This window comes from Quercus lobata, chromosome 5, assembly GCF_001633185.2.
Source record: "Quercus lobata isolate SW786 chromosome 5, ValleyOak3.0 Primary Assembly, whole genome shotgun sequence".
NCBI classification, from domain to species: domain Eukaryota; kingdom Viridiplantae; phylum Streptophyta; class Magnoliopsida; order Fagales; family Fagaceae; genus Quercus; species Quercus lobata.
In genome coordinates this window covers 9738017-9882195 of record NC_044908.1, presented here as the reverse complement: position 1 = coordinate 9882195, position 144179 = coordinate 9738017, and the positions used below count along the sequence as shown (strand labels likewise).

Below are 144179 nucleotides of genomic sequence, written 5' to 3'. Positions count from 1 at the left end.
GTACAATCATTTAGGTAATTTTTTAGGTTCTAAGGGTATTTTGGTCATTTTAAGGTTTAGAGAGTATTTCGGTCATTTTTTTGGTTTTAGGGTCATTTTGATCATTGTTTAGGTTCTAAGTGTATTTCAGTCATTTTTAGGTTTTAAGGGTATCCCAGTATTTTTTGAGAGTTTTAGGGATATTTTGGTCACATGTGATGTTGGTGTTGTCCAATGTGACAATAGAGCCGTCAAATGTGAGGAAAAAAAAAATAAGGGAACCATTGAATGTGATAAAAGTACGGTCACTTGTGATGTTGGTACTATCTAGTGTAACAATGTAACTGTCAAACATAAGAAAAAAAGAAAAGGGAACCATCAAATGTGATAAAAGTACAGTCATGTAAGGACATATGTGATTCACTTGTTAAGAACATATGTCACTACTTTATGTAATTAGCTAATCCTTTGACAAAACGCACTTTACTTGTATTTGGGTAGATCTAGGATGTGTTTAATACTTTAAGAAACTTTGTTTCAAGATCAAGTGTTGAAGCCATGCAAGTCTGTCCAAGATTCAAGCTGAAAAGTGTCTGTCATTAAAACTCGACAATTAGCCATCTATTGAGCTTAAAGAGCTGTTCAACCCCGTGGCTCAACAGCAGCTCGACAAATAGGGTATCTGTTGAGGTTTATGAAAAACAGATTTTCAGTTCTGTTTTGACTCCAATCCGTATTTATGTGTTTGGGCCTTCTTTTCTCACAACTTTAGACATATAAAATGATTATTTTAAAGGCCGTCAAAGAGGACACAAGTTGCACAAGTGTTGAGTAAAGTTTGTTTAAGCAAATTGTGATTAGAGACAGAATTTGCCCTAGTTCATCTTTCTTGTGAAAAAGTTGCTGTGTTTGTGCACCTTAGGGTTTTGTGACCAAGCATCTTCTTGATCTTCATCGTTAGGATGAACTGAAAAACTTTGCAGCTAACAACCTTCTCTAGTTGGTGATTGAAGTCGCGTACTGAGATCCACGCAATTGGTTAGTCACGTATTGGGAGCCGTGTATCAAAAGTAGAAATTGTCACTACAGAACAAGTCCAATTGGGTATTGCAGTAAGGGTTCAACTGTAGGTTGATATAAGGTACTGGGATTCCTTTACTTGTAACCGCTTGTTGTGATAATAGTCGAATTTCGAGAGCAGTGACCTTAAAATCACCAGTGGGATTTTTGCCGTGTTGATTTTCCCCATTCGTAAACAAATCACCATGTCAATTTATTTTCCATTACATTTAGTTTAATTAGTGATTTGTTTGTGCTACCACACGTTTGCATGTTAATTTGACTAATTAATAAACTTGGCTAATTAATCTATCACAAGGAGTCCATTTGTTTTTTGGCCTATCAAGTGGTATCAGAGCAGGCACACTCTGATTAGGATTAATCTATGTTGTGTTAATCCATTGACCCCTGTTTGTCATGGATAAAGGACAGTCATTAATTATACCTCCTTTATTTGATGGCAATAACTATGTATACTGGAAAGTACGCATGAGAGTTTCCTTGCAGTCTCTAGATGAGAAGGTGTGGCAAGCCATAGAGATTAGCTGAACCAAGCCAAAGGAAGCGCCAGCTGATTAGGATGATGCCAAGATCAAGGCGGCAAACTTCAATAGCAGGGCATTGAATGCTTTATTCAGTGCAGTCACTAATAAGGAGTTCAAGAAGATATCCTCTACTAAAACTGCTAAGGAGGCATGGACCATCCTCCAGACAACCTATGAAGGAACTAAGGCTGTTAAGGATTCGAAATTTCAAAGGCTCACTACAAGCTTCGAAGAGATTAAGATGGAGGAGGATGAGTCGTTTGATGAGTTCTATGCCAAGCTCATAGTGAACTCAGCCTTCAATCTTAGGGAAACCATTCCTGAACCCAAGATTGTGAGGAAAGTGCTCAGATCTCTACTCGAGAGATTCCATGCAAGATCACGGCGATTGAGGAATCAAAGGATATTGACAAGATTCCTTTGACAAAGCTGGTTGGCAATCTGTACCTACGAGCTAGGGTTAACTAGAATTGGCAAATCGGGTAAAGGTAAGAGCATGGCACTGAAGGCCAAGAGCAGTGACACGGATGAGTCTTCAGATGATGAAGATTCTAAGATGAAGTCCTACATCACCAGGCAATTCAAGAAGTTCATAAAGAATGCCAATGGGAAGGGCTTCGAGAAAGACCGTAGGCAATCCAGTTTTTCTCAGATCAAGAGCCAGGACAAAAGGAAGAAGGATGCTAGGGATGGCGGTCAGTACATTGTTCCCGCAGGATCTAAGTGCTTTGGGTGTCAAGGCTTCAGTCACATGAAACAGGAGTGTCCTACATATCTCAAGAGTATTGGAAAGAGTAAGGCACTTGCTGCTACTTTGAGTGACACCGAGCCTGAGGATGATTCCGACAATGAGGATGACGGAATCCTAAATGCCTTCACTACCATTATCAATCCAACTGAAGTTGATGTGGATGAAGAAGAGGAATTGGTGGAGTCTAAGTTTGAGAAGATGGATGATCAAGATGGTATCCATACAGCCTATGAGAAATTATACAAGCTTTCTAAGAAACATGAGAAACTTTATAGGCTGACCACCAAGAAGCTCAGTGACGTGGAACTTGATCATGAAGAGCTTTCCACAAAATTTGATGCAGCTAATCAGACTATTGGAGCACTGAGGTTTGAGAACAATTTCTTGGTTGAAAAGATCAAGAAGCTTGAAACGGAGCTATTTCAAGTCAGAGCTCAAATGGAGAGGCTTCAAGTGCAAAGCTTGATGAGATGCTCAGTCTTTAGAAATCTGCTTCTGATCGAACAAGCTTAAGGTATGGTTTCTCTTTTTCTAATACTGATTCTACTAGTACAACTGTTTTTGTTCCTCCTAGTAATAATGTTGAAATTGAGAACAATGATGTTAAAACTGATTTAGTTAGTGAGAACATAGACAAAGGTAAATCTATCTTAGGAGCACCTCCTGAGCAAAATAAGAAGGAAGCTAAAAACCCTAAGGTTAAGAAGGCTAACTCTCAAAAGCCTAAACAAAAGAAGCAACATCTCTGTCATCATTGTGGAGTTGCCAGTCATACTTGACCAAATTACTATAAGTGGCTAGTCACTCAACAGAGCAACGGCATGATCACATCTAGAAGCCAGAATCAGCTTCAATCCTCTCTTGCTCCCCTTGGAGATCTTCTCAAAGCCTTCATGTTCCTTTCGAACTTGAACGGTTTCAATTCTTCCCTCTCACCGCCGGTTCAAGGGTACACTCAAAGGAAAGGTTCTTCCAAGGCATGGAAGGAAAAGGGCTCCAAGTGATTCTATCACTTTTTCCCTCTCTCCCTTCTTGTTTTTATTGTGCATTACTTGTGTGTTCTGCTTTCAAGTTTTGAGTCATCTAGTTTTATGCTTTGCTTTGTTTAACATATTTTTAGTTGTTTTCAGTTTTGTTTATTTTTTTTTCATATAAAAAAAATTGAAAAATAAAAAAATACAAAAACAATGTGTATTTTGTGTACATTGGTACTTGTGTACCTTGGATGGCCATTGAAACAAAATTTTTTAAACTTTGTATCTCTCATAGCTTAGATGAGTATCTCTATGCACAACTAAGCAAGTGAGTTTTGTGACTCTTGTTTGTGATGAGTAAGGTTAAGTGATTTCTTGTATTTAACACTCATATCACTCTTTTTGATGGGAATATCTAGAAAATCCTAAGAGAAATGCATAAATAACCATCTCACCACTGTTGCTCGCCAATCATGAAATGACATTTGTGTGTTTCAGCATAGCAAAATTGGAATGTCAAATGCTTAACATAATTGGGTATTTCTTTTCTCTCTCATATATGCCCATGCATGATTTGTTTAAAAAGAAAAATATGCAAAGAAAAATAAAAAGCAAAAAGATCAAAATGTTTTAAATATGATTGCAAGCATGTATTCTAGGAGATGTGGGAGTTATAGGATGTACCTCAAAGGTGATAGTCTCCATCAAACAGTTATGATTGTATGTGAGTTAAAGTGATTTTCTCATATCTCAAATCGTCATAACATGTATACACTTATGCAATCTTGCGATGTTTTTCACACACAATATGCAATATTCTTTGCTACTCTTGATACATGTGCAGGTACAATGTGATTTGGCCATCACAAGGTTTACATGTGTTAATGTATGCTTACTAAACTGTCGTAACTTGTTTTTGAAATATAAAATTGGTTAGACTTGTTGTGTGTGTGTGTGTGTTTTGGGATCTTTATGCTTAAAATTATTTTCATGCTGCAGTTAAATACATGAAAATAATTATCTTACTAATGTTTGTGTCCTGTGTTGTTCTTAAGAACAATAGTTGATAAATAAATAATATTCAAATTATCATTTAAATAATCACATATCACATAAATTAGAATTTACCAAGAAATTAGAGAATAGTGGAGAGATGTTACCTTGATAATACTTTAAAGTGATCTCATAACAAGAAGTAATTTTCCGTCAATTCATATACATTTTTAGATGGCGAGGTTGAGGTGTAGACTATGTCACTGTCTTGAGGTGATACATGCATCTACTGGGTATCCGGTGTATTAGACTAAATATTGTGCATGCCACCCCTAGGATACAATAACCTAGCCACTTTTACTGATTATCCTTCAAGCCTACACCGCTTGTAGGATAGAAAGCTCTTAATGGTACTTTTCTTTTACCCAAAAGTATATAGTATATACAATGATATATTATTTTCATAAAGGATGAGAAAATGAACAAAGTAAATATATAGATAGTTTTCTATTACATGAAAATATAAATGGATAAAAGTTTCTCGTCTCACTTCCTTCTATAGCTCCATCTATATAGCCGGCGTGGGTTCCGGTTAGCTCAACTAGTAAAATCTCTACTGATTGAATAAGAAATCTGGGGTTTAATCTTCACCTACACCAAGAACCGATTGGTGTCTTGGTCTGATGATAAAGAACTATTATTAAGAGCGGACACTATAGGTTAAAGTTATCTAAAAAAAAAAATCTATATAGCAGGCCATATAAGGCTGAATATATATATATATATATATATAGGCTTAATAATTCATGCCAAATGAAATTGTCTTTAATGAAATTTGTACGGTGGTTTTACTTCCTCATAAAAATCAAATAGTAAATAATTATTTAAATCAATAACCAAATAACTTCCCATAATAAAACGTCAGAGCATTTGAGGAGAAAACGTTTTGTAAGGGAAGATATAGTGGATATAGTTGGCAAGGGAATATAGCTAAAAGCATTTAAACGACTAACGTTCATATAATCAATACTATTTATTTCGGTCAACTCGTAGAATAAGATAAAATTTTTCATTATCAATTAAAACTGAAACGTATTTCAACTTTATTAGCATTAGATTTGAATTCAATTGTATAACAAAGAAACTGATATAGCCCATCAATGGATAGAAATTTATTTTTATCAATTCTCTTAAAAGTGCATTTAAAACTTTTAATATTTTTATCAAAATAATCCAACAATCCCCCCACTTATATATATATATATATATATATATATATATTTTGGGGCCCGAAATCTGAGGTCCCAGCCCACTTTGTATTAGAAGCCCAAGCCCAGGTCGAGGAGCCTTACTGCTAAGGACGCGCAATGAAAGCTCCTCGAAGGTCCAAGGATGTGGCCGAGGACGACTTTACGCCCAACATCTTACAGAAAGGCCTGAAGAAAAGGACAAATTCAGTACAAGATAAGCACAAGGGAGAAAGCTGCCAACGCCTTAATGTGGAGCCCATCGCCTGACAAACTCATACTGATATTGTGCTGTCCAGCTTTTCCCAACCACTCTGAAGTGAGGGTTGACAAGACGAGTAACCACCCCAAACAAGGAGAAACGGACACGTAGGTGAAGAATGGGAAGGAAATACTAGTATAAAAGGGAAGCTCGTTGCATTAACAAAGGGGGGGGGGGGGGCTTCCTAGGAACCAGAGAGAAGGGAGAGAACGAACTCATAAAAAGGAGGATGGTGAGGACGAGACGCTCCTCGGACCAATTCCGAGGAGATAGATCTTCACACCCCATCCGTGTAAGGCTTAGCCACACAGGTCAAACCCATCTTCGGATGGGCTTCCATGAAAATCCCGACAAAACCGTTGCCCAACAACCAAGGTCTAGCCTTTCCAAGCCCACTCTCTACAAATCGTATTGTTCGGGCCCCTTTGCATACGAGCCCATCCACGGGTCGTTAAAAAATTGTGTCCCTACATATAAATATATATATATATATATATTTATATTTATATTTATATAATAAAAGTTGGGTTTAGACGTCGTGATTGCGTCACGTGACTTCACGAGATTGCAGAAATTTTAATAAATTTTTAGATTTTAATAATAGATTTATACATATTTTTTGGATAAATATGACAAATCAAGTAATGAAAGAAAGTAGTATTTTATTTACAACTATAACAGTTGTGTCTATCTAAAATGTTATCAACAAAGTCTAAAATCAATAAAATAGAATTACCTAAGGATAGAATTTAAATAAAAAAGAGAGATAAAAAAACGTAAAAGAAAAAAAAGATCGAATTTGCATTTTTTTTTCCCACGTTTCTTTAAAAAACGTAAAAGGAAAAAAAAAAGATAGAACTTGCATTATTTTTCCTACGTTTTTTCTTCTTCTTTTTTTCTTTTTCTTTTTCTTTTTTTTTTTTTGCTGGATAAATTTGCATCTTATGTCATCTTTTTCCTAATAATAAAGTTTAAAAAAAAAAAATTTGAGTTTCACCTAAACTACTTTTTATTTGTTCATATCATCTTCTTCACAACCTAGGTTAAAATTCTCACTCTATATACACACAGTTTTTTTGTGTTTCATTATTTCTACTACATACTTTACAATTATTTGCTATATTCTTCCTCTCTTCTCTCTGCCATACCTACAACCTTGCAGGTAATTTTTTTTCTTTCATCAAATTGAATAGATTTTGTGTATTTGTTGCCTTTTTATTATATATAATATGATTTTAGTGTTTTTAGTGTTTTTATTATATATATTCTTCACAACTTTTAGTGTTTTTTTTAGAAGTCAATATAGCAAGCAATATATTTGTATTTTTTAATTTCTTATTACATGATTTAAATATCAAAATAAGAAATAAAAATTAAATTTCTTTAAGTGTACAAGTACAATTTATTTTTTAATCTTAAATTTTGAATTAATTCTTTTTTCATTTTATTTGTTATTAAATTTAATTATATTATCAAAATATTTTTTATTAAGCCGTGCATCGCACGGACATAATACTAGTCTATATATATATATATATATATATATATATATAACCGAAACATTTGAAGCTCCCACAATTTTCCACATCAGCACAATATTAAAATAATAATAATAATAATAATAATAATAATAATAATAATAATAATAATAATAATAATAATAATAAAACCTTTTTAAAACCGGAACCCAATTCTACCACTATTTTCTTTTCCTTTTTCATTTTAGTTTTTATACCCTTTCTCTCTTTTGCCGTTCTCTCTAGCCTCTGCCTTTCTCAATTCTCAAAACCCCTAAACCATATCCCATGGGCATTCTCTCACTCCTTCAGTGGCCAAAAGTGCTAGCCTCCTACCACCGTCATATACCACCAAAGCCGCTATCAGTGCAGGTATTTTAATTTTTGTTATCTTAGATTTAGGTATTTGGATTTGGTTTGATTTTCTTTAATTTAGGTATTTGGATAATTGGTTTTGATTAATGTTGAACCCGTGCAAAATCGAAGATATCTACTTCTTCAACTCTCTCTCAACCTCTCCATCTTTTCCCTAAAAAACACAACACAAACTGACCTCTAACCTCTGGCCTCCAAGTTATTGGTGTTATATACCATAATTTTATTGGTCTTTATTTGTTTAGGTTGATTGAAATAAATAAAAGTTACTGGTAATATGTTATTATGCTATAAATTGTTGTTAATTTTAGTAAATTTTAGTTTTTGCAGTAGGGTTAAAGGTATGGTATTTGTGGGGCCCAATAATTTATGGGCCAGGCCCATTCGCCCTTAGAGAGTCCGAAGGCCCGAGCCGAGGCAAACTACGGCCCAAGCTCTACAGTACAGAGCACCTAACGGTTTTGTGATGTAGCCGAGGACAACTCAGTCCTCGGCAGATCCAAAACCCCACCAGAAGAAGAAGGGTAAAACTGGTATAGGGCCAGACTTAAAAGAGAATCTAAGAATATCTGGGACAGCTGCTCTCATTGCCATTCAATGCGCTGCCCCTGACAGAGCCGTACTCTCCAGCTTTATCAACCATCCCCAACAATTCCGGGATTGGACTGATGGGACAAATGTCAGTTTTGTAAAGATTGAACCTACACGTGGACGAAGGACAGCGAATGCAGGCTAGTATAAAAGAAGAAGCAAGTGAATCTGGGAGGAGGAGGATCTCCAAAAAGAAAGACTCCCTAAGGGGAAACACCCTAATAACATGTGTAGACCATAAAAGGACCCGCCGTTAGGTAATCGGGGAAGACCTTAATGCTCCTCGAACCAAGTCCGAGGAGCCCAATCACAGTGGACGCCACGCTTCACGGCTTAAATGGCCAAACCCAACCCTTTTCTTTTACTGGAATCCCTCTAAAATCGAGCCCGGAGCATCGCCCCGCGACCAACGGCTAGCTTTTCAAGCCCACTCTCTACAAATCATATTGTGAGGGATCTTTCATGCGCGAGCCCAACATCCTTATTGGGCCGCCAGAGAATTGTGTCCTTACAATTGGCGCCGCCTGTGGGAAAGCTTGCGCGCTGGCGCAGGTGGCGGTGGAATCAACTCATTGGCAAGCAGAAATTTCTGGGATCTCCTCCGTCTCCGGCGACATATAGTTGTTGCTCCGACGTAAACTTCTGCTAGGGGCTACGCCTCGCAGTGTTAAGGGCGCGGGCGTCTCTAGGGGCTTCCAGCCTCAGGCCAACTTTCCCCGCCCAGGTGTAGGGGCTTGTGGTCGAAAAATAAAACAAGTAAAAAAAAAAAAAAAAAAAAATCTTATAAGTTTTGGACAGAACCAAGGCCTTGTATGGTCCTCGGACTCAAGCCTATGGGGAAACCAAGTACATAAAAAATCTTACAAGTTTTGGACAGAACCAAGGCCTTGCATGGTCCTCGGACTCAAGCCTATGGGGAAACCAAGTACATAAAAAAATCATAAGTTTTGGACAGAACCAAGGCCTTGCATGGTCCTCGGACTCAAGCCTATGGGGAAACCAAGTACATAAAAAGATCATAAGTTTTGGACAGAACCAAGGCCTTGCATGGTCCTCGGACTCAAGCCTATGGGGAAACCAAGTACATAAAAAGATCATAAGTTTTGGACAGAACCAAGGCCTTGCATGGTCCTCGGACTCAAGCCTATGGGGAAACCAAGTACATAAAAGATCATAAGTTTTGGACAGAACCAAGGCCTTGCATGGTCCTCGGACTCAAGCCTATGGGGAAACCAAGTACATAAAAAGATCATAAGTTTTGGACAGAACCAAGGCCTTGCATGGTCCTCGGACTCAAGCCTATGGGGAAACCAAGTACATAAAAAGATCATAAGTTTTGGACAGAACCAAGGCCTTGCATGGTCCTCGGACTCAAGCCTATGGGGAAACCAAGTACATAAAAGATCATAAGTTTTGGACAGAACCAAGGCCTTGCATGGTCCTCGGACTCAAGCCTATGGGGAAACCAAGTACATAAAAAATCATAAGTTTTGGACAGAACCAAGGCTTGCATGGTCCTCGGACTCAAGCCTATGGGGAAACCAAGTACATAAAAACATCTTACAAGTTTGGACAGAACAAGGCCTTGCATGGTCCTCGGACTCAAGCCTATGGGGAAACAAGTACATAAAAAGATCATAGTTTGGACAGAACCAAGGCCTTGCATGGTCCCGGACTCAAGCCTATGGGGAAACAAGTACATAAATCTTACAAGTTGGACAGAACCAAGGCCTTGCATGGTCCTCGGACTCAAGCCTATGGGGAAACCAAGTACATAAACATCAGAACCAAAAGTTTTGGACAGAACCACTCAGGGGAAACCAAGTACATCATAAGCAGATTGCATGGTCCTCGGACTCAAGCCTATGGGGAAACCAAGTAAAAATTTACAAGTTTTGGACAGAACCAAGGCCTTGCATGGTCCTCGGACTCAAGCCTATGGGGAAACCAAGTACATAAAAAGATCATAAGTTTTGGACAGAACCAAGGCCTTGCATGGTCCTCGGACTCAAGCCTATGGGGAAACCAAGTACATAAAAACATCTTACAAGTTTTGGATAGAACCAAGGCCTTGCATGGTCCTCGGACTCAAGCCTATGGGGAAACCAAGTACATAAAAAGATCATAAGTTTTGGACAGAAACAAGGCCTTGCATGGTCCACGTACTCAAGCCTATGGGGAAACCAAGTACATAAAAAGATCATAAGTTTTGGACAGAACCAAGGCCTTGCATGGTCCTTAGACTCAAGCCTATGGGGAAACCAAGTACTATGGCACATAAACCTCAAGATTCATCCGAAGAGAACTCCTCGTTAACAGTTGGGTCAATCCCTTAATTGCATGGGTTCCCCGGTCTACCCTCGGATCCCCCGTGCCAAAGGGAATGATGCGCTACGGTACAACATATTACCCGAAAGCACAAAGTCCTTCGCTACTCGACTATCATCTCGGACGAATTGTTTAGAGTTTATCGTTCTCGGGAATTGGTCTAGCATGCATCGCGCAGTACTCAACAGCTATCTCGGTTAGTTCCATGAATTTAATCTATTGAGGATTACCATTGTTATACTTGATAATATTTGCGAGTTTAAACTAATAAGGATTTGTGTTAAAGTATTCTTCTGCCCAGAATATTGTTAAAGGCAGGCTTAGACTTAATATTCAGGCCCAAAGTGGTTGTTGCAAAAAAAAAAAGTATGTATAAAGAAATAAACATATCTTTTATTAAGACAAAAGAACAGTACAGTGTACAATAAAAGCTGAAACAAGCTTACATTAGAGTTAACTGCGTAAGCAAAAGAAAAGTACAAAAGAGTGAAGATGATGCCGAGGAGATAGCTCAGAGGAGAGATTGGCTACTGTTCCAAGATGTCGTCTAAGGAAACTATTCCTCGACGCTTCTACATGCCCATAACTCAGGCAGCCAAAGAACCTGACCTCAGGCTAACACCATCTACAGAAAAGGTGCAGGGAGCCGGAAGTTGGGAAGCCCCCGCAAAAATTTTCTTGCTATAAGGCAGACGGCGCTGATGGCGGAAATTCCTTCTTCGGACATACCAAAAATCTGGCATGAAATCTGGCATGACCAGAACCTGCTTCGGATTTTGACTAAAAGAGGGAGAAACATCCTTTCCCCTCTCTCGAACTGGAATATTCTCTTGAGTCTATGCCTCCTTTGCCCGTACCTCACTATCTGGAGTCTCAGGAAGACACGGCGCCTTTGTGGCGGAGAGAGCTCCTTTGCCCCAACCCTCGCCTCAAACATGATGTACTAGGAGAGGAGACTGAAGGATTTATGCGAAGGTAAAGCAACTTTCTCTCCTATTTATTTAAAAGATGAGGTGATGGCATTTAATTCACGCAGCGTCCCAAGGAACGCTACAGACAAAATGTCTCCAACTCGATTTTCAATGCCGTCTGCAACCCTGAGATTAAAGGAGCCTCGTGAAGGCACACCTCGAACACTGGGATGCCCAAAAAGTACCGCGTGACCTAAGACTACGGAAATACCCCCCAATTTATGGGCCCAGTAAATTCGCGGCCCAGGCCCGTTCAGCGCAGGGGCCCATGGACAGAACCAAGGCCTTGCATGGTCCTCGGACTCAAGCCTATGGGGAAACCAAGTACAAAAGAGAAATATTACAAGTTTTGGACAGAACCAAGGCCTTGCATGGTCCTCGGACTCAAGCCTATGGGGAAACCAAGTACAAAAGAGAAATATTACAAGTTTTGGACAGAACCAAGGCCTTGCATGGTCCTCGGACTCAAGCCTATGGGGAAACCAAGTACAAAAGAGAAATATTACAAGTTTTGGACAGAGAAATATTACAAGTTTTGGACAGAACCAAGGCCTTGCATGGTCCTCGGACTCAAGCCTATGGGGAAACCAAGTACAAAAAAGAAAGCTTACAAGTTTTGGACAGAACCAAGGCCTTGCATAGTCCTCGGACTCAAGCCTATGGGGAAACCAAGTACAAAAAAGAAAGCTCACAAGTTTTGGACAGAGCCAAGGCCTTGCATGGTCCTCGGACTCAAGTCTATGGGTAAACCAAGTAAAAAAAAAAAAAAAGGGAGAAAAATTACAAGTGTTGGACAGTACCAAGGCCTTGCGTGGTCCTCGGACTCAAGCCTATGGGGAAACCAACTGCTCGGATAGGGAAAGTCCTCGGCTCAACTACTGTAAAGTGTTAAGGCCAATAAGAGTGTTCGGATGATGGCGAGACGCTCCGCTATTTCGGCAGCCTAAGGGGGCTGTTCACTTTTACGGGTGATATGCCTTCAAATAATTACTTCCTACACCACATAGAACATCCAGTTCTAATCTCAGTTTTGTTTCGAGCAAGTATCGCTATTTACAGGTACGAATTGCTATGTCAAACAATTCTATTAAAGTTATGGCGACATCTTTTTATTATCAAGTATTTCGGTCTTAGTCATCATTGATTTAGATGCAATATTATTGAGCCGAGCAGCACTTGCAAATTTATAAAAACAAAGAGACAGAATATGTGAAATGAAATAACAACAAATTTTTATTAATACGAAAAATTATTACAACGTACAAAGAGGGGCTCAAACAAGCCTATACAAAATGTGAACTGCCTAAGCAACAATAACATCCGTAGTACAGATATGTAAACAGTCAGGTGTCTTTTAAACTCGTCTTCAGAGTCTCTCCAATCTCTGTCTCAATACTGCTCATATTACGATAAGAACCTTCTTTGGGAAAAAATGAAGAAGGAAATAGTAAGGAAGAAATCAATGAAGAAGACGGAGGAGATGAATGAAGAAGATGGAGGACATGAGTAAGGAAGGAGGAGAAGAAGAGAGAAGAGATGAAAAGAAAGAAAAGGAGCAAAAGAGGGAGAAGAGAAAGCACCAGAATGGATCTGGTGCTGGGAAGACTAGGAAAGGAAGGCGGAGAGGGCCACCAGTGAACGAAGAAAGGAAGAAGCAGAGACACTTAATCCCTGCCTCGGTCCTGACTCCTGACATGCTGGGGCCATATTAGGTGAGCTCATAAGAGAGCGGTTGGTTATGATGATGGGAGTTCTCGACTCAATCACGCCGAAAGTTGGACGTGATGAGTCCCTACTTCGGATTTTGGCTGAAGGGAAGGTGAGACGAATCTTAAGTCTCCGCCACCCTTGTCCTGACCGAGCCATTTCAAGCTTTATAGGAACACGGTGCTTCGAGGAGGGGTATGGTTCCTTCATCACTCGTTCTGGTAAACGTATTCTGATTGGGTGTATAACAATGGGGTTAAGTGAACGCTAAGGGAGGCTAGGGGTTTCAGATCTCAGAAGGATGGAAGGGAGTCTGCACTAAAGTGATGGTCTCCTGCTTGCCTTCTTATAGGAAGAGCAAAATGAAGGGAATTAAATTCATTCAGGTTTCCAAAAAGAATCTGAAGAATAAAGGTATGTCCGTTCCACTTCCCCACCCCATCAGATGAGCCGCCGAACGTGAATTAACCTCGTAAAGGGAAGCCATTAAAGGCGCACCTTGGATAGCCAAACGGCAGGAGTAGGTTACGAGCGAATTAAAAGGAGTACCTGGTAAACCGGCGAATTTCCTGGACAGATGAAAACCGCCCACATTAATGCGGGGCTGAACTAAATAAGCCCTACTAAAGGCCCGGGTTTACCAAAACCCTCCTTTCCAACCCAGAAGTCGGATAGCAGGGTTTTGAGGGGCTATTGTGGGGCCCAATAATTTATGGGCCAGGCCCATTCGCCCTTAAAGAGTCCGAAGGCCCAAGCCGAGGCAAACTACGGCCCAAACTTTACAGTATAGAGCACCTAACGGTTTTGTGATGTAGCCGAGGACAACTCAGTCCTCGGCAGATCCAAAACCCCACCAGAAGAAGAAGGGTAAAACTGGTATAGGGCCAGACTTAAAAGAGAATCTAAGAATATCCGGGACAGCTGCTCTCATTGCCATTCAATGCGCTGCCCCTGACAGAGCCGTACTCTCCAGCTTTATCAACCATCCCCAACAATTCCGGGATTGGACTGATGGGACAAATGTCAGTTTTGTAAAGATTGACCCTACACGTGGACGAAGGACAGCGAATGCAGGCTAGTATAAAAGAAGAAGCAAGTGAATCTGGGAGGAGGAGGATCTCCAAAAAGAAAGACTCCCTAAGGGGAAACACCCTAATAACATGTGTAGACCATAAAAGGACCCGCCGTTAGGTAATCGGGGAAGACCTTAATGCTCCTCGGATCAAGTCCGAGGAGCCCAATCACAGTGGACGCCACGCTTCACGGCTTAAATGGTCAAACCCAACCCTTTTCTTTTACTGGAATCCCTCTAAAATCGAGCCCGGAGCATCGCCCCGCGACCAACGGCTAGCTTTTCAAGCCCACTCTCTACAAATCATATTGTGAGGGATCTTTCATGCGCGAGCCCAACATCCTTGTTGGGCCTCCAGAGAATTGTGTCCTTACAGTATTCGTTTAGTTTGGATTTCTTAGCTTTTAGTTTAGCTTTTTTTCTTAGCCTTTCTGAGATTTTTTACCCCAGCTTCATTGATTTCTGATTTGTATTCTAAAGTTGATTAAATTGTAGTTTTAGCTGCGTTTCTCTTTGTATCTGTAATTGATTGAGTTTGGGTTTGGAACTCTATAACTGAGTTTAGTACTGTGTTTTGATGATAATCAATTTTTTTTTTTTTTTTTTTTTTGTGTGGAAACTGAGCTATGGGTTTGAATTTGTTTAGTGGTAGTCTATGGTTGGTCTGCATTTATGCTTGCTTTCAATCAATTTGATGTCAGAATTATGACTTAGGATTTGATCTGCTACTGTTTACTTAAATTAATTTTTTGAGAACGTTGATTAATTTGTAGTTTTGAATTGTCTCACCCCTTATGCAGTCTCTTTTTTTTTTTTTTTTTTTTTTTTTTTTTTTTTTTTTTTTGCCATTGATTTCAGGATCAGGTACTAAGTTTTTGCCCTTCTGATTGATTTTTCATAGTTCCAGAAATCCCCCTACAAAATTCTCTAACCAGAAACCAATGGGTATGTATTTCTTATTTGAATTGTGATTGTGGGAATTATTGTTGATTGAAGAGATTGGCAGTAAAGATTGGGTTTCTAGGGTCGTTTTTGAGAAAATTCAAATAAATTTTTTGTTGTGTTTTGTTTGATTTGTTTCATGTGTTTTGACGATAATCAATTTGAATTTTTTTTTTTTTTTATATGCTTGAAATAGTTGGTCTTCTTTCACTCTCAATAGAATATATATATATTTATTTATTTATAGATGACCCCAACAATCCAGCTTTATGGATTTCCCTTTACTTCTTCTGATGTTTCCAATTCAAGTCTAAAATTCATTGTTCCATGGGTGGTTTGAAGGGCCATGAGAATTAGTAATTGGAGAATATCCTATTCCATGAAGCAGAGTGCTTCTAAGTGGACTCACTTTCTTAGCCATCTATGTGTCAATACTTGGTATTTTCTAAAGCACTTTGTGTTTTGCCACTTTCATTATAAATATGATTACGCTAATGGAATTCTTTGTCATAATAGTTGCTCCACTTCTTTTCAATCCTTAAAAAAAACACCATTATACATATACTTGGGAATTTTCTTTTGTGAATGCATTATTGATTTGAGTAGGTGGTTTTGGGTCAATTTACTATTTTTTGCAAAATGTTTTTGAGTATATGTTGATAAAATTTTCTGTATTGAGCTTTGTTTTCTTTTCTGTATCATAAATTGAAAGATGTATCTTGGAATTAAGTGGTGTGATACGTTATAACCAGTAGTAGAATGTGGGGCTTCATTTTCTTGGGCTACCCCAAAGATGGAACTCTGTGAATTGTATTTGCAACAGATGGTGAAGTCAGTTGTTTTGTAATTCTAGAGGGATTTATTCAGTTTTTTATGTGACAGTTGTTGGTTTCTGTAACTTCAACAGTTTACTGTTGGCTTATTATTTTAATATGTGTTGTTTTAGCTGTGTTTCTTATGTCTTAGGTTTGGAACTTTGTAATTGAGTTTAGTAGTGTGTTTTGACGATAATATTTTTTGAAGTGAGTTACATCTTCAATATTTTAAATAGATATTAAAATGGTGATAATCAATTTGAATTTTTTTGTGTGGAAACTGAGCTATGGGTTTGAATTTGTTTAGTGGAAACTGAGAGAGATGGAGTTATCAACTTGCTTTCATTACACAACATTCCTGATAATCTTAGCGATATTGGTGTGGAGTACGTTGAGTTTAGTTTTTCAGTTTTGTTTAGTTTTTCATAATTGAATATTATATTGCTTAACAACATTATTTTTGTCTTCAAACACATGAACATATGGACATGCAAGGTATGATGCAGCTGACACATTGATTAGATAAGATACATTATTAGATAAGATACATTCAAATACTTGCAAGGCTACGTGACTATAACTGAAAGTAACTGCATAAAACAAAATGGAATTCTTAAATCAATTAGAGGATTTAGTTTAGGCTTTTGCTTTTAATATCTGGGTTCCTTTGCCCCTATAAATTACTGGTCACTATGGAAAAAATGAGTTAAATTTAGCTAACAGCAGCAACTATGGTGATGCAGGTGATTGTTTTTTCATTGGATAGAATCATAAAATAATTTATGCTAATCTATTTAATTCTTGAAGAAAATAACATATATAGGAAGAGTTCTCATTTTTTTTTTTTTTTTTATGAGGGTAAACTGCCTGCTCTCACAATCAAATTGTTTGATGATATGAAGGACATTAAAAAAGAAAAATTTGCACTATACTGCACTGTTTCATTAAAATCTGCACTACACTACACTGTTTCAAACTTTCTGTACTGCACTATTTCTCTTCTATTAATGTTTCTTGGCTGAAAATTGGATTCTTACTGTTTTGCAGGTAGGGATTTAGCATTTTGATATCTGGCTTATTTGGTAATACAACTACAAGACGAGGAAAGTCAGATATTTACCAGTCTTTCCTTTATTCTGTACTATTTATTGCATATTTATTGGTAATATGTTTGTAGAAAGAATTTGAAATTGGAATATGATTGCATACTTAAGTTTCTTGGTTATCTCAAACTTGGTTTTATGTTTGGGTTAATTGTTTCATCTCAAGATTTCCATTGTTTTAATTACTTCTATGTACAATTTGTATTTTATCAAATAATCATGTTTTTATTTTTATCTTATTTTTTTTTAATTCTGAAGTTAGTATGTGAATGCTATATTTTTCTTCAATTAAGAAGAAAAATACAACTAAATGACTATAATCTCAAGTAAGGATGGGAATTCTACTCCATCAAGAAACTTTTTGACTCTTTTGAAGAAATTGACAAAGCAATTTAGCTTGATAAAATGACAGAAGTAGTATTCTTTAATTTAGCAAAATTACAAATATGATATTTAATATGTATATGTTGTAATACATTCCTCAACCTGTTCTATTGCTAGGCTTACATCAGTGAAACTTGATGTTCAAAGCAATATGCAACTCACACCAACATCTGTACCCAAGGAAAATAAAAGGGCATATTCAGGGACTTCTACAAAGCAACAAAGGAAGAAGATGCAAAAAACACTTTAAAGTTGTCTTTCAATCTCTAAGATTTTCTATGCACAATTTGGTTTTAATGGATTTGTGATTTTGGTACTAAAGACATAGTGGAACAAAGGAAATTTTTTTGCTTTTATGCACAATTTGGTTTTAAATTGAAACAGAGAGTAATTAAACTCCTTTATTTAGTTATTTGAGGATACAACTCTACTTCAATGTTTTTTAAATATTATGAATACAATGAATATTTAGTGGAAGTCATGAAATAAATGAAATTGAAAAAAAAAAAAAAGCCATAGTAAAAATACATGGTATTGGGATTTATGTGCAAATTAAAAACTGTTGGGAGGAGCTTCAACTTAAAACTGTGATCTATGTGTCATCTTTTGGGACAGTAATGATATTTTATGTCCTTCTATTATGGATATAATTTTTATTTATTTTTAATTAAAAAAATTAGTAGCATTCCCGTGCGATGTTCTTTTGTAATACTTATTAAACCAAATGTAAAAGCATATTATGATTATTGTAATATATTACTTCATAATATCTGTATTTATCTCATTTTTATTATTACTTCATAATATTACATGTTTCATCTTATATCAGAGTCAATTTAGCTTTCAATAATTGAAATTAGAGAGATGTTTAAATTTGAATGTGTTAACATTTGATTTAAAACTATCCCGTGCATCGCACGGGTTTGCGACTAGTATATATATAAAACAGAAGCCTCCGAAACTCTCATAATTTTCCATATCAGCACAATATTTAAATACAATTATCATTTTATTTAAATAAAATTATTTTTTTTAGTTCAAACTTAACCAAGAGTGAAATTTTATTTCTCTAACAAGTCCGACTTAAACTCAAACTCATCATTATCATTTTTTTTATATAAAATTATTTTTGTTTAATCAAAACTTAGCAAAGAGTGAAACTCTATCTTTCTAACAAGTCCAACTTAAACTCAAACTCAAAAGTTGATAATCTATATAAAAAAAAAAATTATGATAGGACTCAAAAAAAAAAAAAAATAACATTGAAAAAAAAGAGACTTACGTTGATAATCGTGAGTTTGGTTTTTGGGTCTATTTTTTTGGAAAAAAATTAAAGATGCAACCTATGTCTTATAAGGAACAATAAATTTTTATTTGGTATGTTATATATAAATTTGTTGAATTTAGTTTGGTTCCAAAGGATTCTACTTCAACTCTCACAATTTTTCACATCAGCATAATATTTAAATAAAATTGTCATTTTATTTAAATAAAATTATTATTTTTTAGTTCAAACTTAACCAAGAGTGAAACTCTATCTCCCTAACAAGTCCAACTTAAATTCAAACTCATCATTATCATTTTTTTTAAATAAAATTATTTTTGTTTAATAAAAACTTAACAAGGAGTGAAATTCTATCTCTCTAACAAGTCCAACCTAAACTCAAACTCAAACGTTGTTAATCTATATAAAAACAAAAATTATGATAGGACTTAAAAAAAGAGACTCACGTTGATAATCATGGGTTTGGTTTTTGGGTTGAAATTTCTACTAATTTTTTTTTTTTTTTTATTGTACATGGTAGATAAAGCATCTCTATTTTTTTGGAAAAAAAATCAAAGATGCAACCTATGTCTTCCAACCTAGAGAATGGTAAATTTTTATTTTGTATGTTATTATAAATTTGTTGAATTTGGGTTGGTTCTGAAGTAGAATTTGGGGTTTTTATAAATTTTGAAGTTTTAAGTCTTGGAGTTTTTGGTATTTGCGTTTCAGTAGGTTGATCTTAATTCTTCACCTTAAATGCTTTTTATTTAGGTTTATGTGATTTTTCGTATTCCTATTAAAAGCTATATTTTTGGTTGATTAATTATTTGTTTGGATTAATTTCAATTAATTATTTGTTTGGATTCAACATAAAAGATAATGGAACTAGGTATTATAATTTTGATATTGTTCCATGTTTTGAATTGTCTATATTGTTATTACTACGAGAAAGTCATATTACTATTCAAATTTGAAACTTGGTGTCTTCCTCATATCATGGTCTTTGTTTATATATTTGCAATTTATATTAGTTTTGAGTGTGTGTGTGTATATAACTATTGGGAGTTTTACTCTATTAATTTAAGAACTGTAAATTATTTTGTAGGTTTCGGTAACTATACACTTGCAACTCAATAACGTTCAATGTTAGACAACACTTCTAAACTATGGAAAAGTATAGAAGTTAAATATTTCTTCATTTTTAAAAAAAAAAAAATACTATCTAGCAAAATGTCTATTTACTCATTGTTGTATTTTTTTTTTTTTTCAGAGTCAATAACTTTTCCATGTATCGCATGGGTTAGCGACTAGTTTTTATAAAAATCATAGATATAATACATGTAAATACTTTTTGTAGACCAATTATGTTTTTAGAGAAATTTTAAAAGTTAAGCAATTTTTACTTAATAAGTGATGATGTGATGTTCTATGTATTGTGTGTTGCTTTTGGGATAAGGATAACGCATGTGGATGGATCAGGACTATTTGTAATAAGCATATTACGCATTTGTTGTGTCATTTGTGGTGGTTTTGGTTAAGGTTGTCTATCACTTTTGGGGCTGAATTGTTATGATATGAAATGTGAATATGGTGATCTATAGCCTTCCTTGACTCCAAAATTTCTGCAATTCTATTCAATGAAGATTGAACATATATATATATATATATATATATAGTCTTGTATCGCACAAGTTTGTCTCCATTGAACACTATGGCTCGGGTTCTTGATTTTGAGGTATGGAACACCTAAAGCATTCAAGATGAATGAAAAATTTGAAGAAGCGTGGAAGAAATTCACATTAACAACAGAGGAGATTGAAGCAATTGAGACAACTTGTGTACCAATCTTTGCACGGACTCTCGGAATCTAGGATTCATATAATGCTAGAGGGGCTTAGCAGGGATAGAGAAAACTCCAAATGCAAATAAACTGAATTTGTTAAGTGTGAGCCACACTATTGATATTTATAAAAATTAAAATAAAATAAAAGATGATTTGAGGAAGTTTAGAAAATTAATGGAGTATAAACGATGTAATTCACCTCCAATAAAAATATATCAAGTAAGGTTGTAGCTTAAGGTTATAATCAATTTTGTAATTAAACTTTCTCTTAATAAAAATAAATAAATAATATTTTAATAAAATGTAGTTTAAAAAAATTATTTAAAAAAATTTTGTTCAAAATAAAATAGTTAAAAAATTTGCACAATGGTTAGACTTGTTAATTTTTTTGCATAGTGCTTAGAGTTTCTAGTTTAACCAAAACAAAAAACCAGCATAGCCATATTCACCACTGTTGGGGGGACCACAATTTGACTCCCTACAACCACTCTAAAAATAGGGCCACGTGGTGTGATGTCGAAAGTCATAAAAGATTTGAGTGTGTCTTCCTTATTATCAATTAATTTTGAGGTGGAATGGCATAGCTCACGGTCCGACAAATGGTATCAGAGCCAAGGTCATGGATTCGAGTCATGGTAGTGTTATTGTGAGGGAGGGATTGTTGGGGGGACCACAATTTGACTCCCTACAACCACTCTAAAAATAGGCCCGTGAGGTGTGATGTTGAAAGTTATAAAAGATTTGAGTGTTTTTCTCATCACCAATTGGTTTTGAGGTGGAATGACACAGCTCACGGTTCGACAATCTCTAGCAAAACACACTCTTGCACGTAGCTTCTCTCGTTTTACCAAAAAAGAATACACTTTCTATAAGCTACAACACCTCTCTCTCTCTCTCTCTCTCTCTCTCTCTCTCTCTCTCTCTCTCTCTCTCTCTCTCTCTCTCTCTCTCTCTCTCTCTCGTTATTACGAATCAAACACAATTGCACTCCACAAAATGCTTATTCAAGTTTCAGATTCTAAATCACACAGTAATACAACTAGGACTATTGTTAAATCTCTGTTTGGTTGTTGAGAAAATTTATGAATTTTGATTTCTTTGGTTGTTCAATACTATAGATCCGTTGCAATGAAGTAAATTTTGAAATTCCTATTACTCTATTTTAATAAATGCCTCTTATTTTTGTGTTATTAGGTTTGGATCTAATGTTTCTTACAGTTTTTTTATTTTTTTATTTTATTTTTGGTTCAGATCTATTCAAATTATAGGAAAAGATAGTGTATTTGATCTTATCGAGAATAAGGTGTTTGTTGTTTAAACTCAACCAAGAGTTCACTTTGGAGAGCAATGTGATGTTAGCCATTTTAGGGGATTTGGTAAATGTAGGATCTTGTGGTGGTTGTTTGGAGAGCTTAGATTGGTTTTGGAATTGGTGGGTGGTTTGATTTGGGTTCAAATTTTGTGTCTATGTGTCACATTGGCTGTGTTAGGCTTATTTGACTATGAAACCTTATTCAGTTTAAGGTTTTGATCAATGTAGGATCAAAACCTTGGCTGTAATAAATGATGAGAATCAAATTGGCTGTGTTAGCCAATATATAAATATATAAATATATATATATATATATATATATTTACTTGTGTTAGTCAATATTCAAGACAAGGTTTCTCAAAAAAAAAAGAAAAAGAAAAAAAAAGACAATGTTTGTGACGTAAACTTAACCAAGAGTCAAGTTTGTGGGCCTATAAAATGTTAGCCATTTTGCAGGGCTTTGATTAATGTAGGATTTTCAGGAACTTTCTAGATTTTAGGTTTGATTTGCAAATGATGGGCTGTAGATTTAAGACCCAATGTGTGATCTATGTTCCTTAGTAGTAGTTATTAAATGGTGGGGATCATGTTGGCCGTGTTAGGGTTTTTTTTAATGAAAATTGATAGGGTTGGAATCTAAGCATCTACTCCTTTTTATTGACATCTTTTGTTTTTTTGTTGCGTGACTTGCTGACCATTAATTCATTTATGCAATATTTTCCACTGTACAGCATAATTTTCATGTAATTAAGGCCAGAGGTTCATGTTGAGGACATTTGTCAAGAACTTAAGGCTCATGATTGAGTAGAATATCATGTGAATGTTCTCTTAATGACATGATCAAATTAGTGATAATATTGGCTTTAAACCAAACCCCTAGAGATCAATGCTCACTACACACTAGTGATGAGATGTAGTGTTAGGCTCATTTGACGACCGTCTCTCATGTAATTGCGTAGAGAATTTTAATTAATATCAAAATCATCAAGAATTTGACTTATTGACATCTTTTGTTTTTAAAATGGGTGACTTGTTGATCATTAGTCCATTATGCAATATTTTCCACCATGTGACATAATTTTCATGTAAAGGCTAGAAATTCATGAAATTCATCAACTTAAGGCTCATGATTAAGTACAATATCATGTGAATGTGCTCTTAATTACATGATTAAATTAGTTATAGTATTGGCTTTAAGCCAAACCCCCAAAGATCAATGCTCACCACATACTAGTGATGAGAAGTAGTGTTAGGTTCATTTGACGACCATCTCTCACATAACTACATAGAGATTTTTCATCAATATCAAAATCTTCAAGAATTTGACTTACTGACATCTTTTGTTTTTTGGTTAGGTGACTTGTTAAACATTAATTTTTATCTAAGACCACAAATTCATGTTGAGTACATTTGTTTGGAACCTAAGGCTCATGATGGAGTAAAATATCATGTGTATGTACTCTAAATGACATGATTAAATTTGTGATAATATAGGCTTTAAGCAAAACCCCCAGTAATCAATACTCACCTCACACAAGTGATGAGATGTAGCGTTAGGTTCATTTGACAACCATCTTTTAGGTAACTGTGTAGAGATTATTCAAGAATGTCAGAATCATCTAGAATTTCACTGTTTTTTTTTTTTTTTTTTTTTTTTTTTTTTTTTTTTTTGGGGTGACTTGTTTCTTTTTTTTATTGCCAGAGACGAGTTTGACTCTGCTTTGAAAAAGAAGCTTAAACTAAAGGTAGCGGCAAAGAACCATATTAAGAAAAGCACATGAGTTGCAAAAGAGGCACCCATTACAAAGCCAGAAAGAGAAGCTGAGTGTGAGTTGGGGGTGATGCAATTGGAGACTACTATCTCGTGATGATACATAGGTAATTTGTGGTTCCTTGAGTTTTGTATATAGTGATTCTTCAATCACTTTCTCACTATTATTATACTATTTTAATGAAGAATTTGCCAAAGACCAATACTCGTGTTTCTCGAAACGGCGTAGTGATTGCTCTTCAAGACTTTGAGTTGATTTGTTCACTACCTTTTTTTTTTTCTTGTAACCAGCCAATTACTGCTATTGTTGCCACACCTGTATCAATATTTCAACGACACTAATCTATCACCTACAAGTTAACAGAATTGATAATGCTACTGATTTGATTTTGAATGTGCTTGTTGCAGGCAACGTGCTCCTTCTTAAGGCAGCCTGCAAATATTTGGTTCAAACTTTCCATGCTAAAGGATGGTTTTTTTGGGGAACTATTTTCCATTACAATGCTGTTGATACTTGATACAATATTTAAGCAATGTGCTTGTTAGGAGGTAAGGAAATGAGGGTATACAAGAAATACAAATCCAGAAATTCATTTGTCCGGAGCACAAGTTTCATGATGGTGTAAAATCTCATGTGTATGTGTGCTATTAATGGCATAATTCCCTTAGTGATAGTATAGGCTTTAAGCCAAACCCCCCCTATATCAATACTTGCCACAGATAAGTGATGAGATATGCTAGGTTCATTGGATGAAATAAAAATTTCATGTTCCACTTTGTTCTTCACTAATTACAATTTGCTACACATCATTTTTTCCTAATAAAGTAATCAAAGTGGAAAGACATAAGACGCATAGTATATTACAATTGGTGGAGCAAAAAATTGAATATTCATAGTGGAACAAAGGACTATTATTCCACTTGATGATCATTTTTCACTTAACAGCATAGATATTCTTCATAAGTACCAATGCTATCCACTTTGATTAATTTTTTCCTAATAAAGTAATCAAAGTGGAAAGAAATAAGAAGTATAGTATATCACAATTAGTGGATTATAAAATTAAATATTCATAGTGGAAAAAATGAATATTATTCCACTTGATGATCATTTTTCACCTAATGAGAACATTATGAAAGCTATTACTTTTTCATACTGAGAGGGTATTTCAAGAAGTTGTGCCTATTAGACATTTAGACCTTACGGTTAAGAACGAGTCACTACTAAAAAACTTTGCGGACTAAGATTCTTTAGAGTTTTTAGGGTACTCTATTAAATAAAGTTCTCTTAATCTTGACGTTTGATTACATTATAAATTGTTGAAATTATGCCATGTCATTAATTTACTGATAAAATTCTTAAAATAATGGTGCCACAGTTATTAAGAAAAAAAAATCATATTTTGTGTTTATTAATTCATTTTATTTCTTTTCCTTTTTAAAAAAATAAAAGAAAACTCAAATTAATCTAAAACGTAGAAAAGATTGCAAACTGCCCATACCTCCTCTATTCTATCACAGCCGGCAGAAAGCTCTAGACAATTTCAAAATTGGCTTGAATGAGTAAAGTCCTAAAGAAAACTAATATTTGTAATTTTGCTTAGACAAAATGTTGCACGTATGAGAAGAAAATAGATTATTAAGGTTTATGATCGAATTTATAAGTTGCTACTGAGTTTTGTTGGGTATAACAGATGGTTAGGCAGTCCATGTAAGGCTTGCGATGGGCTGGATTTTTAGGGGTAACCTTTGATCTTGTGTCGGCACAGCTGTGAGAACAAAGGAGGAGGGTGGAATTTGCAGAATCTGGCCTTCCTTTGTTTTAGATCTGAGTTTTATTTTCTATTAATAAAAATTCAAAATATGATTTTTTTTTTTTTTTTTTTGATAATTGACATGCATGGCACCATTATTTTAATAATTTTGTTAGTAAATGAATGACATGTCATAATCTCAACCATTTATTATTATATAATGAAAGGTCAAGATTAAGAAAACTCTATGTGGTAGAATACCTGGGAACTCTAGAGGATCTTGATCCAGACTTTTGCTTAGTGTACTCTTGAAAACTAACTTTACTTGTTCTTCCTCATGCTGCAGTTAAATACATGAAAATGATTGTGACACTAATGTTTGTGTCCTGCAGTTAAGACCGTGAAAAGATTTGGAACTTTTTGTAGACCAATTACGTTCAAAGAAAAATTTTGGAAGTTATGCAATTTTTACTCAGTGATGATGTGATCTCCTATGTATTGTGTGTGGATGGACTAGGACCATTTGCAATAAGCATATTACGCATATGTTGTGTCATATGTGGCGATTTTGGTTAAGGTTCCCTTCTCTGCCACTTTTTGGGATGAACTGTTATGATTCTTAAGAAATGTGAATATGGTATCTATAGCCTTCCTTGACTCCAAAAGGTATGACATTTTATGGTCTAATATATTAATTACTTTGGTTCTCAGCGAAAAAAGAAAAGAAAAAAGGTTTTCTGGGTATTTTGGTAGTTTTCAAGGTCTTAAGGGGGTATTTTGAACATTCTAAATGTTTTGTGGACATTTTGGGTCATTTTCAATATTTGGTAGTATTTTGATCATTTTTGGAGATCTAGAGAATATTTTGGTCATTTCAAAGATTTTAGAGGTTTAATGTTATTTCGGCCATTTTAGAGGTTTTATGGACATTTTGATCATTCTTGAGATTTTAAAAGTATTCTTATTATTCTAGAGATTATTTTAGGTTGTTTGGATAATTATTTCAGCCAATGTATATAGTTCTACCTCTAAGTTTCTAAATTAAAAAAAAAAAAAAAAAAAGTGTTCTACCTCCAAGGAATTTGGCCTTATTTATTGATACTTGCTTTTGAAAACTTGTGAATTTCATGCGGTTTTAGGTTTTTCTTTGTCTTCCTATAATTTGGTTTCTAATGTTCTACCACTGTTAAATGGCATCCTTCACCTCAATGGTGGATTAAGCTAAACAAAAATTGGCCCTCACTCAGTTTTCTAGAGTTAGTTAGGGGTGAGGGGTTACTTAGGGTTTCAAATGGTACCCGGATTAGTCTTGAAACAAACAAGAGTGCTGATAACTTGGCCAGTCTTGAACTATCTCAATTGTGGGATCTTATTTTATTTTCATCTCCTCTTGTATCTTGTTCGGAGGTTTGTTGTATTGGATAATTTGGAGGAGTCTTGTTTCAAACTTTTCTTAATATTATGCATCCTTATTTACTAAAAATAGAACTTTATTTTGAAACCTAGCTGCCTTCTTTGCCCTAGAGTTAAGTAGGGGTACTAGTCTTGTATCGCACAAGTTTGTCTCCACTATGGCTCGAGTTGTAGATTTTGAGGTATGGAACACCTAAAGCATGCAAGATGAATGAAAAATTTCAAGAGGCGTGGAAGAAATTCACATTAACATTAGAGGAGATTGAAGCAATTGAGACAACTTGTATATCAGTCTTTGCACGGACTCTTGGACTCGAGGATTCATATAATGCTAGAAGGGGCTCCGCTGGTATAGAGAAAGCTCTAACTGCAAATAACTGAATTTGTTAAGTATGAGCCACATTATCGATATTTTAAAAATTAAAAATAAAATGAAATAAAAAGATGATTTCAAGAAGTTTAGAAAATAAGGAGTGTAAACCACGTAGGGAAGAAAGGGATAAGGCAACAAATTGTGTTTGGTAATTAGAAGATGAGCTAGATTTTTAATTAAACCAACTTATTTCAAATGTATTAGTTTTAGCATTAACCGCGTTGAAAACTTGAAAATAGTAGTGAAAGAAGAATATGAAAGATTTGGTTGAAATTGTTGATTCGTTTAGAAAAATAAAAAAACTAAATTACAAATTACACCCTCTTAATTTTTTTTATTTTTTTTGGTTGAAATTCAATTCAATCTTGTAACTTTTGATTTATTCATTCAATTCAACCTATATTTCTATATTTCTATAGGGGTGCCTACTTGGCCAGTTGTGCATAGCCTTACAAGAAATTGACATAAATCAATAGAAGGATGGCATTGGAAAAAGAGCCTGTGATACGGTGGCCTTAGCACACATTCATTCATAAAAGTGAACTACTAATGAGTTCTAGCTCAAAGAGAACTCCCTCCTCCCACAAGAATGGGTGGAGGGTGAGGCTGTGAGTTCAAAAGGCATTGGGTGTGTAACTTATCAATGGAAAAAAAGTTAAAAGGTTCATGAGAGTGATCTTAAAGTATTGTGCCACAGATTTCTAATTTACTCGAAACAAAAACCAGCATCGCCAAATTCACCACCACCAATACACACTCTCGCACATAGCTTTGCTCATTTTATCAAAAAAGAATACGCTTCCATAAGCTGCAACACCTCTCTCTCTCTCTCTCTCAACATTTCATCAATGGCTTGTGTAAGTCCCTGTCTCTCTCGAATGTTATTACAAATCAAACACAATTGCACTCCACAAAATGCTTATTCTTTCAAATTCTGAATCACAGAGTAATACAGCCAGGACTATTGTTAATCTTTGTTTGGTTGCTGAGAAATATTTATGAAATTTGATTTCTTTGGTTGTTCAGTATGGTAGATCCGTTGAAATGAAGCGAATTCTAAATTTTCTACTACTCTATTTTAATAAATGCGTCCCCTTTTTTTGTTATTAGGTTTGAATTTAATGTTTCTTACAGTTTTTTAATTTTGAATTTTATTTTTGGTTTAGATCTATTCAAATTATAGGAAAAGTGAGTGTATTTGATGTTATTGAATATAAGGTGTTTGTTGTTAAAGCTCAACCAAGAGTTCACTTTGGAGGGCAATGCAATGATAAGCCATTTTAGGAGATCTGGTAAATGTAGGATCTCATGGTGGTTGTTTGGAAAGCTTGGGATTGGTTTGGAATTGATGGTTGGTTTAATTTGGGTTCAAATTTTGCGATCTATGTGTCACATTGGCTATGCTAGGCTTATTTGACTGTGAAATGTTATCCATTTTGGGGTTTTGATTAGTGTTGGATCTTGTGGCAGTTGTTGGGAGACTCTAGGATTGGTTTTGGGAATGATTGGGGGGTTGATTTGTCTCCAAATTCTGTGATTTAGGTGTATTAGTAGTAGTGATTAGATGGTGGGGATCACATTTCTGGGTTAGGATTATTCGACTATGAAATTTTAGCCATTTTGGGGTTTTGATCAATTTAAGATGTCGTGGCAACTATTAGAAGAGTTTGGGATTGGTTTTGGAAATGGTGGGTGGTTGATTTGGGTTCAAAATGTGTGATCTGTATGGATTAGTGGTAGTAATAAATTGGTGGGGATCAGATTGGCTGTGTTAGGCTTATTTGACAATGAAACGTTATCCAGTTTAAGGTTTTGATCAATTTAGGATCTTCGGGCAATTGGTAGGAGACTTTGGAAGGACATGATGGGGATTGTCTTAGCACCAAATTGTGTGATTTATGTTGAATAGTAGTAGTATGTAAATGATGGGAATCACATTTGCTATGTTAGTCTTTGTGACTTAACCAAGAGTTAAGTTTATGGGCCTATGAAATGTTAGCCATTTTGGGCTTTGATTAACGTAAGATTTTCTGGGACTTATTAGATTTTAGGTTTGGTTTTGCAAATGATGGGCTGTTGATTTAAGTCCCAATGTGTGATCTTTATTCATTAGTATAGTAGTAATTAAATGGTGGTCCCAATGTGTGATCTATGTTTAGTAGTAGTAGTTATTAAATGGTGGGGATCATGTTGGCTGTGTTAGGGTTTTTGTTATTTATTTATATTTATATTTATACTATATTATATTATATATATATATATATTATATTTGAGTCCCAAGGTTTTTGTTTTTTTATGAAAATTGATAGGGTTGGAAAGTAGGCATCGGCTCCTTTTTATTAATATTGGTAAGTTACACAGCCAGCAAATTTTGAATTCAAGACCTTACTCTTGATTCCATTATGGAGGAGGAAGTGTAATTTGAGCTAGAACTCATTGTTATGGTAAAATTGCTCTGATTAATTTGTCCATAGCATCTACTTCATAATAGTTACAACTTTGAACATAATCGTGTATATCAACAAAATTGGTGAAAAGAATTCATCCAAGAAGATTATCAAAATCAATAAAATGTTCTATGCTACTAATATGGTACCTATCTTTGCACATTAATACAAACAACAGCATTACTGAGACTACCTGATAGACACATATAGCTCATGTTTAGTGGTAAAAAATGGTAGATAATTCAGATAACAAAGTCACAATCACAACTGACTTGGTATATAAACCATTTACAAAATGGGACTTTTTGAAAGAGTTTTCACAGCCTAAGAATACCCATTTACAAAAGAGCAAACAAGTCATACAAAAACACTAGGTGTGCGTTTGGCATTGGCTTAAAAAGTCAGATTTTTTTACTATTTAGCTTATTTTTGTTACTATTTATAGGCCCTATTGCACTTTTTGGTATTATTCATAGGTTTCACTGTACTATTTCAGTTACTTTTTAGCTTTATCTACTATACTTTCAAAAAAAAAATTTCAATTTCAGCTAAATAAACTGTTACTAAACAGACACTAGAAAAGAAGAAAACAAAGGAAATTTGAAAGAAAGTATTGATCTTTATGACTAATATTGATCTAGGTTTGCAAAGAAAACAAAAATTGAACTCAGATTAGATCAATAATATTGTGTTCCACATTTTCAATAAAAAAATGTAAAACTAAAACCAAAGAGAGAGAGAGAGTGAGAGAATGTGCATGAAATGCTTACTTATTGGGTTTTAATTGGAACAAAGCTAAGCTTGAAATTGATCCAACCAAACTTATCCAACATAATCCAACATAGGCATTTTTGCAGTGGATGCAATTGCTAGGTCCTAAGAATGGCCTTAAGTTCAAGTTTTGTACAAGTTGCCTCGAGGTCCACTTAAGTTTGTGGACTAAGATATATGGTTATTTATATTTGTATAATTGTGGCATGTGAGGATTGACCTGAAAGTATGTACGTAATCAGCTATATGTGCTGATTCAATAATTACAGAGTTTGGCCTGCATGATTGAATTTATGGCCTATGGGACCAGGGTTAGTGTTAGATTTGGGCCTTATTCCCAATGCTAACCATGCAATTCATTTTGTTATGAGTTTTCCTTGATAAGTTGTTGATAGCATGGTCCTTAGAAATCAACTATTTTTAAATTTGTGATTGCCCCTTCCTACTGCTTGCAGTTCAGTTGTACGGTCATGTTGTAGTTTTTGAAAGTTTTTGAGCACCATGCTTAGTAGCCAAAAAAAATCAATGTTATGCAGAAGGTAGAAGTGTTTAAGGGTATGAAACTGCCTTGAGTACTGTTTCTTTTTTGGGAATTTTGGTTGAGAAGGCCAATGATGGGAGGGTTTAAACCTTGGTTTTCCTCCTTATGTGTTTATTTTCTTGCTCAAACAAGTATTAGAAGTCTAAAGAAATTTGTAATTGGTTAGTATGGATTTTTACACCAGTTTTGTAATCATGTTGACTCGCCCAATATTTTGTTGGTAATGGCTTATGAAAGTGATCTAGTCTGCTAATCATAGCACTATCTAGCTCAGTTTTTTTGAACTGGTGCGTCCATGTCTTCTTAGGTCCCTAAAATGAGGTCGACTTCTCACAAAAAACTTTCCTCTTTGCTTATCAGACTGTAGTTCACCATTAGGCCTGCTTCCTCTCATTGTATAGCGTCCTGCTACCATCTTTTCGAAGTCGCTGCCTTACAATTCAACGTCAAGAACATGTTTACCGTGATCAGACCGGTCTTTCTCCAAAAGCTTTACCAGTAATGTTTCCAATTTTTTTTTTTTAATTACTTGCCAATTAAATATGATTTAGGCTTTTGGCATTTCAATTGGCTTGATTTTGATTTAGGGTCACGTTTGGGGGTGCTTTTATTTTGAATAATTAGCAGAGATTAATGAGGTAGAGTGGTTTTTGATAATTCAATTATTCGGTGCATTGCCTTCTGTTTGGAAAAAAATTGATGGCAATTGCAAGGCCAAAACAACACGACAGGTTCAACACATTAGATATTTCTAAATCATTTTAACTTTTATTCAGTTTAGTTTTAGTTTCAATTTTAATTTGCTAACTGTTGTCAATTGACTTTTAGTTTGGGTATTATTGATTTCTAAAGTCAATTTGGATTTAAAGAATGTAATATGCACCCAAAAAATTTGTAAATTAGATTGCATTTGTTTGTTAATATAATTCATAGTCGATAAAACACTTCCTCCCCGCTCTTTCTTTTGTCTAATTTAGATTTGTCTCTCTTCACTGCTAAAGCAATTCTCACGGTCCCTAAAAGTCAAACTTTTGGGTATTGGATTTGGGTTGTGAGTTTTGTATTATAGTTTTTTTTACAGGTTGGTTGAATTGTGGGTTAGTTTGCAAAGCCAGAATTTGATCCATTACAATTTACAAAGTGGGCAATTTGCCATTCAAGAAGCTTTGCTACTGGAGCCTATATTGGCATGCTAGAGATCGGTATGTGACATGTGATTTCCTTTATCTACTTTTTTATTGTTAGCCCACCAAAAATGTAAATATACTTTCAAACCATTAATATTGAACCATCACTTGCTTTTATATTTTGTTGAGAAAGATTAAATGCAGAATAGTTATAAATATACTACAAGTTGAACATTTATATGTCTGCAAATCACATTTACAAATATGCAGAGATGGTAGTGTGTGTGGATGTGTACAATTGAACCGTCTATCTTAATCGATTCCCTTGCTTCTGCAGAAATATCTTCTGAGGGTGGGCAACATTTTTACTTGCAATGTTGAAGTTGAATTGCATGAAATAGAGATTGAGTCTATTGATGTAACTAGAAAAGCAGAAGGATGCAGAAGAATGCACTATTATAATGGTAAGTTTTTTCTAATGGTCAGATTTGCATAAATTGCATGAAATAGCGATCTTCCTATGCCTTAAATATACCTTGCAACCATAGTCAAATATGTTCAAACCTGAATCTTCACTGCTTCTCCCTTTTTAAGTTTTTATTGTTTCTGAATATGCCGTAGTAAAAGGAAAACATCACAAAATACGATGAGATTATGGTTTTTGTAAGAAGAAACAATAGTCATATGGATTTTGTTAGGTTTTACGAACTACATACATTATAGTAATAGTCATAAAAAAAATAAAAATAAAAAAAGAGTTCTACTAATAGTTAGAGTTAACATTATGAGACAATGGTTTATGTTTTTAGGTTTTTTCTTATTTTTTGTTCTAAATTTTGGGATTTTTTTTTTTTGGCTTCTAGTGCCTTTTTTGTTTTGTTAATTAAAGCTATGATTTTTCGTTGATTAAAATTGTTATTATTTGGGCTAATTCTTAAAATCTTGATTTTTTTACACTATTACAAATCAACCATTTAGTAGGTTTGCTTTGTCATTCTTATTTCTAAAGTCTACCCAATATATTCTAATCAATACCTACAAAAAAAATTAATTAAGAATGCACTGGATGCTATGAAAGCAAACTTAATTGTTGATATGACTCTTAGTTGAGAAAGAAAAGAAAAATTATGATGGGTTGATTAAAATTTGGTGTGTTTGATGCTCTCTAATTGTTTAGTATGTTTAAGATAATTCTTCAGTTAACTCTTACCCAAACAACAACTCATATTGAGGGAACAATTTTGCTAGTAGTCTGCAGAATTTTCAGGGAATCAATTAAGAAAAATATAGTGGAAAAGAGACAAACATGATTGCCATTGTTCTCGATCGCTGACTTGGCCTCGACATCTCTCTAGGTTATTCTCAATTAATTTGGGTCACTACATTAATAATGTAATTAATTTTAGGTTTAGGTTTTGTAATTTTCTTCCTCCCGATAAACCCTTCTTCTTTACCTCTCGCAAGTCTGTTCTCTTTCTTCTTTTCCTCAAACCTATTGTAGTCTGCCTCCTCTGTAACTTCTCTTCCTGCAAACAAAATCCCAACAAAATTAGCGGTATTTTGCACCTAAGTTGTCCGCCTAATTTACACCTATGCACCACTCCTTTCAGTTCTGACTACAAAGTCTCTCTCCTTCTCTATGTATATGTGTATGTATGTGCGAAGTTTGTCTTTTACAAGTTTTCAATTGGTAATATTTTCGTTTTGATTGGGATTGCTTAGGTGTTCTAAGTTAGAGTGCATTTTGAGAAGGATGTGCAAAGCAAGAGGCAGCCAAGAAGATATATGCTAGGTACATGAAACTTTCCCTTCTAATTTTAATTGAGTCTTTGTTTTTGTGAATTATGGTGGGGTAATGGTTTAGTTAAAATTTTACCTAATTTTCCTTGGAAGCGGGAATTTGGAGGAATATTTTAGGGTGATTCAAGTGTGGTTATTAATCTGCAGATTGGTTCAGAAAGTTCATCAACAACAACACCAGTTGTTGAAGAAGCTAAGGCCATATTTGCCCACTTGTGAGAATGGGAATTTCTGCATACCAGGAAGGATGCAAATGAAGCTGACTATCTTGAATGCCTAATGTATTAAGCAAGCAATACAAAATGTTTTAATGCTTTTGTGGTTTTGCTCTGTTAGTATTCTGTTTCATCATTGATAGCTATAAAGATTCTTCTTTTTCTTTTTTCTTTTTTCTTTTTTCTTTTTTGTGTGTGTGTGTGTGTGTGTGTGTGTGTGTGTCATATTGAGTTCCTGTTGGGTTTTCATTGTTGGTGGGAAAGTAACCTTTTCCTCTTTATTTTGTGAAAAGAGTTTTTGAGAAATTCACAGTTTATTGATCATTGAGTTTTTGATATCTATGTCTCTCATTGTTCCCATTTATTTGATATTTGTGGCTTAGTTGATCCTTTTTAATGTTTGGCTTATAAAAAACTTCTTTAAAGATAACGTTCTTAATCTCTCTCAAAGATTCAAAAAAATATGTAGCCAAATATTTTCAAAACTCCAATGTGAATGTTCAGTTATTTAATTGTAGTTTTGGTTGTATTTTGATTAGAGCAATGGTTATTAGTTCATCTCACACGCACAATCGTGCATAAGTATTTTCCATTTTTATTATATAGTGTTTTTTTTACATTTTAATTTTAAAACCAACCTTTCACGATTTGCATTTATTCATATGCTGCGCATAGCCTGTCCCCTCTCTCATCCATCGTTCTTTCCATTGTCAATCTCTCATATGTAGACCCAACGCAGTAATAACCTGCAAGGGCATGACCATGTCTGCCATCTCCAACCCGACCTTAGTATCATACCATTCTCTATTGGTAATTTTTAATTAATCTATGACTTCTTTTCCTATTGTCCATAATTAGGTTTGCTGTCAATTTTGGGATTTTGATTCCTAACCCTTTTTCCTCTCTATTCTTTTTTTGGTTGAAGTCAAGGAAGCACCCTAGAAGTTCAAATACTACCACCTGAGTTGTTATTAGGGTATGGGTTTTGCAAAGCGTGGAGAGATAGAACAGAGGGCTGTATCCACCAGCCTATAGCCAACATTAGACAGTGGAATTCAATCAAACCCATATATATCTCCTTACTATATTCTTCTATATTGTAAAATTGACTTTTTTTTGTTTGTTCTTTTGGTTTTACTGATTCTTTTCTGCGATAAGAGTTCATAACCAAGTAAGTATGCTATTCATAAATTACCATTGTTTCTTTCCTTTCCTTTAAATATATATAAATATATATATATATATATATATATATATTTATTAAAGTTTAGGCAATTTCTCTTTACCTATGTGTTTGAGATTTTCTTTCTTAATCTTCTTCTTCTATTCTGTCTAGAATTGGTTTTTGTGGAATTTCATAATTTGGTGTATTCAATATTCTTTTCCATTGCCAACATTAATGTTGAAGCAATTTAAGAAACCAAAAGGCAAGAAAAATCTATGGAGGTATTCCCTAGAATTTATTTTTCTTCTGGGTTTTAATTTTGTATTCTTTGAGGATTTTCAGTTTAGTTGGATATAAAGTTTTGTATTTTTATATTTTTCTTATGGGTTTTAATTTTGTGTATTCTTTGAGAGATGAATGTCCCTTGTCGTAAATTATACTAAATTTGCTTAAAGTAGAATTATAAGTTCAATTGTTTGATGCATGCAAGGTGTTTTACTTTTTCATCTGTCATCTATTGCTGTGTGAAATTATTATAGTGAGCAAAAGATAATCTCTCATCCTAGATTTTCCTACACACATACCTCATTTTAAATGAATTAGAAGAAAAAAAAAAACTTTTTTTGCCCCCTTCTCAATACTTTTTCCCTTAGAACTTGGTTGACAATGATAAACCATGCCTTTTATCCTTTATATTTATGCAAGTTCATTCATTGTTTTTTATGTTTGCAGCATTAGGTGAAGCATATCAAGTTTTAAATGATCCGCTGCATCTTCTCAAAAAAAAAAAAAAAATGATCAATTGATCAAGATGGAAAAATTTTGCATATCTAGGTATGATTTTATGCTTGCACTTAGGGAAAAATTTGTGAGTTTCATATTACTATTAAAGTAGAGTGAGGATTCTACAAGTAGAACAATATTTGAATTTCAAATCCATTTCCTCTACTTTAGGACTTTAGGTTTATGGGAAATTGGGATGACTTTTTTACGCAAATTATGGCTCCAGTTCTACGAAGTTTGTTTCATTATGAATTGTTAGACCAAAAAATCCCACTCATCTTGCTAGACCTAATAGTTAAACACAACATGGAATTGTCATAAACTTAATTATGATTGCATATTATTAAAGAAATGTGAACTGGAAACACTTTTTCTTTTATAAGACGACTGGAAACACTTGTAATATAACAAGATGTTAGTTTTATGAATGTCTTTAGCTACTTGAATTCTGTCAAATGCAAACTTACATTTAATACATACTTGGTATGCTATTGAAATAATTAAGGTTGAAGTTTGATTTTGGGTTTGAGACACAGTCCTATCTATGCAGATAATCTTTGACTCTAATTTTCCCCCCTAATAACAAAGTAACATTTTTGCTTGTGTAAATTTTAGGTTATTTATAATGGGTAAGATTCAACACTGTAGTGGTCATTGATCTGAGCATCCGTTTGATATGAGTGGGAGGTTTAAAATTTTAGAACTTTTACCTTGGTCATTTCATAATTTTTCCTAGAGTCAAAGTGGTATGTGGTTACTTTTGAGGATAAATTATGATGGATAAGGATTTAGATTAGTGTTTGTAGCTACTACTTCTGTTGCATATCACAATGAATTTTAGTTACATAAATGTATTGATTGACCTGTGAAAGCTGCTTTTCCCAAGTTCCTCAATTGGTTGGGTTATGACAATTATGATTTGAAGACAAACAATAATAAAAACATCCCCGTTTTAGGAACCATCGTTTTGGATGGGTGGTAAAGGGAGGGAAGTGGATGGTGCATACGAATTGCAAGTCTCCATTAACAGGAGAAAATAGATATTGATTCCTTTTATTTCCTTCTAAATGAATTATTTTTTAGTTATGAATTCTCTTATTTTGCAGATAATATTTTCAAGTGGAGATTAGTAGTTGTGCACAAAAGATTCCGTTTTGCCATTGTGTATAAATACAAACCACACCATTGTTTATGACAACTGTTAAGTGAAATAGCACAATATCTTTTCAAAGGGTCAACAAAGAATGCAATGGCATTATCATGAGTATTGTTTTCTTAGGAATTTTTAGATATTGATGTGAAAACCATTTTAGTAGTTGTCTCTATTTAATGCTACTTTTGAATAGCAATTTTTTTAAGTTTGCGAGAGAAAGGGTATTTATAACTTATTTGGATGAATTCAGTAATAAAATTATCTCTAAAAATAGTTAATCATTAAATTCTTATCCCTAATGTTTGTTATGAGTTTTTTCCTTTATATTTTTTAGAAAAATTGTATTCTCTAGATATTTTTCCTCCTTTAACTCCTATATTTTAACTACTTTGTGCTCATGTAGATTCTGAGTGTCATCTAACATTCTAGATTATAGAGTATAAGGAATATACTTATTAAATAATAAAAAATGATATATTTGCCTATCAGGATTTGTACAGAGGAAGCATTCATTTATTATATATTTTTTGTTCATCTACATATTTTGCAATAATTGTATACAATTGTTTAATTTTCCTTTAATGTTGGATAATTATACTTTGTAGCATGCTTAAAGTAAATATATATAATTTGTTGGGACCTATCTTGTAGGAGATCATGGAAACGTATTCAAGTTGAAAAGGAGGAACCCAATTGGTTTCACGTTAAAGAACAAAGGTGTATAAGTGATTTCCAGTTCTTTTAATTTCCCTAATTTGTAGAAATGTGCTTCATCTAGATTGCCTCTGAAGAAATTATGTGAAATAGATACCGCAAATAGATTTAAGAGAAGTACAAGACTCTTGGGAACGGTGCCATTTAATTTATTTACACCAAGGAGTAATGCTTGCATTTGAGATAAATTCCCAAGGGATGAAGGAATAGGACCACTTAAAGAATTATCGCTAAGATCAAGATCCGTTAGATGCTTAAGCTGCCCTAGTGAATCTGGAATTTTTCCACTCAGAATTATCCCTAAGATTGAGATATTCTAAGAGACTTGTACTAAGATTAGAGAACCAATTAGGTATATATCTCTTGATTGAAAATATTTTAAGAAAGATTAAGGGCCCGAAGAGACATGGAATTGACAAATCCAACCGATGGAGTCAAACTATCAAGTTGACAATTGTTTAAGATTAGCTCCGAAAGAGATGAGAGTGAACTTAGATCAAGGTGTTGCATGGAAGAGAGATGAAACATCCAATGAAGGTTATCAACATAAAGGCCATTATTGTCTTTAAGATTTTGATAGAGAACGCTTGAAAGGTTCCCAAGCTGATGAGGAATGTGTCCACAAAATTGGGCATGATGGAGGTCAAGATGTGTCAAATTGACCTGATCCAAGGAAACTTGGAATAGAAGTACAATTAAAGAAATTATCGCTCAAGTCCATGTAATTCAACCAATGAAGGACTAATCTTACCGCCTACATGTTTTACTGATAGTTCTGTAACTTGAGCAGTTTTGTTGTCACAGTGAACTCTGTCCCACCTGCAGCAATCTTCTTGGTCAGACCAGGAGAGTGAGCTCCAGTTGTAAGGATCAGTTAAACCTCGTTTGAGGCTAAGAAGTGCGTTTTCTCTTTTTCACAAGAAGAAACATTTGACTTTGCTTTGAAGAAACATAAACTGAAGGTTATGACAAAGAACCATGGTAAGAAAAGCACATGAATTGCAAAAGAGGCACCCATGATAGAGCAAGAACAGAGGAAGAGAAGAGAATGGTTTTATTTTTTTGGCTGAATGAAGATAAGAGAAGATAAGGGTTGAAAGGAAGTTTCAAGGAAAAGAAGCTGACTGTGAGTAGTGGTGGTGATGCAATTGGAGATTAGTAGAGCTTGTGACAAGTGATTCTTAAAAAGTCACTTTTTTATTTTTATGAAGACTTTGACTTGTTGAGTTAAAGCCAAACGCCAAAGGCCAATGCCTGTCTCTCACGTAACCACGGAGTGATAGTTGTATCCAAACTTCGAATTGTTGAATACTTTTGTTCGTTCGGAGACTCGTTTGCCAATTATACCTATGTTTGCCTGTAAATTGTTTGATAATTGTACCAAGAGAGGCTTTTTTTCCTTGATCTGATATGGCTTTGTTCTAACTTCTAACCATCCGCACTTTGGTCTCTTCTTTCGTTTTCACATACTAATTTGCACAAAAGTAATGCCCATGATCAAGTTAAATCTCGTGCATGTGTTCGTATATTCCTCTGTTATGCAAATGCATATATGTTTAGGGGCGTTAATGACATGATTGCAGGCTGATTATTGTTTCAAGATAGATACCTCTCCTCAGTTTACTACTAGTAAATATAAATAATAAGATGTATTTAAATTTAGCCATTGGATATTCATTGGAGAGAGTACTGATCATCAACCAAATTTGGGCACTTCAAACTGCGGCAGTGCCTATGGGTGCTATAACGAGTGAAACCCCAACTATTCAATAAAACATTCCTGACCAGCCAAATACTACTATTGTTGCCACACCTGTATCAGCATTTCAAGTTTCAATGACACCAACACCATTTCTTAGGGGAGTCCATTCCCCCCTGGAGAATCCCCCTTTGTCTTCCAATGCCTCCATTGTTCTTCATGTCCTTACAGTTGTGTAATATGGATCCTCAAGATCTTGCAAACTAGAGGCAAGTAGAGATTGTGTGCATTTTGAGAATGGTGTTCCTTAATTTTAAACACTATACATTTGGCTCCAACAGCTCCGGACAGCTTGGACAAGGGACCACAGAAGAGAAATGGCTACCTCGGTTAGGTTGTGAACATTTTAACATTCTTTCCTGATAGGATGAATGCAAGAGAAAATGCTAGGACCACAACTATTTACACAACTTTTACCACAACTTGTCTATATCTACCTAAAGTAGATATACCCAAAAAAAAATACAAAAATACAAAAATTCATCAATCTAAAGTAAAGTTGCAAGAAATAACAAGAGAGAGATAGAATAATCACCTTTTTTTGAAAAGAATGTGATAGAAATAGTGCATGTGTGTGTATAAATACAAAATTATCCAAGTCATGTTACATTTGCAAAGTACACTCTTGAAGTTTGGGATTGCTTAGATTTTATATATTGAAGTTTGAGAATTTTGATTTTACACATTGAAGTTTGGTTCCATTAGCAAAAACACATCATCTATTATTTTTGGTTGTAAAGTGAAATATTGGCACACTGACAAATCAACCATACCAAAATGGCACCGTTTTGCCCAAAAAGAAACAAAAAACACAATCAAACTTAGACACCGTTTCACATCACAATTCTCGAACTCCACAGCAAACAAACCAATGTTTTAAATTTCATTATGTTCTAGTGTTTAATCTGGTGCATTTACCCCATTGTTCCATTTTAGTCTAAATTCCGGTTTGTTCCGGAATATAATGGTGTTCCAGAAGAATTTTGGTAGTTCCGGTCTCTAAATTCCGGCCTATTCCAAGATATTACGAATTATGTTGGATTTTTTTAAACATTGAAGCCCAAATTCATCATTGGACTCATTTTATTCCCATATCATATTTTAAACTTTATGTTGGTTAATTGGATAAAATGAAATATAAAATTATAAATTATATATGTGTATATATATCCGATGCACTACAAGATGCAGAAGGCAATACATGATGATGATGATGTATATCAAACTATTCCAGAACCTTTTTGTTTTATATACTAAGTGTGGCATACTAGACACAGAAATGTTGCCACCAAGGAAACCCATGCTATTTCACAATAGTAGGACAAGCAATCAGCAGACAAGATTATCAACAAAAACAAAAATCAGCAAACAACAACATCATAGATATGAAGAGAATATACACGAAATTCATTGTTCCCTGATATGTGAGATGTAAAAGATAGAAAGAAAATACAAGCTAGAGAATTATAAGAATTCATGTCAAGCCCACCTCTTTGATATTCTATGGAATTAAAGCTTATAACATGAGGTGAGAAATCATGCTACGCATTGTATTTGAAAAAATATATAAAAATGCACTCTAAACCACCTATTTGATGCATTATGTATATGAGAAACAATTTCTACTATCATAGTACAACTTTGGTTCTACTGAGGGTATTCCCATGAGTTTCCTCTGTTGTCCACTTCAAATATCTCTAAACAAAGTCCAATAGTAGTATAGTGGTAATGGTATCCTTTATGGTGATCCATCTGTGGTTGAAACCCATCTTCCCCTCCTCCACTATCTACCTATCAAAAAAGGTCTCAAAACATTAAAACAAAGTCTGAATTTACAAATGAACTTTATTTCAAACACAATGGGCTAACTACAAATATAGACTAAAGTTAAAGACAATCTATATTTGTGAAATAAAATCCAAATGACTATCACATTAGCTACAAATTAAATCATATATTCAAAGTAACTAACTGCTACTTTAACATGAACCAACCAATATTTAAGTACATCATACTCAAAAGTAATACCTTTTAGGTAGATAATGATGCCTTTCACTTGCAAAAGCAAACTCTTGCCTATTTAGATAATCAATTCATCTTTATCACTGTAGTGACATACATCCAATCTTTAATGTCATCAGCAAATCTGAAAAAAGCATGCCTGCTCCACAAATTGCCCAAAAGCCAGTTGTGAGTCCAACTCCCATACCTATATAGAAGCTGGAATTTTTAGAGTCATCTTCAGCACTGCCTAGCATAAAATTAATTTAAGTATTCCCAAGAAATAGTTTTCCTTGAATATGCCTTCCATAAAATCAATTTAACTATCCCCAAGAAATCTTCCCCTCCCTTCCCCCACCTCCGAAGGCCACCATCCCATTTCCCACACTTTGCTACCCAATTGTAGATTTTCTTTTGCCAATAATTCAGTTCAAAAGTGATTGGATGTTAACATTAACTCTACTTGAGTAACTTTAAACTTTTTAAATAACTAAATTTGTTCAAGGAAACTAGTAAAGAAGTTAAGGTAATCAGTAGAACAAATCAAAAGATCTTCCCCTAGAATCAATGTAAGGTTGAATTTATTCAACTATCTAATTGGCTTTATTCCGTGCCAAATTTGCTTGTAATTCAGCATTTAGTAACCCTGTATTTAGGTGGGTTTGATGTAAAGGTAGTGAGTAAGATAGAGTGAAGATTGCTCAAGAGTGTGCAAGAAAACAGAGACTCGCGGCTGGGACTCGCGGGTGACTCGCGGCTGCAAGTCGCCAGAAGCAGCACACGTGCCAAGCATGCTGGAAGGTGAACAGTCATGCTAGCTGGAGCACTACAGGACAAAACAGGACAACTGGCCATACGGTTATCTCGGGACTGGATCTCGCGACTTGGTCAAGCCGTGAGGTCAAGCCGCGAGCCACCCCTGTTTTGTAAAAACCTGACGTTTCACATTCCTCTCCACTCCAGTATAAATACCCTTTTTACCCACGATTGAAAGAGAGCTTCCAGAGAGAATTTTGAGAGAGAAACCCTAAAGAAAAACCAGATTGTTTCACCCACAATCTCTACCTTAGAATCTCTTCAAATTCCTCAACTCTCTTCCTCTCCATTGTTAAATCCTTGAGAGGCATTATACCAAACCTGGTTCTCACCATTATCATCACTGTGAGACAGTCATTTGGATTTCTGGGAAGCAGTTAGGAAGGAACCAATCTTCATTGGTTGATGCTATGGTCTAGTAGCGGAATTCGGGAAGCTAGAAAAGAAAAAGGTTCGGCGCAACCTCATTGGAGCAAGAAGCTTGGAGGGCTTAGGTGCACTGGGTAGATTAGGCTTGGAGGGTCTATTGCTGTCCTTGTATCCCAACTGTATTTTCTAGTGGATTGCTTACCGCTTGGAGGGCGGCGGAGAGGTTTTACGCCGAGGGCTTCGGTTTCCTCTTCGATAACACATCGCGTGTTGTCTTTGTGTTTGCATCTTCCTTCCTCTCTATCTTTGCCTTTTCATTTATCTGCTGTGGATTTTAATCTGTTATGGCTTAGATAGTATTTAATCAATTTCATATTATAACATATGTTAAGTTTCCGCACACTAGTTGTTTGACATATTACTTGAATTGATTAAGTTGTAATTTAGGGGTCTAAACGTTCAAAGGTGTTTTTACACGTTTTTGAACTTTCAATCAAGATAATCCCACTACTTCAAACATATAAAGGATGGGTCATAAGAAAATTCTAAAATCCTGAACATCTCATTCCTCACTTACACAACTTCAAGCTCAAAATGCAACATTGGATAAAGTTTCCGGATTGCAAATAGAACCATACCAGGATGGTCAGTAGGTTGGCCATTCCTATCAATAGCAAAACCAAGGCCACTTCAAGGAGGAGCAGCTGTTGGTTGTGGAGGCAATTCATGTGCATCAACTATCCTTTTAGTATCAGGAATAAGAATTTCATCCATGGACATGCAGAAAATTTTAATCTGAGCATGGACATTTTCTTGGACTTGTTGATCAGCAAGAGAGGCTTTACTGGCCATTCTATGATCTCCTCTGCGTCTGCCTCATCAGCATTCCTTCCCAAACGGTTGTAGCTGGAGTTCAGCACAATGCAATGATGTACAGAAAAATCATTAGTAATTGGTACTTTAATGGGAAAAGTAGAACACACATGACACACCCACAAGCTCATAAGTAATCAGAACCAAATGTGGAAATTTTGTAATAATTAATTGAAACTTCTTTTGTACCTAAACAGAAGATAGGTACTAAACCCAAATAATGAAGTTATGGTCAATAAAAAATGTGTTGTACATATAAACCTAATAATGCAATTATGGTCAATAAAAATGTGTTGTACAAATAAACCTTTCTCTTTTATTCTCTTCACAAATTCATAAGTTTTATTATAAAAATTAAAATGCCATAAATTGCATTCTAACTTCATGTGTTTTCTACATGTAGGCCAAAAAGGGCATTGCTTAGCTATGTTAATAGTGGCATAAGTAAAAACAGTTCATTGTTGACAATTTGATAAAAAAATAAAAATAAAATAAAATAAAAAACTAACCATGAAAAAAAAAAAAAAAAAACTTATTAAATACAAGGAGGAGCAGTACAATAATTATTGAAGACAGCAAGGTCAACAAGAAAAATCAAATGAAAGTGTCAGATGATAGAATTGTTGAGAGCCTTTGCACCACAAGATGCAGAAGAGAGCAGCAATACATGATCATGTATATCAAACTAAGTGCGGCAGACAATGCAAAGCAATGTTGCCACCAAAGGAAACCTAAGGAATTTCACAATTGTTGGACAATCAACTCAACAAAAGACAACAATATTGATTTCTGGATTTTGATGTTTTCCTGTAATACAAAATTTATCCAAGCTCAACAAGTACATATACTCCAATACATTAAGCAAAAACTGATAATGTTGCAATCAAATCTAGGTGAAGAAACATTCAAATTTGATTCCAGTACAGAGATTATTATATGGGGTACTTCTTATATGCACAATTGTAATGAATTTTGTAACAATCAAACATATTTGACAGCTATGTATTACGGAACAGGCACTCAGTTGAAGCCCTCTCATCCAACCTCTGATGCGGCAAGTGTTGATTTGATGTTATTGGGAAATATATTCAGGAAGAAGTTTGAAACATTAACCATATAATTAAAAGAACACCAATTAGTTCTTACCACATAAGGAGATTAAACTAGAGGGCGTAAGTCCAGCTTGGAGGACATCCTTGTACTTCTAGAGACGTTGATCCCCTTTTTTTTCCCCACATATCCATCAAGCCATGTATTTTTTTAGTCAGCAACATGCCATCCAAATACTAAAATGAGAATTGATCATAATCAGCACTTTCTTGCAGTAAAATAATCTGGACCTCTATACGTGTTACCTCCAATAAAACAACTTCCAATCAAGGCCCTGTTGAATATCAATCAAAACTGAGAACTTCACGTAACCTTTATAATCAATTTGGTTTCCAAGGTTTCAACCCAAATAATGTCATGTTTTAGGTTACATACTGGTTGAATTCCTTGTTTAGCTGCAATAATGGCATTCAAAAAAGGACAAATACTATTTTAGAGCTTTAACTTTAATGAAAAGAAGCCAAGAGATATTCTAGAGCATCAAAGCTTGCAAGTATTTTTTTTTTTTTTTTGTTGGTAAGTTACACATATGGGTGGGCCATGAACACTTAATGTCACCTGCCACCTTGTTCTTAAAGGAGGGGGAAATGCTTATTCACAACATTGAAGTTTGCAAGAGATCTATCAACTAGAGCATATTATCATTCCAAAAAAAATATATAAAATCAACAGTTCATGTAAGAATATTAATTTAGAAGTAAAAAGTTAAAAATTATAGAACAAATCACATCACAAACACAAAAACACGATTTCAAGAAAGACCTTATAGAAGCTAGAGATAACAAACTCCTAATAGGTATTCTGGAAACAGTAATTAAATTCTCATTGAAGATGCCTTTCCATAAAATCAATGTAAGTATCCCCAAGACATCTTCCCCTCTACCTTGCTGCCCAAATGTAGATTTATTTTGTTTACACTTCAGTTCAAAAGTGACTAGATGTTGACTTCAACTCCACTTAAATAACTTAAAATATTTTAAATAACTAAATTTGTTTTAAGGAAACAATTAAAGAAGTTATGGTAATCAATGGACAAATTAAAAGATCATTCCTTAGAATCAAGATAATCCCCCTACTTCAAGGGTGAGTCACAAGAAAATTCAAAGATCCTGAACATCTCAAGCTGCACTCTTCAAGCTCATAATGCAACATTGGAAAAAGGTTTTATATTACAAACAGAATCTTACCAGAACGGTCAGTAGGTTGGCCATTCCTGCTAACAACAAAGTCCAAGCCACTTTGACAAGAAGCAGCTATTGGTTGCGGAGGCAGTTCTTGTGCCTCACCTATCCTTTTATTATAAGGCAGAAGAATTTCATCTATACACATGGAGAAACTTTTAATTTGTGCATGAATGTTTTCTCAGACCTGCTTTTGTTGATCAGCAAGAGAGGCTTTACAATCATTGAACTCCTCTGCTTTTGCCTAATCAGCATCCCTTCCCAAACGGTTAATGAGAAAAAAAAATTTAGATTAAAGGACACTGAATGACAAAGGTAGCATAAATTCACATGAAGCCAAGTGGTAGAGAGAACAAACAAAATAATATCTACTCAAAATGCAATTCCATGATTTAAAAGTTCAATTTTGGCTTAATCAACAAGTTAAAAGAAATTTCACTTTGTTACAGTACTTTAAATAGATGCGCAACATCAAACAAGCTGAAACTTGGATAGAAGTAAGGCAAACATTAAGATCAAGTTATGTCACATCTACTATTATTTGACTTTTATCACCATGCAAGTAATACAACTTTTTCAATAACTAAGACTTAAGGAGTTTTTTGATAGTGGTGATTCAACATAAAATTCTTAATTATTATAATACTACATTCACTTCTATCTTTAGATACCACAAAGACAGAAACTAGAAAATAGTAGATGCCTAACCATAAACTTTATATGTTAAGGTTCTTTTACTTTTAGATTACAATGTCAATTTAATTTCACCAACAACTTATGTAAATCTTTTGAAAGCCTCACTTTTTTTTTTTATAACTATAGTCATATTTTTAAACAAAGTAACACAGTCAAAACAAGGTCATCCAAACACCTTCCACAAAGAAAAAAGGTCATCCAAACACAATCTCAATGATAAATTACCACTTCTTTTAAAGTAAATTTAAAATAAAAATAAAAATCCTTAACTAATGCATTCACTTATTACAAATTGATCTAACACAATATATGGAAATTGATAGGGTTGAACCTCAACATCTAGTCTTTTTTTATCATTATTATTATTGTTGGAATATTATGCATTCAGTAAGTTCTGAATCAAAACCTTACCCTCTATCTCATTATTATGGACGAGGAAGTCATTTAAGGTAGATCTCATTGTTATGGTAAATTTGCTTTAATTAATATGACCATAACATCAAACTCCATACAGTTACTACTTCAAACATAAGCATGTATATCAACATGATTGGGTAAAAAATTCATTAAAGAGGTTAATAAAAACCAATCAAATGGTCTACACTACTGATTTGGTCCCTATCTTTGCACATTAATACAAACAATTTATTTATGTCTGCTTCAAATTGTAATTGTCTTGGATTGTAGGAGTTTTCATAGCCTGTGAATATCATTTGCAAAAGAGCAAAAGGGTCATACAAAAGCACGAGGAAAAAAAAAAAAAAAGAAGAAGAAGAAGAAGAAGAAGATAAGAAAACATAGCATAAATGAAAGAAAGTATTAATCTTTATGACTAATATTTTTATCAAAAACCCAACTCAATTCAATAACAGCCATAGATTTGGCTCAATTGAGTAGAGTTTGTTGGTTCCAAAATGGGAAACCCATTTTTTAAAAAGGGAACAGTATTTTCAGTAAAACTGTAAAACAAAAATGAGAGAGAGAGAGAGGGGGCCTCTTGGAATTTGTGGAATAGAAAAGTCATTGTGAAATAAATCAATGTGTCCAAGAAGCACTATTTTTTGGAGAAATAATTCTTCTTTAAATGACTAGCATTATATAGATAAATAGTTCTCACACACAAATCCAAGAATCATAATCCATAGCACGTTTTATGATAAAACCAGGATGAAATAATATCAAAAAAAAAAAGATTTCTTTCATTAATGACTTTTTGGCCTTTAGAAGAGCATGAACCAATGCCACCTCCTAAAGTATAAACAATGAATTGCAATTTTCAATAATAGTGATGTGAGTATGAGAAGTATGACTACCTAGGCATCAAGCTTAACCTCAATTCAAAATACACCATGTTGAAATTCTAAGAATTCATGGTAAGCCCTCTTTGATATTCTACTTGTAAATCCTCCAATGGAATTGAAGTTTACAGCATATGAGGTGATAAATCATGCTATGCATCTTATTTATAGTAATCATTATAAATATATAATTAAAATTCTACATTACAACTTTGATGTATTACGTATATGAGAAACAATTTCTTCTATCATAATTGAGTACAACAGTAACATGAAAGAAACAATATTAAGGACATATAACATGAAACAATACCTTTTGTCTAGATAACGATGCCTCACTTATTAAGGCAGACTTTTAGCTTTTCCAGTAAATTCATCTTTATCATTGTAGTCACATAAATCCAATCTTTTATTTCATCAGCAAATCTAAAATAAGCGTTCCTCCAAGTCCTATTAAAGAAGAGAGCTCCACAAATTGCCCAAAAGCCAATTGTGAATCCAACTCCCATACCAATGTAGAAGCTAGTGTTTTTAGAATCATCTTCAACATTACCAATTGGTGATCTATTCAAAGATTGTTCCTCAATTGTGCAGCTTTTTGGAAGAGGATCACCACATAACTGAGGATTTCCAATGTACCTAAGGGCATCAAATGATTGAAGCTGGGTGCTTGAAGGAATTCTACCTGAGAGGTTGTTGTATGACAAGTCCAAGAGACTAAGAAATGTCAAATTAGACATGCTTGGAGGAATTTCACCCGATAAATGGTTTCGTGAGAGATCAACTGACTCTAACTCTTTCATACTCCCAATTTTTTCTGGTATCTTTCCCATCAAATGATTTCAAGACAAATTCAAAAAACACAATTCGGAAAGATCTGAAATTTCAATAGGGATTGATCCGGACAAGTTGTTACTTGAAAGGTCTATGAGCCTAACTAATTTAAGGTTCTCTTTGTATTCCATTTCTTTCCCTTTGGGAACCAGTTGAACATTCTCAACATAGTATTCATATATGTTCGAATACAGAAAAGACATAGAAAAAAATGAAATATCATAGGAATTTGGTAATGCCATGGCGCTAATATTTTTCAAGCAGTTTGGTATGGATCCTGATAGGCTATTATTGGCAAGATCCACTACTCTAAGAGAAGAAAGTTTGCATATTTGTTGAGGTATATAACCCTTGAATTCACTTGATCTTAGACGGAGAACTAAAAGATTTGTCATTTCTCCAATCCATTGTGGTACGATGGACAAATGATTATCACCCATATCAATAAGCCTCAAATTTGAACACATTTTCAACGATGAAGGAATATCTCCATAGATGCTATTGTTTTGTAAACGCAATGATTGGAGGTTAACTAAAGCCCCCATGGAGTAGGGAATTCTACCTACTAGATTGTTGCTCCCTAAGTTTAAATGGATCAAAGACTGCCAATACTTCCAGCAGTGAGAAAGTTCTCCTGATAAGATATTGTTTGATGCATCTAAAACCTCTAATTTATTCTTTCTAATTTTCTTTTGGCATAAGAAAGTAGAAATGGGTCCATAAAATGAGTTGTTAGCTATATTGAGCAATTTGACAGGAGAACTCAAAAAAATGTCTGATACATCACATTCTATGCGGTTGTTAGAGAGATGGATAAATGTCATGTTTGAAGTCCAATTCCAGAACCAACCCGGAGCTTTGCCTGAAATTCCTGACATGGACATATCTAAAAAACTGAGGGATTTTTGTGATTGTAGCCATAAAGGAAAATTAGGACCTATCTTGATTGAGCTCATGGAGGCATAGTCAAGTTGGAAGGGGGGAACCCAATTGGAATTGACATTAAAGAGCAAACCCGCTTCAGACATAAAGAGATTCTTTAATTTTGAGAGTTTTTTGAAATGTCTTTCATCTACGGTACCCGTTAAAGAATTTTTTCCGACATACAACGTCTCTAACTTAGAGAGAAGCCAAAGACCCTTTGGAATGGTGCCATTCAACTGATTTTGGTTAAGGTATAATGATCTCATACGAGATAAGTTCCCAATGGACAAAGGTATAGGACCATTTAAATAATTAAGTGCGAGATCAAGAAATTCTAATTTCTCTAAATTGAAAATGCTAGGCGGTATATTGCCTTTCAAAGAACTGTTGTACAGGCAAAGCCGTAAGAGGCTTGTACTGAGATTAGAGAACCAATTAGGTATCTCATGATTGAAATGATTATCAGAAAGAAAAAGGACTCGAAGAGACGTGAAATTGACCAATCCAAGAGATGGATTCAGGCTATCAAGATGACAATTGTGCAAGTATAGCTCCGAAAGAGATAGGAACTTACTCATTATTTGAAGCCAATCAACTTCTCTGCGAAGGTCAGCTGAGCTCAGGTCAAGGTATTGAATGGCAGAGAGACCAGACATCCAACGAAGGTTATCTACATAGAGGTCAGAATTAGATCCAAGAGACAGATAGCGAAGGCTTGAAAGGTTCCCAAGCTGATGAGGAATGAGTCCACTGAAGTTAGCGCCTGAGAGGTTAAGATGTGTGAGACTGAACATTGAACCCAGGAAAGTTGGGATGGGAGTACAATTAAAGTCATTGTTACTCAAATCCAAGTAATTCAAATGTTCTAATTGGAGCAACGAACCACTAATCTCACCGCCTAACCTCGAATAACTGAGGTTGAGCTCAGAGACTCGGACAATTTTCTTATCGCAGAAAACTCTGTCCCAAATACAGCAATCTTTATGGTCAGACCAGGATGAGAGGACGTGTCCATGATCAGTGAGACCACGTTTGAGGGTTAGAAGGGCTTGCTTGTCTTTTTCATTGCAAGAGACATTAGAGATTGACTCTGCTTTGAAGAAGAAGAAGAAGCTTAAACTGAAGGTAGCGGGAAGGAACCATACTAAGAAAAGCACATGAAGGCTTTGTTTGGTTGGAGGAGTGGAAAAATGGGAAGATGGAAAATTGTGGGAGGATGGAAAAGTGGGAGGATGGAAAATATTTAGTTTTCCCTCTTGTGTGTTTGGTTGGAGGAGTGGAAATTGAGAGGATGAAAAACTTTTTTGTTTGGTTGGAGAGAAAAAGAGGAGGATGGAAAATATAATTTATATAAATTGACTATTATGCCCTTGTTACATAATATATAAGAAATAGATTTATTTATACTTATTAAATAATATAAAATTTATCACATCATATATATAAATTTATATTATTATTTTTATTGTTATAATGTAAAAATTACAATAGTGTACATATAAATTTAATTTGGGTAAAAAATTTTGTAACCAGCAAAAAGATGGTTAGCAAATTTACACTACATTCAACCCACAAAAACATGGTCAGCAAAGATGAAGGCTAGCAAACTTTAATAAAGTCAATACAAAATCCAAAAATGAAAACAAAATAGAGAATGAAAATCAGGTGGGTAGGTGCGAATGTAATGAGGGTAGGTAGGGAGGCTAATATGGTAAAAATTTTGGGAGAGAACTTTTCTCTCCCAACTTTTCCTCCCGAATTGGGGAGACACAAATTTGTGGGCCCGGAGAGAAAGTTTTCTCCTGGTTTTCCACTCCCTCTCATTTTCCTCCCTTCCCAAACAGCAAAAAATCCACATTTTCTCTCCTATATTTTCCATCCCTCCTAAATTCCATCCAACCAAACACAGTGGAAGAGTTGCCAAAGAGGTGGCCATAGTAACGAAGGAAGAGAAGTTTGAAGGAAGAAAAGCTCAGGTGTGAGTATATAGTTATCAGCTCATCGTAATATATATTTTTATATATATATATATATATATTGACTCTTCAAACCCTTTAACCTTTTCCTTATTATTATATTATTTTAATCAAGACCTTGACTTTTTTTTTTTTTTTTTTTAATGAAGACCTTGACTTGTGCTTTAAAATTCTTCTGATGTGCCTGTGAATTACTATTTAGTGGCCAATGATATGATGGTGGAATTAACATTTGATTCAAAAATTTTACGCTAAAGGTTGGTATTTGGTGAAGAATTTTCCATTACAGTGTAGTTGATATAATAATTAAACAATGTTAAATTATTAATTGTCCTAAAAATTTAATTTATTGAAATATGAAAATTTTAATTATTTAACAACTCAATTCTAACAAACAATGAACCTTGTCAGAATGTTAGAAAATGAGAGTATATCAAAAATGCATATTCAAAATTTTGAAAATAAGATAATCTTAAAAACCTCTCCTAAATTAAATAGCATGGTAGTACACAATATTTTTAATATTAATTTAATAAAATTCAGTCAATTGATTATCAATAAAGAAAAATATATTTTTCCTTCAAATTTAAAGTGGAGTGTTATTTCTCTCTAATGTGCAGTTACCCTTTTAATTTTAATGAAGACTTTTGACTGGATGACTTAAACCAAATGCCAATGACCAATACTTGTGTTTCACGTGACACCGCGTAGGTATTGCAGTTCAAGACTTTGATTTGTTGACTACTTTTTGTTTTTTTTTATTTGTTCAGTGACTCATTTGCCAATGGATTAATTTTAATGAAGACTTTTGACTGGATGACTTAAACCAAATGCCCAAGACCAATACTCGTGTTTCATGAAACTACGTAGGAATGACTTTTTTTTTTTCTTTTGTTTGTTCAGTGACTTATTTGCCAATGGACATCTCACAGTTTGCCTGTAAGGTGTTTTTTTAAATAAAAAAAATACTCCAATAATGATTAAGCCTGTAATGATTATTTGTCAATGTACATCTCACAGTTCAACACTTTTTGTTTGAAGAAAGGCTTTTTTCCATGAGCATAGTGTATATGGCTTTGTTCTAACCTTCCGCACGTTTAGCAAAAAAGTAATGCCCAAGGTTGATTAAAATTTCATGTATGTGCTGTTCAATTCTTCTTTTATGAACACTACTAGTACTTTGGGCTCGATTTCCATGAACAAAAACCGAGTCCATTAGACTCGATTTCCATGTACAGAAAACCAAGTCCAATGAACTCGATTTCCAAGCCTACGTGGACATCTCAACTCCCAAAATCGAGTCCTCTAGACTCGAATTGTTAGAAACCAAATTAGTTTTAAACGTTACCTAACTAATAATATAGTTTGGGTTTTAAAGTTATTTTTAAAAAAACCCCTTACTAAAATGATTGCACCCTTCAAAAAAAAAAAAAAACACAATTGCAATATAATTACCATTTCAGGGTAGATAGAGCAGAACCCCATATGTTCAATAACCAACCATAACATTCCAGGAATCTAGCATTTTACGCAAATGAAACGCCACCTATTTGGTAAGTGGTGATGGGTTGAGCATAACCAAGTCACCCAAAGAACAAATGGTTTCAAACGATCTATTGTAGGTGGCTTTTTTTCTATATAACTTTTTATGACGTGTAAGACGTATACAAAGACTTACTATTTAATGGAATCTACACTTTATAAATGTAATTTATATATATATATATATATATATATAACCAAAACTTTTGAAACTCCCACAATTTTCCACGTCAGCATTACTTAAAAAAAAAAATTCTGATTTTTTTTTCTTCTAAAACCCAATAATACAAAAAACTATACTCTGATTTTCTATTTCTCCCGTTCCCCTAATCCTTCCCGTTCCACTTCTCTATCGTCCAAAACACACACCATGGTCAAACCTTCTCCTTCGTGCAAAATACCCCCCATGGCCAAACCACTTCTCCATCATCCAAAACCCAGACCCATATTAGCTCCAACAAAACCTGATCCCGCTCCCCTTCACTGTCGTCCAAAACGCCTCTAAAGTGATTCACTCCAATCGCAGATACAGGTCGGCCAAACACCTTCTTCGTATCAAACCATTCTCTCTCGGTATTTCTCAATTAATCTATGAATAATATCTTTTCCTATTGTCTTTAATTAGATTTTTCTGTCAATTTAGGGATTTTGTCTTTAATTAGGTTTTTCTATCATTTTAGGGATTTCACTTCCTAACCCTCAGGTGTGCTGGGTTTTGGCCGTCAATTGCAACTGAAGCTAGCCTCCTCTGTAGAGGAAGTCCAAACCCAAAGTAAGAATTCTGATTTGCTCTTCAATTGAAAACCTACCCGCCCAGTTATTACTTCCAATATACTGTTCTTTGGCTGAATGGTTGGCCTTTGGTTTGCTAGCATTAAAAAAGGGGTTTTTTTTTTTTTTTTGTGCTTTAGGTTCTAGAGATTTAAGGTGGAAATTTGTGTTATTTATTTTTCCATCTCGGTTTTGAAGCAAAATTGGGTTTTTTTTTTGGCTTTAGGTTTTGGCGATTTAAGGTGGAAATTTGTGTTGAAGAAGATTGTGATGACCGTCAAGGAGGACGGATTTGCTGGGCAGGGTAACAGACTAACAATGGTGTTCATGGGTTGCAATAAGGTTATCCTCATGCCCAATTCTTTTGTTGTATATATTAAATATAAATTGGATTTTCTGGTTGAAGCCTGAAATTGGTGGTATATCAATTTTCTGTCAATAAGTTTTTAATTTCTAGATTACATTATTCTAATTTTTTTTTTTTTTTAAATTCCTCTGTTTCAGCACCTATACATCAACTAAGTTCTATTTCTTGGCCATATCTGTTAGGTGTTCAACAAAAGGCCTACGAGTAACTATGTACACGGGTTGTCAATTGAAATAAGAAAATAGTTGAGCGTATTTATGTGTGTTGTTATCTTTATTTGTTAGTGGAAGTGAAACCGTGGAGCACTTTGGTTTACTAATCTCTTCAAATTGTGTTATTTTAATTCAAAACTTTTGAATAAGGTTTTAAATGTATTGTAAATTTTTGGGTGTCAATGTTAGTTAGTTACTATTTTGTTATATTAGATGTTACCCATAAGACAATTTTAGACAAGCTATGGGTTTTCCATGTTTGAAAAACTAAATCTTTATCCAAATATACAGAGGCTTAAAAAGTAAAATTTCATTTTAAATTTGGAGGTTTAATAGGATTTAGTTTTTTTGGTATTCTGATCAGTTGGTTTTGAATTAGGTGATTGAGTTAGATTTTGTTTTAATTAAGGTTTTGATTTAGACTTATTCTTCTTCATCTACTGTAATTTCAAAGGTTGTTTATTCATTTAAATGAAATTGATACCTCTTTTTGGTTGTTTAATTGTTCTAATAATGATTGATTTTGTTTATTTGTTTGGTGTTCTCAGATTCCCAAAGCGGTTTATTTAGACTATTATTAGATTGGCCTCAACCTCAAACTCATGGTTTGAGTTTTTCACAAAGATAGTGCTCGGTAAAGGTGTTACATGCTGAGCCAAAACGTAATGATTTGATGGCCATTGGTGAGTGCAAAAGTTTGAGTTTGAATTTGTTTTTACAAAGTTGTTATCTTTTTCAATCATTTGTTATTATTTTACTTTCTCAAAAAAAAAAAATTATTATTTTAATTATTTAATTCAAAATAGATTTCATTAAACAACTTCATTTTAAGAAGTACCATCCTTATTAGTTTATGTAATTTGATGACATGGTTACTTATACTCTTCATACTCTGAAGAGTGAAGGAGGCTGTGTATGGGCTTGCAAAAGAAATGATGGGGATGTGCAGAGTGATGTGTTAGAGTAAGATTTGTGTCTATATGAGAATAATTTGTGCTTGACATATTGTTCATTGTAACTTTTGCTACTTTTGTTGTAAATGCATGGACCTAGGGTTGTATTTTAAAATTTTGTTATTTAAGATCCAAAAAAGGTCTCCATATGTTTCTTTTTTTAAGGTTTTGATATCTTGGATTTATATAAAAAAAATTTCCATCTCTGTAGGGTTTGGTGTTGTTGGCACACAAAAAGCTCATTAGGGAGAAGCTTGCAGAAGAGGCTAAACAAAACGTCAAGTAGGGGAGGCCAAGAGGGAATATTACTTGGTAACAAGTATGTCATACTAGACTGCATTGTTCAAGAGCTACTGCTACATTAAGGTTGTATCAATTAAGTGCTACTGCATATTGAGACAAACAAATTTAATTATATGCAACACTCTATCAAATTAAATCATTTTGAGTTCAAGCCTAAGGTAGACTTGGCAATGTATGAAAGTTGAGGAATAGATGTCTTGATTTGGTGGGATGAAAGTTTTTGAATTAGCAGTGTGAGTGTATTTTTGTGTTGCTGATTGGTAATTTGGTAGATTGGAGTCTCATGCATTCCATTTTTTTTTATCAAAAAAAAAAAAGTGAGATCTCAAATTTCACATGCCTTTCTTTCAACTCTTTTAGATAATAATATTATTACTCTACTCTTTTTTCTTTGTTTGGTTGATGGGATGTTATTCAAAATTGAAGTCAATTATTTTTTAAAACTGCACCAAAGTTGAAGTCAATTCTTTTTTTTCCTCTTTGCTTGGTTAGTGTGGAAGTTCAAGAAGGTTAAGGAATTAAGAAATGAGATCTTGCCAATTTTCTTTTGCTCAGCTATTGGGATTTGCCAAATAGAAGCTTATGTTGAATTTGGCAAAATTAATTTTATTTTGGATTAGCACAAGACACCATTATTTGATTGGAATATATTTAGACTTAAAGTAACATCTTAATCTACAAATGAAAAATGCATTCAATAGAAGAAGAAAAATAAATCAAGATGATTTTGCATATGTTATATATGTTTCATATTTATGTAAAAACTTTCCGCGCATAGCGTGGGTTAGCGACTAGTAATATATAAAACACATTAAATTAATACAATGCAATAATATCCTCTCAAATCTATATTTATATATCTTAAGTTAAAACATGACATTTATTATTGTTATACTCTTATTGCAATTTGCCACATGCCACTTTTCCTAATAAATTAAACAAAGTGGAAAGAAATAAGATCCATACTATTACAATTAGTGGAACATAAAATTGAATATTCATAGTGGAACAAAGGACTATCAATTTTCATATAAACCACAAATTTTCTTCATCAGTATCAATGTTATCAACTTTTTGACTTGTTTCAACAAAAAAAAAAAAAAAATTGACTTCTTTTGCCTTAACCCCCACTCCAATCCTGGGGTGGGAGGTGAGTTGTTAACCACTACACATTTTCTACCATGTGGCATAATTTCCATGTAAAACCATATGTCAAATGTCCAACTTCTAGATGCTGTGTTCTTTTTATTATATTTTTTCAAAAACAATCATTGATGAGCCAAATAAAGTTGAATCCCAATAGTAATATTGAAAACTTTGTCTGCCTAATAGTTGATTCTTTTTTTCACCTTCTTTTGCCTTGAACTTTTATATATTTTTACACTAATTTGAACTAAAGGAAGTGGAGGAAGATTTAAAGAAAAATTATTATTGTTATATAATGATAATTTTTCTAATGGTGATATCATTGCAACGAAGGAATGATGACTCCACACAAACTGGCAAACGGAATAATAATTAAATGGGAACCATTTTAAAAGATAGTCACCACCACACACCTTTAGCGTGAAGGTTTTGTACTCGAAATTTCCACCCCAAAAGAGTTTTTATGCTCTAGATATTTGTAACCCAAAGTTTCTGCCCTAAACCATTTTTTCTTTAAAATATAGTTGACTCTTATTGGCCAAATCCAGCTGCTAGCCCTCACTTAGGTGAGTATTCCAATAATCTGAAATGGCTGACAAAAGGCAGCCAATTAGAGCAAACCCCCTTTATTTCCCAAATCATGTTAAATGCATGCCAAACTCTTCCCTAAACAAAAGCAACCCAAGCCAAGACATCTGTGATGCCCCAATTTGATTGATTGTGTGATGTGTGTGGGTGTGTGATGAGTCCCACATTGGGTATTTACTGGGTTGAACTGGACTTTATTAACAACTGCAAGGAGCCTCAATTGTGACTAGTCCTTTTGAGGTATAGCGCAGATGTGGCTAACGCTTTTCCTTGGGTCGTTATTTATGGTATCAAAGCTCTAGGTTGGATCCTTAGGCATTGATTTATGAAACTAAATGGTGAGAAGGGTAGAAATTAGATATTTGGGGATACGTTGTATGATATATATATATATATATATATATACTAGATGAGTTTTTGATCTTTTTTTTTTAAATTAAATTAGAAGTTTGATAACATGTTAGTTTGTTATGTGCTTAATGAACAGAGGTTAGGATGCCACCTCGCAATAAAAACACTGGGACCATTCCCAAAAACTCTGGCAATGGTAGGAATCAGCAAGATGGGAACCGAGAAATTAGGCACGACCAAGGCCAACCACCAAAGATGATCCAGATGATGCAAACCTTGGTTGGAGTGGTCCAACAATAGGTCACTACTGGAGATAACTTGGCTAGGATGATTGAATTTAAGAGGTTGTCTCCTTCAATTTTTGAGGGGACTACTGAGCCTATGGAAGCAGAAAAATGGATCATTGAGATGGAGAAAGTATTCAGAGTTCTTGAATGCTTTGAGAGTGAGAAAGTGGCTTATGCAGTTTATATGTTGCGTGGAGATGCTTATGACTGGTGGCGGCTAGAAGAAGAAAAACATGGCCAAGAAACTGAGCCTTGGACTTGGGAGCTATTTAAGTCTGTATTCTATGAGAAATATTTTCCTAAGAGCATCCGTTTTCAGAAGGAAAAAGAGTTTATCAAGTTGACACAAGGTAACATGACAGTTGCTCAGTATGAAGCAGAATTTTCTAGGTTAGCTAAATTTTCTCCGACAATGGTGGGGGATGAAGAAACTAAGGCTCGAAGGTTTGAAGATGGATTAAGGTTCCGAATTAAGCAAGGAGTTATGCCCTTTGAGTTAACTACCTTTAGGGCGGTGGTGAGTAAGGCTTTACTAGTGGAGATGGGGCTTAATGAGGCTCAAGCAGATAGAGATAATAACCAGAAGAAGAGGCCTAGGCAAGGAGAGCAAAGCTCTAGCTTTCAAGCCAAGAAACAAGGAACACAACATGCTGATACCAAGGCATTGCCAAAGTGCTCTCGATGTGGCAGGCCTCATGCAGATAAGGATTGTCGTTGGAATACTGGAGCATGTTTCTCATATGGACAAAGGGGTCATAGGATTGCTGAGTGTCCCCAACGAAAGGAGGTTCAGACCACCCCAAGACCAACAACAGGACAGAATCAGGGAGCAAGCCAAAGGCCCAAGATCCAAGGAAGGGTCTATGCACTCACTCAACAGGATGCTAATACTTCTAATGCTGTGGTAACAAGTATTATCCCAGTTTCCACAACTAATGCTTATGCATTGTTTGATCCTGGTGCCACTCACTCCTTCAGGCAAAAATGGCCCATTACCATCAATTTTGGAAATAATTTGCTCAGAAACACTGTTTCCGAACTATATAGCAATCTACCACTTTTTCGGGCCTATAGCGGCGTTTTCCTGAAAAAAAAATTTTATAAGTCCCATAACAGGTTCAAGGGGCTCTATAGTGGCGTTTTTAAGCCCTATAGTGACATTTTTGGGCCCTATAGCGGCGTTTTCCTGCAAAATTTTTTTGTAAGTCCCATAACAGTTTCAAGGGGCCCTATAGTGGCGTTTTTAAGCCCTATAGTGACGTTTTTGGGCCCTATAGCGGCGTTTTCCTGCAAAATTTTTTTTATAAGTCCCCATAACAGGTTCAAGGGCCCTATAGTGGCGTTTTTTAAGCCCTATAGTGACGTTTTCGGGCCCTATAGCGCCGTTTTCGGAAAAAGTGGTATTTCCCTAATTATTTCCGAAACAGTGCTCTGTTACTAAATATTTCAAAAATTAATGCTAATGGGCCATTTTTGCCCACTCCTTCATATCTTCTAATTTTGCAAAGAAACATAATTTTAAATTTGAGCCTTTGGAGTCTGAATTATGTGTGGATACCCCAATTGGGGGTGTAGTAGTTATTGATAGTGTTCGCAAGTCTTGTGTTGTCAAAATAGCAGATAGAGAATTACTAGCAGATCTAACATTGTTGGAGATGCGGGATTTTGACATAATCTTTGGGATGGATTGGTTGGCTGCACATTATGCCATGGTTGATTGTCATAGGAAGAATGTAATTTTCCAAGTACCTGGCGAGATTGAGTTCTGTTTTGTGGGAAGTGGGGCATATACTTCTCCACGGGTGATTTCAGCTTTACAAGCTAGACGTACGATGAAGAAAGGGTGTAAAGGATATCTGGCCATTGTGAGAGACACACAACAAGGTGAATTGAAGCTGGAGGACATTCCTATAGTGAGAGAGTTTCCAGATGTGTTTCCAGAAGACTTGTCAGGGTTAATACCAGATAGGGAGATAGAGTTTTCTATTGACCTATTACCAGGTTCTAGCCCAATTTCTAAAGCCCCATACCGTATGGCACCTGCTGAGTTAAGGGAATTAAAAGCATAGTTGCAAGAGTTGCTTGACAAAGGCTTCATCAGGCCTAGTGTTTCCCCTTGGGGTGCACCTGTGTTGTTTGTAAAGAAAAAGGATGGGAGCATGCGACTTTGCATTGATTATAGGGAGTTGAATAGGGTGACAGTGCGAAATAAATACCCTCTACCGAGGATAGAGGATTTATTTGATCAACTCCAAGGAGCACAGGTTTTCTCTAAGATTGATCTTCGTTCCGGCTACCATCAATTGAAGATTAAGACTGCTGATGTGCCCAAGACAGCCTTTCGTACAAGATATGGTCATTATGAATTTTTGGTGATGCCTTTTGGCTTAACCAATGCACCGGCAGCCTTTATGGACTTGATGAATAGGGTGTTTAAACCCTTCTTAGATAAATTTGTTGTGGTTTTTATTGATGATATCTTGATATATTCCAAGAGTGTGGAGGAGCATGAGAATCACTTGAGGCTTGTACTACAACTATTGCAGGAGAAGTTGTATGCAAAGCTTAAAAAATGTGAATTTTGGCTAGATAGTGTTGCATTCCTTGGGCATGTTGTATCTAAAGATGGGATTGCTGTTGACCCTAAGAAAGTGGAAGCAGTAGTAGAATGGAATAGACCGAACAGTGTGACAGAGGTTCGTAGCTTTTTGGGACTGGCTGGTTATTACAGGAGGTTTGTTGAGGGATTTTCTCACTTAGCCATGCCCTTGACTCGTTTGACCCAAAAGGGAGCTAAGTTTGAGTGGACTAGAAAGTGTGAAGAAAGCTTCCAGGAATTGAAGAGAAGGTTGGTGTCAGCACCTATTCTCACCATACCTTCAGGTAGTGGAGGTTTCACCATTTATAGTGATGCCTCTAGGAAAGGCTTAGGGTGTGTTCTTATGCAGCATGGGAAGGTAGTGGCTTATGCCTCTAGACAGTTGAAGCCTTATGAGCAAAATTATCCCACACATGACTTGGAGTTAGCTGCGGTGGTTTTTGCTCTAAAATTTTGGAGGCACTATTTGTATGGAGAACAATGTGAGATATTCACTGACCATAAGAGCCTCAAGTACCTTTTTACCCAAAGGGAGTTGAATATGAGACAAAGAAGATGGTTGGAGCTACTAAAGGACTATGACCTAACTATTAGTTACCATCCTGGAAAAGCCAATGTGGTAGCTGATGCCTTAAGCAGGAAGTCTGCAGGAAATTTGGCAGCATTGTTGACTACACAAAAACACATCCTGGAAGATTTGAGAAAGATGAGGATAGAAGTACGGTTTCATGAAGTAGAGGCACATTTGGCAAACCTTAGAGTTTTAGCCTACCTTGATTGAAAGGATAAAGATTGCACAAAGTAGTGATCCACAGTTGCAGAAGATAAGAGATTTAATAAATTTAGGCTCTCAATCTAAGTTTTGCATTCATGAGGATGGATCCTTGAGGTTTGGTAATTGGCTTTGTGTACCAAATGATCCAGACCTTAAGGCAGTAATTCTAAAGGAGGCTCATAACACGAGTTACACGATACACCCAGGAGGCACTAAGATGTATCGGGATTTAAGGGAGACTTTTTGGTGGAACAACATGAAGAGGGAGATTGCTTAATATGTTGCTCAATGCCTAGTGTGTCAACAAGTCAAGATGGAGCATCAAAGACCAGCTGGATTTTTGCAACCTCTTCCCATTCCAGAACGAAAGTGGGAGGACATTACTATGGACTTTGTGTCGGGGTTGCCTAGAACCCCTACTGCTAAAGATGCAATTTGGGTGATTGTGGATCGGTTGACAAGATCTGCACACTTTTTGGCCATTAGGGTGGATTTCTCACTCGAAAGGTTAGCTAGATTGTATATCATTGAAATAGTGAGATTGCATGGTGCACCTATATCCATTGTATCTAATAGAGACCGAAGATTTGTGTCTTAATTTTGGGAGAGCGTGCATAAGGCAATGGGTACTAACTTGAAGTTTAGCACAGCCTTTCACCCACAAACAGATGGACTTTCAGAAAGAACTATACAAACATTGGAAGATATGCTGAGAGCTTGTGTAATTGATTTCAAAGGTTCATGGGATGAACATTTACCTTTGGTGGAGTTTGCATATAATAATAGCTACCAAGCAAGTATTAAAGCAGCACCATATGAGGCTTTGTATGACAGGAAGTGTAGGTCTCCTATATGTTGGGATGATGTTGGAGAAAGAAGATTGTTGGGTCCTGAGATCGTACAGCAAACAGTAGATAAAATTCAAGTGATTAAAGAGCGGCTCCAAACAGCTCAAAGTTGGCAGAAGAGTTATGCAGACATTAGAAGAAGGAAATTAGAGTTCCAAGTGGGTGATCATGTGTTCTTGAAGATTTCACCTACTAAAGGAGTTATGAGATTTGGTTTTCGAGGTAAGTTGAGCCCTCGTTTTGTAGGACCTTTCGAAGTCTTGGAGAGGATGGGTAAAGTTGCTTATAGGCTCACCTTACCACCTTCTTTATCAGGGGTACATAATGTTTTCCATGTCTCAAAGTTGAGGAAATATGTTCCAGACCCTAATCATGTAGTGGATTACGAGCCTCTAAAATTAAGAGATGATTTATCTTATGAAGAGCAACCAATTAAAATTGTGGACAAGAAGGAGCAAGAGTTGAAGCGTCGTACCATACATTATGTCAAGGTTCAATGGAGGAACCAGTCTGTGAGAGAGGCTACATGGGAGTTAGAAGATGAAATGAAGGAGAAGTACCCATATCTTTTTGAGGATTCAAGTATGTCAAGTTTAGAGGACTAAACTTCTTTTAAGGGGGGGAGAATGTAATACCCTGAAAAAAAAAAAAAATATATATATATATAAATAAATAAAAGGAGGGGTATTTAAGTAAATTTCGTTTACGGGGTCAACTTTTATAACTAATATTATTAAGGGGTTTTTAGAAAATAAGGTTGAAACCCTAGTTTATATAGTCTAAATTTTTATGTCAGCTTATATTGGCAGAGATATTTGAGAGAGGAGACTACTCAAAGGACTGAAATAGAGAAGGATTTACTACACAATTGAGGTAAGAGCCTGTAAATCTCTTTATTGTCAAATCTAAGCTTTGCTAGGATTTAGAGTATATTTTATGTTGGTAGTTCTGGCCAGTAGCAGAATTATCTAAAATTTCTATGAGTTTTACGACGTAAGTGTAAACAGGGAAGGATTGGATTTGGGCGATAAAATCCTTTTTTTTTTGTAGCACGGCTTTCTCTATAACATTGTTATTTCTGGTGTTTTGTTGGGCATGAAGTTGCTTTGGGTGTATAATACTCTTTTGTGAATATTTAATTATAAGAAACAGTGGACTATTGGTTTGACCACCATTAGTCCAATAGCCTTAGACTATAGAGTCTATGGAGATAAGAGACAAAGGCCATTTTGTTAGAGATTGTACTCAGCTTTACTGAGTATTCAATGCATGCTTTTAACTTTTTAGCCTAAATACCAACGGTGTCTTGGTCTAGTGGTGCCAGGGGCTAGACTTGGTAGGGCGAACTAAGGTTCGATCCCCCGCAAGCCCGTTGGGAGGAGTTTAAAACCTTAACCCTGGGACCCGCTCCGAAACCGGATTAGTCGGCCCAGTGGGTTCGGATACCGGTTGGGAAACCAAAAAAAAAAAAAAAAAACTTTTTAGCCTAAATAATCGTGTGAGGTGAGTCTCATATTATACAGTGCTTGGGATTTGGCATGAAACAAATTTTAATTGGAGTTAATACAAATGATAGAATATGGAATATAGCCATAGAGAAACTGTAGGAGAATTTATAATAAGAAATTAGTGGGTACTTTAGAAGTTTCTCATTTGGTCAAGTAACTTGAGGTTATTCTTATTATTTGATTTTTGGGTAAATGGTGCTTTAAATTGTTAGGTAATATCTAAGGATTTTAGAGACAGTGTTAGGGAGAAGTTCTTTGCGTTGAGCTAGCTAAGGTAAGTAACCTTATCCTAATTGGTTATATTTTACGTATTTTAACTCCTGAAATTTGTTTATAATTATTACAATTTTATTTCTATTGTATTACTGATTTCAAGTAAAGAATTATCACAAATTTATCTGATTACTGAATATATGATGTATTTTATTTAATTGATATTTGTTAGCTATATTGATTTAAAATAAGAATATAGAAATATCACAAATATATTTGATTATTGAATATATGATTATATATACGTATTTGAATAAGATATATTTTGTTAGAAACTATGATTTTATACATATGATTATGGAAAATTTGACTATGAATTGATTTTGATACCCAAACCAATGGAGGTTATTCATTGGTACTCTGATACCCAGACAATGGGTGTTATTCATTGGTACTCTGATACCCAAATCAATGGGGGTTATTCATTGGTATTCTGATACCCAACCAATGGGGGTTATTCATTAGTATTCTGATACCCAAACCAATGGGGGTTATTCATTGGTACTCCGATACCCAAACCAATGGGGATTATTCATTAGTACTCTGATACCCAGCCAGTGGGGGTTATTCATTGGTACTCTGATGCCCACTCACGGGGATATAGCGTGACCATAGTCATAAGATTTCTAAGAATATAAATTGCGTTTGAGTATTTGAACCACTTGATTACTTAAAACTACATATGTGATTTTGGTTACTTATTGAGTTGTCAACTCACCTCCTCCTCTTTCTCCTTTCAGATTTTGATCAAGAAGAGTAGCATATGTTTGGGCTTCCGCTGGGATGTGCGCATGAGTGAAGTTTAAGAAATTAATGGAATAAGATTTGAACTTCTATGTTTAAGATTACTATTTGTGTAGTCCTTTTGATTTAAGGGATTTAGTTTATTTTTAATAGATGTTGAAAGATTATTATTTTGAGATCTTTTGAGAATTTCTTAATTGAGGATATTTTTAATTTATTGATGAAATTTTCTTGAAGATAATTCTTTAATTGTTAAGGGGGCCTTACACACTTATAGGGTGTAAACTTAATAAGTGTGTGGCTATTGTCACATGCCAAGCTCTACTTGGGTTCGGGGCGTGACAATATTTATGGTATCAAAGCCGGCCCAGTAATCCCGTATGGGCTCAGAGACACTACCCCACAAAGTGAGACCCTAACGAGGACGTTAGGGATTTAAGTGGAGGAGATTGTGATGCCCCAATTTGATTGATTGTGTGATGTGTGTGGGTGTGTGATGAGTCCCACATTGGGTATTTACTGGGTTGAACTAGGCTTTATTAATAACTATAAGGAGCCTCAATTGTGACTAGTTCTTTTGAGGTATAGCGCAGATGTGGCTAGCGCTTTTCCTTGGGTCGTTACAACATCAAATTAGTATCATGTTGGATAAAAGCCTCTGCCACTACCAAAAAACTAGTCATTAGCAACACCCCAAACTCAATACAAAACTCCCTCTTCTGCTCAAATGAACGAGCCACGTTTTACCCAAATTCTAAGCTCTGAAGTTGAGAATCTGATGTTTACTACTGTATAAAGCAGCTTTTGCAAGCAGCCTGGATAAGGTAGACCTTCATTTCAAGAAGGTAAGCTTATATGCTTTTTTTTAGTTCTTTTACATGGACTACTTTCTAATGTGTTTTAACTATTAGAGTGGGCAGGATATTGGCATGCGAAAGGTATTTGGACAAGCGGTTCAGTTTCAGTTGACTTTCATAAAATCCAGGTCTATAAATATTTGCCTTGGAAGCTCCATCAGAGAACTTTTCTTGTACTACACCTACTTGAATATATGCAGTTTAAGCAAACTGTTACAATTGATGACTCTTGCGCATGGAAGTCACAACCTTTGTGATCTAGCTAATGTAAATGTGAAATTTCGTAGCTAAATGGTGCAGACTTATATAATTAATTTGATGCTCTGCGAAAAAAAAAAAAAAAAGGGAAACGAAGAACAATAAGAGGGAGAGACATTCGTTGGTTGACTGTTAGACATATGGAAGAAATATCTGATCAGGCAATCAGCACATGGTTGATAACATTATGTGATTATTTGGTTTTCATTTTCTTGAACCTCCGGATTAAGTTTCCAGCTTATGGTTTAAAAGCAAATGTCATTCGTGATCTAGTTTCCGGATTAAGTTTCTCGGGCTTATATGCCATGCAAATAAACTTTATCCGGTGTCCTTAGTTATGTCATATCTTGTATTCTTAATGTTATAGAGCATCTTCTTCATCCTTGAGTGTTCACTTGGTAATTAGATAAATTAGCCATCATATCTATCAGTCTGTTTCTCTATACAAAATAATTCACAATTTCCACTGCCATCTGAAACAAAAGCTGCAAACTAGGGAATAAAGTCATTTTTAATTTGGAAATCCACATCATTCTGACTTCACTGAAGATAATCATCAAGTAAGATGCCACAAAATGAGGAAAAAAGGCAGGTGCACACATTGATAATCCTTTGTCCCCATAACCTTCTTAATCCTTTATAGGTAAATCTAGTTATAAAAGTTTATGAAGACTTTGCAAAGCAACTAAAAACAAAGCTATCAGTAGAAATAGAAAGCAAACATAAGCAACAGGCTTGATCAGTACATATCTAGGGCAAATGCGACACAAGTCGTCGAGGATAATTCTTTTTGTTCTCGTAAAATATATGTCAACAGCACAGCAGTACCACCACCAAGTGAATGCCCAACAATCTGAAAATGACAAAATGAAAAACTAAGGCAAAATAAAATTATATATATGAAAACATATATTGCATGAACTAATTCAGTACAGTAATTTAAATTTCAAAATTGATTGGATGATGACATAGCATGGTAGAGAGTAACAAAGAATTAGAGGTTTATATCTGAATGCTCGAAAATGTGTTAAAACACAAGAGCTGTTTAGACCCCAAATTAAAAATTACGGCTCAATAGATTTTACTATAACTTATACTAAGTGTGTAATAGAGTAAATGCGAGCGTAATAAACAGATAAAACTATTTTAGTGCATAAGCATCAACAACAAGCATTAAAAGTAAAGCACAGGAGTAAGGGAAGAGAGAATGCAAACACAAGATAACACATCGATGTGTTATTGAAGAGGAAACCGAAGAACTCGACGAAAAACCTCTCCACCGCCCTCCAAGCGGTAATCGATCCACTAGATAATCAGTTAGGATACATGGGTTAGCAAGAAACCCTCCAAGCCTAATCTACCTGCTGTACCTAAGCCCTCCAAGCTTCTACTCTAACAAGACTTCCCGGAACCGTGTTTTGTCTAGTTCTCCGGATCCCACAATACACCCAATTGCATCCGCCAAGCCTCACCGACTTTTTTTGGCAATTCCCCTAAACTTCCCAAACTTCAAAACACTCCCTACACTCTAAATAGGTGTGGACTGTGTTTGGATACAAATCTCCTCTTAAAGCATGACAATGGGAGAGGGAAGGAGAAGAGACTACAATGATTTCTCACTAATGATAAGTAGCTCTCTCTCTACAAGATGGGTGTGTATGTGTTGTAGAAAACCTATCTAGGGTTTTTCTCTTTAGATGACCTCTTTTACATTTGTGAGTAATGATGGTATATATAGTATGGGTGAAGGGTAAGAAAGTCACTCTTAAAAATCCTCCAGGCAGAATGTTTCACGACTGCCTCACGGGAAGGCCTTACTCGCGAGACACTCGTGAAAACAACAACTTGGCATGACTCTTCAACTTCCAGTCATATGCTCCTCACGTGACTCTTTCGCGGGTTAGCTTCTCGCGAACTTCTCACGAAATCCACTGATTCTTCATTAATTTAATACTAAACCCAATACAATAAAATCCCACAAAATACAAAGAACAAATTAAAAAAATTATAACACTTTTTGTCATGGAATAAAGCCAATATAAAATAGTTGTAAATCACAACTTTACAATATCTTAGGGAAAGGATCCTCTCCAATCTAGCTAAAAATTGGAAGGAATTGGAGGATATAAATGGAGTGGATCTTATCCCTATAGTTACAGAGAAAATCCTAGCAAAGCAAAGTACCTGCAAATATCATATCCTAGCAATGCAATGAAGTTTGTATCAGAGTGTTAATTTATCTCATGAATTGAAACTCAATGCCCCTGTTCGTAATTTGTAATTATGGTCCTACTGTTGATTACGATTAATTGTTGTTACTTGTTCCAATTGTTAAACTCCATATCCCCCATTTGCTATCAACTTGAACAAGAGCATTTCTATCAACTTGAACAAGAGCATTTCTAGTTGAATCTGTAGCTTACGAACTAAACTTGAGCCTTTTCTTGAGATTTCCATGTGACTTGAGATTTGCAATTCTACAGTCTATCATCTCATATTAAGGAGATTAATTTTATATAAAAAACAGAATTTCTGAGGATCTAGTCTTTTGCCTCAGGCTCAAGGTGAAGTTGTCACTGGCACCAATGTCTAGTAGTACTAGTTCTTGAATCAGCACCTGAAGTTGTTGATTTTAATTTCAATTTATCCAGCTTATTAAGATATAAAATTTACATCTAATCAATAATTTCTTATGTATTTGGTTTGGGAGATGAGTGTGGTTATCATACCTTCCTTTGATTGAGCTCATTATATTGATGCATTTGGATGGATTGCTTTTGTGCGACTTCTATGAGTTCACTATTGTTGTGACATTATTTAAAGCATACTAGCCGCGAACCCGCGCGTTGCGCATGATAATTATTTTTATGGTGGTTTTATTAAAAAAAAATTTACAATTTAAACTAATCTAATAATAAGTAATGAATTTCATAATTATATTTTTATTTATCATAGGAACAATCATAAATGTAATATAGGAAAAATCTAAAACACCAAAAAAACATAAACTAAAAAAATTAATAAAACTTAACAATGATTAATTGAACCAATATTAGGATAAAACTTTGTTTTTAATAATCTATTAAGGATATTTTCTTTGTAGAAATTATAATTTTGGCCGCCCAAAACATATTATCAAATAAACAATTATTAGCAAAATCTAAGAATTAAATTTCTATACATGCATTGTTATAAAATAATAATAATAAAAATAAAATTGCAAAAGTTAAAATTTGTCACCTATCCGATTATTTTCGTTTGGCTAACCTTTGCTTTTTTTAAAATAAATGGCATTATAGAGTACTTCTAATGCAACTATTAAGAGTATTTTGTCCACCACAAAGGATTAGAAAATAAACAAAAATTAGTAAAGTCTCATAGTTTAACATCTAAATTGAACACTATAAAAAATCATGCTATGTAACAGAACAAATACCAAATTATCCAAATCATGCTATGTAATAGAATAATATTATTGTAAGGACACGATTTTTACGACCCAAGGGTAGCGTTGGGCTCGTGTGTAAATGGCCCAAACAATATGATTTGTAGAGAGTGGGATTGGAAAGGCATGACATTGGACGCTGGGTGGTGGTTTGATCCGGATTTTTATGGAGACCCATACGTAGGTGAATTTGGCCTGAAGGATCCTATCTTACATGGATGGAGTTTGAAAGGTTCGTCTCCTCGGACTTAGTCCGAGTAGCTTCTCATCCTTCCCCGTGGATAGCAGTGTCTGCCAGCCCCCCTACTTTTGGGCATCCCCCTCCTTTTATATTGGTATTTTCTCTCGTTCCTCAGATACGTGTCAGTTTCTCCTTACTTGGGGTAGTTACTCGTTTTATCAACCCTCACGTCGGAGTGGTTGGGAAAGAGCTGGATAGCAGGGTGTGAGTATGGGTTTGTCAGGCGATGGGCTCCACATTAAGGTGTTGGCAGCCTTTTCCCCTGTGCTGCTCCTATGCTGAATCTGTCCTTTCCTTCGGGCGCTTTGCGAGATGTCAGGCATAGAGTCGTCCTCGGCCACATCCTTGGGCCTTTCAAAGAGCTTTTATTGTGTGTCCCTGAGGATAGGGCTCCTCAGCCTGGGCTTTGGACCCTTAATGTGAAGTGGGCCGGGATTCCAATTTTCAGGCCCCACAATTATATTTTTAGATGTTATATTTAATTTTTTGGAACGCAATAGGATAACATTTAACAATCAAAGAGAATAATAAAATAAATAAATAAATAAACAACAACAACAATTTAAAAAACAAAACTAAATCACAATTTAAAAAACAAAACTAAATCGCATTAATACAAAATAGAGTTTTAAAGAATATAAAAAATTATCAACCTAAAGTAGAGATGCAAGAAGAATAAAAAAATCCACCAAAAAATTTAGAGAGAGAGAGAGAGAGAGAGAACCTTCTTTTTGCGAGAGAAAACTATGCATAGAATAGAAAAAACAGTGACAAATTTATAGTAAGAGGGTGTGAATAAGAAGAGACAAAAATAAAGGAAGATGAAGAAAAAGTGGAAGAATGATATTAATGTAGAGGGTAGTGGAGAAATGAAAAGGTAAGGGAGGGAGAAAGATTGAAGAAGTAGTAGGGAGATGAAATGGTAAGGGAGAGAGAAAGGTTGGAAAAGTGTAAATATTAAAAAAGTAAATGTTAAAAACAATTATAAGAAAATTGGAAAGAATTTTTTTTTTTTTTTTTTCCCTTTAAGGTGAAAAGGCTCACACAAAATCTTAAAACTGAACTAAAAAAGTTTTGAGTTGGGCTTGATAGTGGAACTAAATAAATAAGAGGTGGGCTGGATTAATTATATAGATTTATTATAAGGTGATAATGGAAGTAAATAAATAAGTAATAGGCTGGATTTATTATAAGGTGATAGTGGAAGTAAATACATAAGTAGTGGGCTGTATTTATAAGGCTGAAAATTGTAAAAATCATTTTAAAATTGTAGGACAAATTATATTTAAAAAAAAAAAAAAAAAAAATGATGTGGCAGCTGATGTGGCGTAACGTGAGAGCAACAGCATTAAACGCTATGCTTCAGCTTTTAGTAATATATAGATTGGGAAACATGTCTTCTATACTAGACTGTTCTTTTCTCCCCCCACCCCCCTCCCAATCCTCCTTTCTTAATCTTTGGATCTTCTCTAATTTCTGCTATTGTCCCCTTAGAAATATTTCTTTAACTAAGTCAGATCACTTACCTTGTGTTTGGATGAAGTAATTGATATTTACAAGGAAAATCTAAAATGAATGGATTTATAATCTCATCATTTAAAATCCCATCAATTATTAATTCCACTGTTTTGTCTTATTAAAAAACATAATAATTTCCATTGTTTGGATTTAAGTTGGAAATTCCATTTATCTAAATCCGCACAAAAATTGAGAAACAACATCCATAGTTGATTAGAAACTCATCCCATCTACCATCAAGCTAATTAGACTTTAAAAATCATTATTAAAATTTTCAAATCAAGCTTAATCTTTTGAATGATTAAATCTTAAAGCATTCCACATAAATATATACTAAAGCAGTATATTCACACTGATAAGACCATTGTCTATAAATGGAGGATACAGTACCATTAAGTATATAAAAGAAGTAATGTGACAATACAATTCAAGGTCTCCAAATTGCCTGGTTAAACTTGACGGAGTAGGAGCTATGGTGGGTTTGTCCTGCCTTAAGTTCTTGAATCTAGAAACTACTTTGCTGGTGGGGTATTAAAAGTCTTATTTAGAATGACTCCCTCTCTCCAGAACTCTTATCTTTCAATCGCCTTTTCACCCATGTAATCAATTTCTAAATTGAAGAGATGGGTCAACAAGCTCACTGCATTTCTTCTATCTGTGGTGGAAATAGATGCAATTGGACAAACGAGTGAACAACAACTTGAGAAAGAACTAGAGATGTACTCAAGCTGACCCATGATAGGGTCAAAGTTGATCTTGTTGTTTAGATGTATTGGGGTGAAATCTGATCTATGAGGAATTTTTTGCTGATGCGTTGGACATTTTAGCAATATTGGTAGAGAGGGGAGAGGTTAGGGGGATAGGGCCAGAGACTATTGGTGGTAACAGAGATTGTAGAGGAGGTGAATGTGGGCAAGGGCAGATGAGAACATGCAGATAGGTTGAGGTCATATTTTTCAACGGTAGTCTTCTTTGATATTTGATAAGCCTTATTTACAGAACTTTGTAAATAATAGTGATATTTTGAACCTCATGGTAGGTGCTTTAAATAATAGTGAAGAATGATTTTATTCGTCATTCTAACTATGTTGTGGCAGGCTATTAGAGAGGGATTAACTGCACAAGATAAGCTTCAGGGAAGAGGTAGTGGGGTACTGTCAATAACATAAGATGCTTGGTAACACGAGATTCCTGGATAGGTTGAACTAGAAAAGATAATATTGAATGTAGTATTCACGGAAATACAAGCAGAAACATAAATAATAATAAATAAATAAATGAAATTTTTAATAGGAAAACATCAAGAAATTAATTTATGCTTTTTATCCTTTTATTATCCATCCAAAAAGAAAAGATTAAGATCTACCACAAGATGCCATTTTATTTTATTTTATTTTTTGATAAGTAAGAAAAAACAGTATAAATAAAGCTTCTTTATGCAAAGGAGCACAAAGAAGTCAAAAAGTATGCCATTTTAATTTGTTTGACAGAAAGAAAAGTTAACAGCAGAATTAGCACAATTAAATAGTGATTTATAATATCAAATTATAACTAACAGCCCGTACCTTAACTTTGTAGTCAGGATATTTATCAAGAGCTTTGAGCAGAAAAGGAATGCTAAGCTTTGCAATCCAACGAGCAGCAGCAACCATTCCACAATGAGCATATCCTAAAACTAAATTGCTTATTCCACCATCATGTAAAACTGAGTGGTGAAAAGGGACCACCGCTCCAGTTGCTGCTGTTAGTGTATCTTTAATGCTATGAGTACCACGAATCAATGGAAGGAAACATTTTGAGTCTTTATCTCGTATAATTGTGAAAGCAGGCTTCAAAAGCTGCAATCATTGTTCTGGTAATTAAAACAATACTCAATTATGATTTTAATTTAAATACGAAACACATAAGCAAACTAGCAATACATGCTTCATCGCATATATCATGATTAGTATGAAGACAAAAGGTTCAACAACCACCGTAGGAGAAAGGCAAAAACCTAAAAGTTGAAATTTGTCAAGTTTAGCCCACATCAGAAGTCTCATAAGTTTACAGGAAAAATATGCAAAAATTTGAAAGGCTATTTTTCTCAAGTTTTAAACTCCTTTCTGTTATTTAGCTCAAGGGTTTCTTATTATAGTCTACTATTTTTTTATCTCCACAGATACGCCTCATAAATTGTGGAGCCTGGCATCAACTTATGGCATCCACTCAGTCCTGTGGGTAATTGTTTCCCATGTGAAGAGCCCTCTGACACAGTAGCATTCATATAGGAAATAAATAGTATCAGATGCACTTATAATGTTTAAGGTCCACTTCCAGACAACCTCTTGTAGGGAATTTAACCAAAAAATTCCCAACCTGTGAGAAACAAAACAAATAGAGAAAACACACGTCAAAGAAAATAATCACACGCACAAGACAATATTTACGTGGTTCGGCAATTTGCCTACATCCACGGAGTTGCAAGGATTTCACTATTATCAGGGAAAATACAATAGTGCACAAGAACACTCTCAAGAAACCCAAATCCCAATTACACCCTAGCACTCTCTCACAGAAAAAATAAAAATAGAAACTGACTGCCTCTCTTTTCTCTATTTTCTCTCATGTGGCTGCTAACTAGGTTAATTGGAATTACTCCTATTTCTTTTCTCTGCCATGTAGCCGCATATATAATAAAGCAATATATATATGTTACTTTATAAAAGTCGGTCAAGTGGGATTCCTTTTTCAACTTGTATTAGGTCACTTTTATGGCCGGATTGGGCTTGGTTGGGCCTTATGGGCTTGTGGCAAAATTCAAGCCACACTAACAAATCTCCACCTTGGCTTGAATTGATCAAGCTTCATGAGCAAACTCCTCCATTAGCTTCACCTTAGCCCTTAAGGGCTCACAAGCTGCAAACATCAGCCACAATCCTCCATAACACAATCCCTCATCCCTGCAACTCATCCTCCTGTCCTCAAGCTAGAAGACCAATTGAAGCTGCGCACAGCTTCAACTTCTCAATAGTGACACCCTTAGTCAACATGTCTGCCGGGTTCTTAGATCCACAAATCTTCTCAAGCATTACCAGCTTATCTTCAACAAGATAACGGATAAAGTGGTATTTTGTCTGTATGTGCTTCGACTTTGAATGAAAAGCCGAATTCTTGGCAAGAAAGATTGCACTCTGACTGTCACTGTGTAGAATACCCATCTCCTGCTTCTTACCCAATTCATCTAAGAAACTATGTAGCCAAATCATCTCCTTTCCAGCTTCAGTTGCTGCAACATACTCAGCTTCTCTAGTAGACAAAGTAATAATCTTCTGTAAATTTGAAGCTCATGATATAGCTGTACCGCCCAGAGTGAAAACAAACCCAGTAGTACTCTTTCTACTATCAATATCACCAGCAAAATCAGCATCTACATAACCCTGCAGTTTCAAACTTGCACCTGTGAAGCAAAGACATGTATCTGATGAACCCTTCAGATATCTCAGAATCCACTTGACTGCCTCCCAATGCTGCTTTCCAGGCCTACTCATGAATCTACTCACAACTCCCACTGTATGTGCAATGTCTGGCCTTGTACACACCATAGCATACATCAAGCTACCAATAGCTGAGGCATAGGGCACCTTACTCATGTGGTCCCTTTCTTCTTCTGTCTTCGGTGATTGTTCTTTGCTTAGTTTGAAATGACTACCCAATGGTGTGCTCACTGGTTTAGCTTCATTCATATTGAACCTACTAAGAACTTTCTTCACATACTCTGACTGTGAAAGTTTCAATGTACCATTAGCCTTGTCTCTAATGATTCTCATACCAAGGATTTGTTTTGCAGCTCCCAAATCCTTCATTGCAAACTGTTTGGATAATTGCTTCTTCAGATTATTAATCTCCTCAATGCTAGACCCTGCAATAAGCATATCATCCACATACAACAGTAACATGATGTAAGAATTGTCAAAAAACTTAACATAGCAACAGTGATCAGCTTCACATCTCTTGAAACCAATTCTGTGCATAAAACTGTCAAATTTCTTGTACCACTGTCTAGGAGCTTGTTTTAGGCCATACAAGCTCTTTCTCAGTTTGCAGACTAAATTCTCTTGTCCTTGAGCAATGAACCCTTCTGGCTGAATCATGTAAAGGTTTTCCTCCAAGTCACCATGAAGGAATGCTGTCTTCACATCTAACTGCTCAAGATGTAAGTTTTCTGCAGCCACCATTCCCAGTACTAGTCTGATTGTTGACATCTTCACAACTGGAGAAAATATCTCTGTGTAGTCAATGCCTTCCTTCTGCTGGAACCCTTTAACAACTAATCTGGCCTTGTAACGTTTGCTACCATCATGCTCATTCTTTATTCTGTATACCCATTTGTTGTGCAAAGCCTTCTTTCCTACTGGCAATTCAGTCAGTTCCCATGTCTGATTCCCCAACAAAGAATCCATCTCATCCTTCATGGCTAACTCCCACTTGCTTGAATTCTGATCTTGCAAGGCTTCTTCATAACACTCTGGCTCACCACCATCAGTCAACAGGAGATAATTTAAAGTGGGTGAATAACGCTGTGGAGGTCTAATGTTCCTGGAAGATCTGCGAACTTCAGCTACAGGTGTACTCAGATCTACCTGTGAATTTACATTCTCCTTATCTTCTTCACCCCTTTTCTGGACAGTACCTTCAGTCAATTCATCTAAGTTGACAAACTCAGATTTCTTTTGATCTATCCCTGTAACATCTGGCACTACAGTTGACCTGTCCTTGTACATAACCTGTTCATTAAATATCACATTTCTACTTCTGATGATTTTCCTGTTTTGTTCATCCCAAAACCTATAGCCAAATTTCTCATCACCATAGCCAATGAAAAAACATATTTTAGACTTTGCATCAAGTTTACTACGAGCATCAGAATCAATATGAACATAGGAAACACAACCAAAAACTTTTAAGTGTGAAAACTTTACCTCTTTACCACTCCAAACCTCCTCAAGAAGTCTGAACTCCATGGGAACTGAAGGTCCTCGGTTTATCAGGTAAGCTGCAGTGCTAATAGAATCAGCTCAAAAAGTTTTTGGTAGTCCAGCATGCAACCTCATACTCCTAGCACGCTCATTGAGAGTTCTGTTCATGCGCTCAGCCACACCATTCTGTTGTGGTGTCTCAGGAATGGTCTTCTCCATCCTAATTCCCTGTGCAGCACAATACTCACTGAACCCTCCATCTATGTACTCTCCTCCATTATCTGACCTCAAACATTTTACTTTCAAACCTGTTTCTGTCTCAACCATGGCCTTCCACTTCTTAAAGGTTTCAAATACATCTGATTTATTTTTTAGAAAATAAACTCATACCTTTCTACTTGAGTCATCAATGAAAGTGATGTAGTACCTTGAACCTCCAAGGGATGCAACCGGAGAAGGCCCCCACAAATCAGTGTGTACTAACTCCAATTTTTCAGCCTTCGGTGTCCTGCCAGTTTTCAAGAAGCTCACCTTTTTCTGCTTTCCTAAGATGCAACTTTCACACATGTCAAAATCAATGGACTTCAATTCTGGTAGTTTTCCTTTTGACAGCAGCATCTTCATCCCTTTCTCACTCATATGACCAAGTCTGCGGTGCCATAGGCTTGTATCAATACTTGCATCAGCAACTGCAATTGTGTCTCTTGGACTTGAGGTCATGTACAGAGTACTAGTCTTCTTTCCACGAGCCAATACCCTAGCTCCCTTTGTAACCTTCCAAGTACCACCAATAAATAGTATTGCATGTCCTTCATCATCAAGTTGTCCAACAGAAATCAGATTCCTCCTCAGGTCAGGAATATGTCGAATCTTCTCTAGTAACCAAACAGACCCATTGGGCAACAATATTCGAACATCTCCCATACCCACAACATCCAAGGCTGAACCATCAGCCAAATACACCTTACCAAAATCACCTGCAACATAATTCTGTATGATTTCTCGGTGTGGAGTGGTATGAAACGAAGCTCCTGAATCCAAGACCCAATCATCAAGTGGACTGTCTACTGCAAGAAGTAATGCATCATGTACCTCTTCTGTTACAGCATTAGCAGAATCATCTTCATTCTTCTTCTTAGGACTTTTGCATTGATTCCTAAAGTGACCTGTTTTCCCACAATTCCAGCATTGTACTTGTTGGCCTGATCTAGATTTACTTTTGTTCCGATTAGAATTTCTGGATTTTGATCTGCCCCGATTTGAATTTCTGTTATTACCTCTGCCTCTTGTCTCAAGGTTTAGGGCAGAACCAGATCCTGAGGATTCACCTGCATCTCTTCTGCGAATCTCCTCAGCCAGAACTAAATCTCGTATATCATTGTACTTGAGTTTTTCTTTTCCTGTAGAATTGCTTACTGCCATCCTCATTGCCTCCCAACTGTTTGGCAAAGAAGCCAAGACGATCAGAGCACGAATCTCATCATCAAAATCAATTTCTACAGACGACAATTGATTTGTGATAGTATTAAATTCATTCAGATGTTGTGCTACTGATGCATTCTCTGCCATCTTCAGATTGAACAGTTTCTTCATCAAGTGCACCTTATTGTTTGCTGACGGCTTTTCATACATACCAGACAAAGCCTTCATCAGATCTGCTGTGGTCTTCTCTTTTACAACATTGTGTGCAACAGACCTAGACAGAGTTAACCTGATAACTCCTAGTACCTGTCTGTCAAGAAGAGCCCATTCCTCAGCCTTCATAGCCTCAGGTTTTGTCCCTAAAAGAGGCAGATGCAATTTCCTTCCATAGAGATAATCTTCAATCTGCATCCTCCAATATGTGAAGTCTGTGCCATCAAACTTTTCTATTCCAGACGCCTTTCCTGCTTCCTCTACCATTGCTCCCACTCAAACCTAACCCTAGGCTCTGATACCAGTTGTAGGGAATTTAACCAAAAAATTCCCAACCTGTGAGAAACAAAACAAATAGAGAAAACACACGTCAAAGAAAATAATCACACGCACAAGACAATATTTACGTGGTTCGGCAATTTGCCTACGTCCACGGAGTTGCAAGGATTTCACTATTATCAGGAAAAATACAATAGTGCACAAGAACACTCTCAAGAAACCCAAATCCCAATTACACCCTAGCACTCTCTCACAAAAAAAATAAAAATAGAAACTGACTGCCTCTCTTTTCTCTATTTTCTCTCATGTGACTAACTAAGTTAATTGGAATTACTCCTATTTCTTTTCTCTGCCATGTAGCCGCATATATAATAAAGCAATATATATATGTTACTTTATAAAAGTCGGTCAAGTGGGATTCCTTTTTCAACTTGTATTAGGTCACTTTTATGGCCGGATTGGGCTTGGTTGGGCCTTATGGGCTTGTGGCAAAATTCAAGCCACACTAACACCTCTCACTGCATCATAGCTGGAATTTTCTATCATCACCAACAGAATCATGCAGTTTACCTCGTTTTATCTCCTATTACACATTTCTTCATCCAAGCAGAATTAAAATATTTGTATCATCTCTTTTTTTTTTTTTTTTTGGGATAAGTAAATAAATTCATTAAAAATCAAAAAGGAAAAAGCACTGCCCAAGTACACAGGCTGTATACAATAGGGAACCAAAAAAAAAAAAAAACCCATTTTCATTTTCTATCAAATTTTTTCTAAGAAACAACAGCAACTCAAGAACAAACCCAACAAAAACTCTAAAACCCATTTTCATTTTCGATCAAATTTTCTCAAAAACCGCAGCTAAGCATGAACTAACAAGAAAACGAGGAAAACATTCATGGATTGACACTGCTGTCTTCCTTACTCGGCGTCGCACTACAAGACACGACACGGCGAGTCTCTCTGTTTCTGTATCGAGAAAATATCAGACTATTGTATCAGAGCTCGACGTGCTTTGATTTTAAATGACATTTTCTTACACAGGCTGTATACAATAGGTCGGCGGCCTCGACGTGCTTCTTGCAGTACTCGACGGCATGGATCAGAGATCGGAGATGGTCGAAGCGTGAAGAGGAGGAAGTGTAATTTGATATAGAAATCATTATTAGTGTAAAATTGCTCTAATTAATTTGTCCATAGCATCTACTCCATAACGGTTACTATTTCAAACATAATCGTGTATATCAACAAAATTAAAACATATAACAAAAGTGTTTCAAACGTAGCATTTCAATCACAAAACAAGAAACAATTGAGTTGTTGGAAAATAAGAGAGTGAGAGACTGAGTGAGACACTTATTGGAAATATCGCGCGAAGGAGAGAGAAGAGTGCGTGTGTAAAAGTAAAACGGTAAATTGTAATTGGAAATATTGTGCTTATGTAAAAGTGAAGTTCCATGTATCTTATTTTATTTGTAAAGTTGAATTTAATTTGGAAAATAATTTCATTTCTATTATTATGTGTACTGAAGCTTTTTTTTTTTTTTTTTAATTTTATAGAATTTCAGTCTATTGTGTTTGCTTATGTGATTTTTGCACTTTATCATTTTAAGAATAACTTGTATTGATTAAAAAATCTTCTGAAGTTGTATTGAAATGAAAATGTGTGCATTTATGTTAACGATGTTTCATGAAGATCCTCAATTCCTTTTGTTATATTTTCAAGTTGTTAGTCGTGCGTTTACATATCTGCTTGAGTAGGATGTTTGAAAAAGTGCATTTGTTTAGAAAATAGCGGTTTTAAAAAAGTGTGCTTTTAAAAACTAAAGGACTATTTGGTAAAAGACTTCTATAAATGTTGTTTAAGTTTTGTGGAAATATGTGTGGATGAAAAAATATTATGAAAATATGTGTTGTAGTGTTTAAACAACGAAAATTATTATTTAAACATTAGTACCAAACGAGGCCTCAATTTTTAAAATCATGGTCAAATATATTAAAAAGTGATTCTATTAATTAAACATTTAGATAATGAGAAATATTATGTCCATAATACTTTTACAATACTTTCACAATAAATTCTAAATGACAAGTTGTTATTTGCTATTACTAGTAGGCAAAAACGTAATTTAAATAGTGAATTCAAATTAAAAAGTTAAAAACTCATAACAACCTACCACTTTGGAATTATTGTGAAAATGTTGTGAAAATATTATGAATGTAAAACTTCTCTTTAGATAATAGGTGCAGTATAATATAATAAACTTAGAGAAATGCTATATCTACAATATTCTCACAACAAATTTTAAGTGGTAGTTTGTTATTGGCTATTACAGTGAACAAAAATGGTAATTTAAGTTATGGATTCAAATTAAAACTAATAACAACTTACCATTTATAATTTGTTATGAAAATATTGTTGACATAAATTGCAACCTATTAACCTATATATATATATATATATATATATATATTCAAGATGACTTTGGTTATCAAACTATTACTAGCGCTTTCATTATATATATATATATATATATATATATATATTTATACATGTTTGTCCTGCAAAACCACTCAACCAAATAGACCCTTACAAATTATTATTATTATTATTATTATTAAAAAACGTGTTTGTCCTATAAAACCACCCCACCAAACATACCTTTACAAATAAACTAAGACTCTATATTTAAGCAAGTCTTGTGTCAATTTTTAGAATTAAAAGTAATGAAAGCAAATATTTAAGTCATACTAGATGTTACTATTATTTTATGTATTTCTAGTTATTTCCATTTTTTTTTTAGATAAGCAACTGGCTAATATATATATAGAGAGAGAGAGAGAGAGAGAGAGCAATTGAAGATGGCAAGGTCAAAAAGAAAAAAAAAATCAAATAAAAGTGTTAGATGAGACTAGACATAGAAATGTTGCCACCAAGGAAACCTATGGCATTTCACAATTGTAGAGCAAGCAATTAGTAGACATCAACATTATAGATATGAAGGGAATATACACAAAATTTTCAGATTTGTAAGATGCAAAAAATAGAAAGAAAATATATGTTAGTCACCAAAAAAAAAAAAAAACAATTACACAAAATAATATTTACGTGGTTTGAAAATTTAATGGCAAGGTCAAAAAGAAAAAAAAAATCAAATAAAAGTGTTAGATGAGACTAGACATAGAAATGTTGCCACCAAGGAAACCTATGGCATTTCACAATTGTAGAGCAAGCAATTAGTAGACATCAACATTATAGATATGAAGGGAATATACACGAAATTTTCAGATTTGTAAGATGCAAAAAATAGAAAGAAAATATATGTTAGTCACCAAAAAAAAAAAAAAACAATTACACAAGATAATATTTACGTGGTTTGAAAATTTATCTACGTCCACAAAGTTGCAGTGATTTTACTATTTTCAAGAAAAAATACAAAATGTGACATTACAAATTTTTTTTTTTTCTCTCAAATCAACAAACCAAACTTTAATCTAAAAAACAATAGTACTTTCATCCTACATAGTGGATTCACAATGGGCTAAAAATGGGCCAAAAATTTTTCATCAACTAAGTCTCAAAAAATCCCTTATTAAAATCGTAGCACTATTATGTCAAGTAGGATCATAATCCGAATCAAATACAACTAGACTTCACATAACACAACAAGATATTCTAGATGATTTTAAAAAAATCAAATCTTGCAAGAATTTTTTTTTTTTATTCTTAAGTTACAAATGTGGGTGGGTCACCATGTTCTTAAAAGAGGGAGGAAATGCTCCTTTGCAACATTGAACTTTTCAAGAAATCTAACAACCAGTATAGAACTACCTGTGAACAAACACAAAAAATGCCCAATTGTAGATTTCTTTTGCTGACACTTCAGTTCAAAAGTGAATGGATGTTGACTTGAACTCTACTTGAATAACTTGAAACTTTTCAAATAACTAAATTTGTTTTGAGGAAACTAGTAAAAAATATCAGGTAATCAACGGAACAAATCAAAAGATCATTCCTTCATTGCAAGATAATCCCACTACTTCAAACATAGAAAGGATAAGTCACAAGAATATTCAAAGATACTGAACATCTCAAGCCACACTTATGCAACTTCAAGTTCATAATGCAACATGGAAAAGGTTTCTAGATGGCCAAACATAATCTTACTAGGACGGTCAGTAGATTAGTTATTCCTGCCAACAAACCTATGCCACTACAATAAGGAGCAGCTATTTGGTGTGGTGGCATTCCATGTTCCTCACCTATCCTTTCAGTATCAGGAAGAAAAATCACATCCATGGACACAAATTTTCTTGGACTTGCTTCTGTTGATCAACAAGAAAGCCTTTACTAGCCATATCAATGATCTCCTCTATATCTGCCTCATGAGCATTCCTTTCCAAATGTTGGTAGTTGGATGTTTAAATCTTTCGTGAGAAGAATTTTGAGATTAAAGGACAATCGATGAAATTGTACACCGATTGACAAAGGTAGCATGCATTCATATGAAGCCAAGTGGTAAAGTAGCGAACAAACAAAATAATATCTACACAAATTGTTGTTGAAATAGCACCCCAAGATTCAAATTAATAACAATAAATAATAGGCATATACACACACAAAGAACCCCAGCAGTTATGTAGTTCAACAAACTGCCTACATCCACAGGCAATGATAGAGAAAGTTTCACTATAAAAGTAAGGAGATACAAATGTTTGTGGTTTGCAAAACTAGTTCCTTTGTTGCCTTTGTTACTGCCATATATTCTGCCTTTGCAGTGGATAGAGCAATTGTATCATGTAGAGTAGATTTCCAGCTGATTGGGCCACCAATAAACATAAACACATAGCCTATCATGAACCTTCTACAATCAAGATCCCCTATATAATCGGAATCTACATAACATCTTCACAAATATCCATAAAACATCCCAATAGGTGATGTTTGCACCTTCCAAATCCTAAAATTTCATTAGAGTTAGTGGAAACACATAGAGCGATTGTGAAAGGTAAATTCCCAAATAAAGCACAAGAGAGCTCCATGTTTTACGAATATACCACAAGATGAACAAAAAAAAAAAAAAAAGTTGTTTCTTTGGATAGTAAATGAATGACCATTTAAATTTTAAGAGATTGGCAAATAAAAAGGTGTAGTTAGTATATATTTTTGGCCTAATAGGTTATTTGAACTCAAATATGCAAAACTACCCATGTCACAATTTGAATGATCAATTGACCAGATTATTTTGACTTTTAAGGGATTGGAAAATAAAAAGGTGGAGTAATTTAACATTCTTATGTTTGCGATTATAGTGTATTGTTTTATTTATTGTTTTTATTTCAAATACCAAAACAAGCCTTTTTATATATATATATATATAAGAAAATACCAAAACAATCTTACATTACAAGCAAAACAATTATGATCAACAAGAACATAAGAAACACTTGTTTTGAAACTTAGTTAAATAAGGAAAAAGGTAAAATATTAAGCCAATATTTTCTTCTTTCAATGACTGTCACTATATAGATAAACAGTTTTTACGCATCATACACATGAATCGTAATTCATTTCATTTTTTATATGTTTAATTTATGACAAAACAATAATGAAATAAGATCAAGATGATTTCTTTTGCAAATGATTCTTTTTGGCCTCTTGAAGAGGATGAACCACTGCCACCTCCCAAAGTATAAACAATAAATTGCAATATTCAATAATAGTAATGCAGGTATGTGGAGCATGACTACCTAGGGATCAAGATTAACTGCAATTCAAATTATACCATGTTGAAATTCTAAGAATTCATGTTAAGCCCATCTCTTTAATATTTTATTAGTAAATCTTCCTATGGAATTGAAGCTTATAGCATATGAGGTGAGAAAATATGCTATGCATTGTATTAAAATATAATTATAATAAAATTAACATTTTTAATTTTAATTTTTTTTTTTTATAAAACAAAACAAAAACTCCACCACATATTTGATGTATTTTAATATGAGAAACAATTCCTCCTCCATAGTAGCCCTTTGTTTCTATTGAGAATTTCACATGATCTCTCTCTTTGTCCTTTCAAATATCTCTAAACGAAGTTCAGTGGTGGTTCAAAGGTAATGATATCCTCTAAGATATTAACATGAACTATATTTCTAACAATATGGACTAGTTGCAAATAAAGAATTTCTAACAATATGGACTAGTTGCAAATAAAGACTAAGGCTAAAGGTATGCAAGGAAGGACTGGCTATCTGCAGCTTCTTCAAAATTAGCCTCCTTTTTACTTGATAAGCTAAAGCTCAATGAAAGGATCTTTGCGTCATGATCACCCTGCAAAAATTTCCAAAATTTTAATATTCTAAGATGCATAGGACCTAAACGCTTGTCAAAAAGCATAACCTGAAAGGAATATTTCAAAACTGCATGTAGGTGAATAAATTACCTGAAAGCATGAATAATCAAAAGTTTGTAGGTAATAGATATGAATTTTTCCCTTACAATCACCAGCACTGAGGTACTTGCAAAGATTGAGAAAATTTAAAAGCATTCTTATTAGTTATGTTGTCACGAAACATTCTTTGATTAGCTAAAATCAAGAAATTCAAAAACCTAAAATCAAAATTCTAAGTAGGAGTGGAAAAATTAAGAACCAATTGGAATCTAAATATCTACGAAAACATTCAAAAACCTAAAAAATCAAAATTCTAAGTAGGAGTGAAAAAATTAAGAACCAATTGGAATCCAAATATCTACCAAAACTAAAAACCCAAAGAGTGAGAGAGAAAAACCTGAATGCCCAGTGCTCCAAAGAGAGAAAAAAGAGAAAAGAAGTTACCTATCAAAGAGGAGATTGGTGGTGAATCAACAGCAAAACTGGTTTTCCAAATCAAAACCCCAGGAAAAAAAAAAAAAAAAAACACTATGAACGCAGATATTAGAAAACAAACGATGGAGATGTAGAGAGAAATCGATGCGGTGGCGGTGACCCGTGGTGGCGGCGGCAACGGCGGTGGGAGGAACTGAGTTTTGGGTTTTGATTTTGGCAGAAGGAAAGGGTGACTTTTAAGTTTAGGGGAATGAGACTTTAGCGTGACAAATGAGAGAGAGATTTTTTTTTTTTTTTTAAGAAGTATCTGGTGTATTTGGTGGGGGAAGAAAGATATTTAAATAATGCTGAATGATTACTATATTTTGTAATTATAATATTAATTTATTATAATATTTAATTAATTAATGCTGACGTGGAAAATTTTAGGAGATTCAGAGGCTTCGGTTTTATATATATAGATGATATAGGGTACTACTTATATGCGCAATTGTAATGAGTTTTGTAACAATCAAACATATTTGACAGCTATGTATTGTGGAACAGGCACCCAGTTGAAGCCCTCTCATCCAACTTATTTGACAGCTATGTATTGGTAAACATATTCAAAAAAAAGTTGGAAACATTAACCATATAATTGAAAGAAAACCAATTAGTTCTTACCACGTAAGGAGATTAAACTGGAGGACATAAGTCTAGTTTTGTGGACATCCTTGTACTTCTAGAGATAGTGATCCCCTTCTTTATTCAACATATCCATCTATTTGATAGCCAGCAACATGCCATCCAAATACTAAAATGAGAATTGATCAAAATCTAGCACTTTCTTGTGGTAAAATAATCTGGACCTCTATTTGTGTTACCTCCAATACAAAAATTCCAATCAAGGCCCTGTCAAATATCAATCAAAACTGAGAACTTCACATAACCTTAAAAATCAATTTGGTTTCCAAGGCTTCAACCAAAATAATGTCATGTTTTAGGTTACAAACTAGTTGAATTCCTTATTTAGTTGTAATAAGAATGGCATTCAAAAAAGAACAAATACTATTTTAGAGCTTTAACTTCAATGAAAAGAAGCCAAGAGATACTCTAGAAGGTATTAACCACATCAAAGCTTGCAAGTAATCTTTTTGTTTTTATTGGTAAGTTACACATATGGGTGGGTCATGAACTCTCAATCTCACTTGCCACCTTGTTTTTAAAAGAGGGGGAAATGCTCATTCGCAACATTGAAGTTTGCAAGAAATCTAACACCTAGAGCATATTGTCATTCCAAAAAAAAAAAATATATATATATATATATATATATAAAATCAACAGTTCATCTAAGAATATTAATTTAGAAGTAAAAAGGTTAAAAATTATAGAACAAATCGCATCACAAACACAAAAACATGATTTCAAGAAAGACCTTGTAGAAGCTAGAGATAACAAACTCCCAATAGGTATCCAGGAAACAGTAATTAAATACTCTTTGAAGATGCCTTTCCATCAAATCAATTTAAGTATCCCCAAGGCATCTTTCCCTCCACTTTGCTGCCCAAATGTAGATTTATTTTGTTGACACTTCAGTTCAAAAGTGATTGGATGTTGACTTCAACTTTACTTGAATAACTTTAAATAACTAAATTTGCTTAAGGAAATAATTAAAGAAGTTAGGGTAATCAATGACAAATCAAAAGATCATTCCTTTGAATCAAGATAATCCCCCCACTTCAAGTGTGAGTAAATAATAGAATCAATACAAGCAGATCTTATTCCTTTGAATCAAAGAAAATTCAAAGATCCTGAACATCTCAAGCTGCACTCACACAACTTCAAGCTCAATAATGCAACATTGGAAAAGGGTTTTTTATTACAAAAAGAATCTTACCAGGACGGTTAGTAGGTTGGCCATCCATGCCAACAGCAAAATCAAGGCCACACTGACAAGGAGTAGCTCTTGGTTGTGGAGGCAGTTCTTGTGCCTCACGTATCCTTTTAGTATAAGGCAAAAGAATTTCATCTATACACGTGGAGAAACTTTTAATCTAAGCATGAATGTTTTCTCAGACTTACTTCTATTGATCAGCAAGAGAGGCTTTACAACCCATTTCATTGAACTCCTCTGATTTTGCCACATCAACATCCCTTCCCAAACGGTAAAAGAGAAAAAAAAAATTGAGATTAAAGGACAACCAATGAAGTAGTACATTGAATGACAAAGGTAGCATAAATTCACATAAAGCCAAGTGGTAAGGTAGAAAGAGAGAGAACAAACAAAATAACGTCTACAAAAAATGCAATACCATGATTAAAAGTTCAATTTTGGCTTAATCAACAAGTTAAAAGAAATTTTACTTTGTTACAGTACTTTAAATAGATGCGCAAAATCAAACAAGCCGAAACTTGGATAGAAGTGAGACAAGCATTAAGATCAAGTTGTGTCACATCTGCTATTATTTGGCTTTGAACACCTTGCAAGTAATACAACTTTTTCAGTAATTAAGATTTAAGAAGTTTTGAAACCAAAATAGGCACAAAATATATATTTAATAGTGGTGAATCAACCTAAAATTCTTAATTATTATAATACTACATTCACTTCTATCTTTAAATACCATAGAGATAGGAACTAGAAAATAGTAAATGCCTAACCATGAATTTTATATGCTAAGGTTCTATTTGTTTTAGATTAAAATGTAAATTTAATTTCACCAACAACTTATGTAAAGTTTTTTAAAGCCTCACTTTTTTTTAACTATAGTTGTATTTTTAAACAAAGTAAGACAGTCAAAATAAGGTCATCCAAACACAATCTCAATGATAATTTACCACTTCTTTTAAGTAAATTTAAAATAAAAATAAAAATAAAAAAAATCCTTAACTAATGCATTCACTTATAACAAATAGATCTGACACAATATATGACAATTGATAGGGTTGAACCTTAGGGAATAGTCTTTATTTATCATTATTATTAATATTGGTATATATGCATTCATAAAGTTTTGAATCAAAACCTTACCCTCTATCTCATTATTATGGAAGAGGAAGTCATTAGAGGTACATTGTTATGGTAAATTTGCTTTAATTAATTTGACCATAACATCAAAATCCATACAGTTACTACATCAAAGATAAGCATGTATGTCAACATAATTCAGTAAAACATTCATTCAAGAGGTTAACAAAAACCAATCAAATGGTCTACACTACTGATATGGTCACTTTCTTTTCACATTACAAACATCCTTAATGAAACTAGCCAGTACCAATAGCTGCATATAGTTCATATGCAGAGCAAACAAACAATATAATTCAAACAACAAAGTCATAGTTACACTGACCTAGTATATAGAAACAATTTATTTATGTCTACTTCTAATTGTAATTGCCATGGATTGCAAGAGTTTTCACAACCTATGAATATTTTTTTGCAAAAGAGCAAAAGGGTCATACAAAAGCACAAAAAAAAAAAAAAAAAAAGAGAGAGAGAGAGAGAGAGAGAAGAAGAAGAAGAAGAAGAAGAAGAAGAAGGAGAAGAAGATAAGAAAGCATAGCATAAATGAAACAAAGTTTTCATCTTTATGACTAATATTGTTGTCAAAAACCCAACTCAATTCAATAACAGTCATAGATTTGGCTCAATTGAGTAGAGTTTGTTGGTTCCGAAATGAGAAACCCGTTTTTTGAAATAGGGAACAGTATTTTCAGTAAAACTATTGTCACAAACCAAGGCTAAAGTTATGTCATATTTGTGAAATAAAATCCAAATGACTATCACCTTTAGCTATGAATTAAATTGTATATTCAAAGTAGTTGACTACAACATTAACATGAAAGAAACAATATTAAGGACATATAACTTGAAGCAATACCTTTTGGCTAGATAACGATGCTTCACTTACTAAGGCAGACTCTTAGCTTTTCCAATAAATTCATCTTTATCATTGTAGTCTCATAAATCCAATCTTTTACTTCATCGGCAAATCTAAAATAAGCACGCCTCCAAGTCCTATTAAAGAAGAGAGCTCCACAAATTGCCCAAAAGCTAGTTGTGAATCCAACTCCCATACCAATGTAGAAGGTGGAGTTTTTAGAATCATCTTCAACACTACCAACTGGTGATCTATTCAAAGATAGTTCCTCAATTGTGCAGCTTTTTGGAAGAGGATCACCACATAACTGAGGATTTCCAATATACCTAAGGGCATCAAATGATTGAAGCTGGGTGCTTGAAGGAATTCTACCTGAGAAGTTATTGTATGACAAGTCCAAGAAACTAAGAAATGTCAAATTAGACATGCTTGGAGGAATTTCACCCGATAAATGATTTCGTGAGAGATCAACTGACTCTAACTCTTTCATACTCCCAATTCTTTCTGGTATCTTTCCCATCAAATGATTTCGAGACAAATTCAAAAAACGTAATTCGGAAAGATCTGAAATTTCAGAAGGGATTGATCCGGACAAGTTGTTACTTGAAAGGTCTATGAGCTTAACTAATATAAGGTTCTCTTTGTATTCCATTTCGTTCCCTTTAGGAACCAACTGAACATTCTCAACATAGGATGTAAATGGATATATAAAATCCATAAAATAAGATAATGAAATATCATAGGAATCTGGTAATGCCATGGCGCTGATATTTTTCAAGCAGTTTGGTATGGATCCTGATAAATTATTATTGGCAAGATCCAATACTCTAAGAGAAGAAAGTTGGCATATTTGTTGAGGTATATAACCCTTGAATTCACTTGATCTTAGACGAAGAACTATAATATTTGTCATTTCTCCAATCCATAGTGGTATGATGGACAAATGATTATCACCCATATCAATAAGCTTTAGATTTGAGCACTTTTTCAATGAGGAAGGAATATCTCCATAGATGCTATTGTTTTGTAAACGCAATGAATGGAGGTTAACTAAAGCCCCCATGGAGTTGGGAATTCTACCTACTAGATTATTGCTCCCTAAGTTTAAATGGATCAAAGACTGCCAATACTTCCAGCAGTGAGAAAGTTCTCCAGATAAGAGATTGTTTGATGCATCTAAAACCACTAATTTATTCTTTCTAATTTTCTTTTGGCATAAGAAAGTAGAAATGGATCCATAAAATGAGTTGTTTGCTATATTGAGCAATTTGACAGTAGAACTCAAAAAAATGTCTGATACATCACATTCTAAGTGGTTGTTAGAAAGATTGATATATGTAATGTTTGAAGCCCAATTCCAGAACCAACCTGGAGCTTTGCCCGAAATTCCTGACATGGACATATCTAAAATACTGAGGGATTTTTGTGATTGTAGCCATGAAGGAAAATTAGGACCTATATTGATTGAGCTCATGGAGGCATAGTAAAGTTGGAAGGGGGGGACCCAATTGGAATTGACATTAAAGAACAAATGTGTTTCAGACATATAGAGATTCTTTAATTTTGAGAGTTTTTGGAAATTCCTTTCATCTACGGTACCTGTCAAAGAATTTGTTCCGACATACAACGACTCTAACTTAGAGAGAAGCCAAAGACTCTTTGGAATGGTGCCATTCAACTGATTTTGGTCGAGGTATAATGCTCTTATATGAGATAAATTCCCAACGCAAGAAGGTATAGGACCATTTAAAGAATTAAGTCCGAGATCAAGATATTCTAATTTCTCTAAATTGAAAATGCTAGGCGGTATATTGCCTTTCAAAGAATTGTTGTAAAGGTCAAGCCTTAAGAAGCTTGTACTGAGATTAGAGAACCAATTAGGTATCTCATGATTGAAATGATTTCCAGAAAGATCAAGGGATCGAAGAGATGTGAAATTGACAAATCCAAGAGATGGATTCAGGCTATCAAGTTGACAATTTTGCAAGTATAGCTTTGAAAGTGATGGGAACTTACTCATTATTTGAAGCCAATCAACTTCTTTGTGAAGGTCAGCTGAGCTCAGGTCAAGGTATTGAATGGCAAAGAGACCAGACATCCAACGAAGGTTATCTACATAGAGGTCAGAATTAGATCCAAGAGACAGATAGCGAAGGCTTGAAAGGTTCCCAAGCTGATGAGGAATGAGTCCACTGAAGTTCGCGCCTGAGAGGTTAAGATGTGTGAGACTGAACATTGAACCAAGGAAAGTTGGGATCGGAGTACAATTAAAATCATTGTTACTCAAATCCAAGTAATTCAAATGTTCTAATTGGAGCAACGAACCACTAATCTCACCGCCTAGCCTCGAATAATTGAGGTGGAGCTCAGAGACTCGGCCAATTTTATTGTTGCAGAAAACTCCGTCCCATATACAACAATCTTTATGGTCAGACCAGGATGAGAGGATGTGCCCATGATCAGTGAGACCACGTTTGAGAGCTAGAAGGGCTTGCTTGTCTTTTTCATTGCAAGAGACATTAGAGATTGACTCTGCTTTGAAGAAGAAGAAGAAGCCTAAACTGAAGGTAGCGGGAAGGAACCATACTAAGAAAAGCACATGAAGAGTTGCAAAAGAGGTGGCCATAGTAACGAAGGAAGAGAAGTTTGAAGGAAGAAAAGCTCAAGTGTCAGTATATTGTAATTATAACTCGTCATAATATATATAATATATATAGTGATTCTATAAACCCTTTCTCATTTTTTTTGACTAATCTATTTTTTTTTTCTCACTGGCTTTCAGTTTTGCATATGGAGATAGTCTTCCTATTATTCTTGTTGTTATGATCATCTATATTAAAATCATAGTTGAAATTTCCTGTACAGATTGTTATGAAAACCAAAAAACTGTAATGTTCTGATAATAAGCTTTGCCCCATTTCAACTCTTTCATAGCTTCCTCTGTTCCTCTAAAACTAAATGGTCCTCACCAATTAAATCTAAATCTAATGTTCTGATAGTTTTCTCATTGACTTTCAGTTTTGTTTCTTTTTCTTCCAGGTGTGGGTTTCTCTTTTTTCTTTCTTTTGTCAGGGTAACGTGAGATGGAAGGTCACAATTGTTGACTTATCTAATTTTTTTTTTCTCATTGTTTAAACACAGGTAGATAGTTTTCTCATTGACTTTTAGTTTTGTTTCTTATTCTTCCAGGTGTGGGTTTCTCTTTTTTCTTTCTTTTGTCAGGGTAACGTGGGATGGAAGGTCACAATTGTTGACTTATCTAATTTTTTTTTTTTCTCATTGTTAAAACATAGGCAAATAGTTTTCTCATTGACTTTTAGTTTTGTTTCTTATTCTTCCAGGTGTGGGTTTCTCTTTTTTCTTTCTTTTGTTAGGGTCACGTGGAATGGGAGGCCACAATTGTTGACTTATCGAATATCTTTTTTCTCATTGTTTGAACACAGGCAAATAGTTTTCTCATTGGCTTTCAGTTTTGTTTCTTATTCTTCTAGGTGTGGGTTTCTCTTTTTTCTTTCTTTTGTCAGGGTAACGTGGGATGGAAGGTCACAATTGTTGACTTATCTGATTTTTTTTTTCTCATTGTTTAAACATAGGCAAATAGTTTTCTCATTGACTTTTAGTTTTTTTTTCTTATTCTTCTAGGTGTGGGTTTCTCTTTTTTCTTTCTTTTGTCAAGGTCACGTGGGATGGAAGGCCACAATTGTTGACTTATCTAATTTTTTTTTTCTCATTGTTTAAACACAAGTAGATAGTTTTCTCATTGACTTTTAGTTTTGTTTCTTATTCTTCGAGGTGTGGGTTTCTCTTTTTCTTTCTTTTGTCAGGGTAACGTGGGATGGAAGGTCACAATTGTTGACTTATCTAATTTTTTTTTCTCATTGTTTAAACACAGGCAAATAGTTTTCTCATTGACTTTTAGTTTTGTTTCTTATTCTTCCAGGTGTGGATTTCTCTTTTTTCTTTCTTTTGTCAAGGTCACGTGGAATGGGAGTCCACAATTGTTGACTTATCTAATTTCTTTTTTCTCATTGTTTAAACATAGGCAAATAGTTTTCTCATTGACTTTCAGTTTTGTTTCTTATTCTTCTAGGTGTAGGTTTCTCTTTTTTCTTTCTTTTGTCAGGGAAACATGAGATGAAAGGCCACAATTGTTGACTTATCTAATTTTTTTTCTCATTTTTTAAACATAGGCAAATAGTTTTCTCATTGACTTCTAGTTTTGTTTCTTATTCTTCCAGGTGTGGGTTTCTCTTTTTTCTTTCTTTTGTCAGGGTAACGTGGAATGAGAGGCCACAATTGTTGACTTATCTAATTTTTTTTCCTCATTGTTTAAACACAAGATAATAGTTTTCTCATTGACTTTTAGTTTTGTTTCTTATTCTTCCAAGTGTGGGTTTCTCTTTTTTCTTTCTTTTGTCAGGGTAATGTGGAATGAGAGGCCACAATTGTTGACTTATCTAATTTTTTTTTCTCATTGTTTAAACACAGGCAAATAGTTTTCTCATTGACTTTTAGTTTTGTTTCTTATTCTTCCAGGTGTGGGTTTCTCTTTTTTCTTTCTTTTGTCAAGGTAACTTGGAATGAGAGGCCACAATTGTTGACTTATCTAATTTTTTTTTTTTTTTTCTCATTGTTTAAACACAGGCAAATAGTTTTCTCAATGACTTTTAGTTTTGTTTCTTATTCTTCCAGGTCTGGGTTTCTCTTTTTTCTTTCTTTTGTCAGGGTAACGTGGAATGAGAGGCCACAATTGTTGACTTATCTAATTTTTTTTTTCTCATTGTTTAAACATAGGCAAATAGTTTTCTCATTGGCTTTTAGTTTTGTTTCTTATTCTTCCAGGTGTGGGTTTCTCTTTTTTCTTTCTTTTGTCAGGGTCACGTGGGATGGGAGGCCATAACTATTGACTTATCTAACTTTTTTTTTTCTCATTGTTTAAACATAGGCAAATAGTTTTATCACAAGGAACTCAAGTTTCATAAACTCAAGTTCTAGGTGAACTTTTTAGCCAACTCGATTTTCGTAAACTCGAGTTCTATGTCAAACTCGAGTTTCAAAAAAATGGTACATTGTAAGATATTTCTCAAACAGTGGTAAAACACTAATAATTTCAAAATATAGTGGTATTTGGCTATTTTTTGTCGTGCTTTTATATTATTTTAAGCCAAACCCACAAGGATCAACGCTAACCACTCAGGTGAGAAAAAAATAAGTACGGTCACATGTGATGTTAGTGCTACCCAATGTGACAATGAAATCGTCAAATATGAGAAAAAAATAAGGAAACCATCAAATGTTTCAAAAGTAAGGTCACATGTGATGTTGGTCTTGCCTAATGTAAAAATGGAATTATCAAATGTGAGAAAAAAAATAAGGAAACCATAAAATGTGATAAAAGTACGGTCACATGTGATGTTGGTGCTACCCAATGTGACAATGAAACCGTCAAATGTGAGAAAAAAAATAAGGGAACCATCGAATGTGTCAAAAGTAAGGTCACATGTGATGTTGGTACTGCCCAATATGACAATGGAACTATCAAATGTAAAAAAAAATAAAATAAAATAGCGGTGCCACAGATTGTGACAAAAGAACAATCAAATATCATGTTAGTACTGCCCAATGTGACGATGAAACTTTCAAATGTGAGAAAAAAAAATGAAAGTACCACCGAATATGACAAAAGTATGGTCAGATGTGGTATTGATACAATCCAATGTGACGATGGAACTATCAAATGTGAGATAAAAATAATGGTACCACCAAATGTGACAAAAGTACGGTCATAAGTGATGGTAGTACTACCAAATGTGATAATAAAACTGTCAAATGTGAAAAAAAAAAAAAAATAGAGTACTACCAAATATGACAAAAGTACAGTCAGATATGATGTTAGTAATACCTAATGCGACAATGGAACTATCTAATGTGAAAAAAAGAAAAAAAAAGAAAAGAAATCACCAAATGTGACAAAACAGCAGTCACATGTGATGTTAGAACTGCACAATATGAGAATAAAACCAAAAAATGTGAGAAAAAAATAAGGTACAACCAAATGTGACAAAAGTCCAGTCAGATGTGATGTTGATACTGCCTAATGTGACAATGGAACCATCAAATGTGAGGAAAAAAAATAAGAGAACCACTAAATGTGATAAAAGAACAGTTATATGTGAAGTTAGAACTGTACAATATGGGGATGAAACTGTCAAATGTGAGAAAAAATATAAAGAAACCACCGAATGTGACAAAAGTACAATCACTTGTGATGTTGGTAGTGTACAATATGAGGATGGAACCGTCAAATGTGAGAAAAAAAAATGAACCACCAAATGTGACAAGAGTACTGTCACATGTGATGTCGAAACTGCACAATATTAGAATGGAATCGTCAAATGTGAGAAAAAAATAAGGGAACCATTGAATGTGACAAAAGAATTATCACATGTGATATTGGAATTAATTGCACAATGTGAGGATGGAACTATCAAATGTGATGTTTTGGTAACCTGGTATAACAGGTTGCCAACTATTGAGTACCATACCCAAAAAAAAAGGGTACCCATAAAATTACTCAAACCGCATAGGGAAGAAAGGAAATAAAGGAAACAATCAAGGTAGTGACTAGTGAGACATACATAAATGTAATTAGAAGATGAGCTAGATTTGTAATTAAACCAACTTATTTCAAATGTGACACAAAGTTATTCATATATCCATAGAATTGGAACTTATGGCATCCTTTCTATAAGAGTACTATTCTCTAGCAATTATTCAAGACATCAATAACTTTCTTTTATCCTTTTTTATACAAGAGAAATTCTTTACAATTATTATTCTTTAGCAACTAACCTTTTTTTTTTTTTTTAAATCATTGAGATTTGATATTAAAAGAAATTTACATTCAAGAAAATGAGTTTTTTGAAAAGTTGAAAAAGTAACATTAAAGATACTACAAATTTTACTATATAATTTTTACAAACTAATGTATCACTAATTATAAAAAATAAATCAATCATTTATTAATTATGTTTTTTAAATCCACCAATCATATGGATTTTTTTTTATCAATTTGTAAATATTTTATAATACAATTTATATTAGTTTTAGTATTTTTTAAGTTGAAAACTTGAAGATCTAAAACAGGAATATGAAAGATTATGTTGAAATTATTGATTTTTTTTTTATTGAAAAAAAAAACTAAATTATAAATTTCACCATTTAAATTTATTCATAGTTCAATTCAATCTTGTGACTTTTGATTTATTTATTTCAAATTTATAACTTTCCTTCCATCAAATTCCATGGCATTGTGCCATTAAGTATTCTAAAATGGTTGTTTTAGAAATTCAAAATACCAAAATCACATTATTTTGGAATACTTAATGACAACCTCTTTAACAGAGTTTTTTTTTTTTTTTTTTTGAGAAATAATTACAATATGCTGCTAACCCCGCAGTTTGAACCTTTTTCCCCTAGACCTCCAAGCACTTTGTGCATAGGCCAATTCAGCTACAATATTTACAATATTTTCATAATAATTTCACCACAAATCATAGATGGTATGTTGTTATTTGTTCTAATTTGAATTTAAAACTGAAATTACTTTTTTGTCCACCCATAACAACTAATAACAACCTACCATTTAAGATTTTTGTTGTGAAAATGTTATGAACATACCATTTCTCTAAACGAAATGGCTACATAAAAAAATAAAACTAAAGGTATAGGACTTAATTAATCTAAGGCTATAAAACAGAATTAATTTTTGGGTAAAATATAGAAAGTCCAGTTTATAATTTAGCCTTAAAATTGAAGAAAAAAAATTTAAAAAAAAAATCAGAACACATTGTCTAAGACTTGTGTGCGGTTATATATATATATATATATATATATAGAAGACTTGTGTGTGTTTAGGAATTGTTAAAAAAAAAATTTAAATATAACCACCCCATAATTTTTCTTAGTATAACCACCCCAGTTTAATTTTTAGCTTATTTTGCAATATATTTAACATAAAAGTTTTTATGAAAAAAAAAAAAAAAAACTATGGGGTAGTTATACTCCCCTTCCTTGAGACTTGAGGAAATGACACTCAACTCCAAACCTGAATGGAAAAAACACCCCCCTCCCTTAAAATTTGAAAAAAATTAACAACTCCCCCCTTTTACTAAAGTTTAACTATGGTTAATAAAAAAATTGATAAATTTAGAATAAAAAAAAAATTATCAAGTACCAAAATAATTACAATAGCAAATATCTCCATAAGCCGTTGAAAAAAGAAAAATATAATAAACAAAATTCTTTTAGACATTCTCCCTTCTCTCCATGTATATGTTAAAATACTTTGTATTCTAAAAAAAAATTAAAAAAAAAAACAGTGAGTTAATCCCACATTGGAAAATAAATGTGAGTTAAAGAGGTTTAAGGACTGTTCAGTAGTATATTTTGAACAACAATTTTCTGCGTTTAAACAACATTACATGTATTTTCACACACTTTTTCCAAGAGTCAATAAACGTCACTATCACTTTCTTTAATACATTATCTTCTCTCACACTGTGTGTTTTAAAATACATTTCAATTAAAAATTTAATAGAATTACATCTTTTTGATAAACTTCAAATATTTTAATACAATTCAGCAAAAAAAAAAATAATAATAATAATAATAATAGAAAATTAATACACTTCAAAATTCATATTTAAAAATTTAATACAGATGAATTACTTTACCCCCAAAAAAATAACAAAATAAAAACACCATCACCACCGCGAAAAAAATAAAATAAAATAAAATAAAACACTCTCATATAGCTCGTTACCAAAAACTACTCAAAAAGCTTACGCTTCTGTAATCTGCAACATATATCTCTCTCTCTGTTCTGAATATTTCATCAATGGCTCGCGTAAGTCTCTCTCTCTATTTCTCTTACAATTGCACACAACGAAATGTTTATTCAACTTTCAAATTCCGAATCCACAAAGTAATACAACTAGGACTATTGTTAATCTCTGTTTGTCTGGTCGCTGAGAAAATTTTATGATTTCTATGGTTGTTCAGTATGATAGATCCGAAGAAATTAAGTAAATTCTAAATGCCCCTTTTTTGTGTTATTAGTTTTGGATCTAAAGTTTCGTACAATTTGAAGTTTTTGGTTTAGATCTGTGCAATGTGTGAATTTATTTACATTTTAGTGATCATAATGGAAAAAGAGTGTGTATTTGATGTTGCTGTTGAATGTTTGTTTATAAGGTGTTTGTTGTTAATACTGAACCAAGACTTCACTTTGGAGCTCAATGTAATGTCAGTGTAGGATCTAGTGGTGGTGGTCTAGAGAGCTTGGGATTGGTTTTGGGATTGATGGGTGCTTTATATGGATGCAAAAGGGTGTGATCTGTGCAGCTTAGTGGTAGTAATTAGTTAATTACATGGTGATGGTGGGGGGTGGGGGATCAGAATCAGATTGGCTGTGTTATGCTTATTTGACTATGAAATTTTAGCCAGTTTTGGGGTTTTGCTCAATGTAGAATGTTGTGGCAACTATTAGGAGAGTTTAGGATTGGTTTTGGAAATGCCGGGCGGTTGGTTGAGCTCTAAAATCTGTGGTCTGTGTGATTAGTGGTAGTAATTACATGGGGGGGATCAGATTGGTTGTGTTAGGCTTATTTAACTATGAAACATTATCCAGTTTGGGTTTTTGAACTTTTGATCAATGTAGGACTTTGTGGCAGTTGGTAGGAGACTTTGGAATTGGTTTTGGACATGATGGGGGGTTTTTAACTCCAAATTGTGTGATCTATGTTGAATAGTTGTAGTATTTAAATGATGGTAATCACATTGGCTGTGTTAAGCATATTTGACAATGTTTGTGACGTAAACTCAACTAAAGAGTTAAGCTTACGGGGCTATGAAATGTTAGCCATTTTGGGCTTTGATTAATGTAGGATTTTCTGGACTTCTTATTAGATTTTAGGTTTGGTTTTGCAAATGATGGGCTGTAGATTTAATGCCCAATGTGTGATCTATGTTCATTAGTAGTACTAATTAAATGGTGGTCCCAATGTGTGATCTATGTTCAATAGCAGTAGTTACTAAATGGAGGAGGATCACATTGGCCATGTTACGTGTATTTGACTGTGTTACCTAAAACTCAACCAAAAGAACAATTTATGTGGCCGTGAAATGCTAACCATTTTAGGATTTGATTAATGTAGGATCTTGTGAGACTTGTTAGGAGGATTTGGGATTGGTTTTGGAAATGATGGGTGGTTGATTTAGGTCCAAACTGTGCGATCTATGCTGATTAGTAGTGGAGTATTGGAATGGCTAGAATCACATTGGCTGCCTTAGGTGCAGTAACGCACAAAGAATTGCATGCAGCAATATGCGAATCCCCAGCTTGGTACAGTTATAGAACCTCTAGAATTTGAGGAAATTATGGAGGGTGACTTGGTTGTGTGAGATTATATGGCATAAGCAATAGCATTGGGGTGCCTACATGGCCAGTTGTGCGTAGCCTTACAAGAAATTGACATAAATCAATAGAATGATAATGTTGGAAACAGAGCCAATGGTATAGTAGTCTTAGTCACGTATTTGTTCATGAAAGTGAACTGCTAATGAGTTCTAGCTCAAAGAGAGCTCCCTCCTCCCACAAGAATGGATGGAGGGTGAGGCTGTGGGTTCAAAAGCCATTAGATGTGTAACTTATCAATGGAAAAAAGTTGTAAAGGTTCATCAGAGTGATCTTAAAGTATTGGTCATGCAGACTTGAGTCTTGGTCATGCTAGTAACATGCAATAGATTTTTTTTTTTTTGCTGAAAAATTTAGATATGTCTATGGTTCGAACCTGTCTCCCCCCACCACCCATATTGACCTAGCAAAAAAAAAACATATGTTCTACATTTTTTAATTGTTACATTTTAAACGTGTCTTTTTTAGTGTAAAGGGATTTGTTGCGCTATTAATCCAGTTATTTTTGTTTTAAATAGGAATCATGCCCTATGGTGAAGAACATTCTTCTTCTAGACTCTGAAGGGAAGCGTGTAGCAGTCAAGTATTACTCAAATGATTGGCCAACAAATAATGCAAAGTTAGCTTTTGAAAAATCTGTTTTTACCAAGACTCAGTCCAATGCTTGGGTAGAAGGTATGCTGTGATAACTCAACTTAAAATAGTATAGTTGTTCTTGTCAAAATATTATCAGCCAATTAATGCTAAGATCGAGAACTGTTAAATGCTTAAGCTGCCCTAGCGAATCTGGAATTTTTCCACTCAAAGAATTATCAACAAGATCGAGATATTCTAAGAGACTTGTACTAAGATTAGAGAGCCAATTAGATATCTCTTGATTGGAAAGATTTTCAAAAAGATCAATGACCCGAAGAGACATGGAATTGACAAATCCAACCGATGGAGTCAAACTATCAAGTTGACAATCCTTTAAGAATAGCTCCAAAAGAGATGAGAGTGAACTTATAATTTGAAGCCAATCAACATCTCAATGAAGGTTGGTGTGGCTTAGATCAAGGTGTTGCATGGAAGAGAGATGAAACATCCAATGAAGGTTATCAACATAAAGGTTAGATTCATATCCTCCAAGATTTAGATAGCAAGGGCTTGAAAGGTTCCCAAGCTGATGTGGAATGTGTCCACAAAATTGGGCATCATGGAGGTCAAGATGTGTCAAATTGACCATTGATCCAAGGAAACTTGGAATAGAAGTACAATTAAAGAAATTCTCGCTCAAGTTCAAGTAATTCAAAAATTCTAATTCAACTAATGAAGGATTAATCTTACCGCCTACATGTTTTACTGATAGTTCTGTGACTTGAGCAGTTTTGTTGTCACAGTGAACTCCATCCCATCTGCAGTAATCTTCTTGGTCAGACCAGGAGGAGAGTGAACTCCAGTTGTAAGGATCAGTTAAACCTCGTTTGAGGCTAAGAAGTGTATTTTTCTCTTTTTCACAACAAGAAACATTTGACTCTGCTTTGAAGAAACATAAACTTAAATGGTTAAAGGAAAAAATGGTGAAATCTTAAATGGCCATCAGTTCAAAAGATGGTCCAAGCAAAGTGACAATAAACATGAATGTACACCTCATAAGGATAAGAATCTAGTTGAATGTCTTGTGGAGATGAATAATATGGGTCATAACTCATAAATGAAAACTTTCAATGGTCAAATTTAAGAATGGTTTCCTTTTTGGAGTTAGAGAAGATGTTGTTAAAGAAGATACCTGGTTGTAATCTTGGGGCTCTACCTCATATTTACTCCAAGAACAGGTTTATTGAAAAGGCAGTGCCATTTCTGAGATGATAGGACAAGGAAGTGGGTTTGGTTGGGATGATTTATACAAATGTTTGACATGTGATCATGTCATTCTTGAAGATTGCGTTAATTAAGGTGAGTTATTCAAGAATATAGTGCGAATGAGTTGCATTAATTGATACTTCTGAACTTAAAATGTTAATATGGTAGATTCATCTGCTGTTGGTTTAAGGAATAAGTTATTCCCCCACTACAATATACTTACCCTTGTTTTTGGGAAAGATAGAGCAATTGAGTAGGCTAAAGAAAACCCTACTGACATGGCTCAAACTGTTAAGAGGGAGCAGGTTGAAACCAATGAAGAAGCTTGCTGAAACTTTTAAACATGAAGCTGATATCGCACTTAAAAGAATGAAAGTATATAATGAGATTTTTTTCAAGTTGCTTTACTAATGAAAACATTATGAAAGCTATTACTTCTTCATACGGAGAGGGCATTTCAAGAAGTTTTATGTGCACAACTGGCTTAAATAATATTATTAGATGTATTGGTTAAGGCCTGGTCACTATGTCAAGCTTTGTTTAGTGTACTCTTGTATACTAACTTTATTTGTTCTTCTCACTCTTCCTCATGCTGCAGTTAAATACATGAAAATAATTATCTTACTAATGTTTGTGTCCTGTGTTGTTCTTAAGAACAATAGTTGATAAATAAATAATATTCAAATTATCATTTAAATAATCACATATCACATAAATTAGAATTTACCAAGAAATTAGAGAATAGTGGAGAGATGTTACCTTGATAATACTTTAAAGTGATCTCATAACAAGAAGTAATTTACCGCCAGTTCATATACATTTTTAGATGGTGAGGTTGAGGCGTAGACTATGTCACTGTCTTGAGGTGATACATGCGTCTACGGGGTATCCGGTGTATTAGACTAAATATTGTGCGTGCCACCCCTAGGATACAATAATCCAGCCACTTTCACTAATTATCCTTCAAGCCTACACCGCTTGTAGTATAGGAAGCTCTTAACAGTACTTTTCTTTTACCCAAAAATATAGTATATATAATGATATATTATTTTCATAAAGGATGAGAAAATGAACAAAGTAAATATATAGATAGTTTTCTATTACATGAAAATATAAATGGATAAAAGTTTCTCATCTCACTTCCTTCTATATCTCCATCTATATAGTTGGCGTGGGTTCCAGTTAGCTCAACTAGTAAAATCTCTACTGGTTAAATAAGAAATTTGGGGTTCAATCTTCGCTTACGCCAAGAATCGATTGGTGTCGTGGTCTAATTATAAAGAACTATTATCAAGAGCGGACACTATATGTTAAAGTTATCTAAAAAAAAAAAAAAAAAATTCTATATAACGGGCCATATAAGGCTGAATATATATAGGCTTAATAATTCATGCCAAATGAAATTGTCTTTAATGAAATTTGTACGGTGGTTTTACTTCCTCATAAAAATCATATAGTAAATAATTATTTAAATCAATAACCAAATAACTTCCCATAATAAAACGTCAGAGCATTTGAGGAGAAAACGTTTTGTAAGGGAAGATATAGTGGATATAGTTGGCAAGGGAATATAGCTAAAAGCATTTAAACGACTAACGTTCATATAATCAATACTATTTTATTTCGGCCAACTCGTAGAATAAGATAAAATTTTTCATTATCAATTAAAACTGAAACGTATTTCAACTTTATTAGCATTAGATTTGAATTCAATTGTACAACAAAGAAACTGATATAGCCCATCAATGGATAGAAATTTATTTTTATCAATTCTCTTAAAAGTGCATTTAAAACTTTTAATATTTTTATCAAAATAATCCAACGATCCCCCACTTATCTATATATATATATATATATATATATATAAAATAAATGTTGGGTTTAGACGCTGTGGTTGCGCCACGTGGCTTCACGAGATTGCAGAAATTTTAATAAGTTTTTAGATTTTAATAATAGATTTATACATATTTTTTGGATAAATATGACAAATCAAGTGATGAAATAAAGTAGTATTTTATTTACAATTATAACAGTTGTGTCTATCTAAAATGTTATCAACAAAGTCTAAAATCAATAAAATAGAATTACCTAAGGATAGAATTTAAATAAAAAAGAGAGAAAAAAAAAATTGAATTTGCATTTTTTTTTCCTACGTTTTTTTTTTTTTTTTTTTTTTGCTGGATAAATTTGCATCTTATGTCATCTTTTTCCTTAAAAAAAAAAAAAAAAAAAAAAAAAAAAAAAAAGAGTTTCACCTAAACTACTTCTTTTTGTTCATATCATCTTCTTCACAACCTAAAATTCTCACTATATATACACACAATTTTTTGGTGTTTCATTATTTCTACTACATATTTTACAATTATTTGTTAAATTCTTCCTCTCTCCTCTCTGCCATACCTACAACCTTGCAGATAATTTTTTTTCTTTCATCAAATTGAATAAATTTTGTGTATTTGTTGCCTTTTTATTATATCATATTATATATAATAAAAGTTGGGTTTAGACGCCGTGATTGCGCCACGTGGCTTCATCAAATTGCAGAAATTTTATTAAATTTTTAGATTTTTAAAGAACTAAAAAAAGAATAGTATATTACCAGGACTCTAATTTATTCTTATCATTAAATAAAATTAGATTTACGATTACTAAGACTCTAATTTATTCTTATTATTAAATAAAATTAGATTAACATTATTTTTTATTTGTTAGATCAATATACGAAATGGATATTAGAATGAACAAAAATATTAAATAATGTAAATAAAAATTGGTATCAACCTTTTGTTTTCTTCACTTTTTTATTCTATCTTATAGCTTTCTCTTCTCTCTCTCTCTTCTTCTTCTTCTCTTTTTTTTTTCTTTTTTTTTATTTTTTTTTAATGTTTTGTCACCATAGATCCCCGGATGATCCTAATTTTCCAAGCGTATAAATTCTAGATGATGTTAATCTTCTTCTTTTTTTTCACACAATCTTAATCTTCCGAGGAGAAAGAAAATAGATTAAGTTTGGAGTCCAAAAAAGAGAAACTACTTGATTCCCTATGAAAATGAATTATACTTCTTCTCCACTAATTGGATAACAAATATCCAATATTCCAATCCTATACTCTACTTTAATTTGGAAGATTATAAATTGTAGTTTAGATTTTCTAAACACATATTGAGCAATTCAACTACAAAGCATTTAAAAAAAAAAAAAAAAAAAAAAAAAAAAAGATCCCAACCCTAAAGACATTTTTATAGTTTAATTGTTTCTCCATACCTTGAGAATTCTATATATGTTGTCTGTTGAAAGTCCTACTCCATATTATCATTAGTATTTCATCGGTTATCTTCATCCTTCTCTTTTTTCTTCCTCTCTAAACCTCATGTGTAGACTACATGATTTTTTTAATATTATTTTTAAGTAATTGTTTTGTTTTATCTACTAATTTATTTACTTTTTTTTTTTTTGAGAAACTGCTAATTTTTTTTACTTAGAATTCAATCTACTAATTTTTTTTGTTTTTGCTTTTACATTATGGTTACAGAAGATTGTGGAGAAAAATCATTGAATGCGATTGAGGAAGAAGACAGGCTTCCCTTACAAGCATAACATCAGCAATTTTGTAGCAATACTCACACTCGAAAAAAGCCTCAAACTTATCCGGTAAACAAAAACCATTAAATGGATTTGTTTTCAAATATTAATCTCTCTTTGTCTCTATATTTAATCTCGAAATAAGTATTGAACACACCCAAGAAAATATTATTTGCACACCACAAGGTTATCAAAGTTTATACTTTATAATGCTTAAACTATCACAATTTTTTTCTCTTTCACAAGGTACAAATTTAATTTTTTTAACCTTATTAAGATAATATGATATACTTTTTTGATGTATAGCCTAATTCTAGATTTAATCACATCATTGTGATTTTTGAATATATATATATAAATATATATATATATATTATTCATTTACTCAATATTTCTCAAATTAATTATATGGTATATAAGTTGATGAGTAAAACCATGCAACGCACGGGACTTTAACTAATCATATACTATATAATAAAAGTTGGGCTTGGAAGTCGTGGTTATGTCAAGTGACTGCACAAAATTGAAGAAAAATCAAAGAATTTTTTTAAATAAAAATAAAAATGAAATATTATGTATATCACTATATCCTATTATAATTAGGATTTCTAATTAACGAGTTTGTTGTTATCCCATGAAAAAAATGGAATAAAAAAGGTCATATTTTTATGGATAGAATGAAAAAAAATGTTGATATCAACATAATGTAAAAAAATAATAATAATAAAAATAATAAATAAATAAATAAATAAATAAAAATAAAAATAAATAAGGATATAAGATAGAGATTTTTTTTTTTTTTAAGAATATATATTGTTATGGTCCCATTTGACGTAAAATTTAAATCCTATTGAAAATAGAATTTTTAATCAATGTGTTATATTACCATATGAATAGAATGAAAGGCAAAAACTGAAAAAAAAAAAAAAAAAAAAAAAAAAAAAAAAAAAAAAAAAAAGAGGTGATTGATCTGTAAGCAAATAGAATATGATTTTTTATTTTATTTTATATATTAAAACCTAATTATCAAATGTAGAAATTTAAAAACAAAATAAAATAAATACACAGAGAACAAAACTAATTTATCCTAAGAAGTGATAAAACAATAGAAGAAAGGTTGATAAGAACAAATAATATGTTATATTTATCTAAAAAATCATTGTAATTAAAATAAAATAAAAACCTACAAAGAAGAAGAAGTTGTTATCAACATAACTTTATCCAAAGAAGTTATAAAGCAACTAAAGAAAAGTACAACTAATTTGTAATAATCTTTTGCAAAAAAATTGTACGGTTTCTCCCTCTTAAAATTCTATATCAATCATCATGAAAGGTAGGTACAATCTAGATGTAATTTGTAACATTAAGAAGGAAAGGTAAGGAAATTTGTGTTATTAATATGTTTGATCTATCATCCTATCATAATCTCAGTCCAACAACAAACAACAAAAGTTAGTAATTCTTATACTTATTTTTTTTAATAGGAATTGAAAGCTAATTCTTAGTACTTTTGAAATAGTGTTGTTTTTTATAATCTATATTTGACATCAAAATATATATTTTTAATTTATATATGATTTTTATTAAACATTTAATTTACATAAGATTTTTTTATTAAACCGTGCATCGCACGGGCATAATACTACTATAATATGATTTTAGTGTTTTTAGTGTTTTTATTATATATATTCTTCACAACTTTTAGAGTTTTTTTTAGAAGTCAATATAGCAAGCAATATATTTGTATTTTTTAATTTCTTATTACATGATTTAAATATCAAAATAAGAAATAAAAATTAAATTTCTTTTAAGTGTACAAGTACAATTTATTTTTTAATCTTAAATTTTGAATTAATTCTTTTTTCATTTTATTTGTTATTAAATTTAATTATATTATCAAAATATTTTTTATTAAGTCGTGCATCGCATGGACATAATACTAGTATATATATAAAATAAAAGCCTTTGAAACTCTCATAATTTTCCATGTCAGCACAATATTTAAATAAAATTATCATTTTATTTAAATAAAATTATTTTTTTTAGTTCAAACTTAACCAAGAGTGAAACTCTATTTCTCTTATAAGTCCAACTTAAACTCAAACTCATCATTATCATTTTTTAAAATAAAATTATTTTTGTTTAATCAAAACTTAATAAGAAGTGAAACTCTATCTCTCTAACAAGTCCAACTTAAACTCAAACTCAAATGTTGATAATCTATATAAAAACAAAAATTATGATAGGACTCAAAAAAAAAAAAAAAAAAAAACATTGAAAAAAAAGAGACTTATGTTGATAATCGTGAGTTTGGTTTTTGGGTCTATTTTTTTGGAGAAAAATCAAAGATGCAACCTATATCTTATAGGGAACGATAAATTTTTATTTGGTATGTTATACATAAATTTGTTGAATTTGGTTTGGCTCCAAAGGATCCTACTTCAGCTCTCACAATTTTCCACGTCAGCACAATATTTAAATAAAATTGTCATTTTATTTAAATAAAATTATTATTTTTTAGTTCAAACTTAACCAAGAGTGAAACTCTATCTCTCTAACAAGTCCAACTTAAATTTAAATTCATCATTATCATTTTTTTTAAATAAAATTATTTTTGTTTAATAAAAACTTAACAAGGAGTGAAATTCTATCTTTCTAACAAGTCCAACCTAAACTCAAACTCAAACGTTGTTAATCTATATAAAAACAAAAATTATGATAGGACTTAAAAAAAAAAAAAAAAAAAAAAGACTAACGTTGAAAAAAAAAGAGACTCCCGTTGATAATCGTGGGTTTGGTTTTTGGGTTGAAATTTCTACTAATTATTTTTTTTTTTATTGTATATGGCAGATAAAGCATCTCTATTTCTTTGGAAAAAAATCAAAGATGCAACCTATGTCTTCTAGCCTAGAGAACGATAAATTTTTATTTTGTATGTTATATATAAATTTGTTGAATTTGGGTTGGTTCTGAAGTAGAATTTGAGGTTTTTATAAATTTTGAAGTTTTAAGTCTTGGAGTTTTTGGTATTTGCGTTTCAGTAGGTTGATATTAATTCTTCACCTTAAATGCTTTTTATTTAGGTTCATGTGATTTTTCGTATTCTTATTAAAAGCTATATTTTTGGTTGATTAATTATTTGTTTGGATTCAACATAAAAGATAATGGAACTAGGTATTATAATTTTGATATTGTTCCATGTTTTGAATTGTCTATATTGTTATTACTACGAGAAAGTCATATTACTATTCAAATTTGAAACTTGGTGTCTTCCTCATATCATGGTCTTTGTTTATATATTTGCAATTTATATTAGTTTTGAGTGTGTGTGTATATATAACTATTGGGAGTTTTACTCTATTAATTTAAGAACTGTAAATTATTTTGTAGGTTTCAGTAACTATGCACTTGCAACTCAATAACGTTCAATGTTAGACAACACTTCTAAACTATGGAAAAGTATAGAAGTTAAATATTTCTTCATTTTTTTTAAAAAAATACTAACTAGCAAAATATCTATTTACTCATTGTTGTATTTTTTTTTTCCAAGTCAATAACTTTTCTTTGCATCGCATGGGTTAGCGACTAGTTTTTATAAAAATCATAGATATAATACATGTAAATACTTTTTGTAGACCAATTATGTTTGAAGAGAAATTTTAAAAGTTAAGCAATTTTTACTTAATAAGTGATGATGTGATGTTCTATGTATTGTGTGTTGCTTTTGGGATAAGGATAACGCATGTGGATGGATTAGGACTATTTGTAATAAGCATGTTACGCATTTGTTGTGTCATTTGTGGTGGTTTTGGTTAAGGTTGTCTATCACTTTTGGGGCTGAATTGTTATGATATGAAATGTGAATATGGTGATCTATAGCCTTCCTTGACTCCAAAATTTCTGCAGTTCTATTCAATGAAGATTGTACATATATATATAGTCTTGTATCGCACAAGTTTGTCTCCATTGAACACTATGGCTCGGGTTCTTGATTTTGAGGTATGGAACACCTAAAGCATTCAAGATGAATGAAAAATTTGAAGAGGCGTGGAAGAAATTCACATTAACAACAGAGGAGATTGAAGCAATTGAGACAACTTGTGTACCAATCTTTGCACGGACTCTCGGAATCTAGGATTCATATAATGCTAGAAGGGGCTTAGCAGGGATAGAGAAAACTCCAAATGCAAATAAACTGAATTTGTTAAGTGTGAGTCACATTATTGATATTTATAAAAATTAAAATAAAATAAAAGATGATTTGAGGAAGTTTAGAAAATTAATGGAGTATAAACGACGTAATTCATCTCCAATAAAAATATATTAAGTAAGGTTGTAGCTTAAGGTTATAATCAATTTTGCAATTAAACTTTCTCTTAATAAAAATAAATAAATAATATTTTAATAAAATGTAGTTTAAAAAAATTATTTAAAAAATGTTTGTTCAAAATAAAATAGTTAAAAAATTTGCACAATGGTTGGACTTGTTAATTTTTTTGCATAGTGCTTAGAGTTTCTAGTTTAACCGAAACAAAAACCAACATAGCCAGATTCACCACTGTTGGGGTACCACAATTTGACTCCCTACAACCACTCTAAAAATAGGCCCACGTGGTGTGATGTCGAAAGTCATAAAAGATTTGAGCGTGTCTTCCTTATCACCAATTAGTTTTGAGGTGGAATGACATAGCTCACGGTCCGACAAATGGTATCAGAGCCAAGGTCATGGGTTCGAGTCATGGGAGTGTCATTGTGAGGGAGGGATTATTGGGGGGACCACAATTTGACTCCCTACAACCACTCTAAAAATAGGCCTGTGTGGTGTGATGTTGAAAGCTATAAAAGATTTGAGTGTTTTTCTCATCACCAATTGGTTTTGAGGTGGAATGGCACAACTCATGGTCCGACAATCACTACCAAAACACACTCTCGCACGTAGCTTCTCTCGTTTTACCAAAAAAGAATAAACTTTCTATTAACTGCAACACCTCTCTCTCTCTCTCTCTCTCTCTCTCTCTCTCTCTCTCTCTCTCTCTCTCTCTCTCTCTCTCTCTCTCTCTCTCTCTCTCTCTCATGTTATTACGAATCAAAAACAATTGCACTCCACAAAATGCTTATTCAAGTTTCAAATTCTAAATCACACAGTAATACAACTAGGACTATTGTTAAATCTCTGTTTGGTTGTTGAGAAAATTTATGAATTTTGATTTCTTTGGTTGTTCAATACTATAGATCCGTTGAAATGAAGTAAATTTTGAAATTCCTATTACTCTATTTTAATAAATGCCTCTTATTTTTGTGTTATTAGGTTTGGATCTAATATTTCTTACAGTTTTTTTATTTTTTAATTTTATTTTTGGTTTAGATCTATTCAAATTATAGGAAAAGATAGTGTATTTGATCTTATCGAGAATAAGGTGTTTGTTGTTTAAACTCAACCAAGAGTTCACTTTGGAGAGCAATGTCATGTTAGCCATTTTAGGGGATTTGGTAAATGTAGGATCTTGTGGTGGTTGTTTGGAGAGCTTGGATTGGTTTTGGAATTGATGGGTGGTTTGATTTGGGTTCAAATTTTGTGTCTATGTGTCACATAGGCTGTGTTAGGCTTATTTGACTATGAAACGTTATACAGTTTTGATCAATGTAGGATCAAAACCTTGGCTGTAATAAATGATGGGAATCAAATTGGCTGTGTTAGCCAATATATATATATATATATATATATATATATATTTACTTGTGTTAGTCAATATTCAAGACAAGGTTTCTCAAAAAAAAAAAAGGACAATGTTTGTGACGTAAACTCAACCAAGAGTCAAGTTTGTGGGCCTATAAAATGTTAGCCATTTTGGGCTTTGATTAATGTAGGATTTTCGGGAACTTTTTAGATTTTAGGTTTGATTTGCAAATGATGGGCTGTATATTTGAGACCCAATGTGTGATCTATGTTCATTAGTAGTAGTTATTAAATGGTGGGGATCATGCTGGCCGTGTTAGGGTTTTTTTTAATGAAAATTGATAGGGTTGGAATCTAAGCATCTACTCCTTTTTATTGACATCTTTTGTTTTTTTGTTGCGTGACTTGCTGACCATTAATTCATATATGCAATATTTTCCACTGTGCAGCATAATTTTCATGTAATTAAGGCCAGAGGTTCATGTTGAGGACATTTGTCAAGAACTTAAGGCTCATGATTGAGTAGAATATCATGTGAATGTTCTCTTAATGACATGATCAAATTAGTGATAATATTGGCTTTAAGCCAAACCCCTAGAGATCAATGCTCACTACACACTAGTGATGAGATGTAGTGTTAGGCTCATTTGACGACCGTCTCTCATGTAACTGCGTAGAGAATTTTAATCAATATCAAAATCATCAAGAATTTGACTTATTGACATCTTTTGTTTTTAAAATGGGTGACTTGTTGATCATTAATCCATTATGCAATATTTTCCACCATGTGACATAATTTTCATGTAAAGGCTAGAAATTCATGAAATTCATCAACTTAAGGCTCATGATTAAGTACAATATCATGTGAATGTGCTCTTAATGACATGATTAAATTAGTTATAGTATCGGCTTTAAGGCAAACCCCCCAAAGATCAATGCTCACCACACACTAGTGATGAGAAGTAGCGTTAGGTTCATTTGACGACCATCTCTCACATAACTGCATAGAGATTTTTCATCAATATCAAAATCTTCAAGAATTTGACTTACTGACATCTTTTGTTTTTTGGTTAGGTGACTTGTTAACCGTTAATTTTTATCTAAGACCACAAATTCATGTTGAGTACATTTGTTTGGAACCTAAGGCTCATGATGGAGTAAAATATCATGTGTATGTTCATCAAAAAAAAATATATATCATGTGTATGTACTCTAAATGACATGATTGAATTTGTGATAATATAGGCTTTAAGCAAAACCCCCAGTAATCAATACTCACCTCACACAAGTGATGAGATGTAAAGTTAGGTTCATTTGACAACCATCTTTTAGGTAACTGCATAGAGATTATTCATGAATGTCAGAATCATCTAGAATTTCACTATTTTTTTTTTTTGGGTGACTTGTTTCTTTTTTTTATTGCCAGAGACGAGTTTGACTCTGCTTTGAAAAAGAAGCTTAAACTGAAGGTAGCGGCAAAGAACCATATTAAGAAAAGCACATGAGTTGCAAAAGAGGCACCCATTACAAATCCAGAAAGAGAAGCTGAGTGTGAGTTGGGGGTGATGCAATTGGAGACAACTATCTCGTGATGATACATAGGTAATTTGTGGTTCCTAGAATTTTTGTATATAGTGATTCTTCAATCACTTTCTCACTATTATTATACTATTTTAATGAAGAATTTGCCAAAGACCAATACTCATGTTTCTCGAAACGGCGTAGTGATTGCTCTTCAAGACTTTGAGTTGATTTGTTCACTACCTTTTTTTTTCTTGTAACCAGCCGATTACTGCTATTGTTGCCACACCTGTATCAACATTTCAACGACACTAATCTATCACCTACAAGTTAACAGAGTTGATAATGCTACTGATTTGATTTTGAATGTGCTTGTTGTAGGCAACGTGCTCCTTCTTAAGGCAGCCTGCAAATATTTGGTTCAAACTTTCCATGCTAAAGGATGGTTTTTTGGGGAACTATTTTCCATTACAATGCTGTTGATACTTGATACAATATTTAAGCAATGTGCTTGTTAGAAGGTAAGGAAATGAGGGTATACAAAAAATACAAATCCAGAAATTCATTTGTCCGGAGCACAAGTTTCATGATGGTGTAAAATCTGATGTGTATGTGTGCTATTAATGGCATAATTCCCTTAGTGATAGTATAGGCTTTAAGCCAAACCCACCCCCCCCCCCCCTCCCCGCGGATCAATACTTGCCACAGATAAGTGATGAGATATGCTAGGTTCATTGGACGAAATAAAAATTTCATGTTCCACTTTGTTCTTCGCTGATTACAATTTGCTACACACCATTTTTTCCTATTAAAGTAATCAAAATGGAAAGACATAAGACGCATGGTATATTACAATTGGTGGAGCAAAAAATTGAATATTCATAGTGGAACAAAGGACTATTATTCCACTTGATGATCATTTTTCACTTAACAGCATAGATATTCTTCATAAGTACCAATGCTATCCACTTTAATTAATTTTTTCCTAATAAAGTAATCAAAGTGGAAAGAAATAAGAAGTATAGTATATCACAATTAGTGGATTATAAAATTAAATATTCATAGTGGAACAAATGACTATTATTCCATTTGATGATCATTTTTCACTTAATCGCACAGATATTCTTCAAAAGTATGAATGTTTTCCACTTTTTGACTTCTTTTGCTTTGTGACTTGTTAACCATTATGCATTTTCTACCGTGTGGCATAATTTTCACGTAAAATCATATGTCAAATGTCCAACTTTTAGATGACATGTTCTTTTTATTATTTTTTTTTTCCAATAATCATTGATGAGCCAAATAAAGTTGAATCCCACTAGTAGTATTGAAATTTTTTCCTACCTAATTGTTGATATTTTTCACCTTATTTTGCCTTGAACTTTTATTTATTTACACTAACCTGAACTAAAGGAAGTGGAGGTAAACTTATTTGATATTGTTGTAAATTGTGAAATGAAAAATTATTATTGTTATTGTAAGGACTCAATTTGTAACGACCCAAAATGATATTGGGTTCGCACGTAAAAAGGCCCAAACAATATAATTTGTAGAGCGTGGGTGTTTAAGAACTAGATTAACCTCCGTAGAATAAAAAGATTCAACCTCCCGTTTATTGATGGATCAAAGCTGATATAACAATTAGTTTTTCTTTGAAATAGATACAGTTCTTTTGTTTTTCACGTTTTCTTCTTGAGTCTTCTCTTTGTTCTTCTCTATGTTCCGATCCCTTTCCTGCATGCCCTCTTTTCATGTTATATACTGCCCTCTTTATCCAATCTTCACCACACGTGTAGGATGGGTTCAGGGGATCTCTTTCTGTCCCATTTAACACCTTCTGGAACCTCCTTCTAGTAGCTGTAAGGCTGCTTCATCACTGTTCAGGCATCACTTCTACATTAATGCGGCAGAAAGTTGGTTGAGAGGCAATTAATGCGGAGGCAACTGTTACCGTAGATATTTGGTTGCCCTCTCTCTCTCCCATCTCCGGCCCCTTATCCCACCTTGAGTGGTGACGTAGCTCCGAGATATGTTTGCTACCTGATGGCGTCCTGATCGTCCTCGGACTCGTATTGCCGAGAAGGGTTTCGTTCTCGGACGAATACTGAACTCCCCTTTCATGATATTCCCTCTTCCCTTCGTTTGGTTACCCCTTTAATCTGATATGGGCCTCCTTGGATAGGTTTGCCTCCTCGAATGGGCCATAGGCCCAATTAACTTGGCTTTAATAGTTTTAGTGACTGATCGGCCCCCACAGTTATATAATGATAATTTTTCTAGATGCTGGTGATATCATTGCAACGAAGGAATGTTGACTCCACACAAACTGGCAAAGGGAAAAATGGTTAAATGGCCACTATTTCAAAAAATGGTCACCACCGTTCACCCTTAGCGTGATGGTTACTCCATAAGTATAAATGATTATGGGGTATGAGAGGGGTAAGGACCAGAGTTCAAGTTTTTAAGAATGAGCTTCAAACTGTTATACACTTAGATTAGCTTAGAGTAGAATTCTATTTGAAGGAAAGAAAAAAAAAAAAAAAAAAAAAAAAAAAAGATGGTCCAAGCAAAGTGACAATAAACATCAATGTACACCTATTAAGGATAAGAATCTAGTTGAATGTCTTGTGGAGATGAATAATATGGGTCATAAATGGAAACTTTCGATGGAAGAATGGTTTCCATTTGGAGTTAGAGAAGATGCTGTTACAGAAGATAACTGGTTGTAACCTTGGGGCTCTACCTCATATTTAGTCCAAGACCAGGTTTATTGAAAAGGCAGTGCCAGATGCTAAGACAAGGAAGTGGGTTTGGTTAGGATGATTGATACAAATGTTTGATATGTGATCATGTCATTCTTTTTTTATAAGAATATCATTCTTTAATTAAGGTGAGTTATTCAAATTAAATTTTAATAATGAAATTAATTAATACCTAATGAAATTAAAAAGTTAATATTGTAGGTCCATCCCATCTGCTGCTGGTTTAAGGAATAAGTCATTCCCCCACTACAATGAACTTACCCTTGCTTTTGGGAAAGATACAGCAATTGGGTCGGCTACAGAAGACCATACAGACATGGCTCAAACTATTAAAAGGGAGGAGGTTGAAACTAATGAAAATGACTCCCTTGCAAATAGAAATGTACCCAATAGACCTATCCAAAAAAAAAAAAAAAATTGCCAACCCAATAGCTGCAATTTCAAATAATCCATCTAGAACTTCAATTGCAGCATCCACCAGGAAGAAGAGAGTAAAGAATTAATAATGATCACATATTTATGCAGTGAGTGGATATCCTAAGTAATATGGGTACAATATTTATGAAGGGGAAGTATGAAAAAGGTTGATGAAACTTTTAAACATGAGGCCAATATGGCACATAAAAGAATGAAAGTACATATATAATGAGATTTGTTTTTTTCAAGTTGAGGCCTTTACTAATGAGAACATTATGAAAGCTATTACTTTTTCATACTGAGAGGGTATTTCAAGAAGTTGTGCCTATTAGACATTTAGACCTTACGGTTAAGAATGAGTCACTACTTAAAACTTTGCGGACTAAGATTCTTTAGAGTTTTTAGGGTACTCTATTAAATAGAGTTCTCTTAATCTTGATGTTTGATTACATTATAAATTGTTGAAATTATGCCATGTCATTAATTTACTGATAAAATTCTTAAAATAATGGAGCCACATTAGTTATTAAGAAAAAAAAATCATATTTTGCTTTTATTAATTCATTTTATTTCTTTTCCTTTTTAAAAAAATAAAAGAAAACTCAAATTAATCTAAAATGTAGAAAAGATTGCAAACTGCCCATACCTCCTCTATTCTATCACAGCCGGCAGAAAGCTCTAGACAATTTCAAAATTGGCTTGAATGAGTAAAGTCCTAAAGAAAACTAATATTTGTAATTTTGTATAGACAATGTTGCACGTATGAGAAGAAAATAGATTATTAAGGTTTATGATCGAATTTATAAGTTGCTACTGAGTTTTGTTGGGTATAACAGATGGTTAGGCAGTCCATGTAAGGCTTGCGATGGGCTGGATTTTTAGGGGTAACCTTTGCTCTTGTGTCGGCACAGCTGTGAGAACAAAGGAGGAGGGTGGAATTTGCAGAATCTGGCCTTCCTTTGTTTTAGATCTGAGTTTTATTTTCTATTAATAAAAACTCAAAATATGGTTTTTTTTTTTTTTTTTTTGATAATTGACATGCATGGCACCATTATTTTAATAATTTTGTTAGTAAATGAATGACATGTCATAATCTCAACCATTTATTATTATATAATGAAAGGTCAAGATTAAGAAAACTCTATTTGGTAGAATACTTGGGAACTCTAGAGGATCTTGATCCAGACTTTTACTTAGTGTACTCCTGAAAACTAAGTTTACTTGTTCTTCTCTCTCTTCCTCATGCTGCAGTTAAATACATGAAAATGATTGTGTTACTAATGTTTGTGTCCTGCAGTTAAGACCGTGAAAAGATTTGGAACTTTTTGTAGACCAATCACGTTCAAAGAAAAATTTTGGAAGTTATGCAATTTTTACTCAGTGATGATGTGATCTCCTATGTATTGTGTGTGGATGGACTAGGACCATTTGCAATAAGCATATTACGCATATGTTGTGTCATATGTGGCGATTTTGGTTAAGGTTATCTTCTCTGCCACTTTTTGGGATGAACTGTTATGATTCTTAAGAAATGTGAATATGGTATCTATAGCCTTCCTTGACTCCAAAAGGTATGACATTTTATGGTCTAATATATTAATTACTTTGGTTCTCAGCGAAAAAAGAAAAGAAAAAAGGTTTTCTGGGTATTTTGGTAGTTTTCAAGGTCTTAAGGGGGTATTTTGAACATTCTAAATGTTTTGTGGACATTTTGGGTCATTTTCAATATTTGGTAGTATTTTGATCATTTTTGGAGATCTAGAGAATATTTTGGTCATTTCAAAGATTTTAGAGGTTTAATGTTATTTCGGCCATTTTAGAGGTTTTATGGACATTTTGATCATTCTTGAGATTTTAAAAGTATTCTTATTATTCTAGAGATTATTTTAGGTTGTTTGGATAATTATTTCAGCCAATGTATATAGTTCTACCTCTAAGTTTCTAAATTAAAAAAAAAAAAAAAAAAAAAAAAAAAAAAAAATTCTACCTCCAAGGAATTTGGCCTTATTTATTGATACTTGCTTTTGAAAACTTGTGAATTTCATGCGGTTTTAGGTTTTTCTTTGTCTTCCTACAATTTGGTTTCTAATGTTCTACCATTGTTAAATGGCATCCTTCACCTCAATGGTGGATTAAGCTAAACAAAAATTGGCCCTCACTCAGTTTTCTAGAGTTAGTTAGGGGCGAGGGGTTACTTAGGGTTTCAAATGGTACCCGGATTAGTCTTGAAACAAACAAGAGTGCCGATAACTTGGCCAGTCTTGAACTATCTCAATTGTGGGATCTTATTTTATTTTCATCTCCTCTTGTATCTTGTTCGGAGGTTTGTTATATGGGATAATTTGGAGGAGTCTTGTTTCGAACTTTTCTTAATATTTTGCATCCTTATTTACTAAAAATAGAACTTTATTTTGAAACCTAGCTGCCTCCTTTGCCCTAGAGTTAAGTAGGGGTACTAGTCTTGTATCGCACAAGTTTGTCTCCACTATGGCTCGAGTTGTAGATTTTGAGGTATGGAACACCTAAAGCATTCAAGATGAATGAAAAATTTCAAGAGGCGTGGAAGAAATTCACATTAACATTAGAGGAGATTGAAGCAATTGAGACAACTTGTATATCAGTCTTTGCACAGACTCTTGGACTCGAGGATTCATATAATGCTAGAAGGGGCTCCGCTGGGATAGAGAAAGCTCTAACTGCAAATGACTGAATTTGTTAAGTGTGAGCCACATTATTGATATTTTAAAAATTAAAAATAAAATGAAATAAAAAGATGATTTCAGGAAGTTTAGAAAATATGGAGTGTAAACCACGTAGGGAAGAAAGGGATAAGGCACAAATTGTGTTTGGTAATTAGAAGATGAGCTAGATTTTTAATTAAACCAACTTATTTCAAATGTATTAGTTTTAGCATTAACCACGTTGAAAACTTGAAAATAGTAGTGAAAGAAGTATATGAAAGATTTGGTTGAAATTGTTGATTTGTTTATTAAAAAGAAAAATACTAAATTACAAATTACACCCTCTTATTATTACTATTATTATTTGAAATTCAATTCAATCTTGTAACTTTTGATTTATTCATTCAATTCAATCTATATTTCTATATTTCTATAGGGGTGCCTACTTAGCCAGTTGTGCATAGCCTTACAAGAAATTGACATAAATCAATAGAAGGATGGCATTGGAAAAAGAGCCTGTGATACAATAGCCTTAGCACACATTCACTCATAAAAGTGAACCGCTAATGAGTTCTAGTTCAAAGAGAACTCCCTCCTCCCATAAGAATGGGTGAAGGGTGAGGCTGTGGGTTCAAAAGGCATTAGGTGTGTAACTTATCAACAGAAAAAAGTTAAAAGGTTCATGAGAGTGATCTTAAAGTATTATGCCACAAATTTTCTAATTTACCTGAAACAAAAACTAGCATCACCATATTCACCACCACCAATACATACTCTCGCATATAGCTCCGCTCATTTTATCAAAAAAGAATACGCTTCCATAAGCTGCAACACCTCTCTCTCTCTCTCTCTCTCTCTCTCTCTCTCTCTCAACATTTCATCAATGGCTTGCATAAGTCCCTGTCTCTCTCGAATGTTATTACAAATCAAACACAATTGCACTCCACAAAATGCTTATTCAAGTTTCAAATTCTGAATCACAGAGTAATACAGCTAGGACTATTGTTAATCTCTATTTGGTTGCTAAGAAATATTTATGATATTTGATTTCTTTGGTTGTTCAGTATGGTAGATCCGTTGAAATGAAGCGAATTCTGAATTTTCTACAACTCTATTTTAATAAATGCGTCCCCTTTTTTCTGTGTATTAGGTTTGAATCTAATGTTTCTTACAGTTTAGATGGTGGGGATCACATTTCTGGGTTAGGATTATTCGACAATGAAATTTTAGCCATTTTTGGGGTTTTAATCAATTTAAGATGTCGTGGCAGCTGTTAGGAGAGTTTGAGATTGGTTTTGGAAATGGTGGGTGGTTGATTTGGGTTCAAAATGTGTGATCTATATGGATTAGTGGTAGTAATAAATTGGTGGGGGTTAGATTGGCTGTGTTAGGCTTATTTGACAATGAAATGTTATCCAGTTTAAGGTTTTGATCAATTTAGGATCTTGTGGCAGTTGGTAGGAGACTTTGGCAGGAAATGATGGGGATCGTTTTAGCACCAAATTGTGTGATCTATGTTGAATAGTAGTAGCATGTAAATGATGGGAATCACATTCGTTGTGTTAGTCTTTGTGGCTTAACCAAGAGTTAAGTTTATGGGCCTATAAAATTTTAGCCATTTTGGGCTTTGATTAATGTAAGATTTTCTGGGACTTATTAGATTTTAGGTTTGGTTTTGCAAATGATGGGCTGTTGATTTAAGTCCCAATGTGTGATCTATATTCATTAGTAGTAGTAATTAAATGGTGGTCCCAATGTGTGATCTATGTTCAGTAGTAGTAGTTATTAAATGGTGGGTATCATGTTGGCCGTGTTAGGGTATTTTTATTTACATTATATATATATATATATATATATATTTGAGTTGACAAATACATCTGACACAAGTTACAAGGTTTTTGTGTTTTTTTATGAAAATTGATAGGGTTGGAAAGTAAGCATCAACTCCTTTTTATTAATATTGGTAAGTTACACAGCCAGCAAATTTTGAATTCAAAACCGTACTCTTGATCCCATTATAGAGGAGGAAGTGTAATTTGAGCTAGAACTCATTGTTATGATAAAATTGCTTTGATTAATTTGTCCATAGCATCTACTCCATAATAGTTACAACTTCGAACATAATCGTGAATATCAACAAAATTGGTGAAAAGAATTCATCCAAGAAGATTATCAAAATCAATAAAATGTTCTACGCTACTAATATGGTACCTATCTTTGCACATTAACACAAACAACGACATTACTAAGACTAGCTAGTAGACACATGCAGTTCATGTTTAGTGGTAACAAATGGGTTCAGATAACAAAGTCATAGTCACAATTGACCTGGCATATAAACCATTTACAAAAGTGGGACTTTCTGAAAGAGTTTTCACAGCCTAAGAATACCCATTTACAAAAGAACAAACAGGTCATACAAAAACACTAGGTGTGTGTTTGGCATTTACTTATTTTTGCTACTATTTATAGTCCCATTGCAATTTTTGGTACTATTTATAAGTTTTACTATACTATTTTAGCTACTTTTTAGTTTTATCTACTATACTTTCTGCAAAAAAATTTCAATTTCATCTAAATAAACTGTTCCCAAACAGACACTAGAAAAGAAGAAAACAAAGGAAAATTGAAAGAAAGTATTGATCTTAATGACTAATATTGATCTGGGTTTGCAAAAAAAGCAAAAACTGAACTTAGATTAGTTCAATAACAGTCACTGATTGTTTTCCCCATTTATACTATTGAGAAATGGGGAACATTATTTTCAGTAAAAAAATGTAAAACTAAAACCAGAGAGAGTGTGTGAGAGAGAACTCCTGGAATTTGTGGAACAGAAAGGCCATTAGCAGTTCTGCAGTTGCAACAAGAAAGAAGACGAGTTTCATTCAACACCTTATCACCAAGCCATGGAAATTAAAGCATATAACAAAAGTGTTTCAACCATAGCATTTCAATCACAAACACAAGAAACAATTGAGTTGTTGGAAAATGAAGGAGTGAGAGACTGAAAGAGACACTTACTGAAAATATCGTGCGAATGAGAGAGGAGTGTGAGTGTAAAAGTAAAACTGTAAATTGCAATTGGAAATATTGTGCTTATGTGATTTCACTTTTGTTGTACGGAACTTGATAAAATGAAGTTCCATGTATTTTATTTAATTTTATTTGTAAATTTGAAATTAGTTTGAAAAACAATTCCATTTGGACCATTTCTACTATTACTATTAGAGAAGAACGTACCAATTTTATGTGTACTCAGGTTTTTTTTTTTTTTTTAATTATTTTTATTGAATTTTAACCTGTTGTGTTCGCTTATGTAATTTTTACTCTTTATCATTTTTTAGAATAACTTGTATTGATTAAAAAAATGACTTCTAGAGCTGTATTGAAAATTTGTGCATTTATGTTAATGATTTTTCATGAAGATTCTCAATTCCTTTTGTTATACTATCAAGTTGTTAGTCATGTTTACAGGTTTGCTTGAGTAGAATGTTTGAAAAAGTGCATTTGTTTTTTTCTTTTTTTTTAAATAGCGGTTTTAAAAATTATTCTTTTAAAAAATCAGTTTTTAAAATTATGGTAAAATATATAAAAAAGTGTTTCTATTAATTAAACATTTAAATAATGAGAAATGTTATGCTCACAATATTTTCACAATATTTTTAAAGTGGACAAAATAGACCGAATAAGACCGAATAGAACCAAAGTGGATAAAATGGACCAAAGTAGATAGAATAGAACCAATATGGACCAAATAAGCCTAATGTGGAATGAATGGACCGAATTAGACTGAATAGAACTAAATGGGCCGAATTGGACCGAATAAAACTTTAGTGGACAAAATAGACTAATTAGATAAGACCGAAGAGAACAAATTGACCGAATAAAACCAATGTAGACCAAATAAGACTTTATATATATAACTGAAGTCTTTGACTTAACCATTACTTCTTCTTTTTTTAACTCAGCATTATTTTAAAAAAAAATTATTCTTTCTGACCCAAAAATTTTAGCTTTAAAAAAAAAAAAAAAAAAAAAAAAAACTAAAATCCACGACACTCTCGAAAATACCTGACTACAACACTAACGCGCATAAAACCCCCAAACTGAAAAACCCTATTGGCTATTGCTCAATTGCTGTCTTCTCTCTCCATCCAGTCGCTATCTCCAAAACTTCTACCTTTGCCGGTCTTTTTGTTTACCAAAGGATGGTTTTATTACTGTTCTTTGAGGCAGGCTTGCTTTCGCTCTTTCCATCGGCGTCGCAGCATTCATTTATATATATATATATATATTTGATAAAAAGCCACTCTTATTTGACTCTCTTTCAATAACAAATTTTTCTCCTTTTCTCAACCTTCGACCCCCCAATATTTATCCAGTCTCCATCGTTTCCACCAACTCTCCCCTGTTACTGCCTTCAGTCATCAATTTGCTACACTCACCGAATCTGCTTCTCCCCTCTCTTTCTTTTCTCTAATTTACAAACAAAACCCGATAACCTCTCTGTCCCTGATAACCCAAACCAAACCATTCGAGTGATTTTTTATATGTTACTATCAAACGCAGACCCACAAACGTCTCTCACCAATTCTCACTTCCTTCCTCTCCTAATATTGCGACTTTGTCCTCTACGGCAACGACTATGCTCCTCCATTCCCGACTATGCTCTGGTAACAAGGTCAGGTCAGGCGCTCCAAGATTGAGTTATGATTTTGATAATTTACCTTATAGTTTTTACTTGACTGATTCACTTTTGATTAGAATATGGGAAGAGCTAAGCTAATGCTGTTTCTAGGAAAATTTTGGAGTTGGGTATTGTTAAAGAGTTTGGAGAACTTAGTCTATCAAAGGATCTAGTTGCTGGGTTTTGATTTGAATGTATTTGTGGGTAGTTCTTCCATAAGATTATATGCAGCAGTGGTTGCAACAATAATGCATGATGTGTGTTTGATAAAATGCCTCGAAAAGATTATATTATCTGGAATATTTTGCTAAATGGTTTACTTATTGTAGTAATTCTCTAGAACTTTTAAGAGATTCCGTTTTGCCATTGTGTATAAAGACAAACCACATCATTGTTTATGACAACTGTTAAGTGAAATAGCACAATATCTTTTCAAAGGGTCAACAAAGAATGCAATGGCATTATCATGAGAATATTATTTTCTTAGGAATTTCTAGATATTGATGTGAAAACCATTTTAGTAGTTGTCTCTATTTAATGCTGGTTTTGAATAGCAATTTTTTTAAGTTTGCGAGAGAAAGGGTATTTATAACTTATTTGGAAGAATTTAGTAATAAAATTATCTCTAAAAATAGCTAATCATTAAATTATTATCCCTAATGTTTGTTATGAGTTTTTTCCTTTATATTTTTTAGAAAAATTGTATTCTCTTGATATTTTTCCTCCTTTAACTCTTATATTTTAACTACTTTGTGCTCATGTAGAATATGAGTATCATCTAATACTCTAGATTATAGAGTATAAGGAATATATTTATTAAATAAAAAAAAAATGATATATTTGTCTATCAGGATTTGTACAGAGGAGGCATTCATTTATTATATATATTTTTTGTTCATGTACATATTTTGCAATAATTGTATACAATTGTTTAATTTTCCTTTAATGTTTGATTATATTTCAAATATAATTATACTTTTTAGCATGCTTAAAGTAAATATATATAATTTGTTGGGACCTATCTTGCAGGAGATCATGGAAACATATTTAAGTTGAAAAGGAGGAACCCAATTGGAATTCACATTAAAGAACAAAGGTGTATAAGAGATTTCCAGTTCTTTTAATTTCCCCAATTTGGAGAAATGTGCTTCATCTAGACTGCCTGTGAAGTAATTATGTGAAATAGATACTGCAAATAGATTTGAGAGAAGTCCAAGACTCTTTGGAATGGTGCCGTTTAATTTATTTACACCGAGGAGTAAGGCTTGCATTTGATATCGAGATCCATTAGATGCTTAAGCTGCCCTAGTGAATTTGGAATTTTTCCACCCAAAGAATTATCCCTAAGATTGAGATATTCTAAGAGACTTGTACTATGATTAGAGAACCAATTAGGTGCCTCTTGATTGAAAAGATTTTTAGCAAGATCAAGGACCCGAAGAGACGTGGAATTGACAAATCCAACCGATGGAGTCAAAGTATTAAGTTGACAATTGTTTAAGATTAGCTCCAAAAGAGACGAAAGTGAACTTATAATTTGAAGCCAATCAACTTCTCTATGAAGGTCGGTGTGGCTTAGATCAAAGTGTTGCATGGAAGAGAGATGAAACATCCAATGAAGGTTATCAACATAGAGGCCATTATTTTCTTTAAGATTTAGGTAGAGGAGGCTTGAAAGGTTCCCAAGCTGATGAGGAATGTGTCCACAAAATTGAGCATGATGGAGGTCAAGATGTGTCAAATTGACCATTGATCCAAGGAAACTTGGAATAGAAGTACAATTAAAGAAATTATCGCTCAAGCCCAAGTAATTCAAAAATTCTAATTCAACCAATAAAGGACTAATCTTAACGCCTACATGTTTTACTGATAGTTCTGTGACTTGAGCAGTTTTGTTGTCACAATGAACTCCGTCCCACCTGCAGCAATCTTCTTGGTCAGACCATGAGGAGAGTGAGCTCTAGTTGTAAGGATTAGTTAAACCTCATTTGAGGCTAAGGCTGTGTTTGGTTCGTGTAAAAGCATTTCCAGAAAATATTCCATTTTCTGGAAATGCTATTTTTCGGAAAGGAAAATGTTTTTATGTGTTTGGTTGCATTTCAAAAAATTTTCCGAAAAATATTTTCTGGTGTTTGGAAAAGAAGAAGGAAAAGACAAACCCAGAAAAAAAAAATCATCAACGATCGACACTCGACTGGGTTCGACGGCGCGGTGCTTCGCGAGCTCTAGTCCGACCACCGCGCCGTCAGATCGCGATCTCGCCGGTTGCGAGATTGCGATCAACGACGCGATCTCGATCTGCGCGAGATCACGCCGTCGATCGCGAGATCGCAATCGACGGCGTGATCTCGTGACAGCACGATCTCGATCTTCGCGAGATCGCGATCGACGGCGCGATCTCGCAAAGCGTCGATCGCGATCTCGATCTTCGCGAGATCGCGATCGACGGCGCGATCTCGCGAAGCATCGATCGCGATCTCGCGACGTCGTTCGCGATCTTCGTCGATCGCGATCTCAGATCGCGGTCGTCGGACTGGAGCTCACGAGATCGGCGCAGACTGGAGCTCGGAGTTCGCTGGCGATCGTCGGACTGACTGGAGCTCGGTCTTTACCTCTCGCGCGCGCGCTCTCTCTCTCTCTCTCTCTCTCTCTTTTTCCGGAAATACTTTGAAGTGAAAATGGAAGTGTAAAATGATTTCCGTGGTCAAAGCTATATTTTTTCGGTCAACGGATTTCAATTTCCGGAAAATAGAATTTTCCGGACCAACCAAACAGCCCCATTTCCGGAAGTGATTTTCACCCAAAACAAACATACCCTAAGAAGTGCGTTTTTCTCTTTTTCACAACAAGAAACATTTGACTCTGCTTTGAAGAAACATAAACTGAAGGTTATGACAAAGAACCATGGTTAGAAAAGCACATGAATTGCAAAAGAGGTACCCATGATAGAGCAAGAACAGAGGAAGAGGAGAATGGTTTTTTCTTTTTTGGCTGAATGAAGATAAGAGAAGATAAGGGTTGAAAGAGAAGTTTTAAGGAAAAGACGCTGAGTGTGAGTGTTGGTGACGCAATTGGAGATTACTAGAGCTTGTGACAAGTGATTCTTAAAAAGTCTTTTTTTTTCTTTTTTTTTTTTTCTTTTTTTTATGAAGACTTTGACTTGTTGACTTAAAGCCAAATGCCAAAGACCAATGCCCGTCTCTCACGTAACCACAGAGTGATAGTTGTATCCAAACTTTGAATTGTTGAATACTTTTGTTCGTTCGGAGACTTGTTTGCCAATTATACCTATGTTTGCCTGTAAATTGTTTGATAATTGTACCAAGATAGGCTTTTTTTCCTTGATCTGATATGGCTTTGTTCTAACTTCTAACCATCCGCACTATGGTCTCTTCTTTCATTTTCACATACTATTTTGCACAAAAGTAATGCCCATGATCTAGTTAAATCTCGTGCATGTGTTCGTATATTCCTCTGTTATGCATATTTATATATGTTTACGGGCGTAAATGACATGATTGCAGGCTGATTACTGTTTCAAGATAGATACCTCTCCTCAGTGTACTACTAGTAAATATAAATGATAAGATGTATTTAAATTTATTCATTGGAGAGAGTACTGATCATCAACCAAATTTGGGAACTTCAAACTGCGGTGCCTATGGGTGCTATAATGAGCGAAACCCCAACTATTCAATAAAACATTCTTGACCAGCCAAATACTACTATTGTTGCCACACCTGTATCAGCATTTCAAGTTTCAATGACACCAACACCATTTCTTTGGGGAGTCCATCCCCCGCTGGAGAATCCCCCTTTGTCTTACAATGCCTCCATTGTTCTTCATGTCCTTATACGTGTGTAATTTGGATCCTCAAGATCTTGCAAACTAGAGGCAAGTAGAGATTGTGTGCATTTTGAGAATGGTGTTCCTTAATTTTAAACACTATACATTTGGCTCCAACAGCTCCAGACAGCTTGGACAAGGCAGCACAAAAGAGAAATGGCTACCTCGGTCAGGTTGTGAACATTTTAACATTCTTAGTCCTGATAGGATGAATGCAAGGGAAAATGCTAAGACTACAACTATTTACACAACTTTTACCACAACTTGTCTGTATCTACCTAAAGTAGATATACCAAAAAAAAAAATACAAAAAAAAAACAAAAAACAAAAATTCATCCATCTAAAGTAAAGTTGCAAGAAATAACAAGAGAGAGAGATGGAATAATCACCTTTTTTTTGGAGAGAATGTAATAGAAATAGTGTGTGTGTGTGTGTGTGTATAAATACAAAATTATCTAAGTCATGTTACATTTGCAAAGTACACTCTTGAAATTTGGAATTGCTTAGATTTTATACATTGAAGTTTGAGAATTTTGATTTTACACCCTGAAGTTTGGTTCCAATAGCAAAAACACATCCTCAATTATTTTTGGTTGTAAAGTGAAATGTTCGCACACTGACAAATCAACCATATCAAAATGGCACCGTTTCGCTCAAGAAGAAACAAAAAACACAATCAAACTTATGACACCGTTTCACATCACAATTCCCAAACTCCACAGCAAACAAACCAATGTTTTAAATTTCATTATATTCTGGTGTTTAATCCGGTGCATTTACGCCCTTGTTCCATTTCAGTCTAGATTTCAGTTTGTTCCGGACTATAATGGCGTTCCAGAAGAATTCTTGTAGTTCCGGTCTCTAAATTCCGGCCTATTCCAAGATATTATGGACATGTTGGATTTTTTTAAAACATTGAAGCCCAAATTCATCATTTGACCCATTTTATTCCCATATCATATTTTAAACTTTATGTTGGTTAATTGGATAAAATGAAATATAAAATTATAAAATTATAAATTATATATGTGTGTGTGTATATCCGATGCACTACAAGATGCAGAAGGCAATACATGATGATGATGTATATCAAACTATTCCAAACTTTTTTGTTTTATATACTAAGTGTGGCAGACTAGACACAGAAATGTTGCCACCAAGGAAACCTATGCTATTTCACAATAGTAGGACAAGCAATCAACAGACAAGATTATCAACAAAAACAAAAATCAACAGACAACAACATTATAGATGTGAAGAGAATATACGCGAAATTCATTGTTCCCTGATATGTGAGATGTAAAAGATAGAAAGAAAATATAAGCTAAGGAATTATAAGAATTCATGCCAAGCCCACCTCTTGATATTCTATGGAATTAAAGCTTATAACATGAGGTGAGAAATCATGCTATGCATTGTATTTGAAAAAATATATAAAAAAGCACTCTACACCACCTATTTGATGCATTATGTATATGAGAAACAATTTCTACTGTCATAGTACAACTTTGGTTCTATTGAGGGTATTCCCATGAGTTTCCTCTTTGTCCACTTCAAATATCTCTAAACAAAGTCCAATAGTAGCATAGTGGAATGGTATCCTTACGGTGATCCATCTGTAATTGAAACCCATCTTCCCCTCCTCCACTATCTACCTAACAAAAAAGGTCTCAAAACATTAAAACAAAGTCTGAATTTACAAATGAACTTTATTTCAAACACAATGGGCTAACTAAAAATATGGACTAAACTAAAAGACAATCTATATTTGTGAAATAAAATCCAAATGACTATCACATTAACTACAAATTAAATCATATATTCAAAGTAAGTAACTACTACATTAACATGAACCAACCAATATTTAAGGACATAATACTCAAAGTAATACCTTTTAGGTAGATAATGATGCCTTTCACTTGCTAAAGTAGACTCTTGCCTATTTAGATAAGCAATTCATCTTTATCACTGTAGTCACATACATCCAATCTTTAATGTCATCAGCAAATTTGAAAAAAGCATGCCTCCAAGTCCTATTGAAGAAGAGAGCTCCACAAATTGCCCAAAAGCCAGTTGTGAGTCCAACTCCCATACCTATATAGAAGCTGGAATTTTTAGAGTCATCTTCAGCACTGCCTAGCATAAAATTAATTTAAGTATTCCCAAGAAATAGTTTTCCTTGAATATGCCTTCCATAAAATCAATTTAACTATCCCCAAGAAATCTTCCCCTCCCTTCCCCCACCTCTGGAGGCCACCATCCCCTTTCCCACACTTTGCTGCCCAATTGTAGATTTTCTTTTGCCAACACTTCAGTTCAAAAGTTATTGGATGTTAACATTAACTCTACTTGAATAACTTTAAACTTTTTAAATAACTAAATTTGTTCAAGGAAACTAGTAAAGAAGTTAAGGTAATCAAAAGAACAAATCAAAAGATCTTTCCCACGAATCAAGATAATCCCACTACTTCAAACATAGAAAGGATGGGTCACAAGAAAATTCTAAAATCCTGAACATCTCATGCCCCACTCACACAACTTCAAGCTCAAAATGCAACATTGGATAAAGTTTCCGGATTGCAAATAGAACCATACTAGGATAGTCAGTAGGTTGGCCATTCCTGTCAATAGCAAAACCAAGGCCACTTCAAGAAGGAGCAGTTGTTGGTTGTGGAGGCAATTCATGTGCATCACCTATCCTTTTAGTATCAAGAATAAGAATTTCATCCATAGACATGGAGAAAGTTTTAATCTGAACATGGACGTTTTCTTGGACTTGTTGATCAGCAAGAGAGGCTTTACTAGCCATTCTATGATCTCCTCTGCATCTGCCTCATCAGCATTCCTTCCCAAACAGTTGTAGCTGGAGTTCAGCACAATGCAATGATGTGCAGAAAAATCATTAGTAATTGGTACTTTAATGGGAGAAGTAGAACACACATGCCACACCCACAAGCTCATAAGTAATCAGAACCAAATGTGGAAATTTTGTAATAATTGATTGAGACTTCTTCTGTACCAAAACAGAAGATTGGTACTAAAAACCCAAATAATGCAGTTACGGTCAATAAAAAATGTGTTGTACATATAAACCTAATAATGCAGTTATTGTCAATAAAAAATGTGTTGTACATATAAACGTTTCTCTTTTATTCTCTTCACGAATTCATAAGTTTTATTATAAAAAAAAAAAAAATGCCAAAAATTGCATTCTAACTTCATGTGTTTTCTACATGTAGGCCAAAAAGGGCATTGCTTAGCTATGTTAATAGTGGCATAAGTAAAAACAGTTCATTGTTGACAATTTGATAAATAAATAAAATTAAATTAAATAAAAAATTAACCATGAAAAAAAAAAAAAAACTTATTAAATACAAGGAGAGGTACAATAATTATTAAAGACAGCAAGGTCAACAAGAAAAATCAAATGAAAGTGTCAGATGATGGAATTGTTGAGAGCCTCTGCACCACAAGATGCAGAAGAGAGCGGCAATACATGATCATGTATATCAAACTAAGTGTGGCAGACAACGCAAAGCAATGTTGCCACCAAAAGAAACCTAAGGAATTTCACAATTGTTGGACAAGCAACTCAGCAGAAGACAACAATACTGATTTCTGGATTTTTATTTTTTCCTTTAATACAAAATTTATCCAAGCTCAAGAAGTACATATACTCCAGTACATTAAGCAAAAACTGATAGTCTTGCAATCAAATCTAGGTGAAGAAACATTCAAATTTGATTCCAGTACAGAGAATATAATATGGGGTACTGCATATATGAACAATTGTAATGAATTTTGTGACAATCAAACATATTTGACAGCTATGTATTACAGAACAGGCACTCAGTTGAAGCCCTCTCATCCAACCTCTGATGCAGCAAGGGTTGATTTGATGTTATTGGGAAATATATTCAGGAAGAAGTTTGAAACATTAAGCATATAATTAAAAGAACACCAATTAGTTCTTACCACATAAGGAGATTAAATTGGAGGGCGTAAGTCCAGCTTGGAGGACATCCTTGTACTTCTAGAGACATTGATCCCCTTTTTTCTCCCACATATCCATCAATCCATGTATTTGTTAGCCAACAACATGCCATCCAAATACTAAAATCAGAATTGATCACAATCAGCACTTTCTTGCAGTAAAATAATCTGGACCTCTATACATGTTACCTCCAATAAAACAACTTCCAATCAAGTCCCTGTCAAATATCAATCAAAACTAAGAACTTCACGCAACCTTTATAATCAATTTGGTTTCCAAGGTTTCAATCCAAATAATGTCATGTTTTAGGTTACATACTGGTTGAATTCCTTGTTTAGCTGCAATAAGAATGGCATTCAAAAAAGAACAAATACTATTTTAGAGCTTTAACTTCAATGAAAAGAAGCCAAGAGATATTCTAGAGCATCAAAGCTTGCAAGTAATATTTTTGTTTTTGTTGGTAAGTTACACATATGGGCGGGCCATGAACCCTCAATCTCACCTGCCACCTTGTTCTTAAAGGAGGGGGAAATGCTCATTCGCAACATTGAAGTTTGCAAGAGATCTATCAACTAGAGCATATTATCATTCCAAAAAATATATATAAAATCAACAGTTCATCTAAGAATATTAATTTAGAAGTAGAAAGTTAAAAATTATAGAACGAATCACATCACAAACACAAAAACATGATTTCAAGAAAGACCTTATAGAAGCTAGTGTTATCTCCCAATAGGTATTCTGGAAATAGTAATTAAATTCTCATTGAAGATGTCTTTCCATAAAATCAATGTAAGTATCCCCAAGGCATCTTCCCCTCCACCTTGCTGCCCAAATGTAGATTTATTTTGTTGACACTTTAGTTCAAAAGTGACTGGATGTTGACTTCAACTCCACTTAAATAACTTTAAATATTTTAAATAACTAAATTTGTTTAAGGAAACAATTAAAGAAGTTATGGTAATCAATGGTCAAATCAAAAGATCAATCCTTCGAATCAAGATAATCCCCCTACTTCAAGGGTGAGTCACAAGAAAATTCAAAGATCCTGAACATCCCAAGCTGCACTCTTCAAGCTCATAATGCAACATTGGAAAAGGGTTTTATATTACAAACAGAATCTTACCAGGACGGTCAGTAGGTTGGCCATTCCTGCCAACAGCAAAATCCAGGCCACTCTGACAAGGAGCAGCTATTGGTTGTGGAGACAGTTCTTGTGCCTCACCTATCCTTTTAGTATAAGGTAGAAGAATTTCATCTATACACATGGAGAAACTTTTAATTTGAGCATGAATGTTTTCTCAAACCTGCTTCTGTTGATCAGCAAGAGAGGTTTTACAAGCCATTTCATTGAACTCCTCTGCTTTTTCCTAATCAACATCCCTTCCCAAACAGTTAATGAGAAAAAAAAAAATTGAGATTAAAGGACACTGAATGACCAAGGTAGCATAAATTTAGATAAAGCCAAGCGGTAGATTAAAGAGAACAAACAAAATAACATCTACTCAAAATGCAATACCATGATTTAAAAGTTCAATTTTGGCTTAATCAACAAGTTAAAAGAAATTTTACTTTGTTAAAATACTTTAAATAGATGCGCAACATCAAACAAGCTGAAACTTGGATAGAAGTAAGGCAAACATTAAAATCAAGTTCTGTCACATCTACTATTATTTGACTTTTATCACCAAGCAAGTAATACAACTTTTTTAGTAACTAAGACTTAAGGAGTTTTTTGAAACCAAAATAGGCACAAAATATACATTTAATAGTGGTGATTCAAAGTAAAATTCTTAATTATTATAATACTATATTCACTTCTATCTTTAGATACCACAAAGATAGGAACTAGAAAATAGTAGATGCCTAACCATAAACTTTATATGCTAAGGTTCTGTTTGTTTTAGATTAAAATGTCAATTTAATTTCACCAACAACTTATGTAAATCTTTTGAAAGCCTCACTTTTTTTTTAACTATAGTCATATTTTTAAACAAAGTAAGACAGTCAAAACAAGGTCATCCAAACACCTTCCTCAAAGAAAAAAGGTCATCCAAATACAATCTCAATGATAAATTACCACTTCTTTTAAAGTAAATTTAAAATAAAAATTAAAATCCTTAACTAATGCATTCACTTATTACAAATTGATAGGGTTGAACCTTAACATCTAGTCTTTTTTTTATCATTATTATTATTGTTGTTATATTATGCATACAGTAAGTTTTGAATCAAAACCTTACCCTCTATCTCATTATTATGGACGAGGAAGTCATTTAAGGTAGATCTCATTGTTATGGTAAATTTGCTTTAATTAATATGACCATAACATCAAACTCTATACAGTTACTACTTCAAACAAAAGCATGTATATCAACATAATTGGGTAAAAAATTCATTAAAGAGGTTAATAAAAACCAATCAAATGGTCTACACTACTGATTTGGTCCCTATCTTTGCACATTAATACAAACAACGTCCTTAGCGAACTGGCCAGTACCAATAGGCAATAGCCACATACAGTTCATATGCAGAGGTAAAAAACAAGATAATTCAGAAGACAAAGTCATAGTTACACTGACCTGGTATATAGAAACAATTTATTTATGTCTACTTCAAATTGTAATTGTCTTGGATTGCAGGAGTTTTCTCAGCCTGTGAATATCGTTTGCAAAAGAGCAAAAGGGTCATACAAAAGCACGAGAAAAAAAAAAAAAAAGAGAGAGAGAGAAGAAGAAGAAGAAGAAGAAGATAAGAAAACATAGCATAAATGAAAGAAAGTCTTAATCTTTATGACTAATATTGCTGTCAAAAACCCAACTCAATTCAATAACAGCCATAGATTTGGCTCAATTGAGTAGAGTTTGTTGGTTCCAAATGGGAAACCCATTTTTTAAAAAAGGAATAATATTTTCAGTAAAACTATAAAACAAAAACGGGAGAGAGAGAGAGGGCCTCTTGGAAATTGTGGAACAGAAAAATCACTGTGAAATAAATCAAAAAGTCTGGGAAGCACTATTTCTTGAAGAAATAATTCTTCTTTAAATGACTAGCACTATATAGATAAATAGTTCTCACACACATATCCAAGAATCATAATACATAGCATGTTTTATGATAAAACCAGAATGAAATAATATCAAAAAAAAGATTTCTTTCGTTAATAACTTTTTGGCCTTTAAAAGAGCATGAACCAGTGCCACCTCCTGAAGTATAAACAATGAATTGCAATTTTCAATAATAGTGATGTGAGTATGAGAAGTATGACTACCTAGGCATCAAGCTTAACCTCAATTCAAAATACACCATGTTGAAATTCTAAGAATTCATGGTAAGCCCTCTTTGATATTCTACTTGTAAATCCTCCAATGGAATTGAAGTTTACAGCATATGAGGTGATAAATCATGCTATGCATCCTATTTATAATAATCATTATAAATAAATAATTAAAATTCTACACGACATATTTGATGTATTACGTATATGAGAAACAATTTCTTCTGTCATAGTTGACTACAACAGTAACATGAAAGAAACAATATTAAGGACATATAACATGAAGCAATACCTTTTGGCTAGATAACGATGCCTCACTTATTAAGGCAGACTCTTAGCTTTTCCAATAAATTCATCTTTATCATTGTAGTCACATAAATCCAATCTTTTATTTCATCAGCAAATCTAAAATAGGCATGCCTCCAAGTCCTATTAAAGAAGAGAGCTCCACAAATTGCCCAAAAGCCAGTTGCGAATCCAACTCCCATACCAATGTAGAAGTTAGAGTTTTTAGAATCATCTTCAACACTGCCAATTGGTGATCTATTCAAAGATTGTTCCTCAATTGTGCAGTTTTTTGGAAGAGGATCACCGCATAACTGAGGATTTCCAATGTACCTAACGGCATCAAAAGATTGAAGCTGGTTGCTTGAAGGAATTCTACCTGAGAGGTCATTGTATGACAAGTCCAAGAGACCAAGAAATGTCAAATTAGACATGCTTGGAGGAATTTTACCCGATAAATGATTTTGTGAGAGATCAACTGACTCTAACTCTTTCAAACTCCCAATTTTTTCTGGTATCTTTCCCATCAAATGATTTCGAGACAAATTCAAAAAGCGTAGTTCGGAAAGATCTGAAATTTCAGCAGGGATTGATCCGGACAAGTTGTTACTTGAAAGGTCTATGAGCCTAACTAATATAAGGTTCTCTTCATATTCCATTTCTTTCTCTTTGGGAACCAACTGAACATTCTCAACATAGGATCCATACATATACGAATATATAAAAGACATAGAAGAAAATGAAATAATATTGAAATCTGGTAATGCCATGGCACTAATATTTTTCAAGCAGTTTGGTATGGATCCTGATAGACTATTATTGGCAAGATCCAATACTATAAGAGAAGAAAGTTGGCATATTTGTTGAGGTATATAACCCTTGAATTCACTTGATCTTAGACGGAGAACTGTAAGATTCGTCAATTCTCCAATCCATAGTGGTATGATGGACAAATGATTATCACCCATATCAATGAGCCATATATTTGAGCACTTTTTCAATGATGAAGGAATATATCCATAGATGCCATTGTTCTGTATACGCAATGATTGGAGGTTAACTAAAGCCCCCATGGAGTAGGGAATTCTACCTACTAGATTATTGCTCCCTAAGCTTAAATGGATCAAAGACTGCCAATACTTCCAGCAGTGAGAAAGTTCTCCTGATAAGAGATTGTTTGATGCATCTAAAACCTCTAATTTATTCTTTCTAATTTTCTTTTGGCATAAGAAAGTAGAAATGGGTCCATAAAATGAGTTGTTAGCTATATTGAGCAATCTTTATGGTCAGACCAGGATGAGAGGACGTGTCCATGATCAGTGAGACCACGTTTGAGGGTTAGAAGGGCTTGCTTGTCTTTTTCATTGCAAGAGACATTTGAGATTGACTCTGCTTTGAAGAAGAAGAAGCTTAAACTGAAGGTAGCGGGAAGGAACCATACTAAGAAAAGCAGATGAAGAGTTGCAAAAGAGGCGGCCATAGTAACGAAGGAAGAGAAGTTTGAAGGAAGAGAAGTTTGAAGGAAGAAAAGCTCTAGTGTGAGTATACAGTTATTAGCCCATCGTAATATATATTGTGATTCTTCAAACCCTTTCTCCTTTTCCTTATTATTATATTACTTTAATCAAGACCTTGACTTGTTGACAAGTGCTTTTATATTATTTTAAGCCAAACCCACAAGGATCAACGCCAACCACTCAGGTGATGAGATGGGCAGTCCGTTTGGAAAGAAATTTAATTAATTTTGTAGCTTTTTTTTTTTTTTTTTTTTTAACTATTTATGGGTCTCATTGTACAGTTAGTACTTTTCATAGATCTCATTATACTATTCAACTAACTTTTAACTTTTTTTTTTCTACATTTTCAGCAAAAACTTTTCAATTTTAACTAAATAAACTGTTCTCAAACGGACCTGTAGTATTAGATTCATTTCAAAACCATCTTTCACATAATAATGTAGAGATTTTCCATCAATATCATAATCATCTAGAATTTGAATTATTGAATTTTTGTTTTTATTGGGTGACTTGTTGACCATTAATCTATTATGCAATATTTTCTACCATGTGACATGATTTTCATGTAGGGCCAAAAATTCATGTGGAAGAAATTTTTTTTGGAACTTAAGGCTCATTATTGAGTACAATCTCAAGGCATGTGTATGTGCTCTTAATGACATGATTAAATTTGTGATAGTGTATGCTTTTAGCCAAACCCCTAGAGATCAATGCTCAGCACACACAAGTGAAGAGATGTAGTGTTAGGTTCATTTGACAATCATCTTTCATGTAACCGCATAGAGATTTCTCAACAATATCAAAATCGTTAAACATTTGTCTTTCTGACATCTTTTGTTTTTTAATTGGGTGACTTGTTGATCATTAATCCATTATGCAATATTTTCCACCATGTGACATAATTTCATGTAAGGCCCAAAATTCATGAACTTAAGCCTCGTGATTGAGTAGAATATCATGTGAATGTGCTCTTAATGACATGATTAAATTAGTGATAATATTGGCTTTAAGCCAAACACCCAAAGATCAATGCTCACCACACCCAAGAGATGAGATGTGGTGTTAGGTTCATTTGACAACCGTCTCTCACATAACCGCGTAGAGATTTTTTTATCAATATCAAAATCATCAAGAATTTGACTTATTGACATCTTTTGTTTTTTGGTTGTGTGACTTATTGACCATTAATTTTCATCTAAGACCATAAATTCATGTTGAGTACATTTGTTTGGAACCTAAGGCTCATGATGGAGTAAAATATCTTGTGTATGTGCTCTTAATGACATGATTAAATTAGTGATAATATAGGCTCTAAGCAAAACCCCCAGAGATCAATGCTCACCACACACAAGTGATGAAATGTTGTGTTAGGTTCATTTCACATCCATCTTTCAAGCAACCACGTAGAGATTATCTATCAATGTTAGAATCATCTAGAATCTGGCTCTCTTTTTTTGACTTGTTGACCATTGATCCATTATGCAATATTTTCCACTGTTAGGGGTGGCTCTACTTGTTAATCAGGATGGTGACCACCTTGACTTGAATTTTATTTTTATATATATACCTTAAAAAAATTAAATACTAAATTAATATGTGTTGTTGACCACTCTAGAAAAAATTCTTTACCACTCTAAAAAAAATCTTGAACACCCTAAATAAAAATTTGCGCCATTAAAAATAAAATTTTGGTCCAATGAAGATTGAACCAAAAAATTGTGAAAAGTGCTATGTTCACAATATTTTCACAAATAAATTCTAAGTGGCATATTATTATTGGGTAATACTAGTGAACAAAAAGATAATTCCATTGCTAATTTCAAATATGAACCAATAACAATTTACCAGTTAGGGTTTGTTATGAAAGTATTATGAAAATGTTGTAGACATAGCACTTCTCAAAAATTGCCCAAACACATACAAATTAGCCCAAAAGCCCAAATCAAATGTTTAATTGTGATTTTTTAAATTTTGATTTCAAAAGGCATATTTTAAAATTATTATATTTTTTTCCTAAAAAACACACATTTTCAAATAGTTAGTCACTTAGTCTGTTAGTGCTTGCTTTAGTCTTTAGCTGAATTTGTTGAATTTATTTGATACATTTTCTACACATGCATATGCACTAAAGTAATACCTAAATACTTTGTAGAACATGATTAATGTAACAGTTGAATGCTTAAGTTAAATATATTGAATGAACTTATAGTTTACTCTTTACTCTTTTGCTGGCACTATGAACAAATTTCTTATAAGGAAATCACTTGTATTGCAAGATTCCTTTTCTAAGAAAATTCATATTGGCTTGAATAATTTTCATTGAGATCCTAGGATATGGGAAAATGTTTTATCTTAATGATCAAGATGAAATAAGAAGAGCATATTTATAAAGAGGTTCTTGTCAACCTCTTGGCCATAATTTCCTTTAAAAAAGAAATTAGTGGAGTATTGTGTCGATTTAATCCTAATTAGTTTAAAGAATACAAAAATTAGTTGGAACACATCATAAAAAAGGATAATGCATTTTGTTTTATTTTTACTTATTTTGGTAAGGTATTAGTAATTGAATGGGAGATCAACAGTTTAATGATTGCTTGGTAGTGTACATTGGCAAAGATAATGTACCTAATAGTATTGATAATGAAGATATCATACAACGATTTCAAAATATGAAAACTCGTAAAAGAAAATTTTAAAACTCTACATATTTCTGTTTTTTTTTTTTTTTTTTTTTTTTGCGATTTCAATATATTTAAGTTTCATTTTTATTAAATTTTGTTTAATTTAAGTTTTTTAACGACTATCCTAAAAAAATTTCTGAAGCTGCCACTGTCCATTGTGCTGCATAATTTTCATATAAGGTCAGAAATTTATGTTGTGGACATTTGTCTGGCACTCATGGCTCATGATTTAGTGAAATTTCGTATGTGCTCTTAATGACATATGAAATAGACTGTTCCCAAACAAACCAGTAGTGTTAGGTTCATTTCAGAACCGTCTTTCACGTAATAATGTAGAGATTTTCCATCAATATCATAATCATCAAGAATTTGAATTATTGAATTTTTGTTTTTATTGGGTGACTTGTTGACCATTAATCTATTATGCAATATTTTCCACCGTGTGACATAATTTTCAAGTAGGGTCAGAAATTCAGGTCGAGGAAATTGTTTTTGGAACTTAAGGCTCATTACTGAGTACAAACGGACCCGTTGTGTTAGGTTCATTTCAAAACCGTCTTTCACGTAACAATGTAGAGATTTTCCATCAATGGCATAATCATCAAGAATTTGAATCATTGAATTTTTTTTTTTTTTTTTTTTGGGTGACTTGTTGACCAATAATCTATTATGCAATATTTTCCACCGTGTGACATAATTTTCATGAAGGGCCAGAAATTCATGTTGAGGAAATTGTTTTTGGAACTTAAGGCTCATTATTGAGTACAATCTCAAGTCATGTGTATGTGCTCTTAATGACATGATTAAATTAATGATAATATATGCTTTTAGTCAATCCCCTAGAGATCAATGCTCAGCACACACAAGTGAAGAGATGTAGTGTTAGGTTCATTTGATGATCATCTTTCATTTAACTGTGTAGAGATTTTTCAACAATATCAAAATCATTAAGAATTTGTCTTATTAACAACTTTTGTTTTTTAATTGGGTGACTTGTTGACCATTAATCCATTATGCAATATTTTCCACCATGTGACATAATTTCATGTAAGGCCCAAAATTCATGAACTTAAGTCTTGTGATTGAGTACAATATCATGTGAATGTGCTCTTAATGACATGATTAAATTAGTGATAATATTGGCTTTAAGCCAAACCCCCAAAGATCAATGCTCACCACACCCAAGTGATGAGATGTGGTGTTAGGTTCATTTGACAATCGTCTCTCACATAACCGCATAGAGATTTTTTATCAATATCAAAATCATCAAGAATTTGACTTATTGACATCTTTTGTTTTTTGGTTGTGTGACTTATTGACCATTAATTTTCATCTAAGACCATAAATTCATGTTGAGTACATTTGTTTGGAACCTAAGGCTCATGATGGAGTAAAATATCTTGTGTATGTGCTCTTAATGACATGATTAAATTAGTGATAATATAGGCTTTAAGCAAAACCCCGAGAGATCAATGCTTACCACACACAAGTGATGAGATGTTGCGTTAGGTTCATTTGACATCCATCTTTCAAGTAACCGCGTAGAGATTATCCATCAATGTCAGAATCATCTAGAATCTAACTCTCTTTTTTTGACTTGTTGACCATTGATCCATTATGCAATATTTTCCACTGTTAGGGGCGGCTCTACTTGTTAATCGGGGTGGTGACCACCTTGACTTGAATTTTATTTTTTTATATATACCTTAAAAAAATTAAATTTTAAATTAATATGTATTGTTGATCACCCTAAAAAATATTTGTGACCACTCTAAAAAAATCTTGAACACCCTAAATAAAAATTTGAGCCATTAAAAATAAAATTTTGGTCCAATGAAGATTGAACCAAAAAATTTTGAGAAGCGCTATGTTCACAACATTTTCACAAATAAATCCAAAGTGGCATATTGTTATTGGGTAATACTAGTGAACAAAAAGATAATTTCATTACTAATTTTAAATTAGAACCAATAACAATTTACCAGCTAGGGTTTGTTATGAGAGTATTATGAAAATGTTGTAGATATAGCATGTCTCAAATATTGCCCAAACACATACAAATTAGCCCAAAAGCCCAAATCAAATGTTTAATTGTAATTTTTTAAATTTTGATTTCAAAAGGCATATTTTAAAATTATTATATTTTTTTCCTAAAAAGCACACGTTTTCAAATAGTTAGTCACTTAGTCTGTTAGTGCTTGCTTTAGTCTTTAGCTGAATTTGTTGAATTTATTTGATACATTTTCTACACATGTATATGCACTAAAGTAATACCTGAATACTTTGTAGAACATGATTAATGTAACAGTTGAATGCCTAAGTTGAATATATTGAATGAACTTATAGTTTACTCTTTACTCTTTTGCTAGCACTATGAACAAATTTCTTATAAGGAAATCACTTGTATTGCATGATTCATTTTCTAAGAAAATTCGTATTGACTTGAATAATTTTCTTTTAGATCCTAGGATATGGGAAAATGTTTCATCTTAATGATCAAGATGAAATAAGAAGAGCATATTTATATAGAGGTTCTTGTCAACCTCTTGGCCATAATTTCCTTTAAAAAAGAAATTAGTGGAGTATTGCGTTGATTTAATCCTAATTAGTTTAAAGAATACAAAAATTAGTTGGAACATATCATAAAAAAGGATAATGCATTTTGTTTTATTTTTAATTATTTTGGTAAGGTATTAGTAATTGAATGGGAGATCAATAGTTTAATGATTGCTTGGTAGTGTACATTGACAAAGATAATGTAGCTAATATTATTGATAATGAAGATATCATACAAAGATTTCAAAATATGAAAACTCGTAGAAGAAAATTTTAAAACTTTATATATTTTTGTTTTTTTGTTTTTTTTTGCGATGTCGATATATTTAAGTTTCATTTTTATTAAATTTTGTTTAAATTAAGTTTTTTAACGGCTATCCTAAAAAAATTTATGAAGCCGCCGCTATCCATTATGCAGCATAATTTTCATGTAAGATTAGAAATTCATGTTGTGGACATTTGTCTGGCACTCATGGCTCATGATTTAGTGAAATTTCATATGTGCTCTTAATGACATATGAAATAAACTATTCCCAAACAAACCCATAGTGTTAGGTTCATTTCAGAACTGTCTTCCACGTAACAATGTAGAGATTTTCCATCAATATCATAATCATCAAGAATTTGAATTATTGAAATTTTTTTTTTATTGGGTGACTTGTTGACCATTAATCTATTATGCAATATTTTCTACCGTGTGACATAATTTTCATGTAGGGCCAGAAATTCATGTTGAGGAAATTGTTTTTGGAACTTAAGACTCATTATTGAGTACAAACGGACTTGTTATGTTAGGTTCATTTCAGAACCATCTTTCACATAACAATGTAAAGATTTTCCATCAATATCATAATCATCAAGAATTTGAATCATTGAACTTTTTTTTTTTGGGGTGACTTGTTGACCATTAATCTATTATGCAATATTTTCCACCGTGTGACATAATTTTCATGTAGGTCCAGAAATTCATGTTGAGGAAATTGTTTTTGGAACTTAAGGCTCATTATTGAGTACAATCTCAAGTCTTGTGTATGTGTTTTTAATGACATGATTAAATTAGTGATAATATATGCTTTTAGCCAAACCCCTAGAGATCAATGCTCAGCACACCAGTGAAGAGATGTAGTGTTACGTTCATTTGACGATCATCTTTCATTTAACTACGTAGAGATTTTTCATCAATATCAAAATCATTAAGAATTTGTCTTATTGACATCTTTTGTTTTTTAATTGGGTGACTTGTTGACCATTAATCCATTATGCAATATTTTCCACCATGTTACATTATTACATGTAAGGCCCAAAATTCATGAACTTAAGCCTCATGATTGAGTAGCATATCATGTGAATGTGCTCTTAATGACATGATTAAATTAGTGATAATATTGGCTTTAAGCCAAACCTCCAAAGATCAATGCTCACCACACACAAGTGATGAGATGTGGTGTTAGGTTCATTTGACAACCGTCTCTCACATAACCGCATAGAGATTTTTTATAAATATCAAAATCATCAAGAATTAGACTTATTGACATCTTTTGTTTTTTGGTTGTGTGACTTATTGACCATTAATTTTCATCTAAGAGCATAAATTCATGTTGAGTACATTTGTTTGGAGCCTAAGGCTCACGATGGAATAAAATATCTTGTGTATGTGCTCTTAATGACATGATAAAATTAGTGAAAAAATAGGCTTTACGCAAAACCGCCAAAGATCAATGCTCACCACACACAGGTGATGAGATGTTGCATTAGGTTCATTTGACATCCATCTTTCAAGTAACCGCGTAGAGATTATTCATCAATGTTAGAATCATCTAGAATTTGGCTCTCTTTTATTGACTTGTTGACCATTGATCCATAATGCAATATTTTCCGCTATTAAGGGCGACTTTACTTGTTAATCAGGGTGGTGACCACCTTGACTTGAATTCTATTATATATATATACACCTTAAAAAAAATTAAATTTTAGATTATTATGTGTTTTTGACCTCCTTCGAAAGAATTCTTGACCACTCTAAAAAAATCTTGAACACCCTAAATAAAAATTTGAGCCATTAATAATAAAATTTTGGTCCAATGAAGATTGAACCAAAAAATTGTGAGAAGTGCTATGTTCACAACATTTTCACAAATAAATCCTAAGTGGCATATTGTTACTAGCTAATACTAGTGAACTAAAAGATAATTTCATTGGTAAGTCTAAATTAAACCAATAACAACTTACCAGTTAGGATTTGTTATGAAAGTATTACGGAAATGTTGTGATAATAGCACTTCTCAAAAAATTTCCCAAGCACATACAAATTAGCCCAAAAGCCCAAATCAAACGTTTAATTGTGATTTTTTAAATTTTGATTTCAAGAGGCATATTTTGAAATCATTATATTTTTTTTCCTAAAAAACACACATTTTCTCATAGTTAGTCACTTAGTCTTTTTGTGCTTGCTTTAGTCTTTAGCTGAATTTTTGTTGAATTTATTTGATATATTTTCTACACATGCATATGCACTAAAGTAATACCTGAATACTTTGTAGAACATGATTAATGTAACGGTTGAATGCCTAAGTTGAATATATTAAATGAACTTATAGTTTACTCCTTACTCTTTTGCTAGCACTCTGAACAAATTTTTGAGAAGGAAATCACTTGTATTGCAAGATTCATTTTCTAAGAAAATTCATATTGACTTGAATAATTTTCTTTTAGATCCTAGGATATGGGAAAATGTTTCATCTTAATGATAAAGATGAAATAAGAAGGGCATATTTATAAAGAGGTTCTTGTCAACCTCTTGGCCATAATTTCCCTTAAAAAAGAAATTAGTGGAGCATTGTATCGATTTAATCCTAATTAGTTTAAAGAATAAAAAATTAGTTGGAACATATCATAAAAAAGGATGATGCATTTTGTTTATATTTTAATTTACTTATTTTGGTAAAGTATTAGTAATTGAATGAGAGATCAATAGTTTAATGATTGCTTGGTTGTGTACATTGACAAAGATAATGTAGCTAATAACATTGATAATGAAGCTATCATACAACAATTTCAAAATATGAAAAACTCGTAGAAAAAAATTTTAAAACTTTATATATTTCTGTGTTTTTTTTTTTTTTTTGTGATGTTGATATATTTAAGTTTCATTTTTATTAAATTTTGTTTAATTAAGTTTTTTATCGACTCCTAAAAAAATTTCTTAAGCCGCCGTTGTCCACTATGCGGCATAATTTTCATGTAAGGTCAAAAATTCATGTTGAGGACATTTTTCTGGCACTCAAGGCTCATGATTGAGTGAAATTTCATGTGTATCTGCTCTTAAT

At 33.6% G+C, this 144179-nt stretch overlaps 3 protein-coding genes and 1 long non-coding RNA gene across 25 annotated transcripts; 1 reads left to right on the top strand and 3 right to left on the bottom strand.

Moving 5' to 3' along the window:
• Positions 1-41052: 41052 nt before the first annotated feature.
• LOC115989671 (receptor-like protein EIX2) lies at positions 41053-135623 on the bottom strand. Of its 22 annotated transcripts, XR_004092034.1 has the most exons (8): positions 134107-135623; positions 133120-133192; positions 131664-131920; positions 45238-45266; positions 45029-45103; positions 43648-43915; positions 41852-42032; positions 41067-41614 (listed from the first exon to the last, which is right to left on the bottom strand). XR_004092034.1 is itself a non-coding variant. In XM_031113483.1 (2 exons), the coding sequence occupies exon 1, from the start codon at positions 135170-135172 to the stop codon at positions 134129-134131; it is 1044 nt and encodes a 347-aa protein (XP_030969343.1). In that variant the 5' UTR covers positions 135173-135623; the 3' UTR covers positions 120373-120390; positions 134107-134128. The 22 variants fall into 22 exon arrangements, 2 of the variants coding, with proteins under 2 accessions (XP_030969343.1, XP_030969342.1); XR_004092033.1 differs by having other exon boundaries at positions 41066-41610; positions 45029-45266; XR_004092031.1 differs by having other exon boundaries at positions 41069-41614; positions 45029-45266.
• On the top strand, positions 53776-56095 carry LOC115989673. The gene is made up of 5 exons (XR_004092051.1): positions 53776-54016; positions 54124-54215; positions 54441-54556; positions 55342-55476; positions 55958-56095. It is a non-coding gene; the product is annotated as an uncharacterized LOC115989673 (long non-coding RNA).
• LOC115989906 (lipase A-like) lies at positions 67023-82659 on the bottom strand. Its single transcript, XM_031113780.1, has 4 exons — positions 82566-82659; positions 73410-73483; positions 73053-73325; positions 67023-67136 (listed from the first exon to the last, which is right to left on the bottom strand). Exons 1-4 carry the CDS (start codon positions 82657-82659, stop codon positions 67023-67025), a joined length of 555 nt encoding a protein of 184 aa, XP_030969640.1.
• On the bottom strand, positions 86538-91710 carry LOC115989670 (receptor-like protein EIX1). The gene is made up of 2 exons (XM_031113481.1): positions 89050-91710; positions 86538-87319 (listed from the first exon to the last, which is right to left on the bottom strand). Exon 1 carries the CDS (start codon positions 91673-91675, stop codon positions 89072-89074), a length of 2604 nt encoding a protein of 867 aa, XP_030969341.1. The 5' UTR covers positions 91676-91710; the 3' UTR covers positions 86538-87319; positions 89050-89071.
• Positions 135624-144179: the final 8556 nt, after the last annotated feature.

What these genes read in the sequence shown, in the direction of transcription:
- LOC115989906 (XM_031113780.1), bottom strand. Translation starts at nt 82,659, where the DNA reads ATGGATGTGATTTTTCTTCCTGATACTGAAAGGATAGGTGAGGAACAT. An exon ending in TCCTTATTGTAGTGGCATAG is followed by an intron (nt 73,484 to 82,565) that starts GTTTGTTGGCAG and finishes TTCAACTTTTAG; the next exon opens with GTTTTTGCCTTTCTCCTACG. An exon ending in ATCCTGACTACAAAGTTAAG is followed by an intron (nt 67,137 to 73,052) that starts GTACGGGCTGTT and finishes TGTCATTTTCAG; the next exon opens with ATTGTTGGGCATTCACTTGG.
- LOC115989671 (XM_031113483.1), bottom strand. Translation starts at nt 135,172, where the DNA reads ATGGGGGCTTTAGTTAACCTCCAATCATTGCGTATACAGAACAATGGC.
- LOC115989670 (XM_031113481.1), bottom strand. Translation starts at nt 91,675, where the DNA reads ATGGCCACCTCTTTTGCAACTCTTCATGTGCTTTTCTTAGTATGGTTC.